At 42.2% G+C, this 144,179-nt stretch overlaps 3 protein-coding genes across 5 annotated transcripts; 1 reads left to right on the forward strand and 2 right to left on the reverse strand.

Moving 5' to 3' along the window:
* Nucleotides 1-1,406: 1,406 nt before the first annotated feature.
* On the reverse strand, nucleotides 1,407-119,609 carry LOC139576299 (C-Jun-amino-terminal kinase-interacting protein 1-like). Of its 3 annotated transcripts, none has more exons than XM_071402243.1 (13): nucleotides 119,062-119,609; nucleotides 88,184-88,245; nucleotides 65,839-65,950; nucleotides 56,761-57,015; nucleotides 33,215-33,296; nucleotides 30,700-31,848; nucleotides 22,735-22,810; nucleotides 20,426-20,598; nucleotides 16,964-17,067; nucleotides 11,794-11,910; nucleotides 10,838-10,944; nucleotides 10,491-10,589; nucleotides 1,407-6,042 (listed from the first exon to the last, which is right to left on the reverse strand). In XM_071402243.1, exons 1-13 carry the CDS (start codon nucleotides 119,182-119,184, stop codon nucleotides 5,970-5,972), a joined length of 2,532 nt encoding a protein of 843 aa, XP_071258344.1. In that variant the 5' UTR covers nucleotides 119,185-119,609; the 3' UTR covers nucleotides 1,407-5,969. The 3 variants fall into 3 exon arrangements, with proteins under 3 accessions (XP_071258344.1, XP_071258346.1, XP_071258347.1); XM_071402245.1 differs by having other exon boundaries at nucleotides 10,838-10,908; nucleotides 119,062-119,607; XM_071402246.1 differs by lacking the exon at nucleotides 88,184-88,245 and having other exon boundaries at nucleotides 119,062-119,608.
* On the forward strand, nucleotides 107,433-116,912 carry LOC139575126 (general transcription factor II-I repeat domain-containing protein 2-like). The gene is made up of 2 exons (XM_071400129.1): nucleotides 107,433-109,272; nucleotides 116,850-116,912. The coding sequence occupies exons 1-2, from the start codon at nucleotides 107,659-107,661 to the stop codon at nucleotides 116,910-116,912; spliced, it is 1,677 nt and encodes a 558-aa protein (XP_071256230.1). The 5' UTR covers nucleotides 107,433-107,658.
* A 15,497-nt stretch (nucleotides 119,610-135,106) lies between the features above and the next one.
* LOC139576300 (piggyBac transposable element-derived protein 4-like) lies at nucleotides 135,107-136,529 on the reverse strand. The gene is made up of 2 exons (XM_071402247.1): nucleotides 135,575-136,529; nucleotides 135,107-135,426 (listed from the first exon to the last, which is right to left on the reverse strand). Exons 1-2 carry the CDS (start codon nucleotides 136,527-136,529, stop codon nucleotides 135,107-135,109), a joined length of 1,275 nt encoding a protein of 424 aa, XP_071258348.1.
* Between the last annotated feature and the right edge of the window lie 7,650 nt (nucleotides 136,530-144,179).

Raw genomic sequence — 144,179 nt, forward strand, 5'->3', positions numbered from 1 at the left:
ACCGAGTCGAAATCAGCCATTACAGTCCCTCTTTATGCCATGAAGCTCGTTGATTGGCCAGTGAGTCACCAAGCCCTCGCTACACCTCCAACGTATTAATTAATCAAAACACCAGCCATTTTCCACCACCACCAGGTATTGCTCCCATTATTCCAGCTGTGCAAACGGAAAAATATTTCTGAAATGCCCTATGGCTATAGTGCCACAGAACAGTGCTAAGTTTTACCTCTTTGTATTTATTATGGATGCCAAGGCAGCAGCTACTCTTCCTGGGGTCCAGCAAAATTAAGGCAGTTAGTCATACAATTAAAAAAACATTACAATACATTCACAACATATTTCACAACACAACGGGTGCCCTCGGGCCCCTACTCCACTACCACATATCTACAACACAAAATCCATATGTATGTGTGTATAGTGCGTATGTTATCGTGTGTGTGTATGCATGTGTCTGTGCCTATGTTTATGATGCTTCACAGTCTCCACTGTTCCGTAAGGTGTATTTTATCTGTTTTTTAAATCAAATTTTACTGCTTCCATCAGTTACTTGATGTGGAATAGAGTTCCATGTAGTCATGGCTCTATGTAGTACTGTGTGCCTCCTATAGTCTGTTCTGGACTTGGGGACTGTGAAGAGACCTCTGGTGGCATGTCTTGTGGGGTATGCATGGGTGTCCGAGCTGGGTGTGCATGGGTGTCCGAGTAGTTCAAACAGACAGCTCAGTGCATTCAACATGTCAATACCTCTCAAGATTACAAGTAGTAATGAAGTCAATCTCTCCTCCACTATGAGCCAGCAGAGATTGACATGCATATTATTAATGTTTGCTCTATGTGTACATCCAAGGGCCAGCCGTGCTACCCTGTTCTGAGCCAATTCCAATTTTCCTAAATCCCTGTTTGTGGCACCTGACCACACGACTGAACAGTAGTCCAGGTGCGACAAAACTAGGGCCTGTAGCACCTTGTTGATTGTGCTGTTAAGAAGGTAACACTTTATTATGAACAGACTTCTCCCCATCTTAGCTACTGTTGTATCCATATGTTTTGACCATGACAGTTTACAGTCCTGGGTTACTCCAAGTAGTTTAGTCACCTCAAACATTACGTTTGATTTGTTAAAATATATCCCTGAATGGAAGAAAAAACTTAGTGCAGTTACCCATGCATTCCAACAATCGTTCTGACAATACTGAAACATTAACTTTCTGTTGACCATAACTGCACCATGTCCTAATAATTAGCCAAAACGACTAGTGTTTTCGTGTAGCAGTTTCTGGTGTTTTGGGGTAGCTGTTTTTGGTTGTCTCTGGTGTTTTGCGGTTTGTTTGTGGTAATTGGTAAGCTAAGGCTATAGAGTAGAGCACAGTTGAGGACTGTTATAATAATGACAAGACACCACAGATGCTGCATTGAACATTTTAAATAAATAATACAATTCACACTTAAAAAGAAATAAATCAAAATAATTTAAATTACTACAGTAAGAATTGGTACAGTGTAACATTTGTAATTACAATATATTTATGTATATATGGCATATCTGTACACTCTTTATAACCTTACTTGGTTTCCTCATAGTGGCCATAATGTTTGGGGACTGAAAATAGAAGTAGTCTCGGAGAATGTCGCAAAATCAGGCTTGATTCAATCAGATTCGCCTTAACTTGCAATAACCGACAGACTGCATTGCATATAATTGTTTTTATTTAGGCCATATTGCAGGTGTTGCAGCTGTCAAATTGTGAATGGCTGCTCTTGAGGTCATTGTCACACCAGTTCCACCTGTGTTAGAAGTTCCGAATGTGAAAGTGTAGGCTACATAAAATAATACAGATTTATATCAGCCTAATCAAGGTGTAGATTACAACACACAACACGAAAACAATGATATGCTATGCAATTGTCATTCATCATGGTTTAAGGCAGATCTGATCAGAATTTTGGCCTTTGTTTCTTGGCTCAGAAGAAAAATAGGAATGATGAAGATAAAATGTAAACCTGTGACTTGGAAATACATGTCACTATTCATAGGAAGATGCTTGACAGGTGGTAGAATGAATGTGGTTTCATATCCCATGCTTTCATAAGTTAGAGACACCCATTTGACAAGCATTCCTTCTCACAATGTTTTACATGTTCAGTTAAATACAGTTCTTATAAACAATGCATTGTGCTACAAGTTCGTGTTAGAATGTGATTCTGTGTCAGCCACATTAGAAATCACTTTGTCAGAAAGCCACACAATACAATTATTTGCCCTTTCCCCTACCCCTTCTGTGATGGCAAATCTGAAGACTGGAAAGGTGTAGGCAATAGGGGGATGGCTCCACCTAGCCTTCCAGTGAACTTAAGGTATAAACAAACACCTCTAGTTCCATCAGAATCTACAAGCATCTTAATGGGTAGGAGCAATTGGTTGATTTCAGACCAGGCCATTGTTTCCAGGCACAAACCTCTGGCCATGAGTTGGCCATTTTGAGGTGAGGTCCTATCTTATTATGTTGATCCTTGATCTAGTCTTTCTTTATTATTTTCTTACCATCTCAACATACTCATATCTCCTCCACAAAAATAGCCTTTTTTTCAATCTCTCCTATCAACACACATTGTGGTAAATCTAAAGGACATAGCAGTTACAACAATGATCCTTCATAGAGGCACTACTTGTAAAAGATGTCAGGCACTACCTTTAAAACTACATCGCCCATCATGCATTTCCGACACACTTCACCTTCCATGTCCTTTTTGTGAGGGTCAGAGGTAATTCCCTTTTATGTTACCAGGGTAACAGCTTGAGTAAGCATCCTTATCTTATACCCAGTTATCTAAATGGCAACCCCATTTGAACTCTCAACATGAACTCTCATTTCATGTTCAAACTGAGCATGAGAAGAACTATGAGGCAGTCCACAGTGACCCTTCCTGCAAATTAGAAGACTAAAACTACCTTAAAAGCAAGCCAAAGCGGTTGACTGGAAACTCTGTAGTCCATCTCCTTGTTTCTGGTAATAGAAGTACAATACTGTAATTCAATTAAGGAGTGTACCCTTAATGATTTAACAAGAATCAGTCTTCCCACAAATCAAAGAATAACTAGGGTCATGTTCAGCACAAACAAACGGAAGCATTTCCGAACAGAAAACAGTGTGAGCGCTTTTATTGGTAGGAACCTCTGTTTTAAAAGTTTGCTCTTGATTCCTTAATGTGAATATATTTGAGGGTACTGACAGTGTACCAGAGAGAACACCAAAGGCTTTGAAGCATGTTAAAGACACTATTCCTGGTCAACAGTGTGACCCTAATGCTTACTTGTTTTTGGTTTAGGGGGAACAACACATGGAAAATAAGTAACAGTGTGAGCCACTGATAATTTGGCAGAGCATTTGTCATCCCCTTAACTGTAAAGGATGGGGTAGGGTAATCTGATCCTAGATCGTTAGTTACCTTAGACCACAGGACTCTCCAGTGAGGCCTTATCACCCTCTCCAAACACACTGCACCATTAGCTCATGGAGAATCACTGTTTTCCTCACACAATGTATCACACCAACATTCGAGATTCCATAGAATTAGGAATTAGAAAACTCAAATAGTAGTAATTTAATCTTTATTCATTTATTGATTTATTTTCCCTGACGTCCATTTGCTGTTACCTTAGCGACTATTGGTCTTTCTTCGGTTCACCAAGTCCACAAAGCCCAGTGTTCTACCTAGGATTCAAGCTCCAAGTCCACAAAGCCCAGTGTTCTACCTAGGATTCAAGCTCCAAGTCCACAAAGCCCAGTGTTCTACCTGGGATTCAAGCTCTAAATCCACAAAGATTAGTCTTAGAATACTCCAGTTCAGGGGCCTCATTTATAAAACTGTGCGGAGGATTCACGTCAAAAGGTGGCGTACGGAGAAACACAGAAAGTGCTTATGCGCAAAAATTCAGATTTATAACACAATGCGCACGCACGTCCGTTTCCCTTTATAAATCACAATCAACTCGAAATTTGACGCACGTGAGTGAGTGTCTTGTCCCACCCTTTTAACGCCCATAGTTGCCTATAAATAGTCAGTGAAACGTTCCTAATTAATATTCATCCATACTGACTGCATGACGACAATGACGGCAAATCCCGACAGAAAGGCTAAAAAAAGAAATTTCATCCAGTGTGAAATGGAAATTCTTGTAGGGGAGGTTGAAGCAAGAAAAAATATATTGTTTGGTGGACACAGTGTGGGCATTACAAATGCCAAAAAGGCGTTAGAGTGGCAGCATGTGGCCGCTGTGAATGCTGCTGGCTCAGAAGGACAGACTTTCTCATGAATTAAAAAAGAAGTGGTCAGACATAAAAGTGGAGGCCAATCCCCTTGCTCCTTGATGAGGGACTTGCCAGTATTATAGGGGAATCCCTCCTGAATGGAGTAGTGACAGAGGTGGAGGGGGACACGGACATGCAAGACGCACCCGATGATCCAGGTATGTAATTAGTATTCCCTCGTTTGAAAACCAAATGCATTCAAGTTTTGTTTAAACAAACAATTGTGACATTTTCAATTGTTTTTAGTCGCTGTGTGTTCCTGTGGGGTCGGTGGAGCTACAGCTGAGCAGGAGCTGAGTGCGCCCAGCCCCAGCGTCTCCACTGTACCTCGTGCGTCACAACCCTCCAGTTGCCATGTCCTCACAGATGCAGTCCTGCAAACGCGAAGAGACACCATCGACGCTATTAACGAGGTTGCCAAGGAGTTGATGTGGGACAGGCACGGCTTGGTTTCTGCGGGTGCTTCTCAGTAAAGCTGGGCCCACTGCAGCACAGAGATCCAAGAGAACAGCTCTCGGTAATCGGAACCGGCTAATAAGCCACTCTTCCTCATTTGCCAGTAAATCTGGCTGGTCTCTAAAAATTCGCTCTCTCCGAATTCTTCCATTCATCTTCCAACAGTGCCAAAGCAGCCATTGTGAGTCATTAAGCATTGTAATTGCATGCCTTTTTATACCCACCCATTTGATTGTCAAAGCCACCCAATTGTGTAACACCTTCAGGTGTAGTAATTACCCTGATTGTAACTGACAATAACAGGGCCATTATCACATTGACAGTTCTGTGCAACGAACATGTGATAACAATATATTAAACTTTGCACTGGTATCTGCCCGACTGAGGCATTGAAAACGGCATCAGTTTAAACGTAATTTTTCCTACTGTTCACCTTATTATTTATGAGAATACATTTCATAACATCCAAGTATTGTTTAATAATTACAGATCCAATTAAATATGATTCCCGATTAAACTGTACAACATATTTGAGGGGTTATTTTGCAAAAACAGATATCTCCATTTGTATTTATTATATTAAATCATGTTTTTTGAGAGGTTTCTTTTGTGTGTACTCCAGGGAACTCTTCATATATAATACGTGAAAGGTAATATTTCAATTTATTTTGCACAATGGTATCAATTTCAAAGCATTCCTCGAGTTTCATCCTTCTGCCATCGGAGTCACAGTTTCTCATTTCTCCAGTTTATGTGCATACGTATGTGTCAAAGTGTCTGTGGAGAACCGCACATTCTCCCGTCAAGTTAGTTTTCTATAAATCCCAAAGTTTGCTTAGAAAGTGGTGTACGCCTTCTTTTGTGCCTACGCAACGTTTATAAATGAGGCCCATGGTCACTATGATCTGAGCATTGTGCTTGAGTGGCACATCAACTTCCTCATCAGTGACTCCATTTTGCATATTTTGGGACCCCCTCTTCAACATCTCCACTATGTTTGGATCAATTACTTGTTCAATCTTCATACTGTTTAAAATCTTTGGACAAACAGACACCAGTACCTCTCCTTCTTTCTCTCTCTCCTTCATCTTTTTGTCAGATTTATTAGTTCACATTTGTTAGAATTGTTTTCTCTGTCATGCAACATTATGTTATGATACACTGTAATGTACAGGGTTGTGGTGGAAGGCGGGGTGGGTGCTATTCCAGGTAAATATCCTCTGTCGGACAGGAGCAATCTACAAATTCCTTATAGTACAACTGGAAGGCTTTCCTGTAGAAGAGACAAGAGGGGAGAACAGATCCGGGGGGTAGTTAATAAAAAATCCAATAAAGGTTATTCAATCACTCAGTTCCTTACCTGACAGGTATGACAACTCTCTACAGAAACATACAGTTTATTAGGTTCACCCATCTAGTACCGGGTCGGAGCCCCTTTGCCTCCAGAACAGCCTTAATTCTTTGAGGCATGGAAACGTTGCTCAATTGGTATCAAAGGACCTAGCGTGTGCCACAAACATTCCACACACCATTGTACCACCGCTACCAGCCTGTACCGTTGACACCAGGCAGGATGGGGCCATGGACTCATGTTGCTTATGCCAAATCCTGACTCTGCCATCAGCATGATGCAACAGGAACCGGGATTCATTGAACTAGGTGATGTTTTTCCACTCCTCAATTGTCCAGTGTTGGTGATCGCGTGTGCTCTTGTTTTTAGCTGTTAGGAGTGGAACCCGATGTGGTATGGTTGTATGCTGAAATAACCCATCCGTGACAAGGACTGACGACTTGTGCGTACCGAGATGCCGTTCTGCACACCACTGTTGTACTGCACTGTTATTTGCCTGTGGCCCTCCTGTTAGCTTGCACCATTCTTGCCATTCTCCTTCAACATCTCTCATCAATGAGCAGTTTTCGCCCACAGCACTGTCGCTCACTGGATGTTTTATGTTTGTCACACCATTCTCAGTAAAGCATAGACACTGTTGTGCGTGAAAAGCCCAGGAGGCCCGCTGTTTCTGAGATACTGGAACCGGTGTGCCTGGCACCGACGATCATACCACGCTCAAAGTCGCTTAGGTCACTCGTTTTGCCCATTCTAACGTTCAATCGAACAGTAACTGAATGACTCAATGCCTGTCTGCCTGCTTTATAAAGCAAGCCATGTGACTCACTGTCTAGGAGCGAACCATTTTCGTGAACTGGGTGGTGTACCTAATAAACTGGCCTCTGAGTGTACTGGGCCAATTGCAACCAACAGGCAGAATTTAGCGTTGGATTTCTTAAAACGCGACTAACAGGAGATTACATGAATCTGCATGTTAAAACACTTACTTGCAACCAAAAACTCCATAATAAACGAGCAGATCAGTTGACATGATGTTGTTACTGTTTCAAAAGAGTTAGATGCTAGACAGCTGCGTTTAGGTTCTCTACTCTTGGCCCAATGAAATATCAGGTACATTGAAAATAGGAAGGCTAGTAATTAATAACAAACACTTATTGTTAGAATATAGACCCAATGAATTTTAAGAAACTTGAGTACAGTAAACTCGAGCAGCGTATAGTTCAGGAAAGTAGAGTATAGTTCAGTACAAAATAGTTCAGTATAGTTCAGTAGAGTACAGTACTGTACTGAAGTGAACTATACTGAACTCTACTTTCCTGTACTGTACTGAACTATACTTGAGCTTACTGTACAGTAGAGTACGGTAGTGTATAGTTCAGTACATTAGAGTACAGTGCAGTACATTAGAGTACAGTAGGTCGATGTGCAGGAGTACGAGTATGTAGGTAGAGGTAAAAGTGACTAGGTAATCAGGAAATATAATGAACAGAGTAGCAGCAGTGTATGTGAAGACTGTGAAAGTGTGTGCGTGTGTGTGAGTGTACAGAATGTGTGTGTTAGACTATAAGTGTAAGTATGTTAGTGTAGAGTCCAGTGAGTGTGCATAGAGTCAGTGCAAGAGAGGGTCAATGCAAATAGTCTGGGTAGCCATTTGATTAACTGTTCAGCAGTCTTATGGCTTGGGGGTGGAAGCTGTTCAGGAGCCCTTTGGGCCCAAACTTGGCTCCCCGGTACCGCTTGCCGTGTGGTAGCAGAGTGAACAGTCTATGGCTTGGGTGGCTGGGGTTTTTGACAATTTTATGGCAGGATAGGAGGGAGCTCGGCCCCAGTGACGTACACCAACACCATAGTGCACTCCAAGATCATCACTAAGCTCACTAACACCTTTGCCAAGCTGATCCTCAACACAGCGGCCCCACAGGGGTGCGTCCTGAGCAGCCTCCATCCACATCAACGAGCCGCAGTGGAGAGGTTCAAAAGCTTCAAGTTCCTCAGTGTGCACATCACTGAGGACCTGAAATGGTCCACCCACACCGACAGTATATATAAGGTATTTCAGTTTTTTATTTTTAATACATTTGCTAAAATTTCCCAAAACCTGTTTTCGCTTTGTCATTATGGGGTATTGTGTGTAGATGGTGGGGTACTGGGCAGAGGCCAGCTAGTGGTGACTATTTAACAGTCTGATGGCCTGGAGATAGAACGTGTTTTTCAGTATCTCGGTCCCAGGTTTGATGCACTTGTACTGTCTCCCCCTTTTAGATGGTAGCGTGTTGAACATGCCATGGCTGGGGTGGCTGAGGTCCTTGATGGTCTACTTGACCTACTGTAACACCGGCTACTGTAGATGTCATGTAGGGCAGGTATTGTGCCACCGGTGATGCGTTGGGCTGACTGCCCTTTGGAGAGCCCTGCGGCTGTGGATGGTGCAGTTAACGTATCAGACGGTGATATAGCCCGGCAGAATGCTCTTAATGGTGCATCTGTAGAAGTTTGTGAGGATCTTAGTGGCCAAGACAAATTTCTTCAGCCTCCTGTTGCACCTTCTTCACTACATAAGTATTTAAACCCTTTGCTATTAGACTTGTTTCTACACCTTGATTTGAGTCCACCTGTGGTAAATTCAATTGAATGGACATGATTTGGAAAGGCACACAGCTGTCTATACTGTATAAGGTATAGACAGTTGACTGTGCATGTCAGAGCAACAACCAAGCCATGAGGTCGAGGGAAATGTCCGTAGAACTCTGAGACAGGATTGTGTTTAGGCATATATCTGGGGAAGTGTACCAAAAAATGTATGCAGCATTGAGGGTTGCCAAGAACACAGTGGCCTCCATCAATCTTAAATGGAAGAAGTTTGGAACCACCAGGACTCTTCCTAGAGCTGGCCGCCCGGCCAAAATGAGCAATCGTGGGAGAAGGGCCTTGGTCAGGGAGGTGAACAAGAACCTGATGGTCACTTTGACAGAGCTCTAGAGTTCTTCTGTGGAGATGGGAGAAGAAGGACAACCATCTCTGCAGCACTCCACCAATCAGGCCTTTATGGTAGAGTGGCCAGATGGAAGCCACTCCTCGGTAAAAGGCACGTCAGCCCGCTTGGAGTTTGCCAAAAGGCACCTAAACGACTCTCAGACCATGAGAAACAAGATTCTCTGATCTGATGAAATCAAGATTGAACTCTTTGGCCTGACTGCCAAGCGTCACATCTGGAGGAAACCTGGCACCAACTCTACAGTTAAGCTTGTTGGTGGAAGCATCATGCTGTGGGGATGTTTTTTCAGCGGCAAGGACTGGACTAGTCAGGTTTGAGGGATAGAGGAACGGAGCAAAGTACAGGACCTCAGACTGGGGCGAAGGTTCACCTTCCAACAGCACAACAACCCTAAGCACACAGCCAAGACAACGCAGGAGTGGCTTCGGGACATGTATCTGAATGTCCTTGAGTGGCCCAGCCAGAGCCCAGACTTGAACCCGATCAAACATCTCTGGAGAGACCTGAAAATAGCTATGCAGTGACACTCCCCATCCAACCTGACACAGCTTGAGGGGATCTGCAGAGAAGAATGGGAGAAGCTCCCCAAATACAGGTGTGTCAAGCTTGTAGCGTCATACCCAAGAAGACTCAAGGCTGTAATCGCTGCCAAAGGCGCTTCAACAAAGTACTGAGTAAAGAGTCTGAATACTTATGTAAATTTGATACTTCATTTTTTTTATTTTATATATATTATAATGTTTTTGTTTTTTTACCTGTTTTTGCTTTGTCGTTATGAGGTATTGTGTGTAGATTGATACGGATACATTTTTTTCAATACATTTTAGAATAAGGCTGTAACGTAACAAAATGTGGAAAAAGTCTATGCACTGTACATATATAATTATATTCTGGACTCTGACATTGCTCACTATTATATTCTATATTTCTTAAATACTTTCTTCTTCTGTTTTGGTTTTGCTGGTATTGTTTTGTCTTTTTAGGTATTACTATTCTGTAATAGTAAGGAACATAAGCATTTCGCTACACCCGTGATAACATCTGCAAAATATGTGTAGGTGACCAATACAATTTGTTTTGAAGTCCTCAACTTCATACACTTTATACACTGACATCAGCTTTAGGGAGCAAAAATATCATGGCCAATTGTGGTTGCAAATGAGATCAGCTGTTCTGGTGAACTTAGCGCATATTGGTGGTTTAACGAGAGATCGCCTCGTGTTGAGACAGTGCTCAATGTTGGTTGTAATTGGCCCACTATGGCTAAGAACCTCTTGAATCCTCTGACAATATAAAAGCGAAGGACAAAGAGCAAAAGAGTGACATGATATATATATTTTCTAAGACAGAAACAAACAAAGTTCTCAACCCTCACCCAACAGACTCTGCCAGGGGTTTAGTAGAATCTTCAGACACAAACACATGACAGGCAAATCTCTGGTCAGCTGGGTGTTTTGTGATGAAGCCAAAGTACCTAAGGGGAAACCACACATAGGTAAAAAAAAATATTCAAAAAATACAGGGGTAAAAGGAGTGAACCCCAAGGGGGAACCAGGTTCCGGGAGTAAAATAATTTTGACATGTAAAAATGCAGATTTTACAATGTAAGGTTCCCAGAGTGATACTCTTTCTCCATTTCCTCCACTGCCTGCATAACGACTCATTTTTATTTGAATACGGTGAGCATGACTGACAAAATGTAATCCTGGTGCAGGTACTTACTTGCTGTTCTTAGGGTGATATCCACAGAAGGAAACATTCTTCAACTGGAAGAAGTGGCTGCACTGGTTACTCTGTGATGACAGTAAGACAAAAAGACACACACACATCTATATTATAAACTAGTGCCGGATTTGCGTCCTTAAATTTTGGACTGACTTTCTTCATTTTGGGCTCAAAATAAGCGCATCGTCTGGGACCATGGGGTAGGCTACTTGATATTCCACTGCATTTGTTTTGAGGGGGGGTCAGTAACATTGGGCAACTGTGATGTCACAATGAAATACACACTACATATGAATGCATCATAATTCTTTGGTACGAACCTCATTGACCAAATTCTATGGCTCTGAAAAACAAGTGTTGGGGGTAAAAAAGTATCCACACTCCATGTCAACAACTGCGTTTTGTCATGGAATTTGCTATCTGCTTACACCACATCATCTGTAGGAGCTGTAGCTAGTGAACTTTATGATTGGTCAATTAGATTAGATATTGAAAGAACCCACTGATGGTTACATAGCTTGACTTCAGTTTAGGTGGGCACCGCTATTGCCAGATTAAATTCTCACTCTCCTCTATACAATACAACTGGATTATTATGTGTGGACTGCAATACACTGTTGTGTCCACACTGGAGTGTTATCAACCTTCTTTACTGTGAATATTCCCCTAGTGTGATCTTGCTGGTCAGAGATTTGGATAAAAAGCCTCCATGTATCTAGTCTTGTAAGCCAGACACAATGTCTTGTAGTCGTACTTTGGTCCAAACTAAACTGCTGTCTTTCTAACATGCGCTGAAGGTGTGCCTGAAGAAGTGTGTGTGTGATGCAAATGCATGTGTAGAGTGTGTGTACGTGTGTGTGCATAAATCTGAGTGTCTGTCTGTGTACCTGTCCTGTTTGTGTGGTGTGTGTGTGTATGTGTACAACGTGTGTATTTTAGTGTGAAAGTCTTACTTTGTCAGAGGCATAGTAGTCATCCTGGACTAGGAGCTTCACGCCTTTCACGTTGATCTCAAGGATACAAGACGAAGGTGGGTTATACTGCACTGTCATCCTCCTATTGGTGGCAATCTGGTGGCAATCAAAACAGCATCAGCATCCCTTGAAAAAAGCAGCAGCTGAAATGTCAGGCCTGGTTTAGATATTGAATGTATATGTAAATAAAATATATATATATTATTCTATAATTGGAATTTAAAACGTGAACAGGGAAAGGAGACATAGGAAAGAGGTGCGTTATTAGTCTTAAAATTCTAGTGGCATCTCAGCTAGAAGTATACACTATATATACAAAAGTATGTGGATACCCCTTAAAATGAGTGGATTCAGCTATTTGAGCCACACCCGTTGCTGACCATAAACAAAACATTGGCAGTAGAATGGCCTTACTGAAGAGCTCAGTGACTTTCAACGTAGGACCATCATAGGATACCACCTTTCCAACAAGTCAGTTTGTTAAATTTCTGCCCTGCTAGAGCTGCCCCGGTCAACTGTAAGTGCTATTATTGTAAAGTGGGAACATCTAGGAGCAACAACGTCTCAGCCGCGAAGTGGTAGGCCACACAAGCTCACAGAACGGGACTGCTGAGTGTAAAAATCGTCTGTCCTCTGGAAGCAACGCCAGCACAAGAGCTTTATGAAATGGTTTTCCATGGTCGAGCAGCCTAAGCTTAGACAAGCCTAAGATCACCATGCGCAATGCCAAGCATCAGCTGGAGTGGAATGAAGCTCGCCGCCATTGGACTCTGGAGCAGTGGAAATGTGTTCTCTGGAGTGATGAATCACGCTTCACCATCTGGCAGTCCAACGGACGAATCTAGGGTTGGTGGATGCCAGGAGAACGCTACCTGCCCCAATGCATAGTGCCAACTGTAAAGTTTTGTGGAGGAGGAATAATGATCTCGGGCTATTTTTCATGGTTCAGGCTAGGCCCCATAGTTCCAGTGAAGGGAAATCTTAATGGTACAGCATACATTGACATTCTAGACGATTCTATGCTTCCAACTTTGTGGCAACATTTTGGAGAATGTCCTTCCCTTGCCTGTTTAAGCATGACAATGCCCCCGTGCCCAAAGCAAGGTCCATACAGAAATGGTTTGTCGAGATCGGTGTGGAAGAACTTGAATGGCCATCACAGAGACCTGACCTCAACCCCATCAAAAACCTTTGGGATGAATTAGAACGCCGACTGCAAGCCAGGCCTTATCGCCCAACATCACTGTCCAACCTCACTAATGCCTAGAAAAATAAAGGTTAAATAAACAAATAAAAATAAATAATGCTCTTGTGGCTGATTGGAAGCAAGTCCCCACAGCAATGTTCCAACATCTAGTGAAAGCATTCCTAGAAGAGTGGAGGCTATTATAGCAGCCAACGGGGGACCAACTTCATACTAATGCCCATGATTTTGTAATGAGATGTTCGACAAGCAGGTGTACACATACTTTTCAAATCAAATCAAATTTCATTTGTCACATGCACTGAATACAACAGGTGTTACCTTACAGTGAAATGCTTACTTACAAGCCCTTCACCAGCAATGCAGTTTGAAGAAAAATACCCCCCAAAATAAGAAATGAAACTAACAAATAGTTAAAGAGCAGCAGTAAAATAACAATATATACAGGGGGTACCGGTACAGAGTCAATGTGCGGAGGCACAGGTTAGTCGAGGTAATTGAGGTAATGTGGGTAGAGTTATTAAAGTGTCTTATGCATAGATAATAACAGAGTAGCAGCAGTGTAAAAGAGAGGGGGGCAATGTAAATAGTTTAGGTAGCCATTTGATTAGATGTTCAGGAGTCTTATGTCTTGGGGGTAGAAGCTGTTTAGAAACCTCTTGGACCTTGACTTGGTCTCCGGTACCACTTGCCGTGCGTTAACAGAGAGAACAGTCTATGACTAGGATGGCTGGAGTCTTTGACAATTTTTAGGGCCTTATTCTGACACTGCCTGGTATAGAGGTCCTGGATGGCAGGAAGCTTGGACCCAGTGATGTACTGGACTGTACGCACCACTCTCTGTAGTGCCTTGCGGTCATAGGGCAAGCAGTTGCCATACCAGGCAGTGATGCAACCAGTCAGGATGCTCTCGATGGTATAGCTGTAGAACCTTTTGAGGATCTGTGGACCCATGCCAAATCTTTTCAGTCTCCTGAGGGGGAATAGGTTTTGTCGTGCCCTCTTCACGACTGTCTTGGTGTGATTGGACCATGTTAGTTTGTTGGTGATGTGGATCCCAAGGAACTTGAAGCTCACAACCTGCTCCACTACAGCCCCGTCGATGAGAATGGGGGCGTGCTCGGTCCTCTTTTCCTGTAGTCCACAATCATCTCCTTAGTCTTTACCATGTTGAGGGAGAGGTTGTTGTTCTTGCACCACACGGCCAGGTCTCTGACCTCCTCCCTATATGCTGTCTTGTCGTTGTTGGTGATCAGGCCTACCCCTGTTCTGTCATCGGCGAACTTAATGATGGTGTTGGAGTTGTGATTAGCCGTGCAGTCATGAGTGAACAGGGAGTACAGGAGGGGACTGAGCACGCACCCTTGAGGGGCCTCCGTGTTGAGGATCAGCGTGGCGGATGTGTTGTTACCTACCCTTACCACCTGGGGGCAGCCAGCCAGGAAGTCCAGGATCCAGTTGCAGAGGGAGATGTTTAGTCCCAGGATCCTTAGCTTAGTGATGAGCTTTAAGGGCACGATGGTGTTGAACGCTGAGCTGTAATCAATGAATAGCATTCCCACATAGGTGTTCCTTTTATCCAGGTGTGAAAGGCCAGTGTGGAGTGCAATATAGATTGCATCATCTGTGGATCTGTTGGAGCGGTATGCAAATTGGAGTAGGTCTAGGGTTTCTGGGATAATGGTATTGATGTGAACCATGACCAGCCTTTCAAAGCACTTCATGGCTACAGATGTGACTGCTACGGGTCGGTAGTGTCATGACTTGCCCTCCTGGATGGAGATCTAAGGTGCTGGCTAATCAAAGGTTTCATTCAAGCGTAAACATATACATTGCAATTACTTTCGAATGAGCGGTCGTTCATGTGCAAAGTATTCACATTCCCATGAGTGTATCATTCAACTGTATGTACGATAGTTGAATTCCTTGGCCTCTCCTTCTCCCGCTCTTTCTTTCCTCACCCCTTTCTTTGTGTAACAAGCTGTCATATCAGGTTAGTCCACTAGGGACTTTTCATTGCATTATGTTAGTAATCAATGTATAATCTATACTGTGTGTGTTTATGTAATTCTGTGTGATTATTTAGTTAGTTAGTAAATAAATAATTAAGCCTAATTTGTGTATTGCTGAATCATCATTTAAACTAGGGTTCGTGCAGATTTGAAGTCAACGATGTTCAGAATGAGACTGATACGAGGTAATAATGATTAATGGAGGATGGTATGATAATATATAATGATATATTCTTGAGTTTATTCGGGAAACGGTAACGCATCAAACACATTTTTTCTGTAGTGCCCCAAGATTGCTAATGACCTAATTTTTACATGATTCATTTAATCACGTAATAATTAAACAGTTAATTAATTTGATAATAACCGTCATAACATTAATGATAGTCACGTCATGACAGTAGTCATTTAGGCAGGTTACCTTCGTGTTCTTGGGCACAGCGACTATGGTGGTCTGCTTGAAACATGTTGGTATTACAGACTCAGGCAGGGAGGGGTTGAAAATGTCAGTTAAGACACTTGCCAGTTGGTCAGTGCATGCTCGCAGTACACGTTCTGGTAATCCGTCTGGCTCTGTGGCCTTGTGAATGTTGACCTGTTTAAGGGTCTTACTCACATCGACTGCGGAGAGCGTGATCACACAGTCGTCTGGAACAGCTGATACTGTCATGCATGTTTCAGTGTAACTTGCCTCAAAGCGAGCATAGAAGTAATTTAGCTCGTCTGGTAGCTCGTGTCACTGGGCAGCTGTCGGCTGTGCTTCCCTTAGTAGTCTGTAATAGTTTGCAAGCCCTGCAACATCCGACGAGCGTCGGAGCCGGTGTAGTACGATTCGATCTTAGTCCTGTATTGATGCTTGGCCTGTTTGATGGTTGGTCGGAGGGCATAGCAGGATTTGTTATAAGCATCCGGGTTAGGGTCCCGCTCCTTGAAAGCGGCTGCCCTACCCTTTAGCTCAGTTCGGATGTCATCTGTAATACATCGCTTCTGGTTGGGGTATGTACGTACAGTCACTGTGGGGATGACGTCATCGATGCACTTATTGTTGAAGCCAGTGACTGATGTGGTGTATCCTCAATACCATCGGAAGAATCCCAGAACATATTCCAGTCTGTGTTAGCAAAACAGTCATGTCGCTTAGCATCTGCTTCATCTGACCGCTTTTTTATATGGACCGAGTCACTGGTGCTTCCTGCTTTAATTTTTGCTTGAAAGCAGGAATCGGGAGGATAGAATTATGGTCAGATTTGCCAAATGGAAGGCGAGGGAAAGCTTTGTACGCGTCTCTGTGTGTGGAGTAAATATGGTCTAGAGTTTTTTTCCCTCTGGTTGCACATTTAAGATGCTGGTAGAAATGAGGTAAAACGCATTTCAGTATCCCTGCATTAAAGTCCCCGGCCACTAGGAGCGCTGCAGGCGAGCAAAACCTTGAGACTTCCTTAGATATCGTGCACCAGCTGTTGTTTACAAATATACATAGACCACCCCCCGTGTCTTACCAGAGGCTGCTGTTCTATCCTGCCGATACAGTGTGTATGTAACTCGCCAGCTGTATGTTATTCATGCCGTCGTTCAGCCATGAGATGTGAATTGCACCTTAATTCCAATTCTATTCTTAAATTTGAATTTAGTTTTATTTGCCCACACCCTACAGGATATAGACTTTGAATTAAATTCTGAATTCCAACCCCAACCATGGTGTAATAACATACTATTTTCAATACTATTTTCTCCCCAATTATTTCCCATATTCCTACTCACTCCATTTCTCTCTTCATCCATCTGTCTCTTCCTCCCCCTCTCTCAGTTAAAGTTTATGGTCTTCTTTGGTAATGTGCCAGTTGACATCCCTCTCATACTCTTTCTACCCTCTCATACTCTTTCTACCCTCTCACTCTTTCTTTCACAAGAAAATGCACAGCACCTCCCATACCTTCTGCATAGCTGCACACAGAACATCGTTGCCTTTGTGGTAGGGCACTTGGACCGAGCCCAGGAATTTCATGTGGTATCTGTCTACCCATTCACTGCTCTTCACTGTGGGGCAGGGGGGGGGGAGAAAGAGAGAGAGAGAGAGAGAGAGAGAGAGAGAGAGAGAATATTAACTATGGATGCTACAGTACATTTAAAGGCGCAATATGTAGAAATAGCTCTGCCATTTCCTGGTTTCTAATGACAAAAGCAATATATAGAGAATAATTGTACCATCAATAACTGTCATGGACCGCATAAAGATTTATCCTCACCTGTTTTTGTATATTGCTGCTTAGTAACTAGCAACCATTTAACTATCCTTGAGGTAAGCAACATTCCATCCTTCACCATCCTGTAACTAATCATTTGACATCTGTAAGTATTCATATTCCTTGTTAGTGTGTTTATGTACTTATTATTTCACCATTTATTACTTTGTATGATGTTAAAAAGATTGCTTGCTAAAACGGGATCAGCTGATCCCATTGAAATGTATGGTGTTTAGCTTGGACGTTAGCTAGCCTCATTGCTATTAATGTTTCTCTCTTTAATAGTCATGCTAAACAGCATGGATGTGTGTGTATGCACAATTCAATTTTCATTATGACCATCTCGAAAATGATGACATTTAGAAAAGTCCCAGAGTCACAAGACTAGGTGCATTGAAACCGCCTCGGCCCATAGAGACGGACCATAAAGTTTCTGTCCGATAGCTCTGTCAGGAACACCCGGAAAAAGTGAATTATCAGCACTAATTAAGGTCGCTGCTCGGGCTCCGAATGACCTATCGAGCCAAAACTTGGGATTCGGGGTCGCCTCAGCTAGGCCTATACATAATGTTGGAACTGGACCCTCAGCTAGAACATCACTACGTGTTTTAAAGTTTTTATTATGGTTTAAACAGAAGGTGCTGTGAATTTTGGGCCTGCTCTAAAATATGTGATCGTTGGCTTCTAAATAATTTGAACAAAGTGGGTTTGGTGTCAGTTTGTATCAGTTTGGTGTCAGAATAATATCTTATTGACTGATGGACGCTGACTTGCTGGCTGACTTTTGTACATTTGCAATAAGTTGACAATAAGTCACCAAAATGACAGACTGAAATCAACACTAAAAGAGTTGGCAAATGGCATCACCGCAGTCTCTAGGCTGTGCCGAGTTCAACGAGATGCCCCACTTGACCGTAGCTCACTCGGTCTGACCGCAGAGACCGTGCAAAAAAGTAGGCCCAAAGTGAAGCCTGGTCCAAATTTCAGGTGCTTTTGGGTAACAGCGGCAGAACCGTTAGTATTAGAAACACAATTCAACCACAGGAACATTCCTAAGGTCCTCCGATCTGTGCAAGCCTAACCTTGACCGTGTGGCATTAACCCTTAACAGTGAAAACAGGGTGTTTTCATCTAACAGCTAACAATGACATCTCTCCCCATAGGAATACATTGTCTGCTGCCCTAATTTCAACCTGAAGCCTATGTGGGTTATGAATGCCAGATCAAACTGGCTTCGATGACAATCCATTAGGCCACTATGCGGACTGCCTGTGTTGATTCTAAGCATCCTGAAGCAACCGGAAGTGGTTAAATTCACCCTAAATGTTTTTTGATGTACCCAACCTGCAGTTTGTGAAAAACACTGCATTCAACCCTGTGTAAATCAGTCAGTTCTTAACGTAAATACTTGAAACTCGGGATTCTGTAAAAGCCTGCCCCAATGAGGATATGTGTTTACGTTCAGCTTCCTGTGCCAACCGGAAGTGCCTTAAATTGGTGTCAACACCAACGAGCGATGGAGAGGAACCACTATCACTGCCCGGCCATCCCAAGTTCAACGGGCCAGTCAATTGGGCATTTCTGCAGTATATTAGAGCATGTCAAATTCGTGATGGTAAATGCCCATTGAAAGACTTTGCAAATGGACAGTACATTTGCAATGTTTTTAATGAGGGCTTTACCATCACCAAATGGACATGATGAACTCAATACAAGCGATGGAGAGGAACCACTATCACTGCCTGGCCATCCCGAGTTCAACGGGCCAGTCAACTGGGCATTTCTGCAGTATATTAGAGCATGTCAAATTTATGATGGTAAATGCCCATTGAAAGACATAGCAAATGGACAGCAGTGCACCTGGTGATCGGAACGGGTAACTAGGAGCACATTTTTAAAATGTTTTTTAATGCCTTTAGGGGGTGCAAGGGTTCCACGGCTGGGTAGGGAGCACCTCCCACCCGTGCCCATCCAATATCCCTGGTCATTTTGGACGTTTTTCCCAAAATCTTTAAAAAAAACGACAGTCCCACTTCTCTCTTATCAAACATGATAAATATACCCTCTAGGTTGATTCAGGGCTTAACATATTGATATATATATATCATTTGGTCAGTATAAATGTCATTTGGACATGGTTCACGGACTTTTGGGTTCGGAAGCCGACTTCCTATGATCATATATGGCAAATGGACATAACATCCTGATTTGGCACTTTCAATACTTATGTATGGCATTTGGACATTTCTCATGCCATTTGGCAATGGTTCACTGACTTTTGACTTCCTATGGTCATATATTGCAAATGGACAAAACATAGGCCTTATGGACAAACTCAATAAAATAAGACAAAGGTTCATTGTTATATATGTATTATTGTTGTATTTTTAAATTTTTAAATTTTTGAAAACCTTTTTACATTTTCAAAATTTGACCCTTGGGTCTTTACTTCATGTTCATTTGCAATATGAAAATTTATGGTGGCGCGAACTTGCCATCTTTGGGATTTTTACTGTATGACACTTGGCATTTGCCATATGCCAGTTGCTATAAGCTTTGAATCAACTGCTGTCCATTTGAGGGTTATTTGCGATTGTGTATATGTTTCGCCCAATGGCAATATTTTGCCATTCATTTTTGTCCATTTCATGGGGTCTTCACTTCTGGTTAAATAAAGGTAAAAAAAAAAAGACTTTACTTACAATGTCATGTGCTTGAGTCATTTGGTTATGAGGATCAAACTATTTAATATTTGTGTTCCTTAAAGAGGCAATATGCCGTTGTTGCATCCATTTTAGACTTTAATTTAATGATAAACTGTAGACCCATTGATTCTTGAAGAATATAACTTCTACATTCTCATTAGCTTAGGTTTTAACTATCAGCTTGTTTTACTCCACTGTGTAAACAATATAATTGTAAATAGCTACATAACCTCAAAACATGGTAAAAACAATAATTTTGATTTCATGAATGTTCAGTCCTTGCATCCATAGCTCTTACATTTCTCCAATCCCATCCCTGTTTACCAAATCAGTGGCGGAGTGTTGGCTTTGTTATTGTTTGAACTACAGATTGCCCCTTTAAAGTGCTACAAATACTAATTTAGCATTTTAGCACTGTGTAAATAAGCAGGGATCAAAGCACTGCACCTTTGAAGCTCTCTGGCTCCTTGGCGACCTCTATGGCGTAGTAAGCAGGGAAGATGCCGCAGGTGCCTGTACGCATGTTATAGCCTTCGTACCAGTAATCCTCTGCTTGTACCTCCACCAGTACAGGGTCATCCACCTCCAACTCCAGCTCATCATCATGGCGAGGGACAAACCTGTTGTCGTCACAGAAACAGAGACAAGCAGCCAGATATAACAACAAGTCAGATTTTAGAACCTGTTCATGCTTACAGAGCCAATTTTTTAACTGTGTAATGTTCAAGTCCACACCTGTGTACTTTGGCTGGTAACAGATACAGAGCACTCAGCTTAGAAGATTCACAGATATACTACTGAACTGCTTATAGTGGTCAAACACCATAGTTAAGAAATATTCCTGTACTTACAATGTCATGTGCTTGAATCATTTGGTTATCAGGATCAAACTGTTTAATATTTGTCTTCCTTAAGGGGGTAATCTGCAGTTGCTACATCATTTTTTTCCCTTTTGAATTAATTATACAGTTGTATACCCATTGATTCTTGAAGAATATAACTTGCGTCATGAGCTTAGTTCAACTGTCATACCCCATCAGAACCCAAAATATAAGCGTGTTTTAATCTATTGTTTTGCAAACAGAGGGTTGCATGACAGTACATGAAGGATCACTTGTCTTTTACTGTTCAAATGTATGATGAAGTTACGAGTAATGGTAAAAGGCTCAACAGATTGAAAAATTTCTGTGGTAGTACTTCCATGAATTTCACTGTATTGTTGGTCTGTTGAACACAGACCAACAATACACCAAACGACATGTATTGAGCAGCCCGTCGGTTTTTCACATTCCGTGTCAGTCAAATCAGTCAAACACTCAATATTTATTTATTTATTTATTTTATTTTTTTCGCTTTCAGGGGGTCTGGGGGGGGGGTTGAATTTTTCGGAGATCGTGACCTGCCAAATAACATACACTTATTTAATTGTTTTTATGACTCCAGACCTTACCGGCTTGGGGATTCAAACCAGCAACCTTTTGGTTACTGGCCCAATGCTTAGTTTAAAGATAATTTACATTAGATCATCATTAGCTTAGCACAATTGCTGGAGGTCTACAGGTACAGTAGCCAGCTCCTCTCAAAAGCATGGAAAAATACCTTCAAGCTACTCCAAAGCTGGGCGTTTGGCAATTTCTATGTATTTTTACCAGTATATATAAACTATAATATTTCAATTCTAGTAGTTTTAAATGCAATTATACACATTTCATTAATCTGCCGTAGGTGCAAGAAAAGGCTATGTGCAACCTCTCTCCACACAGCCAGCTGCGACTACAGGACAGCGCTTCAGTTCTGAGCTAGATAGCTGTCCAATATAGTTTGTGAGTGTACTGTGAGAATTTATAAAATATAAATTACTATGTGCGACTATAAATTACCAACCAACCAGCTTTGGAATAGTTAGAAGGTATATTTCTCTGCTTTTGAGAGGAGCTGGTTACTGTACCTGGAGAATTCCAGCAATTGCGCTATGCTAACGTTAAGCTAATGTCAATTACCTTCAAACTGCATGCAGAGACATAAAAATTATGTTGAGTTCATCGGACTAGGTAAGTCGAATAAAGAGCTACTGTAAATCCCCAAATCTCACAGTATCCCTTTAGAAAGGAATAGTTTCACCTTATACCTTAAGTGGGTTAAGTGGGTTGAAATCTTCCTAGAAGTCGGAAAAACCTGGCAAGAGACATGTCAAAATGCAGAAATTTGGCACTTTATGAACAATGTATAGACTTGTCCATATGGTCTATATTAAAGAAAACTTAATTTTAATATACTGTAATAGTCTTTTAAAATGCAATATTTGTGCACAATTTCTACTTAACATATCAAAGGGACGCAAAATGTACTCTATTTGTGGAACGACACAACAATACATAGGTTTTTCTGCTCTACTGATTCCAAGAGACCCATTTGGCCTGTCAAATCTATATGTCATGAAGCATAACTTACAAGTCACATTACTAAATGCTACAAAGCAAGGCTAAAGTGTAAATGGTCAATTACTTTAGTGGTTAAGATTACCTAAGTCATCTGAGTAAGTATGACGGGTTAGAGGTCTTTGCTTAATCAGTGCTAGGATATAGTTATGGGTTCAATTCCCACATCAGCTATATACTGAAAGTATGTGTTTAATAAGTATCTTTGTATAAATACCTGCCAAATTTCATTAGCAATAGTGCAGGTGATGTCGACGACAATGATGATGGTGACCAAGACAATAATGATGTGATGATGATAATAAAGGTGTATCTCACCTGTAGACGGCTCTGTGACTCTGTTCCCTCTCTTCCCCATTTATGAGGCAGGAGAACAAGCCAAACGGCTCTGCACCTGGAGAAGTCGGGAGTAAAAGAGTTTTCGTTTTTATTCTGAAGTACTGTTTCCAAAGTATACCTAACAGAATACACACTGTACTTACAACAATCGCTTTTTTTATTTATCCTTTATTTAATAAAATGTATCCCGCAAGCATCTACTCTGGGTTCAGTACTTTTTAATGTCTACAGTGCCTTCAGAAAGTATTCATATACCCTTGACTTATTCCACATTTTGTTGTGTGTACAGCCTGGATGAAATTGATGTTCTCTTCCATCTACTCATAATACCCCATAATGACAAAGTGAAAAATATTTGAAGACGTTTTTGCAAATGTATTGAAAATGTAATGCATAAATATGTTGAATACATAACTATTCACACCCCTGAGTCAATACTTTGTCGAAGCACCTTTGGTGGCGAATGCAACAACGAATCTTTTTGGTTAAGTCTAAGAGCTTTGTACACATGGGTTGTGCAATATTTGCCCAATATTCTTTTAAAAATTCTTCAAGTTGATTGTTGGTCATTGGTCACAGCCATTTTCCAGTTTTGCTATAGAGTTTCAAGCCAATTTAATTCCAAACTGTAACTAGGCCACTCTGGTACATTCAATGGCGTCTTGGTAAGCAACTCCAGTGTAGATTTGGCTTTGTGTTTTAGGTTATTGTCCTGCTGAAAGGTGAATTAGTCTGCCAGTGTCTGTTGGAAAGCAGAATGAAACAGGTTTTTCTCTGCTTATAGCTGTTTTCCATTTATGTTTTCCTTAAGCAACGGCTTTTCCATAAAGCTCAGCTCTGTGGAGTGTATGGCTTAAAGTGGTCCTATGGACAGATACTCCAATGTCAGCTGTGGAGCTTTGCAGCTCCTTCAGTGTTATCTTTGTTGCCTCTCTGATTAATGCCCTCCTTGCCTAGTCTGTGAGTTATGATGGGCGGCCCTCTCTTGGCAGGTTTGTTGTGGTGCCATATTCTTTGCATTTTTTAATAATGGATTTAACGGTGCTCTGTGGGTTCTTCAAAGTTTCAGATATTTTTTTATAACCCAACCCTGATCTGTACTTCTCCACCTGTTTGGAGAGCTCCTTGGTCTTCATGGTGCCGCTTGCTTGGTGGTGCCCCTTGCTTAGTGGTGTTGCAGACTCTGGGGCCTTTCAGAACAGGTGTATACAGTTGAAGTCAGAAGTTTACATACACTTAGGTTGGCGTCATTAAAACTTGTTTTTCAACCACTCCACAAATTTCTTGTTAACAAATTATAGTTTTGGAAAGTCGATTAGCACAATTACTTTGTGCATGACACAAATAATTTTTCTAACAATTGTTTACAGACTATCTAACTTATAATGAATTCACTGTATCACAATTCCAGTGGGTGAGAAGTTTACATACACTAAGTTGACTGTGCCTTTAAACAACTTGGAAAATTCCAGAAATTATGTCATGGCTTTAGGAGCTTCTGATAGGCTAATTGACATCATTTGAATCAATTGGAGTTGTTCCTGTTGATGTATTTCTAGGCCTACCTTCAAACTCAGTGCCTCTTTGCCTGACATCGTGGGAAAATCAAAAGAAATCAGCCAAGACCTCAGAAAAAGATTTGTAGACTAGTCTGGGATCATCTTTGGTAGCAATTTCCAAACGCCTGAAGGTACCACGTTCATCTGTACAAACAATAGTACGCAAGTATAAAACATCATGGGACCACACAGCCATCATACCGCTCAGGAAGGAGACGCGTTCTGTCTCCTAGAGATGAACGGACTTTGGTGCGAAAGGTGCAAATTAATCCCAGAAAAACAGCAAAGTATCTTGTGATGATGCTGGAGGAAACAGGTACAAAAGTATCTATAGCCACACTAAAACGAGTCCTATATCGACATAACCTGAAAGGCCGTTCAGCAAGGAAGAAGCCACTGCTCCAAAACTGCCATAACAAAAGCCAGACTATGGGTTGCAACTGCACATCTGGACATATATTGTAATTTTTGGTGAAATGTCCTCTGGTCTGATGAAACTAAAATAGAACTGTTTGGTCATAATGACCAGCGTTATGTTTGGAGGAAAAAGGGGGAGGCTTGCAAGCCGAAGAACACCATCCCAACCGTGAAGCACGGGGGTGGCAGCATCATGTTGTGGGGGTGCTTTGCTGCAGGAGGAACTGGTGCACTTCACAAAATAGATGGCATCATGAGGCAGGAAAATTATGTGGATATATTGAAGCAATATCTCAAGACATCAGTCAGGAAGTTAAAGCTTGGTCAAAAATGGGTCTTCCAAATGGACAATGACCCCAAGCATACTTCCAAAGTTGTGGCAAAATGGCTTAAGAACAACAAAGTCAATGTATTGGAGTGGTCATCACAAAGCGCTTAACCTCAAGCCTATAGAAAATTTGTGGGTAGAACCGAAAAAGAGTGTGCGAACAAGTAGACCTACAAACCTGACTCAGTTACACCAGCTCTGTCAGGAGGAATGGCCAAAATTCACCCAACTTATTGTGGGAAGCTTGTGGAAGGCTACCAAAAACGTTTGACCCAAGTTAAACAATTTAAAGGCAATGCTACCAACTACTAATTGAGTGTATGTAAACTTCTGACCCACTGGGAATGTGATGAAATAAATAAAAGCTGAAATAAATAATTATCTCTACTGTTTTTCTGACATTTCACGTTCTTAGAATAAAGTGGTGATCCTAACTGACCTAAAACAGGGAATTTTTACTAGGATTAAATGTCAGGAATTGTGAAAAACTGAGATTAAATGTATTTGGCTAAGGTGTATGTAAACTTCCAACTTCAACTGTATATACTGAGATCATGTGACACTTAGATTGCACACAGTTGGACTTCATTTAACTAATTATGTGACTTCTGAAGGTAATTGGTTGCACCGGATCTTATTTAGGGACTTCATAGCAAAGGGGGTGAATACATATGCATGCACCACTTTTCTGTTATTTATTTGTAAGATTTTTTTTAAACATGTAATTTCTTTCATTTCACTTTTGTGTATGTCTATTACATGACTATTTTGTGTATTTCCATTACATGAAATCCAAATAAAAATACATTTAAATTACAGGTTTTAATGCAACAAAATAGGAAAAACGCCAAGGGGATGAATACTTTTATAAGGCACTGTATATAGACTTGAAATCACTGGCCACTTTTATAAATGGAACACTGGTCACTTTAATAATGTTTACACATCTTGCATTACTCATTTCATATGTATATACTGTATTCTATACTATTCTACTGTATCTTAGTCTATGCCGCTCTGACATTGCTAGTCCATATATTTATATATTCTTAATTCCATTCCTTTACTTAGATTTGTGTGTATTGGGTATATGTTGTGAAATTGTTAGATATTACTTGTTAGATATTACTGCACTGTCGGGGGTAGAAACAAGAACTTCACTACACCCGCAATAACATCTGCTAAACATGTGTATGTGACAATACATTTGATTTGATTTGATAGCACACTTCCTTTGATCAGGGGTGACAGGTTTTCTCTATGAAAAAGTAGGCTGGGCCTCTGACTTCGGATAGGTCGAAACATTGCATGCTGTTCATTTATAAAGCTCTTTCGCAAAAACTCCAGCATTACTCAAATTATTACTAACCTAAAGAAGTACGAGATACCATACCCGGTCACAGGTATGGCCAAGTATTGACATTTCTTCTGTCACCACAGATTTAGGTAAAACAGCTTTTGGTTCCTTTGCACCTCATTTATGGAACAATCTTCAGAATACTCTGCAATTGGATGCATTGGTGCCTTTCGGGCAAATCAGATTCACTAAGTAATGTTGTTGTTTTCTATGATTGTGTTTGCATTTCCTTTGTATATTTCCTATGCTCTTATGCTGCCTAGATTGCCTAAGTGTTTGTCATTCAGAGTTCTCTTTTAAAAGAGACCTTGGTCTCAATGGTACTCCACCCTGCCTACAAAAAAGGTTTAAATACAAAAATGCTGTAAATAGGATTTGGGTGCATCATATTTTCAAATATACTGAAATTCAATTCATGGTGATCTCATGGTGGTTCTGATCCAGAAAACATTTAATTGTCCACAATTTCACTACTTTAGAAGAACCAGGGCTGCAGGTCAGCTGACTTTAAGGGGAATTTTACAGTTGCATGACAATATTGTTGCCATTCATACCTGAATTTCAGGCTAATTTCTGCACAGAATGCAGCTGTTATTTGAAATGTAATGCGTCCCTGAATATAAAGACATGAGCTAGGCTTCCGTCCAATTGTCGACAGATTTCCATGAGAATATTCAAAAATATGCAAACTGACTTGTTGCGGATAAAATGATGTGCGTGATGATGTAGTGCACATTGGGCTTAATTTTCCATGTACTGAATAAAAATATGTTTTATATGTTTCCATGGCATTTTCAACTCTGTCACAAAATTTTAAACTTTGTCACAAAAACTGTTATGATAAATAGCAAACTTGCCCAATCTGGTCTTCGCGCTTGGTCTAAATAACAGTTTGCTGATAAAGAGGACAGGGTGGGTTATATGATGAGATATGGATAAGAGCAATATCATTTGCAGTTGATAATTGGCAGCCAAGCATTGATCATCATATCACCAGCATTCAAATAAAACCCTAAATATTTATTGGAAATATGCATGAAGGTCATCATCATCCATCACTTAACCATCATGATCTTCATCATAATTTATTTAATCTGCCTATGTACTTTTAAAGATTTTCCACATCGTAGTGGTAGTACAGCGTAGCATAGTCTGTCATTGCGTGACTCCAAGTTTACGTCAATATGATGGTTTATTATGTCAATATATGCGCATAAAGGAGTTACCACCGCAGTTGTTGCATAATACATTTAACAGACGCTAAAAGATCCCACAACTAAAAGATCCCACCATTATGCCACTTTTCTATACGGTATGACTTTACTCACATAGAAACAATGGATGGAAACGGGATTATTGAGGCAACCAAGCAAATAAGTTATACTGTGCATCTTTTGAGCAGAAGATAAAATATTTATCCATCTTCAAGAGAGCAGTTTCATTGAATACATTCATATTCTATGATTTGGTCTATCCTTTTTTGCAATGTTGTGTGTGTCACGCTGGAAATAAGAACATGTCTGACGTGTGGTGCGGTGGCGTGAATTACTGCATGTTGTTGTGAGTTGCTGGTACAATAAGGAATGACAGTGTCCTGAGTCAAATTCATCTCCAGCACCAGGGGTCTAATCAGATGGTCATATCATTTAGCTATTGGATTTTGAATTTTAGGACCCCTTTAGGTATAAAAATGTAAAAATATATTTGATAAAATATTGAATTTGGCCTTTACTACTATAGCCCATAGAAACGCTTTGAATAACACATTCATGAATGGGGAAAAAAGACATAAGGAATCATAAGGAACAAGGTTTTAAAGTGTCTGTCCTATATCTAGGAGATAAAAGAAACCTCAGGAAATATTTGTGTTTAAAAAAAAAAAACGTATTTAACCCATTATCTTTGTTGGCATAAAACTACCTCGATACTTCCATTAATTTGTATGGGTTACATTCAGACGAGCTCTGTGACACTTGTGGGGGTCGTAGAGCAAAACAGACACTAACGACCGTTCGGAAACTACAGACGTTTTCTTGAGGAGCTCGGCCACCTTCCACCGCAGATGCGGAAGGCTAACATAGGCAGATACGTAAAAAAATCGAATTGTATTTGTCACATACACATGGTTAGCAGATGTTAATGTGAGTGTAGCGAAATGATTGTGCTTCTAGTTCCGACCATGCAGTAATATCTAACAAGTAATCTAACAATTTCACAACAACTACCTTATACACACAAATGTAAAGGAATGAATAAGAATATGTACATAGAAATATATGGATGAGCGCTGGCCGAACGGCATAGGCAATATGAAGTAGATGGTATAGAGTACAGTATATACATATGAGATGAGTAATGTAGGGTATGTAAACATTATATAATGCGGCATTGTTGGGTGGACGTTGGATTGAGACCAGTGGAGGCTCCTCAGAGGAGGAAGGGGAGGACCATCCTCATCAGTGAATTTCAGACACATTTTAATACATTCAAAAAGTTATCCTTTTCAAATAAAACTATACTAAATATATTCACGTCACCAAATAATTTCTTAATACACACTGTTTTGCAAAGAAGGTCTACAGTAGCCTCAGCAGCACTCTGTAGGGTAGCACCACAGTATAGCTGGAGGACAGCTAGCTTCTGTCCTCCTCTGGATACATTGACTTCAACACACAACCAAGGAGGCTCATGGTTCTCACCCCCTTCCATAGGCTTATTCCATAATTATGACAACTTCCTGAGGAAGCCCAGGACATCTTCCAACCTATCAGAGCTCTTGCAGCATGCACTGACATGTTGTCCACCCAATCGAAGGAACAGAGAATGAATCTACTACTGATAGCATAAACTACAGCTAGCTAGCACTGCAGTGCATACAATGTGTTGAGTAGTTGACTCAAAGAGAGAGAAAGACAATAGTTGAACAGTTTTGAGAGAAAGAGAGCTAGCTATATTTCGTAATATATATTTTTTCACTTTCACTTACTTAGCTAGAGTCTAACGTAGCTAGCTAGTTTAGCCTACTCAAACACCCGGCTCAAACAGAGAGGGATGCTATTTTAGAAAGCTGGCTATAGCTATCCAACACTGGAACTCTTACAAGTCAAAGTAAGCTTCTGGTTTTATTAATTTATTGCCACTGGGACCTGCCGGTGTAACTGTTGATGATTGTACACTGTACTGCATGATTGTAGTGGGTTTACTAACACATTAGTTCTAGTAGCTATGTTGACTATGATGCGACAACGTTATAGGCTGTGTGAAGCAGTTAGCGGTCATGATATAAAGGTTTGGCTTGGAAAAGTTTTTTTTCCTGGTCACAGACATCTGATGTGTTGTGCACTGAAGTCCACACACTTAGGGAAAAGGTGAGAGGAGGAGAGAGAGTAGATAGATGCGAGGAATTATATACTGTATACAATGAGCTGTTTGTATGTGGCTGCTATGAAATTGAACTGTGTTTGAGCGCGATTAGGGGTGTAATTCATTGCGCAGATTCTGTTGAATAATGTTTCTTAAACAGAAGCAAACAGAACGGGGATAAACATACCAGAATTTGTCCAATAGAAACTGTCGTTTGCCACTGTTGGACTAATGATTACACCCTAGATCAGCTAGGTGCAGGCAAAAGTGTGCAAGGCGGTATTGAAGTGTCAGTGTCTGTCACCTTGATTACTAAAAATTATATCGACCTGTGCACCACCTACATGGTAAACGTTCATTCATAGGCTAGGTTGTAGCAACCTCATAATGGGTACGGGCAAAATTCAAGTACAGATGTAGTAGCCTAAACTTATCGATGTTACATTGAGCTGGGTCAATGGAATATGAATGGCAGTCATCCAATATGCTATATCCAATAGAAATAAGGCCATGTTCATGAAAAAATGTATCATCCTTCCTCATCTTAAACTGTACCGACAGCCACTGATTGAGACACAAAAAGTATCTCTAGCTTAAACTGATGGATTTTAATTAATGGGGATTTGTTTTATTTTGTTACTTAGATTGATGCACGGGTGAGTCAATAGACTTAAGGATTAAAATGTTGTAACTTTTAATGGCGTCATCGGACAGAACTGTTGAACTTTATATTTGTTTCTACAAAACTTGCGCCGTTTTCACATATGCACCGTTTTCACATATGTTGACACTTGTGTTATTGTGTTGGAGATAATGAATATGTGGTTGAAAAGTGATTGAGTTGCCCTTTAAGCCTAACATAAGAAACTGCAGTGTCTGAACACAAGATGGTGTCATTGTGATTCAGTGGTGGTACCTACTGGATGATCGTGACCGTCCGTTCATGAAGATGTTGAGGAACTTCTTAGAGAAGTGCAGGTTCGCCTCCGGGGTGGAGTCCTCTGACAGACAGGCGGTGGCTTCTCTCCTCACCCTTCCCACTCTCGCTCTCTCCTCCTCCTCCTCATCCTCCTCCTCCTCCTGCTCCTCCTCCTCATCCTCATCCTCCCCCTCCTCCTCCTCCTCCTCCTCTTTCTCTTCTTCCTCATACTTCTCCCCTATGGCCGATTCATACGGAGACGAGACGCAGTTGTCGTAGACGGTCGCAGAGTTGCTGTCGTCGCTGTAACATTGGTAACACTGCCGCAGACTTACCAGTTCGAGCTGCGCGTGCTCATCCACAACGAGTGTGTACTTCACAGAGTCGTAAGACAGACCACTCGCATCCGAGCTCATCAAAGTACTCGTGGGGGCACCACAGCCACCACGTCCCAAATACTGCCTGCCTCCCACAACCCTTACCCTCTCATCCTCACCCTCTACCCCAAATGTCTCATCCTGGGCATCTACATACTCCGCTCCTGCCCCTGCCCTCACCATCGCCCCTGCTCCTCCTTCCCTCAGGCCGAGGTTCAGGGCTAAGCCTGGGGGTTCCCTGGGGGGGGCGGTAGAGGGAGGGGTGAAGAGAACCTCCACATAGGAGGCGTAGGAGGGAGGGTGCACATACACCTCGTCCTCCTCACAGATGGAAGGGTTGGTCCGGTCAGGCAGAGGCTGGTAAGGAGGCGGGCCCTCGGTGTCAGAGCTGATTGACATGTGTCCGTGCTCTGGCTGCTGGGACAGGAATGGGTAGTCCTGCTCGGAACGGTGCACGGGAGTCAGATAGATCTCCTCGGTGGGTTCTAGGCGTACATCTGTGTGATAGCGGATCTTCTCTCTGTGTGTCCCCCCTTCGCCCTTCACTGGGGGGCCCAGAGGTGCGAGTGTGTAGTTTTGGGGAGGTGGGGGTGCTGGGGGCTTCTCCGGCAGTTTGGAGCGTGTCCCCGCTGTGGAGCTGTGGGTGTGTCCAGAGGTGTGTTTGTATCTGCAGGGAGTGTCAGTGGATGTGCCGCGGTCCTTGGTCTGCGTCCCACCTCCCTGCTTGTCCTCGTCGCTTAGACAGCTGTGCTCATGGGGAGAGATCAGCCCGCCTGGGGGAGGGAGACAGACAGAGACCCAAGCATACACAGACATACATACAAGACACAGGCATACAGACGTGCAGGCACACAGACAGACATACAAGCAGACATACATACAAGAAGACACAAAACAGACATATCCACACATGTACACATTAACATAGAAAATACACAAACACACACAAGGGCACATAGCATATATCCTAGTGGTTAGAGTGTTGGGCCAGAAACCGAAATGTTGCTAGATCGAATCCCTGAGCTGACATGGTAAAAATCTGTCGTTCTGCCCCTGAGCAAGGCAGTTAACCCACTGTTCCTAGGCCGTCATTGTAAATACGTTTTTTTTCTTCTTCTGCCTAGCTAAATAAAGGTTAAATTAAAAATAAAACACATGATAACTTATGCAGCAGTTCACGTGCAAATACAGATTAACATGCACAGACAAATACACACAAATATCAGAAATGTCTAGTTGGTTTGGTAACACTGGGATTTCACTCTAAATCCACGTTACTCATCATGTTCAGTGGGCAGCAAATAGAATGTGATTGACCTAGTACGTCATAATCCACTGTCAAAAACCATTAGAGCCTTGCAGGGATGCTGTCACTGCTATCAGAAGACACTAATACATGCTTTGAGAGCAATGTATAAAGATATTTTAATAAATTAAGTTATAATTACAACCATTACTAATGATTGGGGGTGTGAAGCAATGAAGAGAGTCAGGTATTGTCATTATAAGGAGACAAATGTAAAAAAAAGAGCATGTAGTTGGCCAATACAGAAAATTGTACCAGGAAGTGGCATTGGAATGGAGAACTATATTTTTCTAGAGATATCTGATCAAGAAAACAGCAATATAAAGCATCAAACCAAATTGGTACTAGAGCAGACACGGTTATATATTAGAGAGACAGATGTAACTTCAAAAGAACGGTTTATGTGTACCAGCCCTATGTGCTTCAAGAATAAAAAGTCAACCATTTTCTATTTGATTTTGTTATCCTTTCTGTCCATACACATTTAGTGACAGCTGAGGTAATAGAAGCTTCATAGTTGTGCAGCATTGGCCATCTTTTTAACATCTGAGTCGGCGGTGCTAGTCGGTAACTCAACACACTCTCTGCTAGTTTTACATATACTGTAGTTCAGAGAGGCCATTCTAATTCATCCAGACAGATCTTGGACAATGTTACAATGGATGAAAGGAAATATGTTTATAGTTCTAGGGGCAGTGGTTGATTCTGCAGTTACTGCTTTGTTTCCTAATTATATCTACTAAATCAGCAAAATCAGCAACCCCCCAAAAGATTAAACTGGTGGTACGAGCCAGCAGTCTCCTGTAAAGTGAAGTGGTGGTGGAATAGCTTACCTGTTTTGAGGGGGGAGGATGAGCGCGAGACCTTCTCCTGCCAGCTGTACTTCTTACCAAATGAGTTGTTGTTTAATGTGTCCTGAGAGGGAAAGAGAAAACGGTAAAAAAAGACAGAGATGAAGCGAGAGAGAATGACACGGCAAAAGAGAGGGAATGGAGAGATTGTGAGTGAGAGAGATTTGGATGCACAAAGTCAATGTACACAATCTCTTTCTCTACCCTGCCTCTCTCTCATTCACTGACTCACTCACTTTCACACAGACAAAGCTTTTATTCTGTTGAATGACCAGGGAGTCTTTTGTCTGTGCTCCGTGGTGTGCATTTAAAGGGACCCAATGTCCCTTTTCCAAGCTTGTGAAACACAAGCTGGGGGGCAAACAGCTCCCCAGTCTTACATCCAGAAACCCCACCCTCATCTCCCTTCTCTGGTTTGGGGTAGAATGGTCTGTCTGTCTGTCGGTCTGTCGGTCTGTCGGTCTGTCGGTCGGTCGGTCGGTCGGTCGGTCGGTCGGTCTGTCGGTCGGTCGGTCGGTCGGTCGGTCGGTCGGTCTGTCTGTCTGTCTGTCTGTCTGTCTGTCTGTCTGTCGGTCTGTCTGTCTGTCTGTCTGTCTGTCTGTCTGTCTGTCTGTCTGTCTGTCTGTCTGTCTGTCTGTCTGTCTGTCTGTCTGTCTGTCTGTCTGTCTGTCTGTCTGTCTGTCTGTCTGTCTGTCTGTCTGTCTGTCTGTCTGTCTGTCTGTCTGTCTGTCTGTCTGTCTGTCTGTCTGTCGGTCTGTCTGTCGGTCGGTCGGTCGGTCGGTCGGTCGGTCGGTCGGTCGGTCGGTCGGTCGGTCGGTCGGTCGGTCGGTCGGTCGGTCGGTCGGTCGGTCGGTCGGTCGGTCGGTCGGTCGGTCGGTCGGTCGGTCGGTCGGTCGGTCGGTCGGTCGGTCGGTCGGTCGGTCGGTCGGTCGGTCGGTCGGTCGGTCGGTCGGTCGGTCGGTCGGTCGGTCGGTCGGTCGGTCGGTCGGTCGGTCGGTCGGTCGGTCGGTCGGTCGGTCGGTCGGTCGGTCGGTCGGTCGGTCGGTCGGTCGGTCGGTCGGTCGGTCGGTCGGTCGGTCGGTCGGTCGGTCGGTCGGTCGGTCGGTCGGTCGGTCGGTCGGTCGGTCGGTCGGTCGGTCGGTCGGTCGGTCGGTCGGTCGGTCGGTCGGCCGGTCGGCTGGCTGGTCGGTCGGTCGGTCGGCCGGTTGGCCGGTCGGTCGGCCGGTCGGTTGGCTGGTTGGCCGGTCGGCTGGCTGGTTGGCTGGCTGGTCGGCTGGTCGGTCGGTCGGCCGGTCGGTCGGTCGGTCGGTCGGTCGGCTCGGTCGGCTCGGTCGGCCGGTCGGTCGGTCGGTCGGTCGGTCGGTCGGTCGGTCGGTCGGTCGGTCGGTCGGTCGGTCGGTCGGTCGGTCGGTCGGTCGGTCGGTCGGTCGGTCGGTCGGTCGGTCGGTCGGTCGGTCGGTCGGTCGGTCGGTCGGTCGGTCGGTCGGTCGGTCGGTCGGCTCGGTCGGTCGGTCGGTCGGTCGGTCGGTCGGTCGGTCGGTCGGTCGGTCGGTCGGTCGGTCGGTCGGTCGGTCGGTCGGTCGGTCGGTCGGTCGGTCGGTCGGTCGGTCGGTCGGTCGGTCGGTCGGTCGGTCGGTCGGTCGGTCGGTCGGTCGGTCGGTCGGTCGGTCGGTCGGTCGGTCGGTCGGTCGGTCGGTCGGTCGGTCGGTCGGTCGGTCGGTCGGTCGGTCGGTCGGTCGGTCGGTCGGTCGGTCGGTCGGTCGGTCGGTCGGTCGGTCGGTCGGTCGGTCGGTCGGTCGGTCGGTCGGTCGGTCGGTCGGTCGGTCTGTCTGTCTGTCTGTCTGTCTGTCTGTCTGTCTGTCTGTCTGTCTGTCTGTCTGTCTGTCTGTCTGTCTGTCTGTCTGTCTGTCTGTCTGTCTGTCTGTCTGTCTGTCTGTCTGTCTGTCTGTCTGTCTGTCTGTCTGTCTGTCTGTCTGTCTGTCTGTCTGTCTGTCTGTCTGTCTGTCTGTCTGTCTGTCTGTCTGTCTGTCTGTCTGTCTGTCTGTCTGTCTGTCTGTCTGTCTGTCTGTCTGTCTGTCTGTCTGTCTGTCTGTCTGTCTGTCTGTCTGTCGTGTTTTATTTGCATGGGAAACATATGTTTACATTGCCAAAGCAGAGTAAACATTACACTCACAAAAGTTCCAAAGGAATAGACACAAATTCGAATTTAAACTGAGTTTAAAATGTATTTGGCTAAGGTGTATGTAAACCTTCGACTTCAACTGTACAATGAATCAACAGAATCACTAGATTAAAGACCCACTTTGTAGAATTTAGCTATGCAATTTTATGGTTTCCAAAATGTCTAAAATTGTATTTATTTATTTGATTTATTTAACCTTTTATTTAACCAGGTAGGCTAGTTGAGAACAAGTTCTCATTTGCAACTGCGACATGGCCAAGATAAAGCAAAGCAGTTCGACACATACAACAACACAGAGTTACACATGGAATAAACAAACATACAATCAATAATACAGTAGGAAAATCTATATACAGCATGTGCAAATGAGGTAGGATAAGAGAGGTAAGGCAATAAATAGGCCATGGTGGCAATTACAATATAGAAATTAAACACTGGAATAGTAGGATGTGCAGAGGATGAATGTGTAATTTGAGATACTGGGGTGCAAAGATAAAGATAAATAAATATATAAATACAGTATGGGGATGAGGTAGATTGGATGGGCTATTACAGATGAGCTATGTACAGGTGCAGTGATCTGTGAGCTGCTCTGACAGCTGGTGCTTAAAGCTAGTGAGGGAGGTAAGAGTCTCCAGCTTCAGAGAGTTTTGCAGTTGGAAGGAGAGGCGGCCAAAGGAAGAATTGGCTTTGGGGGTGACCAGTGAGATATACCTGCTGGAGCGTGTGCTACGGGTGGGTGCTGCTATGGTGACCAGTGAGCTGAGATAAGGCGGGGCTTTACCTAGCATAGACTTGTAGATGACCTGGAGCCAGGGGTTTGGCGAAGAGAATTCAGTTTGTAACACAACAAGCAAGGTAATGGTTGTATTCTCAGCTGTCTTTACAAAACCCAAAGGTAACATGGAAGAAAAACTAACCCTACAGAAATATTGAACATAGAAAGGATCTTATCAGACGTGGTTTCAATAAGAACATATTTGTGTTTTGTTAAGTCTTCATTTATACATGATATATTTTTAATCTTATAGATACAGGCAGACAAACATAGTGCCTTCAGAAAGTTTTCACACCACTTGAATTTTTCCAACTCCAGATTTTGTGTAACGTTTTTAAGAAGCAGTGTCACCTAATCATGATGATGCACAATAAAAATCCTATATATTGAAATCTTTACTGTTGATATGCAAAACATTTTGAGACTGTATCAACCAACAGTGGACTAATGGAGAAAATACCATAAGATAGTCTTTGACTGGACTTTTCCTTAAGGGCCTATGTATTTTCAATATTTTGTTCACATACAATCTAATCACGAAGTTGGATATCTTTTCCTTATCTTTCTGGCTGGCTGCCCCCTTCCCTTCTAAGTTCAAGCTTGTGTACTTGTCATATACACATGACATACAGTAGATGGAGTACACAGTGGAATATAATTCTAACCTGCAGGTTCACCTCTCAACAATGCAACAACAATAAAACAAATAAGTAGTTAATTCTTGAAGCTAGGGGGCAGTATTTTGATGTTTGGATAAAAAACGTTCCTAAAGTAAACTGCCTATTTCTCAGGCCCAAAAGCTAGAATATGCATATAATTGGCAGACTAGGATAGAAAACACTCTAAAGTTTCCAAAACTGTCAAAATATTGTCTGTGAGTATAACAGAACTGATATTGCAGGCGAAAACCTGAGGAAAATCCAACCAGGAAGTGCTGTTTTTCTGAAACTATTATTTTCCATTGCAAGCCTATCCTCCATTTAATTGGATATCAACCAGATTCCTTTCCCTATGGCTTCCACAGGGTGTAAACAGACATAGTTTCAAGCTTTTATTCTGAAAAATGAGCGAGAACGATCACATCGCGTCAGTGGATAGCCAGATGTCCTTAGATTTGTTCATGCGCGCGCCACTGGAGCGAGACCTTTTCTTTCTCTCTTGTATTGAAAAGGCTACCGTCCGGTTGAAATATTATTGATTATTTATTGTAAAAACAACCTGAAGATTGATTATCAAAAACGTTTGACATGTTTCTACAAACTTTACGGATACTATTTGGAATTTTCGTCTGCCCGTCGTGTCCTGCACGAGCCTGTGGATTACTCAACAAAACGCGGTGGTTTTTGGATATAAAAATAATCTTTATCGAACAAAACAAACATTTATTGTGTAACTGGGAGTCTCGTGAGTGCAAACATACGAAGATCATCAAAGGTAAGCGATTAATTGAATTGCTTTTCCGACTTTCGTGACCAATCTACTTTGCTGCTAGCTGTTTGCAATGTTTTGTCTACTGAGAGCTGTCCTCACATAGTCACATGGTTTGCTTTCGCCGTAAAGCTTTTTTGAAATCTGACATGCCAGGTGGATTAACAACAAGCTAAACTGTGTTTTGGTATATTGCACTTGTGATTTCATGAAAATTAAATATTTTTAGTATTGAATTTGGCGCTCTGCAATTCACCAGATGTTGACGAAAATGATCCTGCTAAAGGGATCGGTGCGCCAAGAGGCTAAATGAATATGAAGCTCAATTAAATAATTTCACTAATCCTGCACAAACCTAATATATATATATATATATATATATATATATATATATATATATATATATATATATATATATATATATATATATATATATATATATATATATAACCTAATATATATTTTCCAAATAGTTACATAGCCTATATGGAAATAACAGACATAAGCCAAGCATGTTTACCTTTAGAATGAAATAGGTTATAAGATTGACTTCATTGTCAGTCCTACCACCTCAACATTGCCCATTTTAAGCAGGGTTAAATACAATAACTATATATATATGAATCGACAAAACCATCGATCACATGACACCACATGACTCAACTGCACTCAACATGTGCAGTTTGAGCTACTCCAGGAAGTGACGTTGCAAGCTAGCTCAGTGCTGCCCCCTCTTATTGAGTAACTCAAGTTGAAGGCCGACCGGGATACTGCAGGCTGCCATTAGCAACTAAATTATCTTTATAACTTCTTCGTTGAGCGATATAAAATTAATGACACAAAGATTGACCATGAAGATGGAGATTTTTGGTTCACTATAATGGGGATCCTGTTTTTTTGCAAACTATGCCTGCAGCACCGCAATAGGCCTTGAACTTCCATGGCTTCAATAAGAGGGGGCAGTCATTCTTCCCTGGTTAAATATCTAGTTGTAGTAAAGTTCAGCTTCAGTCCACAGGGGGCACTTTGTCATTGTCAGAAGACATGTGCTTCAGTCAGAAAAATGTTCTCTCATCTCTTTCTGCCTCAGCTAGCTAACAAGCCAGCAGCAACCAAAGTCAAAATTTGACAAAGAACCAGCTACAAAGAGGACCATATGCATGTCAGGTAAATTTACAGCCCAATGTTTACAGCCCAACAGCTAGCTAGCTAAATGTCCATGAATGTTTCATGTGTGTTTTGACCTGTCCACAAATTAATATAGTTGGTTCACAGTTGGTTTTGATATAATGACCTGTGCTTCATGATAACGTCTGGTGTGGATGGACAAAATCAGACTGACTGAGTGACAGGTGTTTTGCTGAGTGATGACATTGACATCTAACTGGCGGTCCCCTGCTTTGTGAAATCTCGACCAATATTAGCAGGCACCGCATCACTCCAGCGGCTTCTTGCAGTGCCTGCTATTGCCTAGTGCATTTTATTGTATTGTTTCGTATTTTTTTATGAATTACCATTAACAGCTGTCTGAATCAAACTTGCATGACACGTTAACAATGGGCGCTTTCTAGAGGATCAATAGCGTGTTGCATTATGGGGATAAAAAGCTCTGACTTGCACCTACATGTCGACAGCATGAACTTTACAAAAACCATGTGATCAAAGTTAATGCAGTTTTTGATGTTGTCTTCTAGATGCTGCCGTTGCTTCTCACCAACTGCACCATGCAGCCATCACCTGGATAGTGGGAGGTATTATTTTATTATAGTTGTGCTGGTTGGCGCAACTGTAGTGTGCATTGTTTGAAGCGCAATTTTAAATTAAAATCTCCCTACCATCATCAAGCCAATATGTCGATGAAAATTCGTAAATCAACTTGATTGGAGGTATAAAACACACTCCCTGCCTCTCACAATGATCCATTCGGCCATTAACGAGAACCACAATACCTGATTTTTTTCTTTAGGCTTGTCAGGCAATTTCACCCCGAAATTTAGCTCAAATTCTAGATGTCGGATTAAGGGAAAGGGGATACCTAGTCAGTTGCAAAACATTCAACCGAAATGTGTCTTCAGCATTTAACCCAAACCCTCTGAATCAGTCAGGTGTGGGGGCTGCCTTAATCGACGTCCATGTCATTGGCACCTGGGGAGGAGTTATTGTTGGGGGTTAACTGCCTTGCTCAAGGGCAGAACGGCAGATTTTTCCACCTTGCTGGCTCGGGAATTCGAACCAGCTACCTTTTGGTCACTGGATAAATGGTTTTAACCACTAGGCTTAAAGCGATTAAACCGAGGCTAAAGAGTCCATAGGTTGACCATTAGACTTAGATCCATTTGGACTGAACAAGTTTGTAGGTGCAACAGTTTTGATTTTGACAATTTATTGCTCTCACATTTCTGCCCAATAAAACCCAATGATGTGCTACCTTTTTGTAGCATTTCTTACAATTTTAACATCTTTTCAGCCAAATCTCAGTGTTCTATTCCGGTCAAACAACTTGGTTGCTGCGCAACAGTAGCAGCTAGCTAGTAGAAGGCTAGCAGCTGTAGTTAGCAATATGCTTAGTGGTCATTGGGGAGGCAGGTAGCCTAGTGGTTAGAGCGTTGGACTAGTAACCAAAAGGTTGCAAGATCAAATCCCTGAGCTGACAAGGTAAAAATCTGCCGTACTGCCCCTGAAGAAGGCAGTTAACCCACTGTTTCTAGGCTGTCATTGGAAATAAGAATTTGTTCTTAACTGACTTGCCTAGTTAAATAAAGGTATAAATAAATGAATTGTCCTGCTGGAAGGTGAACCTCTGTCCCAGTCTCAAATCTCTGGAAGACTGAAACAGGTTTCCCTCAAGAATTTCCCTGTATTTAGCGTCATCCATCATTCCTTTAATTCTGACCAGTTTCCCAGGCCCTGCCGATGGAAAAACATCCCCACATGCTGCCACCACCATGCTTTGTTCTGGTGCCATATTCTTAATTTTTTTATAATGGATTTAATGGTGCTCCGTGGGATGTTCAAAGTTTCAGATCTTTTTTTATAACCCAACCCTGATCTGTACTTCTCCACAACTTTGTCTCTGACCTGTTGGAGAGCTCCTTTGTCTATGTACTTTGCTTTGTTCATCTTTGCCTCGATCCTGACTAGTCTCCCAGTCCCTGCTGCTGAAAAACATCCCCACAGCATGATCCTGCCACCACCATGCTTCACAGTAGGGATTGTGCCAGGTTTCCTCCAGACTTGACGCTTGGCATTCAGGCCAAAGAGTTCAATCTTGGTTTCATCAGACCAGAGAATATTGTTTCTCATGGTCTGAGAGTATTTAGGTGCATTTCGGCAAACTCCAAGCGGGCTGTCATGTGCCTTTTACTGAGGAGTGGCTTCCGTCTAATTGGTGGAGTGCTGCAGAGATGGTTGTCCTTCTGAAAGTTTCTCCCATCTCCACAGAAGAACTGTGGACCATCAGGTTCTTGGTCACCTCCCTGACCAAGGCCCTTCTCCCCCGATTGCTCAGTTTGGCCGGGCGGCCAGCTCTAGGAAGAGTCCTGCTGGTTCCAAACTTCTAACTTCTACTTCTTAAACTTCCATTTAAGAATAATGGAGGAAATTGTGTTCTTAGGGACCTTCAATGCTGCATACATGTTTTGGTACCAATCCCCAGATCTGTGCCTTGACACAACCCTGTCCCGGAGCGCTACGGACAATTCCTTCGACCTTATAGCTTGGTTTTTGCTCTGACATACACTGTCAAATGTGGGACCTTATATAGACAGTTGTGTGCCTTTCCAAATCATGTCCACTCAATTGAATTTACCACAGGTGGACTCCAATCAAGTTGTAGAAACATCTCAAGGATGATCAATGGAAAGAGGATGCACCTGAGCTCAATTTCGAGTCTCATAGCAAAGGGTCTGAAAACGTATGTAAATAAGCTATCTTTGTTTTCGCTTTGTCATTATGGGTTATTGTATGTAGATTGCTGACAAATTGTTTTATTTAATCATTTTTAGAATAAGGCTGTTATGTAACAAAACGTGGAAAAAGTCAAGGGGTCTGAATACTTTCCGAAGGCACTGTATTCAATATGATTGATATAGTTCTAAAGCTTACTGTTTATTTTATTGCAATCATCTCGGCTTTCATTTGAAGCATATTTTTATGCGTTGCTTATTTGTGTCAATTGCAAAGACATTGGCAACTTTGTGTTTGTGGTCAACTTTGTTCTGAAGTTATTGAGAACACAGAGAGAAGGATAAACCATGTGATTCTATGTTTAGCGGAGATCTTCTGTCTATAAAGTGATGCGGGAAGGCAAAAAAACATCTAACGACGCACTTAGTAGTTCTATGAGTGGTCTAAGGCAGCTGTTAGATTTACAAGCATTTTCAAGTGCAACTTTAATAATGATGGTTTTGGGAAACAGCTCAGAGATTTAAAGATGCTCCTACAAAGGTTCTAATGATAAACCTAGCCTTTAGGTGCTCTTGGCAAACTGGGCCCAGCGCTCAAACTCTGCTCCCATCTGTTTTCATATTTACTGTACTGCCATTTATCAATGTGGGAATGAATGTGTGGTCTTTTGCTGGAGTTAGACAGCTGATACAGAATTACTAAGAACATTTGTAGCTCAAGAATTTAGAGCACCTATCCAATGTCAGATTTGTAAATATGTATTCTTAAAAGTGTTTTGTACTTGTCTAATGACTTTGTATTTTAGCAGGTGTTTCTCTGCAGTTTCTCATTTATCACAGTATTTGTATCAGCAGTTACCAAAATTGCTATTGATGAGTTATGCAGGCTTTTTTGTTCAGGCCCAGTGCTACCACACCTGATTCTACTACTCAGCTGTTCATCAAGACATTGAATAGTATAATCAGGTGTGGTAGAACTGGGCATGAACAAGAAAGCCTGCAGAACCCTGTAGCTCTTTAAGAGCAATTGTGGCCATCCCTGAATTGTATGTACACATTCTACTCTCTGATTGTACGTTTGATTGTACATTTTACAATTGTTTTGTGTACTTTACATTTTATAATGTGCTTTAAATTTGATTGTTTACAGGTAATGTAGTACTAGGGCTTTCATCAACAAACTTTAAACTACATTTTCATGTAAAAAGTGAATGGGTGCATGTTGATTATTTGTGTATTTTACAAGAGCTTTCTTGATTGTCTTGTTAAGAGATCAGGGAAATACTTTGGCTTAAATGGGTTTCTGTTTTTTTGCGTCCCTCTGGAAAATCGGTTGTTAATATTAAATAAATACTAATAACAGCATTATTTTTACATTTTTATTGTCTCATCGCTGCAACACCCCAACGAGCTCGGGAGAGTCATGCGTCCTCCGAAACATGACCCGCCTAACCGTGCTCATTAACACCCAGATTAACCTGGAAGCCAGCCGCACCAATGTAACAGAGGAAACACCATTCAACTGGCGACCGGGGTCAGCCTGCAGGCACCCGGCCCTCCAGAAGGAGTCGCTAGGGAGTGGTGAGCCATGTAAAGCCCCTCCGGCCAAACCCTCCCCTAACCCAGACGACGCTCTGCCAATTGTGTGCCATCCTATGGGACTCCCGGCCACGTCCGGTTGTGTCACAGCCCGGGAATGAACCCGGGTCTGTAGTAACGCCTCTAGAACTGCGATGCTGCGCCACTCGGGAGGGCCCACTACATAATTTCTGTTGCCATTTGTAATTATTGTGTACTTGTATTGCTGTTGTGTTGCATAATAATGTTGTATAATCACCTTCTGGTGTAAAAACCATAGAAATTAAAAATAACACAATTTTAAGTGAGAAGTAGATATTGTTCTGAATAATTTTTTTTTAAAGGAAATTCACAAGAGCACCACAAATGCATACTTCACCAATGCTCTTCCTATGTTTTCTAACAGACAGCTTTGACCAACTACAGTAACTATGTTGGTCTATTTCACTTCCAACAATGTGTAGGCAGTTTGCTTAGGATTCAAACCTTTTCAAACAGCCTAATTCATACTCATCTTTGTTTGTCTTTCAATAGTACTATTTGTGTGAAGGATGTGAAGACAGTTGAAAGATGTCGACTGTTGCATTGGGAATGTTCTGTCCAAACTGTTTTTTATATGATGCCCTTTTCTTTGAATATCATATGATGAAACCACATATAACAGGGATATGAGAGGAGTTTGTCCAAGCATGGGCCCTGTACATACTCAGGTTGTATAACTGATGTACAACACATTTGACACAATGGTTATGATACAACATGCTTGTATAATTATTATTTTGTGCAGAAAAATGTATCACAACCGTTCCATCAAATGCCTTTTAAATCAGCCTTCAAGGGATTGTGCAACAAGGGAGCGCTCAGGGGCAATTATTACTTATGACAGACAGACAGACAGACAGACAGACAGACAGACAGACAGACAGACAGACAGACAGACACTCTTACTTCTCTCCCATCAGAGTGGGAAAAGAAATCAAGCACACACAGTGGATGTTCCTTCTGACAGCCTCTGCTCGAGTGTCGGTGTATGTGTCGCTCCTTCTCTGACCAGCATAACTTTCTTACCCTAGTTCTTATTTCTGCTACTAATGAAAAAACACATACATACCTCACAAGCTCACATTATAGTGCGCTCATGTGTGCACACACATCCACCCCATACTCATGATACTTCTTCCAACTGAAACTATAAATTCACAGGGTCATGACATGAATGTAAGCTAGCTGTATTTACAGAGAACAAGAAACAAACATACACACACACTGTCACACACACATACCCAGCAGTGGAGGTTCCTCAGAGGAGAAAGGGGAGGACCATCCTCAGCGAATTTCATAAATTTAAATAGTGGAACATTGAAAAAGTTATCCTTTTTAGATAAAACTACACAAAATATATTAATGTCAATAAATGATTGATTAAAACACACTGTTTTCCAATGGAGGTCTACAGTAGCCTCAACAGCACTATGGGTAGCACCATGGTGTAGCCAGAGGACAGCTAGTTTCCGTCCTCTTCTGGGTGCATTGGCTTCAATACATAACCTAGGAAAGAAACTCATGGTTCTCACCACCTACCATAGACTTAAACAGTAATTCTGACAACTTCCGGAGAAAGTCCTACAACCTATCAGAGCTCTTGCAGCATGAACTGACATGTTGTCCACCCAATCAAATGATCAGAGAATGAATCTACGTTGAACAAAAATATAAATGCAACATGCAACAATTTCAAAGATTTTACTGAGTTCATATAAGGAAATCAGTAAATTGAAATAAATTCATGAGGTCCTAATCTATGGATGTCACATGAATGGGAATACAGATTAGCATCTGTTGGTCACAGATACCTGAAAAAAAGGGTAGGGGTGTGGATCAGAAAACCAGTCAGTATCTGGTGTGACCACAATTTGCATCATGCAGCGCAACACATCTCCTTCACTTAGAGCTGATCAGGCTGTTGATTGTGGCCTGTGGAATATTGTCCCACGCCTCTTCAATAGCTGTGCGATGTTGCTGGATATTGGTGGGAACTGGAACACACCGGTGTAACTACACTCTACATTGTAGCAGGTTTACTAAAGCATTAGTTCTACATAACTATGTTGACTATGATGCTAGCTAATATGGTGACAATGTTGTAGGCTGTATTTAGTGGGTAGCAGTTATGATATGAAGGTTTGGCTTGGAAAGGTATTTTCGCCTGGTCACAGATAGCTGATGTGTTGTGCACTGAAGTCCACAAGCAAAGGGAAAAGGTGAGAGGAGAAGAGTGCGTAGACGCAAGAAGGAATTATACAATGAGAAAAGTGATCATGCTGTTTGTATCTGGCTGCTATGAAAGTGAACTGTGTTTGAGTGTGATCTGGGGTGAATTTATTCCGCCAATTCAGTTGAAAAACTTTTCGACACTACAGGGGGTGCTGTTTCAACTTCGACATTTAGCGTTCTCAAATTAAACTGCCTCGTACTCAATTCTTGCTCGTATAATATGCATGTTATTATTACTATTGGATAGAAAACAATCTCTAGTTTCTAAAACCGTTTGAATTATGTCTGTGGGTGAACCAGAACTCTTTCTGCAGCGAAATCCATGACAGGAACTGCGAAGGTCTGAAAACGAGGCTCTGTTCTCAGATCAGTTTAAAGCTCTGTATGTGTCCTATGGGTCGACATGAACTGCACCCGCCTTCCCCTGGATGTCAGTAGCCAATGAGAAGTGGAATGGAGTGTCTACGTAGCTCTCAGAGCTTATAAAAGGCCATAACATGCAGTGTCCGCTCTTTTCGACGCTCGTCAAGACGCAGAAGAGGACATCAGGATGGCATGCTCAAACGCTCTCGTTTTAGGCCTTAAATATGTCCGTCTGTAATTTAATTCGATATAGGTGTTAGACACATCATAACGAAGTTATTTTAAACCGAGTTATATCAGTTTATGTGAGTATATTGCTATTTTCGGTATTTCCTTAGTATTGCGCTTTGACGTTTGGGCATGTCTGTGCGACATAGCTATTGTTAGCTGCTAATTCCAAAGGTGAAGAGGACGTTTTAGGACCGTGCAACGATTCTTTTGGACAAAGGACATCTTGCCCAAGATTCTGATGGAAGCTCGTCCAAAAGTAAGAGCTATTTATGATGTTATTCCGTATTTATGTGGAAAAATGTAAAAGTGTTTGGTCGCCATTTTTGCAGGCACTGGTCTGGCTGTAACGCACACTGTATGTCTAGTAACGTTAATTAAAAAAATCTAACACAGCGATTGCATTAAGAACTAATTTATCCTTCATTTGTTGTCCAACTTGTATTTTTTAGTCAAGTTTATGAATAGTTTTCGATTAGAATAGGTGCTTCTCCAAGATGGCGCCGGCCAGATTGCTCTAAGTTTTGGCCACTATTCTCATTGTATAACCACGATTTGTGCCGCTAAATATGCACATTTTCGAACAAACTCTATATGCATTGTGTAATATGATGTTATAGGACTGTCATCTGAAGAATTCTGAGAAGGTTAGTGAACAAAATGTATATCTTTTGGTGACTTATACTAATCGCTATGTTTTTGCTTGAATCAATGCTGTTGTGATGTTTGCTATTGTGGTAAGCTAATATAACGTTATATTGTGTTTTTCGCTGTAAAACACTTAGAAAATCTGAAATATTGTCTGGATTCACAAGATCTGTGTCTTTCAATTGCTGTACGCTGTGTATTTTTAAGAAATGTTTTATGATGAGTAATTAGGTAATACACGTTGCTCTCTGTAGTTATTCTAGTCGCTTTGGTGAGTTTTGTGATAGTGGCTGCAATGGTAAACTATGATTTATATCTGAAATATGCACATTTTTCTAACAAAACATACATTTACATTACATTTAAGTCATTTAGCAGACGCTCTTATCCAGAGCGACTTACAAATTGGTGCATTCACCTTATGATATCCAGTGGAACAACCACTTTACAATAGTGCATCTAACTCTTTTAAGGGGGGGGGGGTTAGAAGGATTACTTTATCCTATCCTAGGTATTCCTTAACCTTTTGTCAATAGGGGGAGCTGTTAGCATTATTTTTTTTTTTACATTTCCAAATTAAACTGCCTCGTACTCAATTCTTGATCGTACAATATGCATATTATTGTTATTATTGGATAGAAAACAGTCTATAGTTTCTATAGGAGTTGAAATTTTGTCTCTGAGTGGTACAGAACAATTTTTACAGCACTTTTCATGACAGGGTTCAGATTTCAGAAATTTTTACCTCTGATCTGGGGTCTGTTTATAAGGCCACAGTGAATGCTATGAAGAAACCGACACTACCTACGTCTTCCTCTGGGTGTCTGTACGTCATCACGTTTTCAATGAACTCGATGGGACGTTCACAGCCATTATAAATGACAAAAATGTACAGAGACCCCTCTTTCTCAACGTGCGCCTCAAGCGTGAAGGCCATCGGACCTGTCTCGTTCCAAATCGTTTTCTAACCAGCTATATTTCTCCGGTCATGTTTTCAGTCGTTATAGTTGTTAAAAACATCATAATGTAGTTAATTTGAAACGTTTTATAGCAATTTATATCCGTTTAGTGCGATTCTGAGGAATTTATTTGTCGTGCACTTTCTAGCTTTGGGAACGTTTCGCGGTCTCGGTCGTTGTTAGTGGACATTTCGAAGGACAGAGGACATCTATCGACCAAAAGACGTTTATAACATAGAAAGGATACATTGCCCAAGAATATGATGGAAGATCAGCTCAAAGTAAGCAATATTTAATATGATAAACCGTGTTTCTGTCGAAATATTTTAAACGCATTTTTCGCCATTTTGTTTTGTATAGCTTCACTTGGCCAACCCTGTATTGAAAAGTAAGGATAATTTTAAAAATGTAAATCAGCGGTTGCATTAAGAACTAATTTGTCTTTCGATTCCTGTCAACCCTGTATTTTTTAGTCAAGTATATGATTAGCTTTTAATTAAACTAGATCACTCTGATAGATGACGTCAGACATATTGAGGCTTGATTTCCTAGTATTTTCATTGTGTAACCACGGTTTTGTATGGCTAAATATGCACCTTTTCGAACAAACTGTATATGTATGTTGTAAAATGATGTTACAGGAGTGTCATCGGAAGAATTCTGAGAAGGTTAGTGAAAAAATTAATATCTTTTGGCGGTGATTACGTTATAGCGCTCTTTGGCTGGAATCGATGCTCTGGTAACGTTTTCACATGTAGTATGCTAACTTATCGATTTATTGTGTTTTCGCTGTAAAACGCTTAGAAAATCTGAAATATTGTCTGGAATCACAAGATCTGGGTCTTTCCATTGCTATGCTTTGTCTATTCTTATGAAATGTTTTATGATGAGTAAATTGGTCATACACGTTGCTCTATCTAGTAATTCTAGTGGATTTGTGATGGTCGGTGCAATTGTAAACTGTGATTTCTACCTGAAATATGCACTTTTTTCTAACAAAAACTATCCTATACCATGAATATGTTATCAGACTGTCATCTGATGGTTTTTTTTATAGGTTATTGGCTATCAATATCTTAGTTGAGCCGAATTGGTGATAGCACCTGAAGGAGTAAGAAACTGATGGAGTTAGAATAGTGGTGTATTTTGCTAACGTGTTTAGCTAATAGATTTACATATTTTGTCTTCCCTGTAAAACATTTTAAAAATCTGAAATGGTGGCTTTATTCACAAGATCTGTATCTTTCATCTGGTGTCTTGGACTTGTGATTTAATGATATTTAGATGCTACTATCTACTTCTGAAGCTATGCTATCTATGCTAATCAGTGTGTGGGGGGTGGGGGGTGCTCCCGGATCCGGGTTTCTGAGGCAGTAAAAGTTAAAGAGGTGGGGTTTCAGGTGTCTCCGGAAGGTGGTGATTGACTCCGCTGACCTGGCGTCGTGAGGGAGTTACATATGCATATATAAAACATATGCTATACAATAAATATGTTATCAGACTGTCATCTGATGAAGTTTTTTCTTGGTTAGTGGCTATTTATATCTTTATTTGGTCGAATTTGTGATAGCTACTGATGGAGTAAAAAACTGGTGGAGTAATTTTTTTTTGTCTTTTGCTAACGTGGTTAGCTAATAGATTTACATATTGTGTCTTCCGTGTAAAACATTTTAAAAATCAGAAATGATGGCTGGATTCACAAGATGTGTATCTTTCATCTGATGTCTTGGACTTGTGATTTAATGATATTTAGATGCTAGTATTTACTTGTGACGCTATGCTAGGCTATGCTAGTCAGCTTTTTTACTGTGGGGGGTGCTCCCGGATCCGGGTTTGGGAGGAATTAGAGGTTAAACGGAAGCAAATTGAACGAAATGGGGATAAACATATCTGGATTTTTCAAATAGAAGTTCTCGTTTGCAACTGTTGGACTAACGATTACTCCCTAGATCAGCTAGATGCAGGCAAGGTGGTGTTGAGTGTGTCACTGTCTGTCACCTTGATTGAAAAACTGTATCTCGATCTGTGCACCTATGTTGTAAACTTTCAGTCATAGGCTATGTCAGGGCTTCCCAACCGAGGGTAGGCGTACCCCTAGGGGTACATGGGCAGTCCCCAGGGCGTAAAAAAATAATATTTTGAAAAATATTATTCCCCAAAATATGTTCAAGTTATTTCAGTCTTTTATAGGTTTGAAAACATTTTACTGAGGTCACTGGTGTGAAATGTAGTTAGTTTATATTTATAGGCCTGGTTCTTTACTTTGGGTGCGTGTGCATTGCTCTGTCTACCTGGCCTCTGTTCGCTCAATGGTTGATCCTCTGCTCGCACCAAGTTCACGTGATCCTTTGCTCCGTGCACTAGAGTGCCTGCTGTTGTTATTCTAACAGAAACTATCATTGATAAGACAAATCATTGATAAGACAACAGTGGACGCACTGAAGATGGTACCATTTTCAAATAACATGATGTATTGTAGGATCGATGACATGGGCGTTGATATCGTAGATCAAGTGGTGGAAAATGTTAAAAAGTCTGGTCCATTTTCTCTGCTATTGGATGAAGCCACTGATGTCATTGGGGTAGCGCAGTTGATTGTGTTTGTGCGATTCAAAGGCATTTTGGAAATGAATGAGCATATTCTTGTCTGCAAGTTGATTTGCAGACAAGATTATGCTCATTCAGCCAATCTGTTGATTTCTGCGCTCTTACGGTTACATAGTATGATTCTAGCCGCAATAAGAAAACCCACTAAGGCAAGACCAAACTATTCTTTGCTAATACCTGGTGGTTAAATAGATATATCCCCTAATAAGCACAGGTGTGGGGCCTCTGGGATAGGCTGTCCCACCCATTCCTCAAGCTTTTTAAGAACCTTCTTCAAAAAAGGGAGCACCATGGGACATTCCAATATAGCATGCAGAAAGGTACCTACACCACCCTTGCATTTCCAGCATAAACTATTTTGCAATAAACCCACTTCATGTAATCTAACTGGGGTCCAGTAGTATCTATGAACAATCGTATAATGTGTAAATGTACCCCTTGTATCCCTGGTACACCACCCTACATCGGAAACAAAATTCCATACATCCTCCTCAATGTTACAATTAAGATCCCTCTGTCAAATCAACCTTAAATTCTCCCCGTTTCCATATTGAGCATATGAGACTCTTTTATGAAACACTGAAGCAGAGTGTGATATTCCTGGTAACATGAAATATTGTTCTAAAAACATTTCATCTCTCTGGAGGTTAATTCTCATAAGAGACCCCATGCTGCTCCTTAGTTGTAAGTATTTCCAGACATATCCCTTATCTGGCAAATAACATTTGCCCTTCAGGTACTGATAGGACATAAGCAATCCTTTCTCATATATATCCCCTAGTACATGCAGGCCTTGTCTAAGCCATAGCTCCCAGATAAATTAATGTTTTCCTATGCAAACCGATGGGTTGTGCCACATGGAAGAATATTTTTGTTTATACTGGGAAATTCCAAACATCTTATGAATCTTAACCCATACCTCTCGGGAATGTTGTAGAATTGTGATAAGGCCTCAATAGGCTTAAACGGGGCTGTGATAGACCATCCCAAATGGGAATCATAATTGCCCCAGTGTCTGGCCAATTTGGCTACTTCAAATGATATGTTTTATAGTTCTACATTGGGTAATGCTAGTCCTCCTTTATCCCTTGGAGCATATAACTTGTTCACATTTATTCTGTTTTTTTCCCCCATCACAATATAATTATTAACTTCTCTAGGTTAGGGGGCAGCATTTGGAATTTTGGATGAAAAGCATGCCCAAATTAAACTGCCAGCTACTCATCCCCAGAAGATAAAATATGCATATTATTAGTAGATTTGGATAGAAAACACTCTGAATTTTCTAAAACTGTTTGAATCATGTCTGTGAGTATAACAGAACTTATTTAGCAGGTGAATCCCCGAGGACAAACCATTCAGATGTTTTTTTTTTTGAGGTCACTCTCTTTTCAATGATTTTTCATTGGGAAACCAGATTTCTAAGGGACATGCTTGCAGTTCCTACCGCTTCCACTGGATGTCAACAGTCTTGAGAAATTGGTTGAGGTTATTCCTTTGTGTAATGAAGAAGTACGGCCATCTTGAATGAAAGTCACATTAAGTGTCCTGTTAGATAGAAGCGTGTGAGCAGAAAGCTGGCTACAGTTGGTTTTAATCCTGTATTGAACACGGATCATCCCGTCTTCAATTTGATCGATTATTAACGTTAAAAAATACCTGAAGTTGTATTACAAAAGTAGTTTGAAATTTTTTGGCAACGTTTACAGGTAACCTTTGAGATATTTTGTCGTCACGTTTGAGCAAGTTGGAACCTGTGTTTTTCTGGATCAAATGCGCCAAATAAATGGACATTTTGGATATATATCGACGGAATTAATCGAACAAAAGGACCATTTGTGATGTTTATGGGACATATTGGAGTGCCAACAACAGAAGCTCGTCAAAGGTAAGGCATGAATTATATTTTTATTTCTGCGTTTTGTGTCGCGCCTGCAGGGCTGAAATATGCTTATCTCTCTTTGTTTACAATGGTGCTATCCTCAGAATAGCATCGTATGCTTTCGCCGAAAAGCCTATTTGAATTCTGACATGTTGGCTGGATTCACAACCAGTGTAGCTTTAATTTGGTATCTTTCATGTGGGATTTAATGAATGTTTGATTTTTATAGTAATTTTCATAATAATTAATTTGAATTTGGCGCTCTGCATTTTCTCAGGCTTTTTGCCAAGTGAGATAGTAGGGTCCCGCCTAAACTCAGGTTTTTGGATATAAATATGAACTTTCCTGAACAAAACATACATGTATTGTGTAACATGAAGTCCTATGAGTGTCATCTGATGAAGATCATCAAAGGTTAGTGATTAATTTTATCTCTATTTCTGCTTTTTGTTACTCCTCTCTTTGGCTGGAAAAATGGCTGTCTTTTTCTGTGACTTGGCTCATACCTAACATAATCGTTTGGTGTGCTTTTGTTGTAAAAACTTTTTGAAATCGGACACTTTGGCTGGATTTACAACAAGTGTATCTTTAAAATTGTGTAAAATACTTGTATGTTTGAGGAATTTAAATTATGGGATTTCTGTTTTGAATTTGGCACCCTGCAGTTTCACTGGCTGTTGACAAGGTGGGACGCAACCGTCCCACATACCCTAGAGAAGTTAATCATTTGATTGTACTGCTTAAATAGTAAGGGATAAATGGTCACAGGGAGCATCATGGATACATAATTAAACTGTTGGGCCACAACCATTTGAATAGTATTTATTTTACCCCATAATGTAAGATTAAGCAGCCTCCATTTATCAAGAGTATTCTTTATTTTTTGTAGTAGTGGCATCATATTGATTTGCATGATATTCTGTGGTTCATTGCTCAATTTTATCCCCAGGTATTTCATCCCTGATGGCACTCATTTTATCTGTAATGAAGTAATTTCAACAGGACAGAATTTGGATACAGGCATAGCCTGTGAGGACTGCTGCTCTTGGATTGGAGTACAATACCTTAACCCACTTGATAAATCCAGGGCCAAAGCCAAACTTCTCAATGGTAAATGTCAAAAAGCCCTACTCTACCCTATTGAATGTCTTCTCCACATCTAGGGAAAGGGATGCCACCTGAGTATCCTCTTTTGGACTCAGCAACATGAGGTGAAGCAATTGTCTAAGATTGTCTGTGGAGGTTCTACTTTTTACAAATCCCACCTGATCTGTGTGAATAATATGAGGTAAAACCTTCTCCAGCCTCATGGCTAGTACTTTGGAGAGCACCTAACAATACTTGTATTCCCACACCAAATGGCAATAAGTAAAAAGAATAGAGAAGAAAAATAAACAAAACTGACATTTTAGGAAAGCCAAATTGTCATTTCACAGTGTCTTTGTGATAGTGTGTCACACAGACTCTGTCCCATATAGAACTCACCGGCCAATATAGCTATGCCATCCATGCCCTTATTTATTGAGTTTTTCTTGAGGAATTCCATCGCCTTGCGATAGTCATCGAAGCTCTGTCTTTCCCCCTTCCAAGTAAAGCGTAGAACAAATGGGTAGGCGAGTGTGAAACGTACATCCTCTTCCTCTTCATGCAGCCTCTTCCTTGTTGCGGTAAAAAGCCTCCTTTTATCCACCAGCTCCTTGGTCATATCAGGAAAGAATGACAGCTTGCAGCCCTTCCAGGTCACCACTCCCTTCTCCCGATACATTCCCTTCGCAGCGGCCAGTACTCTCTCTCTCTTCAGATCCATGAGAAAGCGGATGATGATCAGTCTATGTGGCTGATTCTCGTGTAGTATTGGTGCTAGGGTACGGTGAACTCGTTGAAGCTCGGATTCGTCCAGGTCCAGATCCACCCCCGGCTTGCCTTCCTCCAGACCTTCCTTGACCCCTAAAAGTCTTAAATTGAGGGGCCTGTCTCGGTTAGCTGCGTCTTGCACGCTTCTGTGGAGATCCTCATACAGTTTGGCGTTCTTCTCAACGTTCTTAAATCAGTCAATCGTTGTCGTCCTCCAGCGTTGATATCCGACCTTCTGACTCATCTAGCCTCTGTAATATGACCGATACACCTTCTTGCATATCCATCTAAGATTGTTTGACCTGAGAAACATCCCATTCAAGAATGGTGCTGACTCTACCCATTTCTTCCATGGCCTTCTGTAGGGATGATTACAAGGCTGACAACGAGCTGGGTTCTATGTTCTGCCCTTTCAAAGTCATGCTTGCTGAATTGCTAGCAACAGAGCTAGCCTTGTTAACCGCTGCGCCAGCAATTGCGCTACGTGTACGTGTTGAAGCTGAATTCAACGCAGACATTGTTGAAAACATTGACAAAACAAATTAAATTAACTTTCCCCAAAGATAATTATACTAAATGTACTATTCTATCGGACTTCGGAGGATTTTATCGGAAGGCTCCTTTAAGACAACCATCTTGCTTAGCAGCATCAAGTGACTCCAGACCACTTTACTTTTCCCACATTTTATACATTACAGCCTTATTCTTAAAATGGATTAAATAAAACATTTCTCATCAATCTAAACACAATACCCCATAATGAAAAAGCAAAAACAGCTTTTTATACATTTTTGTCACTTCTGGAGGAGACCTGGCACCAGTTCTACGGTGAAGCATGGTGGTGGCAGGATCATGCTGTGGGGATGTTTTTCAGCGGTAGGGACTGGGAGACTAGCCAGGATCGAGGGAAAGATGAACAGAGCAAAGTACAGTGAGATCATTGATGAAAACCTGCTCCAGAGCGATCAGGTCCTCAGACTGGGGTGAATGTTCATCTTCCAACAGGACAACAACCCTAAGCACACAGGCAAGACAATGCAGGAGTGGCTTAGGGATCGATTTCAATTCCGGGCTCTGGACCACCCAGAGGCCGGACTTGAACCCGATCAAACATCTCTGGAGAGACCTGAAAATATCTGTGCAGCGACGATCTTCATCCAACCTGACAAAGCTTAGAGGATCTGCAAAGAAGAATGTGAGAAACTCCCCAAATACAGGTGTGCAAGCTTGTAGCATCATACACAAGAAGACTCAACGCTGTAGTCGCTGCCATAGGTGCTTCAACAAAGTACTGAGTAAAGGGTCGGAATACTTATGTAAATGTGATATTTCATTATTTATTTATTTTTGCAAAAATGTTATCGATTTTAGAATAAGTCTGTCACATAACAACATGGAAAAAGTCAAGGGGTCTGAATGCTTTCTGAATGCACTGTACATACTTATGTGATGTGACATTTTCATCCATGACCCTAATCAAGACCAAGCACAGGAACAGACTGGACTTGGAGAAAAGCCTGATCACTGCTGTTGCCACCCTGCCCCAAAATACTGACAGAGCTTATGAGTGAGAGACATGATCAAGTTTCTCATTGATTGGTGAGTTCTCATGTGCCATACACAAGTCTAGAAATATGGGTTACATATACTGGGAGAATGTGTGTAACATTTGATCTTTGTTTTTGTATAATTTTCTGGACACTTCAAGATGTGAACAAATCCTATAAAAACGATTAAACTGATGTTTGAATTTGTATTTATTATGGATTCCCATTACTCTTCCTGGGGTCAAGCAAAATTAAGGCTGTATACATTTTTTAAAACATTACAATACATTCACACGAGATTTTACAACATATCACGTGTGTTCCCTCAGGCCCCTACTCTACTATCACATATCCACAACACAAAATCTGTGTTTATAGTGTGTATGTTATTGTGTGTTTGTATTTATGTGTCTGTGCCTATGTTTGTGTTGCTTCACAGTCCCCGCTGTTCCATAAGATGTATTTTTATCTGTTTTTTTTATCTAATTTTACTGCTTGCATGTTAAGAGTACATTATCCTTATGTGTTATTATAGTAATACATTATCCTTATTTGCAGTTAAATGACAGGCATAGACAAATAATATTGATTTTAAAATAATTATTTGTCCAATATAATATAGGAATCACTCCAGTACCCAAAAAAGGTTGGGAACCACTGGGCTAGATTGTAGCAACCTCAACATGGGCATAGGGAAACATGTTGTATCATGTAGTAGCCTAAACCTATCGATGTTACATTGAGCTGGGGGAATGGAATATGAATGACAGTCATCCAATATGCTGTAATAGAAATAAGGCCACGCTCATTAAAAAAATTTAATTCCTCCCTCATCTTAAATGGCACCGACCACCACTGATACAGTCACAAGCCTCAGTCACACACATACACAGTTGTCACACACAAAAGGAGATGTGTACCAAAAGAACACACTCCATCTCTCCTGACAATCCCAGCCATTGTTTCGACCAGCATAACACCCAGAGAAAAACAGACATGGTGTCTAGGGGGGTGATATCATCACAGCTTTTCCCCCACTGATTTTATACACACATATAGACTAGATACAGTACAGAATATCAGCTTTATCCTCACATTCTCGTACATTTTACTCTATCATTTCATTCATCCATCCCTCCATCCTTCCAGCTATCAATATTCATTCAGCTGTCACAGAGGTTAACGAGGAAGAAAGAAAAGGGAACAGCGAGTGGGGTCAGCCAGCAGAAGGAGGGAGGTGGGTGAAAGGATGGGAAGAGTAATAAAGGGATAACGGAGGGTTCATTTGGACTCACCTGAGTGCGTGGCACCATGGGGAAAAGATTAAGGGTCGTGGGTCTCTTTGGCCGGTATATATCCATGGTTACTAGAGGGGGGTCCTCGGTTACTGGCAGGGGTGCTGTGGAAGATGGCTGAGATGACTCCTTGTCATCGCGGTAACCATCGGCCCCGTCGATCAGATCCAAATGGAGCATCTCGGCCTGGAGCTGGCCGACAGCACCCAGCTCCTCCTTCCCCACCCCACTATTGGTCCCCTGCCTCACACAGCCCTGCAGGGATTGGAAGATACTCATGTCAGTCCAGAGAGAGAGAAAAGCAATGGGAGCTACAAGCAGAGACACACAAAGGGAGATAGAGAGTGAGAGAGACAGAGGAAATGGAACAAGATGAGAAGGTAGAGAGAGAGCAAGGGATGGAGGAAGGAGAAAATAGGGGGGAAGGGGGATTGAGTTGGCCAATTAGAGGCTGATCTGACATCAGCCTGCACACTGTCACTGCCAACACTGAGCCACTTATAACAGGGAGAGAAAGAGAGAGAGGGAAAGAGCCAAATGAAGAGATCAAGGCAGAGAGACTATTCATAGCAGCAGTTTGTTTACTGACTGTATCTACCATAAGATATATGTTCATTTAATATATGCTCATTTAATTCTTGTTGTTTGTAAACAATTAAGTTATAAAGCCTTATATTCTGGGTTATGATAAAGGCAGTCATTAGGGTAACCTCATGAGGCATTAATAGGTTATATTCTTCAATAATGAATGGGAAAATATTAAGAATTGAAATGACCACTGAACAGCTTCTCAAATCCCAGACTGTAGCTCTAATGATACCAGAAAGAGACACCCAGGGCAGGTGTAATATGTTATGATGTGGAAACTATTCTGCACCTACAATATATACTCCTATCTCAGAGCTATATAAACTATTTACACATATATGGTGCTTCTGAAAGCCACCTCCATCTTCCAAAAAATCTGTGATTACGACATTCAATGAACATAGTCCTTTATCGAACATGTCTGCTTTAAAATGTTTTTTTTTGTACATTTTACCCCTTTTTTGTGATATCCAATTTCTAGTTACAGTCTTGTCCCATCGCTGCAACTCCTGTACGGGCTCAGGAGAGGTGAAGGTCGAGAGCCATGCATCCTCCAAAACACGACCCCGCCAAGGCGCACTGCTCGCTTAACCTGGTAGCCAGCCGCACCAATGTGTCAAAGGAAACACTGTACAGCTGGCAACCACCACAAGGAGTCGGTAGAGCTGATGGGACAAGGACATCCTGGTCACGGCCGGCTATGACACAGCCTGGGATTGAACCAGGGTCAGTAGTAATGCCTATAGCGCTGCGATGCAGTGCCTTTGACCTCTGCGCCACTCGTGAGGCCTGTATAGGGTCATGTTGAATTACAGTAAATTACTATGTCTGTTCTACTCCATAAACATTCGTACTCTGCCTCAATCGGGGGAGCTGTCAGACCTTTCCCTCTCTCCATCCTCCTCTCTCTTCAGTGGTGATCAATATGCCCTCAGGCATATGCCCTTGTTTTATGGTATCAATTATATGTTGCCCCTTGTTAAAATCTTTGTTGCTAGGAGACCAGGAGTCTTAGCAGCGGGCAGTGGTGTGAAGTACTTAAGTAAAAATACTTTAAAGTACTACTTAAGTAGTTTTTTACTTTACTATTTATATTTTTGATTACTTTGACTTTTACTTCACTACATTCCTAAAGAAAATAATGTACTTTTTACTCCATTCATTTTCCCTGACACCCAAAAGTACTCATTACATTTTGAATGCTTAGCAGGACAGGAAAATTGTCAAATTCACGCACTTATCAAGAGAACATCCCTGGTCATCCCTACTGTCTCTGATCTGACAGACTCACTAAACACAAATGCTTCGTTTGTAAATGATATCTGAGTGTTGGAGTGTGGCTATCCCTGGCTATCCGTAAGCAAAAAAACAAGACAATTGTGCTGTCTGGTTTGCAAAAAATGGTATATGATTTATACTTTTAATTTTGATACTTAAGTATATTTAAAACCAAATACTTTTAGACTTTTACTCAAGTAGTATTTTACTGGTTAACTTTTGCTTGAGTAATTTTCTATTAAGGTTTCATTACTTTAACTCAAGTATAACAATTGAGTACTTTTTCCACCACTGGCGACAGGGCAGGCAGTAGTTGGTAGTTGGTGGTGTTCCTGCCCGACTAGATGCTAACGGTTGATGCAAAAACAGATTTCTATATCATATGGAGTTAGCTGACGTCCAGCCGTTGTGAGATCTGGCATGCGTCTGCAATGTAGTTGGGTAGGAACACCACCACAGCCTGAGGATCCTGATGCTTGGCATTGCATTGGCCAATCACCAGTTTTTTGACACAGACATACGAGACATGAACATAACATTTCTATGCACAAAAGTATGTGGACACCTGCTCGTCAAACATCTCATTCCAAAATCATGGGCATTAATATGGAGTTGGTCCCCCCTTTGCTGCTATAACAGCCTCCACTATTCTGGGAATGCTTTTCACTAGATGTTGGAACTTTGCTGCGGGGACTTGGTCGGGCACTGATGTTGGGCGATTAGGCCTGGCTTGCAGTCGGCGTTCCAATTCATCCCAAAGGTGTTTGATGGGGTTGAGGTCAGGGCTCTGTGCAGGCCAGTCAAGTTGTTCCACACTGATCTCGACAAACCATTTCTGTATGTACCTCACTTTGTGCACGGGGGCATTGTCATTCTGAAACAGGAAAGAGCCTTCCCCAAACTGTTTCCACAAAGTTGAAAGCACAGAATTATCTAAAATGTAATTTTATGCTGTAGCGTTAATATTTCCTTTCACTGGAAGTAAGGGGCCTAGCCCGAACCATGAAAAACAGCCCCAATGTTTGGTCTATGGAGATTGCATGGCTGTGTGCCCAATTTTATACACCTGTCAGCAATGGGTGTGGCTGAAATAGCCGAATCCACTAATTTGACGGGGGTGTCCACATACTTTTGGCCGTATAGCGTATCCTGTATGTGTATGACCACAAGCTACAAAAGGAAGGTTTATCTTCATAATGCTAGAAGGTTTTTGAAATAGAAGATACCAGTTCTATTATGAGCTGGGTGGTTCGAGTCCCGAATGCTGATTGGCTGACAGCCGTGGTATATCAGAATGTATACCATGGGTATGACAAAACATTTCTTTGTACTGCTGTAATTGCGTTGGTAACCAGTTTATAATAGCAATTAGGCATCTTGGGGGTTTGTGGTATGTGGCCAAGGGCTGTATCCAGGCACTCCGTGTTGCGTAGTACGTAAGAAGCGTGTTCCAACGCTGCATATATTTTCAGCAATGAATCTTGCAGTAGATGAGATAAAACTGTTGCCATGGAGATAGGTTTCCTTTTCCTCCTTGGCCGTGTTTTCGTTGGCTCATGCACACCCACACTCCACCGATACGACCCCTCCCTCTCTCCTCCATCACCCCCCTCCCATGGGAGAGAGGGAGGGGGCGTATCGGTGGAGTGTGGGTGTGCATGAGCCAACGAAAACACGGACAAATAGGAATCATCACCCCTCCTCCATCAACCCCCTCCCTCCTTCTCTTCATCTTCTCTGCTCCCTACATTCTCCCTCCTCCCTCCCTCATCTCCACTCCCTTCATTTTGCTGTTTTCCAAAACAAAGAGGTCTCTTTGAGGAATAACAAGTCAGCTGTTTGTCCTCTCAGCAGTTTGTGTGTGTGTGTGTGTGTGTGTGTGTGTGTGTGTGTGTGTGTGTGTGTGTGTGTGTGTGTGTGTGTTCAGGGATAATGCAGAGAAAGTAAACGTAATTACTCTATTTCATAGCCTGATTCAGCCCTGACATTTTGTATTTTTCTACATCCATACAAATGACCGCAAATCAAATCCAATTGCCCTGCACTCTAATGAGTAAAGGCTTACCTACACAACCACACGTACATGCATGCACAACAATAATTAAACATAATTAAGAAATGTATTGAACTTAGTAGAAAGTTAATTAAATGTTTTAAACTTAATTCACATAAGACATTAAAAGAACGCAACAGTGATTCTAATTTCCTGCAACTTTCTGCAGAAGCATGCATGCACGCAAGTCATCGCTCACTCTTCACAGACATAGCATCAGGTACAAGGATGAGTGTGTGTGCGCATGTTTCTTTGTGTTGGTTGGACGTGTTTCAATTAAAAATATATTTATCCTTTATTTCAGTGGTACTCATTTCTTTGGACACTTTCTCACTCCTACTTATCAAACCCCTCAAATAATACTTTTACGCACAAATATGTTAAGCACATAGAAGAATGATGAAATCCATAACAAATGCAAGCTCTCATTTGTTGTGTAGGCAACTTTTTGTGGTGCATACATATGTATTCACCCCCTTTGCTATGAAGCCCCTAAATAAGATCTGGTGCAATTACCTTCAGAAGTCACATAATTAGTTAAATAAAGTCTACCTGTGGGCAATCTAAGTGTCACATGATCTCAGTATGTATACACACCTGTTCTGAAAGGCCCCAGAGTCTGCAACACCCCTAAGCAAGGGGTACCATGAAGACCAAGGAGCTCTCCAAACAGGTCAGGGGCAAAATTGTAGAGAAGTACAGATCAGGGTTCAGTTATAAAATAATATCTGAAACTTTGAACATGCCTCTGAGCACCACTAAATTCCTTATTAAAAAATGTAAACAATATGGCACCACAACAAACCTGCTAAGAGAGAGCTGCCCACCAAAACTCACGGACCAGGCAAGGAGGGCATTAATTAGAGAGGCTACAAAGAGACCAAAGATAACCCTGAATGAGCTGCAAAGCTCAACAGCGGAGATTGGAGTATCTGTCCATAGGACCATTTTAAGCCGTACACTCCACAGAGCTGGGCTTTACGGAAAGAGTGGCCAGAAAAAAAGCCATTGCTTAAAGAAAAAAATAAGCAAACACATTTGGTGTTCGCCAAACATATGGAAGAAGGTACTCTGGTCAGATGAGACTAAAATTGAGCTTTTTGGCCATTAAGGAAAACAAGACGTCTGACATAAACCCAACACATCCCATCACTCCGAGAACACCATCCCCACAGTAAAGCATGATTGTGGCAACATCATGCTGTGGGGATATTTTTCATCAGCAGGGACTGGGCAACTGGTGAGAATTGAAGGAATGATGGATGGTGCTAAATACAGGGAAAATCTTGAGGGAAACCGGTTTCAGTCTTCCAGAGATTTGAGACTGGGACAGAGGTTCACCTTCCAGCAGGACAATGACCCTAAGCATACTGCTAAAGCAACACTCAAGTGGTTTAAGAGGAAACATTTAAATGTATTGGAATGGCCTAGTCAAAGCCCAGAGCTCAATCCAATTGAGAATCTGTGGTATGACTTAATAACCTCTCTTGGGTAGGGTGCAGTACTTTCACGTCCGGATGAAAAGCATGCCCAAGGTAAACTGCTTGTTACTCAGACCCAGAAGCTAGGATATGCATATATTTGGTGGATTTGGATAAACACTCTAAAGTTTCTAAAACTGTTCAAATTATGTCTGTGAGTACAACAGAACTGATATGGCAGGCGAAACCCAGAGGACAACCAACCCACCCCCCCTCTCCCCCCCCAGTTTTTTTTAGTCTACCACTGTTTTCAATGGCTGTCACTTTTATTATAAGGCAAAATCCTCCCAGATTGCAGTTCCTCCGGCTTCCACTAGATGTCAGCTGTCTTTAGAAAGAGTTTCATGCTGGGTTTTGGAAAAATGAGTCAGAAATTGTAGTTTTTCTAGGTGGCTCCAATTTTGGCTGTAGTGTTTCCAAGCGCGTGGAAGAGAGCACGTTCTTTGTTATTTTTCTCCGGTAAAGACAATAACGATTCTCCGTCTTAAATTTGATCATTTATTTACGTATTAGGGTACGTAAGGTATGATTATAAACGTTGTTTGACTTGTTTGGAAAAGTTTATTAGTAACGTTTGGGATTCATTTTGTATGCATTTTGATGGAGGGAAACTGGGTGGATTATTGACTGAAGCGTGCGAGCTAAACTGAGTTTTTATGGATATAAAGAAGGACATTATCGAACAAAAGGACCATTTTAGATGTATCTGGGACCTTTTGGAGTGCCAACAGAAGAAGATCATCAAAGGTAAGGCATTTATTATATCGCTATTTCTGACTGCCTGGTTGAAATATGTTTTTCATGCTTTTGTATGCGGGGCGCTGTCCTCAGATAATCGCATGGTGTGCTTTCGCCGTAAAGCCTTTTTGAAATCTGACACAGCGGCTGGATTAACAAGAAGTTAAGCTTTATTTTGATGTATTACACTTGTGATTTTATGAAAGTTAAATATTTATAATTCTGTAGTTTGAATTTCGCGCTCTGCAATTTCACCGGATGTTGGCCAGGTGGGGCGCTACCGTACCACCTGCCCATAAAAAGTAAAGATTGCTGTACACCAGCGGAACTCATCCAACTTGAAGGAGCTGGAGCAGTTTTGCCTTGAAGAATGGCCAAAAATCCCAGTGACTAGATGTTCCAAGCTTACAGAGACATACCTCAAGAGACTTGCAGCTGTAAATGCTGCAAAGGTGGCTCTACAAAGTATTGCCTTTGGGGGGGTTGAATAGCTATGCACGCTCAAGTTTTCTGTTTTTTAGTATTAAATATTTTGCATCTTCAAAGTGGTAGGCATGTTGTGTAAATGAAATGACACAAACCCCACAAAAATCTATTTCATCTGTTGTAAGGCAACAAAATAGAAAAATGCCAAGGGAGGTGAATACTTTCGCAAGCCACTGTACCCCATAATGCGAAGTGAAAACATGTTAAGATATTTTTGCAAATGTATTAAAAACAAAAAACAGAAATACCTTATATACATAAGTATTTAGACCCTTTGCTTTGAGACTCGAAATTGAGCTCAGGCGCATCCTGCTTCTATTGATCATCCTTGAGATGTTTCTTCAATTTGATTGGAGCCCACCTGTGGTAAATTCAATTGATTGGACCTGATTTGGAAAGGCACACACCTGTCTATATAAGGTCGCACAGTTGACAGTGCATTTCAGAGCAAAAATCAAGCCAAAAGTCGAAGGAATTGTCCGTAGAGCTCCAAGTCAGGACTGTGTTGTGGCACAGATTTGGAGAAGGGTACCAAAAAATGTCTGCAACATTGAAAGACACAAGAACACAGTGGCCTCCATTGTTCTTAAATGGAAGAAGTTTGGGACCACCAAGACTCTTCCTAGAGCTGGCCGCCCGGTCAAACTGAGCATTTGGGGGAGAAGGGCCTTGGTCAGGGAGGTGACCAGGAATCCGATGACCACTCTGACAGAGCTCCAGACTTCATCTGTGGAGATGGGTGAACCTTCCAGAAGGACAACCATCTCTGCAGCACTCCACTAATCAGGCCTTTATTGTATTGGCCAAACGGAAGCCACTCCTCCTAAAAGGCACATGAGAGCCAGCTTGGAGTTTGCCAAATGGTATCTAAAGGATTCTCAGAGCATGAGAAACAAGACTCTCTGGTCTGATGAAACCAAGATTGAACTCTTTGGCCTGAATGCCAAGCGTCACGTCTGGAGTAAACCTGACACCATCTGTACGGCGAAGAATGGTGGTGGCAGCATCATGCTGTGGGGATGTTTTTCAACTGCAGGGACTGGGAGACTAGTCATGATCGAGGGACAGATGAACGGAGCAAAGTACAGAGAGATCCTTGCTGAAAACCTGCTCCAGAGCGCTCAGGTCCTCAGACTGGGGTGAAAGTTCACCTTCCAATAGAACAACGACCCCAAACACACAGCCAAGACAACACAGGAGTGGCTTCGGTACAAGTCTCTGAGTGTCCTTGAGTGGCCCAGCCAGAACCCGGACTTGAGCCCAATCAAACGTCTTGATTGAGGAGAAATGGCACCTTTCAATCGTTCTCATACAAAACAATCTCTAAGCACAACCCTGTACAACCAAACCCCTTCCTCATCTCAAAGACCCATCTGTACATCTCCCCCAGCCTTTTGACTTTGACAGATCATTCTTCTCAAGAGTAGCCCTTGGTGGTTGATTTTTCTAGGTTTGTATTTGTTTTGTGTTTGGAGAATCTGCAGACAGAAGAATGAGGTGGTTGTCATTACTGTTGTAGTCTTGATTTTATATATTTCAGTTTCTCTTGCTAGTTTCTGTCCCACAGTTAGGTTGTTTGACAGTAAGGTTTGTCCCCTCCCTCATGCTCATGTACACAAAATGCAGCTGCTTTGGAGGATTTTTCAGCAGGGCACTGTGAGATTACAAAGTGAAAAGGAGTAGATTAAATTGCTTACATGGTCTGGAAGGTACTCTGTGGTCCTCAGGCTACATCTAACCACCTGTAACCGCATTACACAAACCCATACAAACACTACCAAATTCATGTTTATGCCATTATTACTGTAAATGTAGATATCTTAGCCGCCAAATTGTACATATTTTTGCCAACTTTCCTTCAACTTGTGCAGAGCGAGGGGTTGTTAGCACATGCTGGTGGAATCAGATTATGTACCACCAACAAGAAAACACACATCAGTACACAATGTAACCTCCCCACTAATAGTATTGATCTGTTCAACGCTGGTCCGACCAATCGGATTCCACGCTTCAAGATTGCTTCGATCGCGTAGACTGGGATATGTTCCGCATAGTGTCAGACAATAACATTGATGAATATGCTGATTCGGTGAGCGAGTGTTAGCACATGTATCTATCACATGTAATTATGATTAACTATGAAATTATGAAAAATATTAATAACCATTTGACAGCAGGAAAAGGCTACATGTTTCCTTATCCAGGACTGCTGACGCAGACCAATTAGGCTATTTCAAAAACTTCAAGTCAATCAATTGGGCAAAACAAATTCTGAGGTGCGCACAGATTATTTGGACAATATTGTTGTGTGGAGTTGTTTTTATTAGCGGGAAGGATTTAAACTGCAATTTTAAAGTGGTGTTTTAACTTAATCTCCAGACCATTATGCATGTGTGTGTGTGTGTGTGTTTGCGACTGTCATAAAGCAACTGCAGGTTTGAAGTGCTACCTTACCTTAATCTCTAGGCCCATGTAGTTGAGACTCATCCCACACTCATCTGTGATCTCAGTGATCTCAGACAGGTCGTCATCCTCAAACTCATTCAGGCTGATGTCATGGGTCAACCTGGGGAGAGAAGGAGAGTGGAAGGAGATTGGGAAGGGGGTGGGATAGAGTAAGAAGACACAGGGAGAGGAAATTTTAAACTCTCTGAACCCTCCAAAGCGCAATATATATCTGTACAATCTGTCTGATCAATCTAACTGAACTTTGACATCTTCATTGACAGAAACTGTCGCTAACCCCCATGATGGACGATGTTGTTTAAAAACAATTGCCATCTATGATGTCTATGACAAAAACTGAGAGTTAACATAAGATTAAAATAAATAAAATAAAGTGCACTAAAGGTACGAGTATAACTGAAGAAATGCAGAGAGTGTTGGAATATTTTTCAAATATTATTACTAAAACCGCCGTAAAGGTAATTTTGACCATTGACACTCTTAAAAAATATATTACTGTTGGTCAAGAAATTAGGTGGTTCTCACTCTGTGACTTTTCCTAAATGTGGGATATTGTTAGAAACTAAATAACACACACTTTTATCCAGATCATTTTGAGCACTATAATGCAACATTGTGAATGTTGCATGTATACAGTTAGCAACATGTTCATACTACATTTTGAATACAGTAAAAAAAATTTGAATATGACATACAATGCGAGAATGTTTGGCTTGGATGTGCTGGATAATAACAAGGAACATATCCAGTAAACTCGTGTTTTTGCCCATTCTTATAGCCAAACATACTGTAACTCAGGAAACTTCTGAAACATTTAGGCAAGTGGTCTGTGGAAAATATACACAGTCAGTTTGGGAGAATTTGTGTTGATTGTCTATATTTTGCCAAATGGCTATTGCATAAAGCACAGATTGAGCCCAGTTGGTACTAAAAATTGTTACTTTTGGTATTTCTGTCAAATGTGTCTCACAGATCAACTCTATCTGCCCAGCCGATGTCCCCCTTATAATGCTGCACAGAAGTTTAACACACTTGAATAATGCGACACGGCAGGTAGAAATGTTTAAATTGTTAATGACTGGTCGCAAAACTATGTTCATACAGGCTAGGACACTTTACAATGCAAGAAGATAACGGTAGCTTCCAGCTTTGTAGGCTAACTTTTCTTGCTAGCTTACAGCTGAAGCTATAATCAATTCACTAACCAGGTACTATGTTTCTAATAATATGCAAACCATAACGCAACACATGCTGATTCAAAGCTGATTGCCACTAAAACTTTATTCATTCACTTAATCAGTCTCTATCTCATGTCTCTCCCACAGATAATCTATTGCCTCAGCGAAGTGACTCTGGGCATACCCCCTCTTTTGCCTTGTGAATGACGTCATTACTAGAACCGCCATAGACCTACGTCCACTGACGTGCTTATTTATCAGAATTTCTAAATCACGAACAGAAAAGTATTTAGAGCCATTTTTAACACACATCACAACAGGAGAGACACAACACTACATAAAGAGAGACCTAAGACGACAACATAACAAGGCAGCAACACATGACAACACAGCATGGTAGCAACACAACAACAACACGGTAGCAACACAACATGGTAGCAGCACAAAAACATGGTACTAACATTATTGGGCAAAGTCAACAGCACAAAGGTCAAGAAGTTAGAGACAGCAATACATCATACAAAGCAGCCACAATTGTCAGTAAGAGTGTCCATGATTGAGTCTTTGAATGAAGAGATTGAGATAAAACTGTCCAGTTTGTGGTGTTTGTTGCAGCTCGTTCCAGTCACTAGCTGCAGCGAACTGAAAAGAGGAGCGACACAGGGATGTGTGTGCTTTGGGGACCTTTAATTAACAGAATGTGACTGGCAGAACGGGTGTTGTATGTGGAGAATGAGGGCTGCAGTAGATATCTCAGATAGGGGGGAGTGAGGCCTAAGAGGGTTTAATAAATAAGCATCAACCAGTGGGTCTTGCGACGGGTATACAGAGTTGACCAGTTTACAGAGAAGTATGGAGTGCAGTGATGTGTCCTATAAGGAGCATTGGTGGCAAATCTGATGGTAAAGAACATCTAGCCGCTCGAGAGCACCCTTACCTGCCGACCTATAAATTATGTCTCCGTAATCTAGCATGGTGTAACGCTCGTCGTTAGGAGAAAGAGAGGAGGACCAAACTGCAGCGTGGTGAGTATTCATATTCCTTTTTAATGAAAACCGAAATACTCGAACAAAATAACGATAAACGAGAATAAACCGAAACGAAACAGTCCTGTCTGGTGACATACACAAAGACACAGGAAACAACCACCCACAAAACCCAACACAAAACAGGCTACCTAAATATGGTTCCCAATCAGAGACAATGACTAACACCTGCCTCTGATTGAGAACCATATCAGGCCAAACACAGAAACGGGAAAACTAGACACACAACATAGAATGCCCACTCAGCTCACGTCCTGACCGCCACAAAAAAAAAAAAACACAAAAGAACTATGGTCAGAACGTGACACATGGTTAGGATGGTCATCTGAATCAGGGTTAGTTTGGCAGCTGGGGTGAAAGAGGAGCGATTACGATAGAGGAAACCAAGTCTAGATTTAACTTAGCCTGCAGCTTTGATATGTAACTCAGAGAAAGACAGTGCACCGTTTAGCCATACTCCCAAGAACTTGTATGAGGTGACTACCTCAAGCTCTAAACCCTTCTTCTTACCAAACCACATGACCTTTGTTTTGGAGGTGTTCAGAACAAGGTTAAGGGTAGAGAAAGCTTGTTGGACACTAAGAAAGCTTTGTTGTAGAGCATTTAACACAAAATCCGGGGAGGGGCCAGCTGAGTATAAGACTGTATCATCTGCATATAAATGGATGAGAGAGCTTTCTACTGCCTGAGCTATGTTGTTGATGTAAACTGAGAAGAGCGTGGGGCCTAGTATCGAGCCTTGGGGTAATCCCTTGGTGACAGGCAGTGGCTGAGACAGCAGATTTTCTGACTTTATACACTGCACTCTTTGAGAAAGGTAGTTAGCAAACCAGGCCAAAGACCCAATGTATAATTACCTAGCAGCCAACCTGCATGCACCAATCCCATGTAATGAATTTGCTTGCTGAAAGCGAGACCTGTCTAGAACTCTTCCATACTCATATTATTTGACTTCTTTTGCTGGCTCTAGCGCTTAAACTGTTTCGGCTATCAACATAAACCAAATTTCAAATGTGCAGACTGCCCTAACTTAGATCCATTATTTTTGATACTCTTTATACTTTTTATATGACAACCATATTTGCAGAAAACCCCATTAATTTCAAAGGCCAAAGACTAGAATGGTAAAACATCATACAATTCATCATACAATTCTACGCTACTACGCTTTAACCGTTTAAGCTATCAATTCCAAACTAAGGCTGAAATGTGCAGACGCACTCAACTTATTGTGCTTGCATTCAGATTTGTTATACTATTAATTATGAACTAAACTAAGCAAAAAAAGAAACAGCCCTTTTTCAGGACCCTGTCTTTCAAAGATAATTCATAAAAATCAAAATATATTCACAAGTCTTCAGAGTTTAAACACTGTTTCCCATGCTTGTTCAATGAACCATAAACAATTAATGAACATGCACCTGTGGAATGGTCATTAAGACACTAACAGCTTACAGATGGTAAGCAATTAAGGTCACAGTTATGACAACTTAGGACACTAAAGACGCCTTTATACTGACTCTGATAAACACCAAAAGAAAGATGCCCAGGGTCCCTGCTCATCTGCGTGAATGTGCCGTAGGCATGCTGCAATGAGGCATAAGGACTGCAGATGTGGCCAGGGCAATAAATTGCAATGTCCGTACTGTGAGACGCCTAAGACAGAGCTACAGGGAGACAGGACGGACAGCTGATCGTCCTCGCAGTGGCAGAGCACGTATAACAACACCTGCACAGGATCGGTACATCTGAACATCACACCTGCGGGACAGGTACAGGATGACAACAAAAACTGCCTGAGTTACACCAGGAACGCACAATCCCTCCATCCGTGCTTAGACTGTACTGAGGGCTTGTAAGCCTGTTATAAGGCAGGTCCTCACCAGACATCACCGGCAACAACGTTACCTATGGGCACAAACCCACCATCGCTGGACCAGACAGGACTGGCAAAAAGTGCTCTTCACTGACGAGTCACGGTTTTGTCTCACCAGGGGTGATGGTCCGATTCACGTTTATCGTCGAAGGAATGTGTTTTACACCGAGGCCTGTACTCTGGAGAGCGATCGATTTGGTGGTGGAGGTTCCGTCATGATCTGGGGCGGTGTGTCACAGCATCATCGGACTGAGCTTATTGTCATTGCAGGCAATCTCCACGCTGTGCGTTACAGGGAAGACATCCTCCTCCCTCATGTGGTACCCTTCCTGCAGGCTCATCCTGACATGACCCTACAGCATGATAATGCCACCAGCCATACTGCTCGTTCTGTGCGTGATTTCCTGCGAGACAGGAAAGTCCTTGTTCTGCCATGACAGCGAAGAGCCCGGATCTCAATCCCATTGAGCATCTCTGTAACCTGTTGGATCGGAGGGTGAGGGCTAGGGCCATTCCCCCTAGAAATGTCAGGGAACTTGCAGGTGCCTTGGTGGAAGAGTGGAGTAACATCTCACAGCAAGAACTGGCAAGTTTGGTGCAGTCCATGAGGAGGAGATGCACTGCAGTACTTAATGCAGTTGGTGGCCACACCAGATACTGACTGTTACTTTTGATTTTGACCTCCCCTTTGTTCAGGGACACATTATTTCATTTCTGTTAGTCACTTGTCTGTGGATTTTTTTCAGTTTATGTCTCAGTTGTTGAATCTTGTTATGTTCATACACATATTTAGTAATATTTATGTTCATACAATCTTGTTATGTTCATACAAATATTTAGTAATATTTATGTTCATACAAATATTTAAATTTGCTGAAAATAAACGCAGCTGACAGTGAGATAACGTTTATTTTTTTGCTGAGTTTATAAGAATTCTAAATATGCATAAAATAACATGGGTTTGAATGAGAATCATAGGAATACAGTGGTATCTATTCAAAATGGTCGTGGTCCATGGCAGTTGAAGCTCCTTGGGTGGCACGTAGCCTAGCGGTTAGCACGTTGCGCCAGTAGCTGCAAGGTTGCTAGTTCAAATCTCTGAGCTGAAAAAGGGAAAAATCTGTTGGTGTGTCCTTGAGCAAGAATTTCTCTAAACTTGTTTTTGCTTTGTCATTATGGGGTATTGTGTGTAGATTGATGAGGGGGAAAAAAACGATTTGATCGATTTTTGGAATAGGCTGTAACGTAACAACATTTGGAAAAAGTCAAGAGGTCTGAATACTTTCCGAATGCACTGTAGAACCATGACCTCGCTTGGCTTGTTCTACCACTGGAAAGCTGCTTTTAGACCTTATTGCAACTCCCCACTAGTCAAGCTCCTATTTATTTCAGGCCCATGTTTTAACTGGCTGCTGAGTCTACCAATGTTTCCCAAACTCGGTCCTGGGGACCACACGGGGTGGACTTTTTGGGGTTATACCCTAGCACGACTACACAGCTGATTCAGATAATCAACTCATAATCAAGCTTTGATTGTTTAAATTAGCTGTGTATTGAAGTTATTTAAAAACTGCACCCCTTGGGGTCCCCAGAATTGAGTTTTGGAAACGCTGATCTAAAAAATATGGTGGTTCAGCATATACCTTTCAGGGATGTTTTGCTCATTTTGTGAAGGGTGGGCACAGTCAGAAAGGAGGATTCCCCACTTTCAAGATCAACCAGTACAAACACTCTTTTAACTCCAATCTCCAACTCAGGAAAGGCCTGAAAGAAACAGGAGTTTGATTAGTGGGGATTTGCAGTAGGGTCCAAAAGCAGCTGATAATTGTATCCATTTATAGACTACTTAAGCCATCTGAGCTGTTTTTATCTGAACTGTCCTCATTAATGGGCTCCCGAGTGGCGCAGCGGTCTAAGGCACTGCATCTCAGTGCTAGAGGCGGCACTGCAGACACCCTGGTTTGATTCCAGGCTGTATTACAAACGGCATTGATTTGATGTTCCATAGGGTGGCGGACAATTGGCCCAGCGTCGTCTGGGTTTGGCCGGTATAGGCCGTACTTGTAAATAAGAATTTGTTCTTATTCTTATAGAAATATTAAATTAATGATGTCTGTGCCATGTCTCCCAATGTACTGTTAGTAGATGATTTTAATATCCACGTTGACGCTATTGCAAAATGTACTTTTGCTGCTGTCTTTATGTTATCACTATGGTCTTGATATCATTCAAAATGTTACAGGTCACATTTTGATTTAGTCTGCTCCGCTGGTATATATTGCTCCTTGCAATATAACTGATGTGGAGCTCCCCATCTCTGATCACAAAGCCCCCCTTTCCAAGCAAAATGTCCAACTCACCATTTCCTTTAGACATTTTTTAAAACATAAAACCCATTGATCTCATGAGCCTTTTTAATACATACCATGGTCCTGATTTCCAGTCCCCTTCTGACCTCATCACTCAATACAATGACTGCCTTTGCTCTGCCTTGGATATCAAATCAAATAACATTTTATTTGTCACACACGCTGAATACAACAGTGAAATGCTTACTAACAAGCCCTTAACCAACAATGTAGTCTTAAGAAAAATAAGTGTTAAGAAAGTTTTTACTAAATAAACTGAAGTAATAAATAAATACAAAATAAAAATAACAGTAGCGAGGCTATATACAGGGGGTACCGGTACAGAGTCAACGTGCGTGGGCACAGGTTAGTCAATGTAATTGAAGTAATATGTACATGTAGGTAGAGGTAAAGTTACTATGCATAGATAATAAACAGAGAGTAGCAGCAGCTTAAAAATGGGGAGGAGGGGGTTCAATGCAAATAGTCCGGGTAGCCAACGATGTTAAGATGAAACAGTCAGAGGTCAACAAGCGCAACATGGCTTCAGTGTGTAAATCAGCTAGAAAGATGTGTCGGCATCGAGTAATTGTCTCTGGCCCCCTCCCAGTTAGGGGGAGGGATTAGCTCTACAGCAGAGTCTCACATCTCAATCGCTGGTTGAAAATTGTTTTCTGCCCCTCCCAAAATCATTTTTAGAAATGTGGCCCTCTTTATGGGACTCACCCACAAACAGGACCAAGCCTGGCCTGCTGAGGAGTGACGGACTCCATCCTAGCTGGAGGGGTGCTCTCATCTTATCTATGAACATAGACAGGGCTCTAACTCATCTAGCTCCACAATGAGATAGGTTGCAGGCCAGGCAGCAGCCTGCCAGCATAGAGGAGTCTGCCACTAGCACAGTCAGTGTAGTCAGCTCAGCTTTCCCCATTGAAACCATGTCTGTGCCTCAATCTAGGTTGGGCAAAACTAAACATGGCCTTTTTAGCCTTAGCAAGCTCACTGGAATAAAGACCTCCTCCATTCCTGTCATTATTGAAAGAGATTGTGATATCTCACATCTCAAAATAGGGCTACTTAATGTTAGATCCCAGACTTCCAAGGCAGATATAGTCAATGAAGTAATCACTGATCATAATCTTGATGTGATTGGCCTGACTGAAACATGGCTTAAGCCTGATGAATTTACTGTGTTAAATGAGGCCTCTCCTCCTGGTTACACTAGTGACCATATCCCCCACGCATCCCGCAAAGGCGGAGGTGTTGCTAACATTTACGATGGCAAATTTAAATTTACAAAAAACAAAATGACTGCATTTTAGTCTTTTGAGCCTCTAATCATGGAATCTATGCAGCCTACTCAATCACTTTTTATTCAGGTAATCTCCTCGTAGCTACTGTTTTACAGGCCTCCTGGGCTGTATACAGCTTTCCTCACTGAGTTCCCTGAATTCCTACCTTGTAGTAACGGCAGATAATATTCACATTTTTGGTGACTTTAATATTCACATGGAAAAGTCCACAGACCCACTCCAAAATGCTTTCGGAGCCATCATCAACTCAGTGGGTTGTCTGTGGACCTAACCACTGCTACAGTCATACTCTGGACCTAATAAATATTGTAGATCTTAACGTTTTCCCTCATAATCCTGGACTATCGGACCACCAATTTATTACATTTGTAATCGCAACAAATAATCTGCTTAGACCCCAACCAAGGATCATCAAAAGCCGTAGTATAAAATCCAGACCAACCCAAAGATTCCTAGATGCCCTTCCAGCCACCCTCCACCTACCCAAGGACGTCGGAGTACAAAAATCGGTTAACCACCTAACTGAGGAACTAAATTTAACCTTGCGTAATACCCAAGATGCAGTCGCACCCCTAAAAACTAAAAACATTGTCATAAGAAACTAGCTCCCTGGTATCCAGAAAATACCTGAGCTCTGAAGCAAGCTTCCAGAAAATTGGAACGGAAATGGCGCTCCACCAAACTGGAAGTATTCCGACTAGCTTGGAAAGACAGTACCGTACAATATCGAAGAGCACTCACTCTGCTCGATCATCCTATTTTTCCAACTTAATTGAGGATAATAAGAACAATCCAAAATGTATTTTTGACACTGTCGTAAAGCTAATTAAAAATCATTCCCCAAGAGAGGATGGCTTCAGCAGTGATAAATTCATGAACTTCCTTGACGAAAAGATCATTAGAAAGCAAATTATGGACTCCTCTTTAAATCTGCATATTTCTCCAAAGCTCAGTTTTCCTGAGTCTGCACAACACTGTCAGGACCAAGGATCAAGGATCAAGTTTTTTAATGCTATATCTCTTGACACATTCATGAAAATAGTAATGGCCTCTAAACTTCAAGCTGCATACTGGACCCAATTCTAACTAAACTACAATTCTAACTAAACTAAGCTGCTTCCTGTGCTTGGCCCTCCTATGTTCAACATAATAAATGGCTCCCTATCCACCGGATGTGTACCAAACTCACGAAAAGTGGCAGTAATAAAGCCTCTTTTGAAAATACCAAATCTTGACCCAAATAATATAAAAACATATTCGGTCTATTTCGAATCTTCCATTCCTCTCAAACAGTTTTGAAAAAGCTAACTGCCTTCCTGAAGACAAAGAATGTATATGAAACGCTTCAATCTGGTTTTAGATCCCATCATAGCACTGAGATTGCACTAGTAGAGGTAGTAAATGAGCTTTTAATGGCGTCAGACCAAGGCTCTGCATCTGTCCTCGTGCTTCTAGACCTTAGTGCTGCTTTTGACACCATCGATCATGACATTCTTTTGGAGAGATTGGAAACCCAAATTGGTCTACACGGATAAGTTCTGGCCTGGTTTAGATCTTATCTGTAGGAAAGATATCACTTTGTCTCTGTGGATGGTTTGTCCTCTGACAAATCAACTGTAGTTTCAGTGTTCCTCAAGGTTCCGTTTTAGGACAACTATAGTTTTCACTATATATTCTACCTCTTGGTGATATCATTCGGAAACATAATGTTAACTTTTACTGCTATGCAGACAATGCACACCTGTACATTTTCGATGGAACATGGTGAAGCCCCAAAATTGCCCTCCCTGGAAGCCTGTGTTTCAGACATAAGGAAGTGGATGGCAGCAAATGTTTAACTTTTAAACTCGGACAAAACAGAGATCCTAGTCCTGTGTCCCAAGAAACAAAGAGATCTTCTGTTGAATCTGACAATTAATCTTGATGGTTGTACAGTCGTCTCAAATAAAACAGTGAAGGACCTGGTGTTACTCTGGGCCCTGATCTCTCTTTTGACAAACATATCAAAACTATTTCAAGGACAGCTTTTTTCCATCTTCAAAACATTGCAAAAATCTGAAAATTTCTGTCCAAATATTATGCAGAAAAGTTAATCCATGCTTTTGTCATTTCTAGATTAGACTACTGCAATGTTCTACTTTCCGGATACCCGGATAAAGCACTAAATAAACTTCAGTTAGTGCTAAACACAGCTGCTAGAATCTTGACTAGAATCAAAACATTTGATCATTTTACTCCAGTGCTAGCCTCTCTACACTGGCTTCCTGTAAATGCTAGGGCTGATTTCAAGGATTTACTGATAACCTACAAAGCATTACATGGGCTTGCTTCTACATATCTTTCCGATTTGGTCCTGCCGTACATACCTACACGTACGCTACGGTCACACGACACAGGCCTCCTTATTGTCCCTAGAATTTCTAAATAAACAGCTGGAGGCAGGGAATTCTCCCATAGAGCTCCATTTTTATGGAATGGTCTGCCTATCCATGTGACATACGCAGACTCCGTCTAGACCATTAAGTCTTTATTGAGGACTCATCTCTTCAGTAGGTCCTATGATTGTCTCGGCCGGTTCCCCTCTCTCCACCAGGATTCTCTGCCTCTAACCCTATTACGGGGGTTGAGTAGCTGGCTTTCTGGTGCTCTCTTCCATCCCGTCCCTAGGAGGGATGCTTCACTTAAGTGGGTTGAGTCACAGACATGATCTTCATGTCCGGGTTTGGCACCCCTCTCGGGTGGGCTAGTAAGGCTGTGTTTTTAAGATATCCCACTAGTGTTGTGGGGGCTGTGTTTTAGCATAGTGGGTGGTGTTATATCCCACCTGGTTGGCCCTGTCCGGGGGTATCGTAGGATAGGGCCAAAGTGTCTCCCGACCCCTCCTGTCTCAGCCTCCAGTATTTATGCTGCAATAGTTTGTGTCGGGAGGCTAGGGTCAGTCTGTTATGTCTGGAGTATTACTCCTGTCTTATCCGGTGTCTTGTGTGAATTTAAGTATGCTCCCTCTAATTCTCTCTCTCTCCCTCTAACTCCCCTACATAAGGGACGCCGATGGCATTACCCGTATGATTGATGAGGATCTCCATATTGCAAATGTACGGTCCCTTACTAGACGTCCGCAAATGTTTTTAAAATAGTCCAACGGCCTCAGGTCGTGCCCCAGGGCCAGATCTTCCGGAAAGTCCGTTTGGTTTCCGTTTTATTACATTTTAGGTAATTTTTCTGCTGTTCCAGAAAATTCCACCAGATGGCGACCGACTGCTTATTGCAAATGGACAAAACATCACAAAAGTGACATGGCCATTTCTCCTAAACGGAAAAGACTTTGAAGACGAAAGGTCACATCTTTCCAAAACTTTATATGTGTGATTAGGCAACCCTCATGAACTGTAAATCAGGCATTTCTCCCGTCAGATGTCCTGGAAAAATTCACACACACACATAGCCAGGATGGAGTAACACAGTGTTGGGCTTACAGGCCTACAGAGCCTGCAATAGTTACCTGCGTTTGAACTATCAAAGAACCGTCAGACCTAGAGCTCTGAAACTTAAATGATAAACCATCAACAAATTGACATGCTGAAATCAACACCAACGAGCGATGGAGAGGAACCACTATCACTGCCCGGCCATCCCGAGTTCAACGGGCCAGTCAATTGCGCATTTCTGCGGTATATTAGAGAATGTGAAATTCATGATGGTAAATGCCCATTGTAAGACATTGCACATTTTTTTTGATGGCTTTTAATGCCTTTAGGGGGGTGCAAGGGATCCATGGCCGGGTAGGGAGCACCCCCCACTCGTGCCCAACTAATAGGGGGTGCCCCTGGTCATTTTGGACGTGTTTCAAAACATCCAACTTCTCTCATTGCATCAAATTCTTACTTCCTAATACTTACTATGATCAAACATGACAAATAGACCTTCTAGGTTGATTCAGGGATTAACATAGTGACATTAACATATCATTTGGTCAGTATAAATGCCATTTGGACATTTGTTATGCCATTTAGACATGGTTCACTGACTTTAGGGTTCGGAAGCCGACTTCCTATGATTATATATGACAAATGGACTCAACATAGCCCTTATGGACAAACTCAATAAAATAAGACAAATGTAGGATCATACGGTTATTATATATGTATAATTGACACAAAAATATATAATATTTGAAAAAAGGTCCAGAAAGCACTTTTGTTTTTAGAGGGTGATGAATTTTTGAAATATTTTTTAGATTTTTCCTTGGGTCTTGACTTAGTGACCATTTGCCATATGAAAATCTACAGTGGAGCGAACTCGCCATCTTTGGGAATTTTGGGGTTTGACAAATGGCATTTGCCATGTTCCACTTGCAATATGGTTTGGATGAACTGCTGTCCATTTGATTGGTATTTGAAATTGTGTATCGCCCAATGGCCATTCATTTTTGTCCATTTCATGGGGGTCTTCCCTTACCTCCCGGAGGACCTGAGCCCTGGGACCATGCCTCAGGACTACCTGACCTGATGACTCCTTGCTGTCCCAAGTCGACCTGGTCGTGCTGCTGCTCCAGTTTCAACTGTTCTGCTTGCAGCTATGGAACCCTGACCTGTTCACCGGACGTGCTACCTTGTCACGGTCCTGCTGTTTCGACTCTCTCTACCGCACCTGCTGTCTCGAACCCATGCCAAATATTTTCAGTCTCCTGAGGGGGAATAGGCATTGTTGTGCGCTCTTCACGACTCTCTTCATGTGTTTGAACCATAATAGTTTGTTGGCTATGTGGACACCAAGGAACTTGAACCTCTCAACCTGCTCGCCTTCTGGCCCGTCGATGAGAATGGTGGCGTGCTCGATCCTCATTTTCCTGTAGTCCACGATCATCTCCTTTGTCTTGATCACGTTGAGGGAGAGGTTGGTATCCTGGCACCACACGGCCAGGTCTCCTCGGTGTCGGTGATCAGGACTACTACTGTTGTATCGTTGGCAAAATGAATTATGTTGTTGGAGTCGTACTTGGCCATGCAGTCATGTGGGAACAGGTAGTACAGGAGGAGACTTAGCACGCACCCCTGAGGGGCCTCCGTGTTGAGCATCATTGTGGCAGATGTGTTGTTACCTACCCTTACCACCTGAGTGCGGCACGTCAGGAAGTCCAGGATCCAGTTGCAAAGGGGGGTGTTTAGTCCCAGGGTTTTTAGCTGAGCTGCAGTCAATGAATAGCATTCTCACGTAGGTGTTTCTTTTGTCCAGGTGGGAAAGGGAAGTGTGTAGTGCAATAGATATTGCGTCATCTGTGGATCTGTAGGGGTGGAATTGAAATTGGAGTGGGTCTAGGATTTCTGGGATAATGGTGTTGATGTGAGCCATGACCAGCCTTTCAAAGCACTTCATGGCTACAGGCGCGAGTGCTATGGGTCTTTAGTCATTTAGGCAGGTTACCTTGGTGTTCTTGGGTACAGTGACTATGGTGGTCTGCTTGAAACATGTTGGTATTACAGACTCAGTCAGGGACAGGTTGAAAATGTCAGTGAAGACACTTGCCAGTTGGTCAGTGCATGCTCGGATTACACGTCCTTGTAATCGGTCTGGCCATGCAGCCTTGTGAATGTAGACCTGTTTAAAGGTCTTACTCACATCCGCTACAAAGAGCGTGATCACACAGTCGTCCGGAACATCTCGTGCTCTCTTGCATGCTTCAGTGCTGCTTGCCTCGAAGCAAGCACAGAAGTAATTCAGCTCGTCTGGTAGGCTCGTATCACTGGGCAGCTCCAGGCTGTGCTTCCCTTTGTAGTCCGTAATAGTTGCAAGCCTTGCCACATCCGACAAGCATCGGAGCCGGTGTAGGCTTAGTCCTGTATTGAATCTTATTCCTGTATTGACACTCTGCCTGTTTGATGGTTAATTGGAGGGTATAGCGCAATTTCTTATAAGCGTCCGGGTTAGAGTTCCGCTCCTTGAAACGCGGCAGCTCTACACTTTAGCTCAGTGCGGATTTTGCCTGTAATCTGTTCTGGTTAGGGTTTGTGCGTACGGTCACTGTGGGGACGACATCATCGATGCACTTATTGATGAAGCCAGTGACTGATGTGGTGTACTGCTCAATGCCATCAGAACAATCCCAGAACTTATTCCAGTCTGTGCTAGCAAAACACTCATGTAGCTTAGCATCTGCGTCATTGAGCGAGTCACTGGTACTTCCTGCTTTAGTTTTGGCTCGTAAGCAGGAATCAGGAAGATAGAGTTATGGTCAAATTTGCCAAATGGAAGGCAGGGAGAGCCTTGTACGTGTCTCTTTGTGTGGAGTAAAGGTGGTCTAGAGTGTTTTCCCTCAGGTTGCACATGTACCATGCTGGTAGAAATTAGGTAAAATGGATTTAAGTTTCCTTGCATTAAAGTCCCTGGCCATTAGGAGCATTGACTCTTGATGAGCATTTTCTTGTTTGCTTATGGACTTACACAGCTCGTTGAGTGCGGTCTTAGTGCCCGCATCAGTTTGTGGTGGTAAATAGACAGCTACAAAAAATATAGATGAAAACTTTCTTGGTAAATAGTGTGGTCTGCAGCTTATCATGAGATACTCTACCTCAGGCGAGTAAAACCTTGAGACTTCCTTAATATTAGATTTTGTGCACCAGTTGTTATTTACAAATAGACACAGACCGCCACCCCTTGTCTTACCCGAGGCAGGTGTTCTATCTTGCTGATGCACAGAAAACCCAGCCAGCTGTATGTTATCCATGTTGTCGTTCAGCCACGACTCGGTGAAACATAATATATTACAGTTTGTAATGTCCCGTTGGTAGGATAGTCTTGATCAGAGCTCATCCAGTTTATTATCTAATGATTGCACGTTGGTTAATAGGACTGATGGTAGAAGCGGATTTCCAGGATTTCCCAAGTCACCCCGACCCATGTCCCCGATATCTCTGTCTCTTCTTCATGCGAATGACAGAGATTTGGGCCTTGTCCAGTGTCTGAAGTAAATCCTTTGCGTACTACTCGTTAAGGAAAAAAATATTTGTCCTGTTCGAGGTGAGTAATCGCTGTCCTGATATCCAGAAGCTCTTTTCGGTCATAAGAGGAGGTGGCAGAAACATTATGTACAAAATAAGTTACAAATAACGCGAAAAAACATACGCAATAGCACAATTGGTTTGGAGCCCGTAAATTGCCATCCATCTCCTCCGGTGCCATTCGCTCCCCTCAAAACCCACTCAGTCTCCTTCACTCACACTGCTCCCTGGTACACCCCGGAGCTATGCCTGTTAAAAGCCAGTGCACGGCGTCCCGAGCATTTGTACAAGTAGACTGGTTGAGTAGTTCACTCTCAAGCATACACAGATCACCTGTTAAAATATAAGAACGCCATCTCAGCTGCAAGAACATCCTATTACTCCGACATCATCAACACTGGTAAAAACAACCCAAAAGTCCACTTCTCCATAGTGAACTTCCTACTTCAGCCTCCTGACAACTTCCCTGCAGAACCTTCCCTGCGATAAATTCCTGAACAACTTCCATCCATCTTAAACCTTCCCTTCCTCTCCAAAATACTGGATTGGGTTGTGGCCACTCAGCTACATAACCTTCACGAACCATTCCAGTCTGTTTTCCGCTCCAAACACAACACTGAAACAGCCCTGTTCAAAATCAGTAACAGCTCCCTCCATGCAGCTGACTCAGGGCTGCTATTCATCCTCATCTTCCTCGACCTGAATGCAGAGTTTCATACCATCTCCTACCCACTCCTCATGAAACGTCTAGTTGGTGTTATGGGTGTTGCACTCTCCTGGTTTTCCCCCTACCTCACTGACCGTCAACAGTTTGTGCAACTGAAAAATCACAGATCAGGGTGCGTGACCTACCCCTGGGAAAGATGCAACATCAAAGTTCACTTCCACTGCAATGCAGATGACACCCAGATGACATCTCCCAACAAACCCACCACTCCCCTCCCTCCTACCTCCCTCATCAGCTGCCTTCAAGACATCCAGAGCTGGATGAGAATGAACCTCCTAAAACTTAACAGCAACAAGACAGAGGTCATGCTCATCGGCTCCAAATCCAACCTCTCCAAACAGTACAACCTCAGCATCACCATAGATGGTTTCCCAGTACCTCTGTCAACACAAGTTTAAAGCCTCTGTGTCACCCTGGAAAGTTCCCTCTCATTTGAGCCCCACATAAAAACCATCACCAGGATATAATTTTCACTAAATACTCTTTCAAACACACACGGTCACGTTGTACTGTGCCATTATGACTATTAGCAGGTAGCTGGACAATAGACTTGCCTAGAAGGAGTGTACGGGGAGAATTCTATCATCAAATGTATTTCTAAGTTAGGTTGGCTGTATCACAACCGGCCGTGATTGGTTGCAATTTCAGTTTAATCCACCAGAAAAGACAAAACAAATAATACCACAAAAAGTCTTATTATATATTATCAAGTTGATGGCACAGTCATATAGCTGGCACCTACATAAAGCTGAGTGACTCATTCATTCATGGCTTTGGATCAAAATAAATAAGTACCAACATTCTTTCTGATAGTCTTAAATAAATACATGTTTTGGTTATCCTGACCGGGACACCATGTACAGTATTATAATTGCCCATTATGGGCTATTAGCAGGACAATATACCTTTACCAACACCTCTCTGTATTTTGATACTTTGTGGATGGGGGCTCCGGAGTGGATGGGAGCTCCCGCAGTGCAAACAGATGCAGGTTCGATACCCGTGCCGGCTGCCACCGGGAGACTCATGAGGCGGCTTTTGGTTTGAATTTAGAATCCTCCAATCCTCTATATGCAATTATTGGTGGAGAGTCATGTTATATTTTTCGATATACTGTAGGCCTACCGTAGTCCTACTAGTGTTGAGCAATGTGATGTTAAAAGTGATGTAGGTCTTATTTATTTAAAGAGCATATTGAAGTTAAAAGCAATAGGATTTGAAGCAATGGCCTACAACTCTTTTAGCACCGCAGCAAGGGTGAAAAAAGTAGGCCCAAAATTAAGCCTGACCTACATTTGAGGTGGTTTTGGGTGACAGCGGCAGAACCGTTGCGGCTAGAAACACAATTCAATCCCAGGAACGTTCCTAAGGTCCTCCTGGTCTGTGCAAGCCTACCATTGACCATGTTGAATTAACCCTTAACAGTAAAAACAGGGAGTATTTATTCTAACAGTAGACATTGACATCTCTCCCCATAGGAATACATTGCCTGCTGCCATAACTTCAACCTGATGCCTATGTGGATTATGATTGCCATATCAATCATCTTCAATGACAATCCATCAGGCCGCTATAAGGATTACCTGTGTTGATTTTAAGCTTCCTGGAGTAACCAGAAGTGGTTATTAACATCACCAAATGGACAGGCTGAAATCAACACCAACGAGCGATGGAGAGGCACCACTATCACTGCTCGGCCATCCCGAGTTCAATGAGCAAGTCAATTGGGAATTTCAGCAATATATTAGAGCATGTCCAATTCGTGATGGTAAATGCCCATTGAAATGTATTGCTAATGGACAGTGTCCGATATAAATAATACATTGCCAGTCTTAACATGTTAAACTGCAGTTGGACATTGTCCATTGCAAATATATTCCTATTGGACAGTGTCCATTACACATTTGCTATATTGTCAGTGTGAACATGCTCTTCTGCAAGTTGACAGTGTCCATTGCCAATACATATCCATAAGGACTTCCCATTATGAAATTGACATGTTGAATCAACACCAACGAGAAATTCTGACTTTCTATGACTTCCTATGATCAAACAAGACAAAAATACCTTATTGATTGATTCAGGGCTTAACATAGTGATATATATATAATTTAGTCAGAATATAGGCCATCTCGACATTATTTTTTAAATTTTTATTTCACCTTTATTTAACCGGGTAGGCCAATTGAGAACAAGTTCTCATTTACAACTGTGACCTGGGCAAGATAAAGCAAAGCAGTGAGACAAAATCCACAACACAGAGTTACACATAAACAAACGCACAGTCAATAACACAATTGAAAAATCCATGTACAGTGTGTGCAAATGTAGAAAAGTAGGGAGGTAAGGCAATAAATAGGCCATAGAGGCGAAAAAATACAAGTTAGCATTAACACTGGAGTGATAGATGTGCAGATGATGATGTGCAAGTAGAGATACTGGGGTGCAAAAGAGCAAGAGGATAAGTTACCATATGAGGATGAGGTAGTTGGGTGTGCTTTTTATAGATTTGCTGTGTACAGGTACAGCGATTGGCAAGCTGAGAGCTGATGCTTAAAGTTAGAGAGGGAGATATAAGACTCCAGCTTCAGTGATTTTTGCAATTCATTCCAGTCACTGGCAGCAGAGAACTGGAAGGAAAGGCGGCCAAAGTAATTGTTGGCTTTGGGGATGACCAGTGAAATATACCTGCTGGAGCGGGTGATACCGGTGGGTGTTGCTATGGTGACCAGTGAGCTGAGATAAGGCGGGGCTTTACCTAGCATATACTTATAGATGACCTGGAGCCAGTGGGTTTGGCGACGAATATGTAGTGAGGGCCAGCCAACGAGAGCATACAGGTCACAGTGGTGGATAGTATATGGGGCTTTGGTGACAAAATGGAAGGCACTGTGATAGACTACATCCAATTTGCTGAGTAGAGTGTTGGAGGCTACTTTGTAAATTACAAGGATCGGTAGGATAGTCAATTTTACGAGTGTATGTTTGGCAGCCAGAGTGAAGGAGGCTTTGTGCGAAATAGAAAGCCGATAATATATTTAATTTTGGATTGGAAATGCTTAATGTGAGTCTGGAAGGAGAGTTTACAGTCTAACCATACACCTAGGTATTTGTAGTTGTCCACATATTCTAAGTCAGAACCGCCCAGAGCAGTGATGCTAGTCGGGCGGGAGGGTGCGGGCAGCGATCAGGTTGAAGAGCAAAAGAGCAAGAGCAAAAGTTCACTTAGTTTAACTAGCATTTAAAAGAAGTTGGAGGCCACGGAAGGAGTGTTGTATGGCATTAACTTCTCTGCGCTACGGATCCCTTTTACGGGATCCCTTTCCTAAACAACCGCTAGAATTGCAGGGCGCCAAATGCAAATATATTATTACAAATATTTAGAATCATGCAATCAAAAGTGAAATATACCAAAACACAGCTTAGCTTGTTGTCAATCCACCTATCGTGTCAGATTTTGAAAATATATTTTACAGCGAAAGAAATCCAAGCTTTTGTGAGTGTAGCTTTCAATGCTACAACAGCTATCCCAAAATTAGCATGGTCACGAAAGTCAGAAAAGCAATAAAATGAATTGCTTACCTTTGATAATCTTCGGATGTTTCCACTCACGAGACTCCCAGTTACACAACAAATGTTATTTTTGTTCGATAAATATTACTTTTATCACCAAAAAACGCCATTTGGATTGCGCATTATGTTCAGAAAATCAAAGCGGTGTTCCGTTCGACAAATTCCAAAAAGTATCCGTAATGGTCGTAGGAACATGTCAAATGTTTTTTATAATCAATCCTCAGGTTGTTTTTAACAAACATAATCGATAATATTTCACCCGGACCATAACCTATTCATTAAGAGACAAAAGGAAAATGGGGTGCCCCTCTCTCGCGCGCAGGAAATATTCAGAGGACACCTGACTACTTTTGAAAAAACGTTTATTTTTCTAAATAAAAGCCTGAAACTATGTCTAAAGCCTGGTCACAGCCTGAGGAAGCCATTGGAAAAGGAATCTGGTTGATACCCCTTTAAATGGAGGTTAGAGGGGCCAGGGAACACAGATTTATTTTATTTTATATCACTTCCTTGTTACATTTTCTCAGGTTTTCGCTTGCAGAATAAGTATTGTTATACTCACAGACAATATTTTGACAGTTTTGGAAACTTTGGAGTGTTTTCTATCCTAATCTGTAAATTATATGCATATTCTACGATCTGGGCCAGAGAAAATGTCTGTTTACGTTGGGCACGTTATTTAAAAAATATATATATATATCTGACCCCTAGCGCTAAGAAGTTAAAGCTCGTTTGGAGGTTTGTTAGCACAGTGTCCAAAGAAGGGCCAGATGTATACAGAATGGTGTCTGCTTAGAGGTGGATCAGAGAATCACCAGCAGCAAGTGTGACATCATTGATATATACAGCGAAAAGAGTCGGCTCAAGAATTGAACCATATGGCACCCCCATAGAGACTGCCAGAGGTCTGGCCAACAGGCCCTCCGATTTGACACACTGATCTCTATCTGAGAAGTAGTTGGTGAACCAGGCGAGGCAGTCATTTGAGAAGCCAAGGCTATTGAGTCTGCCGATAAGAATGCGGTGATTGACAGAGTAGAAAGCCTTGACCAGGTCGATGAAGACGCCTGCGCAGTACTGTCTTTTATCGATGGCGGTTATGATATCGTTTAGGACCTTGAGCGTGGCTGAGGTGCACCCATAACCAGCTCGGAAACCAGATTGCATAGTGGAGAAGGGACGGTGGGATTTAAAATGGTCAGTGATCTGTTTGTTAACTTGGCTTTCGAAGACTTTAGAAAGGCAGGGCAGGATGGATATAGGTCTATAACAGTTTGGGTCTAGATTGTATCCCCCTTTGAAGAGGGGGAAGACCACGGCAGCTTTCCAATCTTTGGGGATCTCAGACAATACGAAAGAAAGGTTGCCAGGTGGAAAACACGGCCAGCCGTAGAGAAATTTTATTGAAATGATCGATTATCATAGCTTTATCAGTGATGACAGTGTTTACTATCCTCAGTGTAGTGGGCAGCTGGGAGGTGCTTTTATTCTCCATGGACTTTACAGTGTCCCAACACTTTTTGTAGGGCAGGATATATGCCATTTGCACATGGTTCACTGACTTTTGGGTTTGGAAGCCAACTTCCTATGATCATATATGGCAAATGGACATAAAATTCTGATTTAGTACTTTCAATACTTATATAAGCCATTTGGACATTTCATATGCCATTTGGACAAGGTTCTGTTACTTTTGTGCTAGGAACCTGACTTCCTATGATCATATATGGCAAATGGACATAACATCATGATTTAGTACTTTCAATACTTTGTGGCATACAGCAGGTCAACCACCAGGGGGAGACTCATCAAGGCCTGGTGACAGACAGAGTATACATCACGAGGTGATGGCTCCCTGTGCTGGACGTGCCAGGTCTCGACGGGCTCTTCGGCCAAGACGAATTGGAGCTGATTGGGGTTGGTGAGTAATCAAGGGCTGATTGCTCACCAGCTGTACGAGTTCCATAAAGCTGCCAGAAGGGCAGCACACAGGGGAGAGACAAGGGGAAGAAAGGACTCCTGTATAGTTGGGGACGGTTCCAGACATAACAGGAGGGAGTTCAGTTCTTGATCCCCACAGGATACGGCAAGACCCGGAGCCCAGAAGACGGTATCCCAGAGAGGGTCTCATGGGGGAGACCTTTTCTTTTTAACTATTAGTTTAATAATCACCTTTGAAACTGAGCTAATCCTACTCTGTCCGTGTCTGATCTGTGTAAACGTTTTGACACAACCCCCTGGTCTGCTACAACTTATATATGCCATTTGGACATTTCCAATGCCATTTGGACATAGTTCTGTGACTTTTGGGATCAGAACCCGACTTCCTTTGATCATATATGGCAAATGGACAAAACATAGGCTTTATGACAAACTCGCATAAAATAAGAGAAATCTATGTCCATGCAGTTCCTACATATGTATAATTGACCAAAAAATTCTAAATAAATGTAAAACGGTCCAAAACACACGTTTTACGAGGTTTTAACATTTTGATTTATTTTTTAGATTTCACACTTGAGACCTGACTTTCAGACCATTTTACATATGAAGTCCTACGGTGGAGTGCGCTCGCCCCCTTTGATTTTTGGTTTATAACACCGAGCATCTGACATGTTCCATTTGCTATATGTTTTTGACCAACTTCCGCCCAATTGAGTGGTATTTGCGAATGTGTATATGGTTGGCCCAATGCCAATAAGATGCCATTCATTTTTTGTCAATTTCATAGGGGTTGCACCTTACCTTCCTTCCCGGTAGGGTTACAGTTACAGTTTTGGGCCTACCTGGCAGGTGTAAAGTGTCCAGGCTTTGAGTGTCCTGCCCCTCAAGTAGGTCCAGTTTATCCTGCCTCCATGGTAGGTTTAGAGTTCCCATCCTTCCAGGTAGGGTTACAGTTCCCTTCCTTCCCGGGTAGGGTCAGAGTTCCCCTCCTTTCAAGTAGGGTCATGTTTAGAGTTCCCTGCCTTCCCAGTAAGCCAAGTATGTCATGACCCTCAAGTATGTCTAATATATCCTGCCCTGCATGGACCGCAGACCCCCTCCTTATTGGGTACGCAGCATCCTAGCCTGCCAGGCTTAGAGCCCCCTGCGATGCTAGGCCAAAAGTTAGCTGCCCCATCTGCAGGTCTGCAGTCTCCTGCCCTGCTTAGATCTCAGCACCCTGCACAACACATTTCTTGGCTGGCTAGCTAGCAAGCAAGCCTAAATGGAGCAAAAAACAGCTAGCTGAATTTCAACAAAAAAATTAACAGATAATGATACAAATTCTTACCTCCACACCAATCGGGAAAGAGGGATTTGTCCTGCCAAAGCATCAATTGCCCTGTTTAGTCCCTGAAAGAAAACAAGTTGAAAAAGAAGATTTCAAATCAAAATCAAATCAAATATTATTTGCCACATGCGCCGGATACAGTGAAATGCATATTTACAAGCCCTTAACCAACAATGCAGTTCAAGAAATGGAGTTAAGAAAATATTTACAAAAAAAACTTAAGTGACATTAAAAAATAAATAAAAGTAACACAACAAAACTACATAACAATAACAAGGCTATACACAGGGGTTACCGGTACCGAGTCAATGTGTGGGGGTACAGGATAGTCGAGGTAATTTGTAAAGTGACTATGCGTAGATTATAAACAGCGAGTAGCAACAGTGTAAAAACAAAGTGTCATTGTGAATAATCTGTGTGGCCATTTGATTAATTGTTCAGCAGTCATATGGCTTGGGGGTTGAAGCTGTTAAGGAGCCTTTTGGTCCTAGACTCCGGTACCGCTTGCCGTGCGGTAGCAGAGGGAACAGTCTCTGACACCGCCTAGTATATACAGTTGAAGTAGGAAGTTAACATACACCTTAGCCAAATACATTTGAAGTCGTAAGTTTACATACACTTAGGTTGGAGTCATTAAAACTTGTTTTTAACCCACTCCACAAATGTCTTGTTAACAAACTAGTTTTGGCAGGTCGGTTAGGACATCTACTTTGTGCATGTTTACAGACAGATTATTTCACTTATAATTCACTGTATCACAATTCCAGTGGGTCAGAAGTTTACATACACTAAGTTGACTGTGACTTTAAATAGCTTGGAAAATTGCAGAAAATTATGTCATGGCTTTAGGATCTTCTGATAGGCTAATTGACATCATTTGAGTCAATTGGAGGTGTACCTGAGGATGTATTTCAAGGCCTACCTTCAAACTCAGTGCCTCTTTGCTTGACATCATGGGAAAGTCAAAAGAAATCAGCCAAGACCTCAGAAAAAATTTGTAGACCTCCACAAGTCTGGTTCATCCATGTGAGCAATTTCCAAATGCCTGAAGTTACCACGTTCATCTGTACAAACAATAGTACGCAAGTATAAACACCATGGGTCCACGCAGCCATCATACCTCTCAGGAAGGAGACGCGTTCTGTCTCCTAGAGATGAACGTACTTTGGTGCGAAAAGTGCAAATCAATCCCAGAACAACAGCAATGGACCTTGTGAAGATTCTGGAGGAAACAGGTACAAAGTATCTATATCCACACTAAAACGAATCCTATATCGACATAACCTGAAAGGACGCTCAGCAAGGAAGAAGCCACTGTTCCAAAACCGCCATAAAAAATCCAGACTACAGTTTGCAACTGCACATGGGGACAAAGATTGTACTTTTTGGAGAAATGTCCCAAGGTCTGATGAAACAAAAATAGAACTGTTTGGCCATAATGACCATCATTATGTTTGGAGGAAAAGGGGGAGGCTTGCAATCCGAAGAACACCATCCCAACCGTGAAGCGCGGGGGTGGCAGCATCATGTTGTGGGGGTGCTTTGCTGCAGGAGGGACTGATGCACTTCACAAAATAGATGGCATCATGAGGCAGGAAAATTATGTGGATATATTGAAGCAACATCTCAAGACTTCAGTCAGGAAGTTAAAGCTTGGTCACAAATGGGTCTTCCAAATGAACAATGACCCCAAGCATACTTCCAAAGTTGTGGGCAAAATGGCTTAAGGACAACAAAGTCAAGGTATTGGAGTGGCCATCACAAAGCCCTGACCTCAATCCTATAGAAGATTTGTGGGAAGAACTGAAAAAGTGTGTGCGAGCAAGGAGGCCTACAAACCTGATCTAGTTACACCAGCTCTGTCAGGAAGAATGGGCAAAAATTCACCGAACTTATTGTGGGAAGTTTGTGGAATGCTTACCGAACATTTGACCCAAGTCAAACAATTTAAAGGCAATGCTACGAAATACGAATTGAGTGTATGTAAACTTCTGAACCACTGGGAGTGTGATGAAAGAAATAAAAGCTGAAATAAATTATTCTCTGTGCTATCATTCTCTATTATTCTGACCTTTCACATTCTTAAAATAAAGTGGTGATCCTAACTGACCTAAGAAAGGGAATTTTTACTTCGATTAAATGTCAGGAATTGTCAAAACTGAGTTTAAATGTAGTTGGCTATGGTGTATGTAAATATACGACATCAACTGTATATGTAAACTCGGCAGTACAGAACAGCAGCCTCTGGTAAGACAACGGGTGGAGGTCTATGTATATTTGTAATCAACAGCTGGTGCACAATATCGAAGGAAGTCTCAAGGTTTTGCTCGCTTGCGGTAGAGTATCTCATGATAAGCTGTAGACCACACTATCTACCTAGAGAGTTTTCATCTGTATTTTTTGTAGCTGTTTTGCTAGTACAGACTGTAATAAGTTCCAGGATTCTTCCAATAGCATTGAGGAGTACACCACATCAGTCACTGGCTTCATTGATAAGTGCATCGATGACGTCGTCCCCACAGTGACTGTACGTACATACCCCAACCAGAAGCCATGGATTACAGGCAACATCCGCACTGAGCTAAAGGGTAGAGCTGCCGCTTTCAAGGCGCAGGACTCAAACCCGGAAGCTTATAAGAAATCCTGCTATGCCCTCCTACGAACCATCAAACAGACAAAGCGTCAATACAGGACTAAGATTGACTACACCGGCTCTGACGCTCGTCGGATGTGGCAATGCCTGCAAAGGGAAGCAACCGAGAGCTGCCCAGTGACACGAGCGTAACAGACGAGCTAAATAACTTCTATGCTCGCTTCGAGGAAAGTAACACTGAAACATGCATGAGAGCATCAGCTGTTCCGGACGACTGTGTGATCACGCTCTCCGCAGCCGATGTGAGCAAGACATGGTCAACATTCACAAGGCCGAAGGCCCAGACGGATTACCAAGACGGGTACTCCGAGCATGCGCTGACCAACTGGCAAGTGTCTTCACTGACATTTTCAACCTCTGCCTGTCTGAGTCTGTAATAACATGTTTCAAGCAGACCACCATAGTCCCTGTGCCCAACAACACTAAGGTAACCTGCCTAAACGTCTACCAACCCGTAGCACTCACGTCTTTAGCCATGAAGTGCTTTGAAAGGCTGTTCATGGCTCACATCAACACCATTATCCCAGAAACACTAGACCCTCCAATCCAATTTGCATACCGCCCTAACAGATCCACAAATGATGCAATCTCTATTGCACTCCACACTGCCCTTTCCCACCTGGACAAAAGGACCACCTATGTGACAATGCTATTCATTGACTGCAGCTCAGCGTTCAACCCCATAGTGCCCTCAAAGCTCATCACTAAGCTAAGGACCCTGGGACTAAACATCTCCCTCTGCAACTGGATCCTGGACTTCCTGACGGGCCACCCCCAGGTGTTAAGGGTAGGTAACAACACATCCGGCACGCTGATCCTCAACACGGAGGCCCCTCAGGGTTGTGTGCTCAGTCCTCTCCTGTACTCCCTGTTCACTCATGACTGCATTGCTAGGCACGACTCCAACATCATCATTAAGTTTGCCAATGACACAACAGTGGTAGGCCTGATCACCGACGAGACTGCCTATAGGGCGGAGGTCAGAGACCTGGTAGTGTGGTGCCAGGACAGCAGCCTCTCCCTCAAACAGATCAAGACAAAGGAGATGATTGTGGACGACAGGAAAAGGACGACCGAGCATGCCCCCATTCTCATCGACGGGGCTGTAGTGGAGCAGGTTGAGAGCTTCAAGTTCCTTGGTGTCCACATCACCAACAAACATGGTCCAAGCACGCCCAGACAGTCGTGAAGAGGGTACGACAAAACCTATTCCCCCTCGGGAGACAGAAAAGATTTGTCATGGGTCTTCAGATCCTCAAAAGGTTCTACACCTGCACCATCGAGAGCATCCTGACTGGTTGCGTCACTGCCAGGTATGGTAACTGCTCGGCCTCCGACCACAAGGTACTACAGAGGGTAGTGCGTGCAGCCCAGTACATCGCTGGGGCCAAGCTTCCTGCCATCCAGGACCTCTATACCAGGCGGTGCCAGGAAGGCCCTATAAATTGTCAGACTCCAGCCACCCTAGTTATAGACTGTTCTCTCTGCTACCGCGTGGCAAGCGGTACTGGATCGCCAGGTCTAGGTCCATGAGGCTTCTAAACAGCTTCTACCCCCAAGCCATTAGATTCCTGAACATCTAATCAAATGCCTACCCAGACTATTTGCATTGCACCCCCCTCACATATTACCTAAATTACCTCGACTAACCGGTGCCCCCACACTTTGACTCTGTACAGTTACCTCCTGTATATAGCCTCGCTACTGTTATTTTACTGCTGCTCTTTAATTACTTTGTTACTTTAATCTCTTATTCTTATTTTTTTTAAGGTATTTTTTAAAACTGCATTGTTGGTTAAGGATTTTAAGTAAGCATTTCACTGTAAGATCTACACATGTTGTATTCGGCGCATGTGACAAATAAAATGTGATTTGATTTGATTTTGTTCTGACCTGTTGCACCCTCTACAACCACTGTGATTATTATTATTTGACGCTGCTGGTCATCTATGAACGTTTGAATATCTTGGCCAAGTTCTGTTATAATCTCCACCTGGCACAGCCAGAAGAGGACTGGCCACCCCTCAGAGCCTGGTTCCTCTCCAGGTTTCTTCCTAGGTTCCGGCCTTTCTAGGGAGTTTTTCCTATCCACCGTGCTTCTACACCTGCATTGCTTGCTGTTTGGGGTATTAGGCTGGGTTTCTGTACAGTACTTTGTGACATCAGCTGATGTAAGAAGGGCTTTATAAATACATTTGATTTGATTAGTTGTTGTTGCAGTCTATATTCAGAACCACAATCCTGTAAAGCTTAGAGAGGCTCTCATGTGAAATACTGTTGGCTACAGGTTCATCTGCCCAAGTGCTAACAATCAGTATCTGGATAATATGTGTGAAATGCTTGATAATGTATGTGTTGCCACTCAAGAAAAAACTTAAAACGGTAACCAGAGCCTGCATCCTGGTTCAGGTTAGCAGTCAACATACCAGGGTATTTAAAAACAGCGCAGGAATGAAATCATCCACATGTACTGATCACATCTTTACTAATGCTGCATAAATCTGTTTAAAAGCAGTATCCAAAACCAATTGGATGTAGTGATCACAATGCAGTAGCCATATCTAGAAAAAGTTCCAAAGGCTAGTTCTAATATAGTGTATGAGAGGTCATACAAGAAGTTTTGCAATGATTCCTATGTTGATGATGTAAAGAATATTTGTTGGTATGTGGTGTGTAATGAGGAGCAACCAGACACTGCACTTGACACATTTATAAAATTACTTATTCAAGTTACTTATAAGCATGCACCCATTAGAAAAAGACTGTACAAACTGTTGAATCCTCATGGATTGATGAGGAATTGAAAAATTGTTTGGTTGAGAGGGATGAGGCAAAAGAAATGACAAAAAAGTCTGGCTGCACAACCGATTGGCAAACATACTGCAAATTGAGAAATCATGTGACTAAACTGAATAAAACAAAACTATACTATGAAACGAAGATAAATTATATAAAGAATGATAGTAAAAAAGCTTTGGAGCACCTTAAATAGAATGTTGGACAAAAAGGCAAACTCAGCTCCATCATTCATTGAGTCAGATGGCTAATACATCACAGAAACCCAGTGATATTGCCAACAACTTTAATAATTTTTTCATTGGCAAGATTAGCAAACTTTAGGCATGACATTCCACCAACAAGCGCCTACCCTACTGTCCCTCTTGGGTGAGGATCATAGGCTCCAGATCATCCCCCCTCTCCCCTCTCTCTCTCTCTCTCTTCCACCAGAGTTTTATGACTTAAAACCTTTTCTCAATAGGGGGGGCGCTTTGTAAAAAATCGTTCCCAAATTAAACTGCCTCGTACTCAATTCTTGCTCGTACAATATGCATATTATTATTACTATTTGATAGAAAACACTCTAAAACCGTTTGAATTATATCTGTGAGTAAAACAGAACTCATTTTGCAGCAAACTTCCTGTCAGGAACTGAAAAATCTGAAATCGGGGGCTCTGTTCCAGGGTCAGCCTATTAATTTGCATGAAATCTATGGGTCTACATGCATTGCATACGCCTTCCACTAGATGTCAATAGACTGTGAGAGTTGGAATGGGGTGTATAGCTTTATCTGAGGCCGAACAAGACCTCTTGGAACGATGGGTCTAGTCTTTTCACCGTTCAGCTTGGCGCGAGAGGGACCTCAGGATTACGTTCTGAAAAGCTTTCGTTATAGACGTTAGATATATCCGGCTTTGATTTTATTTGATATATGTGTTAAAAACATCATCAACTAGTTATTTTAAATCAATAATCAATAAATAATCAGTTTATTGCGATTTTCGGTATTTTCTTTGTTATGCGTTATGGTGAGTTGGCCACTTCTGTGCCGCATGGCCAGCTTTGTTAGCTAATTCGACAGATGAAGACGACATTCTACAACCGAACAACGATTATTCTGGACAAAGGACAACTTGTACAAGATTCTGATGGAAGCTCATCAAATAGTAGGAACCATTTATGATGTTATTTCGTATTTCTGTCGAAAATGTTTAGACGTATATTTCGCCCTGATTTTGGGCGCTGTCTCGCTATAACGTAAGCTGTACGTCGCATTGTTCAACCACGAATTGTACCGCTAAATATGCACATTTTCGAACAAACCATATACAGTGGGGAGAACAAGTATTTGATACACTGCCAATTTTGCAGGTTTTCCTACTTACAAAGCATGTAGAGGTCTGTAATTTTTATCATAGGTACACTTCAACTGTGAGAGACGGAATCTAAAACAAAAATCCAGAAAATCACATTGTATGATTTTTAAGTAATTAATTTGCATTTTATTGCATGACATAAGTATTTGATCACCTACCAACCAGTAAGAATTCCGGCTCTCACAGACCTGTTAGTTTTTCTTTAAGAAGCCCTCCTGTTCTCCACTCATTACCTGTATTAACTGCACCTGTTTGAACTCGTTACCTGTATAAAAGACACCTGTCCACACACTCAATCAAACAGACTCCAACCTCTCCACAATGGCCAAGACCAGAGAGCTGTGTAAGGACATCAGGGATAAAATTGTAGACCTGCACAAGGCTGGGATGGGCTACAGGACAATAGGCAAGCAGCTTGGTGAGAAGGCAACAACTGTTGGCGCAATTATTAGAAAATAGAAGAAAATAGAAGAAGTTCAAGATGATGGTCAATCACCCTCGGTCTGGGGCTCCATGCAAGATCTCACCTCGTGGGGCATCAATGATCATGAGGAAGGTGAGGGATCAGCCCAGAACTACACGGCAGGACCTGGTCAATGACCTGAAGAGAGCTGGGACCACAGTCTCAAAGAAAACCATTAGTAACACACTACGCCGTCATGGATTAAAATCCTGCAGCGCACACAAGGTCCCCCTGCTCAAGCAGGCGCATGTCCAGGCCCGTCTGAAGTTTGCCAATGACCATCTGGATGATCCAGAGGAGGAATGGGAGAAGGTCATGTGGTCTGATGATTCAAAAATAGAGCTTTTTGGTCTAAACTCCACTCGCCGTGTTTGGAGGAAGAAGAAGGATGAGTACAACCCCAAGAACACCATCCCAACCGTGAAGCATGGAGGTGGAAACATCATTCTTTGGGGATGCTTTTCTGCAAAGGGGACAGGACGACTGCACCGTATTGAGGGGAGGATGGATGGGGCAATGTATTGCGAGATCTTAGCCAACAACCTCCTTCCCTCAGTAAGAGCATTGATGATGGGTCGTGGCTGGGTCTTCCAGCATGACAACGACCCGAAACACACAGCCAGGGCAACTAAGGAGTGGCTCCGTAAGAAGTATCTCAAGGTCCTGGAGTGGCCTAGCCAGTCTCCAGACCTGAACCCAATAGAAAATCTTTGGAGGAAGCTGAAAGTCCGTATTGCCCAGCGACAGCCCCGAAACCTGAAGGATCTGGAGAAGGTCTGTATGGAGGAGTGGGCCAAAATCCCTGCTGCAGTGTGTGCAAACCTGGTCAAAAACTACAGGAAACATATGATCTCTGTAATTGCAAACAAAGAATTCTGTACCAAATATTAAGTTCTGCTTTTCTGATGTATCAAATACTTATGTCATGCAATAAAATGCTAATTAATTACTTAAAAATCATACAATGTGATTTTCGGGATTTTTGTTTTAGATTCCGTCTCTCACAGTTGAAGTGTACCTATGATAAAAATTACAGACCTCTACATGCTTTGTAAGTAGGAAAATCTGCAAAATCGGCAGTGTATCAAATACTTGTTCTCCCCACTGTATGTATTGTGTAATATGATGTTATAGGACTGTCATCTGATGAAGTTTGAGAAGGTTAGTGAAAAAATTTATATATTTTGCTGGTTTATTCGCTATCGCTAACGTTGCCTTGAATGAATGCGGTTGTGTGGTTGGCTATTGTAGTAAGCTAATATAATGCTAAATTGTGTTTTCGCTGTAAAACACTTAAAAAATCTGAAATATTGGCTGGATTCACAAGATGTTTGTCTTTCATTTGCTGTACACCATGTATTTTTCATAAATGTTTTATGATGCGTATTTAGGTATTTCACGTTGGTCTCTGTAGTTATTCTAGCTGCTTTGGTGAGATTTGTGATGGTGGCTGCAATGTAAAACTATGATTTATACCTGAAATATGCACATTTTTCGAACAAAACATATGCTATACAATAAATATGTTATCAGACTGTCATCTGATGAAGTTGTTTCTTGGTTAGTGACTATTTATAACTTTATTTGGTCGAATTTGTGATAGCTACCTATGCGGTAATTGTTTTTTGAAAATATGCGGTTGAGTCTTTTGCTATCGTGGTTAGCTAATAGAAATACATATTGTGTTTTCTATGTAAAACATTTTAAAAATCGGAAATGATGGCTGGATTCACAAGATGTGTATCTTTCATCTGGTGTCTTGGACTTGTGATTTCATGATATTTAGATGCTAGTATTTACTTGTGGCGCTATGCTAGGCTATGCTAGTCAGCTTTTTTACTGATGAGGGTGCTCCCGGATCCGGGATGAGTACCAAGTAGAACAACCGGGTCGTAAATACTTTGCAGGAACTCTCTCTCCCACTCTGCAGAAATGGAAGTTAAAAATCCCTTTGTTACCACAAAGAGATACTTTGCAATACTGTAAGAAAAAAAGGTTGGAAATTTCTAATGTAAATAATGTGGTAAATGGTTCGTGGGGCTCGAAACAATAATCATGTAAAATAAGTCGTTGTTTGTGATATCATTAAGGATGGTATAACCAAATAATGGAAACTCTACAAATGTATATGTCCCAGTTGTCAGATTTACACTACCGTTCAAAAGTTTGTGGTCACTTAAAAATGTCCTTGTTTTTGAAAGAAAAGCAATTTTTCATCCATTAGAATAACATAAAATTGATCAGAAATACAGCGTAGACATTGTTAATGTTGTAAATGACTATTGTAGCTGGAAACGTCTGATTTGTTATATAATATCTACATAGGCGTACAGAGGCCGATTATCAGCAACCATCACTCCTGTGTTCCAAAGGCACGTTATGTTAGCTAATCCAAGTTTATCATTTTAAAAGGCTAATTGATCATGAGAAAACCAATTATGTTAGCACAGCTGAAAACTGTTGTTCTGATTAAAGAAGCAATAAAACTGTCTTTCTTTAGACTAGTTGTGTATCTGGAGCATCAGCATTTGTGGGTTCGATTACAGGCTCAAAATGACCAGAAACAAAGACCTTTCTTCTGAAACTCGTCAGTCTATAATTATTCTGAGAAATGAAGGCGTGCGAGAAATTGCGAGAAATTGCCAAGAAACTGAAGATCTCGTACAACGCTGTGTACTACTCCCTTCACAGAACAGCTCAAACTGGCCTAACCAGAATAGAAAGAGTGGGAGGCCCCGGTGCACAACTGAGCAAGAGGACAAGTACATTAGAGTGTCTAGTTTGAGAAACAGACGCCTAGCAAGTCCTGAACTGGCAGCTTCATCAAATAGTACCCACAAAACACCAGTCTCAAGTCAACAGTGAAGAGGCGATTCTGGGATGCTGGCCTTCTAGGCAGAGTTCCTCTGTCCAGTGTCTGTTCTCTTTTGCCCATCTTAATGTCTTTTTTACTGGGATATGTCTGAGATATGGCTTTCTCTTTGCAACTCTGCCTTCTTTCTTTGCAACACTGTATTTCTGATCAATTAGATTTTTTTTTCAGTAGACAAAAAATATGCTTTTCTTTCAAAAACAAGGACATTTCTAGGTGACCCCGAACTCTTGAACAGTAGTGTATATCTAAATGTTGTGGAACTTATATTATTAAATATGAAACTGTTTGTGAGAAGATGAAATGTGATTTTAGCCTTCTAAATTAGATAATACCGTAACATCAAAATACTTTTGCCAAGTCAGTAACCGCGCCCACGTGAGCACAGACATTGTGACAACGGGATGGAACCGCCCTCCAAGGCGAGTGCTTAAAAGGACTTGCTGAAGAATGAACATATTAGATCAGAAAACGTGAGGATCATCCACACGTTGAAATGGTTAGACTCTACTAGACCAGACAGTGTGAAGCGGTGGCTACACGGCTGGGAAATGGTTTTAAACTAAAGACCAGCGTGACCGACAGTGTGAGCTGAAAGGTACGAAATGGTTAGAAACTCTGAAACTCTCTCCCGAAGAAAAAGACTACATAGGAACATTCAGTCTGCAGCTGTTTATGCACTGTTAGCCTAGGAAACTTGCCCGAAGACGAGAGACAAAGAACACTTTCCTTTCACCACTATAGGTACCTCTAGGGTATCTATTCTAAACAAACAGAGTGAAGGATAAGGCTCGCTGAACACCGTGTTGTAGGTTCCTTGTTCCTTGTCAATCATTTGCTTATTGGTGAAATCCGCAATCAGACAATATCTTTAAGTAAATCAATCAAAAACCTTTATTAATGCAATTGCAGACAGAAGTTGACCATGGGAACATAGCACACATGTTTCCGAGTAAGTTCTGCAAAATAGGAAAGGGCCCAAGTTGCTTTAAAATGCTTGCAGTAAACCCCTAGTGATGTAACTGCCTATGTCAACACCTTCTACTCATGAGACCAATCCCATGGATATACAGTTATACAAACTTGCAGAAGAGACAATAGTTCCAGTGTTTTCTAAGGGCTCAGCAGTAATTTTCCACTCCCCAAGTTGCTTGATAGTGGTATATCTGACTAGTCTCTTATCTCTTTCACTCCCCTGCTGGGTTCTGTGTCTATTAATGTCTTTTAGCCTTGAGGCGCTTTCTCACAGACACCCTGATTTGACTGCAATAACTCACACATCTCTCAGACCGTTTCTTATAAGAAGCAGAGATTAGAAAAGAACTGTGGAACAATATTAAACCTTATAATGCATATATATACTGTATATATTGCTAATCTGTAGTCCGGGACCCTATAAATGTAGTGGGGGAGGGGTCTTTTAGCCCTTCCCCTTCTATTAATACAACATAATCATAATCAATTATTATAATACATCAATCATTGGGTGCAGCCCCTATCATGACCCCAAGGTGACCCCCCATCATTCTCCCCTTTGACTAATTAGTCTCACACCTTCAATCATAATATTCTCCTCTGAAATCAAACAGATTTGGCAAATCCCCTGGATCCATTTGATCCCAGGGAAGGCCTGCTAAAGGGAGAAACAACTCCTGAGGTTCCTGGAATGCTTTTGGGGTGGGGTGAGTCTGTCTATACTCCCATTCCTCCTGATTCATGGGAAGAACCACACAAGTTGGATAGACAATGAGATTAAGAGAAACCAGAAATGCACCAGTCTCACCTTCAGCACGATTTGTATCATCTTCCACCAACAACATCACTCCAGCATGTTCAAGAGCAGTTACAGTCATTTTCTTACAAATATAAACAGTAGCCAAAATCACAAAACCTCCTACAAATATAGGAGTAAACACTGAAAACAAAGTCAACATAACTTTCCCCATTACATTTCCAAATTTAGCATGAACTTCTTTGGGGTAGGGGGCAGTATTTTCATGTCCGGGTGAAAAGCATTCCCAGAGTAAACGGCCTGCTACAAAGCCATAACAGCTAGAATATGCATATTATTAGTAGATTTGGATAGAAAACACTCTGAAGTTTCTAAAACTGTTTGGATGATGTCTGTGAGTATAACAGAACTCATCAGGCAGGCAAAAACCTGAGAAAAAATCCAAACAGGAAGTGAGAAATCTGAGGTTGGTCGATTTTCAACTCAGCTCCTATTGAAGATTCAATGGGATATTGGTAATGTTGCACTTCCTAAGGCTTCCACTAGATGTCAACAGTCGTTAGAACCTTGTCTGATGCCTCTACTGTTTAGTGGGGCCAAAGGAGAGAGGAATGAGTCAGGTCTGCCATGACCTGAACATGCTCTGACAATGCGCGTTCACGTGAGAGCGAGCTCTGTTCCATCGCAATTCTGAAGACACAGGAATACTCCGGGTGAAACATTATTGAAGAATTATGTTAAAAACATTCTAAAGATTGATTCAATAATTCGTTTGTCATGTTTTTACGGACTGTAATATAACTTTTTTTACTTTTCGTCCGTACTTTCCGCTGGACCTGCCCGCGCATAGTGAGTTTGGAAAGTGTACTGAACGCTAGAACAACAAGGAGGAATTTGGACATAAATGATGGACATTATCGAACAAAACGAAAATGTATTGTGGAACTGGGATTCCTGGGAGTGCATTCTGATGAAGTTCATCAAAGGTAAGTGCATGTTTATATTGTTACTTCTGACTTCTGTTGACTGCATAATATGGCAGCTATATTTGTGTCTTGATTGGGCTCTGAGCGCCGACTCAGATTATTGCATGGTTTGCTTTTTCCGTAAAGCTTTTTTAAAATCTGACACAGCGGTTGCATTAAGGAGAAGTGCATCTAAAATTCCATGCATAACTGTTCTTTTAGCAATGTTTATTATGAGTATTCCTGTCAAATTGATGTGGCTCTCTGCAAAATCAAAGGATGTTTTGTGACTTCTGAACGTAAGGCGCCAATGTAAACTCTGATTTTTGGATATAAATATGAACTTTACCGAACAAAACATACATGTATTGTGTAACAGGAAGTCCTATGAGTGTCATCTGATGAAGATCATCAAAGGTTAGTGATTCATTTTATCTATATTTCTGCTTTTTGTGAATCCTCTCTTTGGCTGGAAAAATGGCTGTGTTATTCTGTGAATAGGCACTCACCTAACATAATCGTTTGGTTTGCTTTCGTCGTAAAGCTTGGCTGTGGCTGGATTTACAACAAGTGTATCTTTAAAATGGTGTAAAATACATGTATGTTTGAGGAATTTTAATTATGGGATTTCTGTTGTTTTTAATTTAGCGTACTGCACTTTCACTGGCTGTTGAAGAGGTGGGACGCTAACGTCTCACGTACCCTAGAGAGGTAAACCAGTCACCAATTTTGTCAAAAACAGATTTTTCAGATTTTGAGAGAGTTTAACTAAGATCAGCAATCTTATCAATTATCGCATTCATATTCTCAGAGGAATCAGGGAGCAACATAACACAATTATCAGGATCAACAATACCTAGTACGTTACAGTGTCCTCCTCTAAATTCAATTTATGGCGGCTGACAACTGCTTTCAGATTTTGGAAATCTAATGAGAGTTGGCTAAATCTTCGGATCGTTAAATTCATATGGGAATGTAATGAGTAGGTTAAATTGTTTACCCACTTTCCTAGGACAGCCACACCCCAGGAGGGTATGACTGACATACCAACAATCTCACACAGGTGTAGGACATAACCATAGGCTTCCTGATTGTCTGGGATGAGTCGTTTGGAGCACTTCAGTTCCCCAGAGTTGGTTTTACCTCTCATTGAAAAGATCGGTGACCGGAATCCCCCCCATCCAGGAGGTAAAGTGAGGTACCCCTTTTGGTACCCCTCACTGCATACCCACATTCATCCAAAATGTGCTCACATGCCTTCCTCTACCCTGGAAAGGTTTAAACCTGTCACCTGTTGCTGTAAGTCTAACACACTAAAATCCCCTTTAGCATAGTTTCTCCTATCACTATACTCTTCTCTCAGTTGACCCATATATACACGACAAGCTCTCGTATCTCCCATATCTTCCTTCCCATCATTACAAAGACACAGGGCAGGGATTGACTTTGGGCTTAGGGAGGTCAGTATGGGATTGATGCTCAAGCTTCCATTTCCTAACATTTCTATCCACAGGTGGGTGCTGGGATAATTACACCGTACAGAGTGGGTAGTTCTTACCGTGAAGACTGACTCACCTCACCTGAGGTGAGTTCTAGGCCATAGAGGGATCTGCCTGCTTCTTTCTAACACATTAAGTACGTTTGCACCCTTCTTGTGACCACCCCAACATACATGTGTCCCATGATACCTGGCTAACCTCTCAGTTCTACTCCCAAAAAACAGTCCTTTGGTCTCCCTTTGCCTCGTAGGTTGTTTCTCATTACCTCTCTGCATAAAGTATAAAACCCCACATTCAAACTCCGTCCTTCTCATAGGCTCAAACTGACTCCCGAACAACTCAATGGTTGATGTAGGCTTTCTAATTACAAAATTCTTGGTTCCTGGCCTCTTAGTCTGATTTGCAATTTTTTTTTCACCGTTTGTATCCATTTGTTGTTTTCCTCAGATCCCCCAGGGGGTCCTGTGGCTGCGCCAACAAGGAGACCCATGGAAAGGATGATGGGGAAAACAAACCACCAGACCTGGTGTAGTCTATGTTTCCTAGTTATAGAACCTGAGTGTGAGTGTGAACTGATGTCTCCTTCTTCTGCTCGTTGGCTAGAGCCTTCTTTTTCATCTTTCTTTCCGGCCCTTTGGTCTGGGCCCTCTGCTTATGGACCTTCTTCCTTGTTCTCGAGGCCCTGCCCTCCCTCCCTCCAGTCGCTCATCCATGGCTTCCACTCTGGGAGGTGCTTGCAGTGGGAGAGATGATGCCAGCCGGACCTCTCCGCTACCCGGATTGCAGTTGGTGTTGCCATGGTCACCTGGAAGGGTCCCATCCATCTTGGCTGGTTCCATTTTCTTTTATGGACTTGTAGTTTCACTCAGTCTCCTACGCAGATGGTCAGAGCATCTGGATCCTCACCTGGGATTGGTTCTGTTGCTTTCCTAGTGCGAGTGGAGAAAACTGACAATAGAGGTTAGTTCTTTCATGTACTCTATGTAATCCCGTTACGCCGTGGGTGATAGATGGACACAAACTTCTGGTCAACACCCATCATTTTGGCCACTTGGGCAACCACATCTCCTATGAGATGTGTCCCATTGTCTGCAGACAAAACCACAGGCACCACGAACCTGAGTATAATTTCCCTGACTAGCAATTTTGCAACTGTTCGCGCAACGCAGTTGGTGGTGGGAAATGCTTCCACCCACCTGGTGAACCTGTCAATTATCCCCAGGCAGTATTTCTTTCTTTCTGTTCGCTCTACCATGTCTATGAAATTCATAGCAAGGTGGACAAAAGGTCCTTTTGGTGTGGGGAACTTCCCTGGTTGCAGTGGAGTTCCCTTGTCTATGTTATATAATAAACATGTTGCGCAACGGTAATTGAACTGTTCTACGTGCTGATGTACATGCTGATTCAAATTTGGGCAAAACCATTGGGCAGAAATCTTCTCCTCCACCATATAAATCTTCTCCTCCACCATATCCCCCCTTGACGAATGGCTCACTCCATGAGCCAATCGGCAAACAGTAGAAACCATGGTTGATGGTAAACAGGGCATGCCAGACAAAAGATGTAGCCATAAGCCAGACCTAGGACAGAGAGCACACCCTCACACTTGGTGATTGAGAATATCAGCCTGCTGCTGTTTCTCAGGATCAGTAGCTTCAGATGACACAAACAACTAAAAATAGAATGCATGTGTGTGACAACGGGAAGCAGCCAATTTGGCCACCTCATTAGCTATGCTGTTACCAATATTAGCATAATCACTCCTACCTGTGTGTGCCTCAACCTTAACAATAGCTAATTTGTTTTCGCATAGTTTCAATCAACTGTTCAACATAAGGTCTGTTTTTAATAGGTGTGGCTGTGGTATTAGTAAACCTTCTTGCTCTCCAAACCCCACACCAGGACAGACAAACCCCAATAGCATATGCTGAGTCTGAGTAGACATTAAGGGCCTTCCCTTCCCCCAATTCACAAGCTGTTTTCAGAGCTAATAAATCTGCCCCTTGAGCTGATAAATGTTCTGTTAGGGGCTGTATAACCTCAATATCACCTTCCACATCTACTACAGCAAATCCTACATGTTTCTTCCCTGTGCTTTGATCTATATAAGCAGAACCATCAACGAACAGCACCATGTCAGAGTCAAGCAAAGGTTCATCAAACAAGTCTTTGTCCGTAACACATTCCTGGGCTGTCCCGACGCCCCTGTTATTGTTACTGATGATTTGCTCAGGGAAACCCGAACAACTTGTCCAGGTTTGCCTAAACAGGAACAGTGAGCTCCAGTGTCTATTAGAAATGGTAGGTTATGTCCATTAACATTAAGAGTAAAAATGGGCTCTTCTCTTTCATAATTGAATTCATACTGGGAACACTGGAGCATGGGAGTCGGGCACCTTCATTGTTGAATCAGAGGGAAATAAGAACTGTTGGTGTTCTGATTTCCCATTGGCCATGGCTGTCCTCTGTCATTAACTTGTCCTCCTTGTCCATAGGGCATAGGTGGCGCCTGGGGAGCATTTTCAGCTCCGGGCGAGTGGTACTGTGGCTGAGGAGCTTATTGTTGCCATGGTGGGTAGTACACTCCAGGATGTGCATTACCTTCTTCAGTGCAGTGTCTAGTCCTCCTTTCACACTCTTCTATCTCCCTCTGGTATTGTCTTTACCATATCCGTGGCTTGTCTGACCTCCTCTTTTAGCTTCTTACTTTCGTCCACATGATCTGTGTCCATTGTCTCCTTAATCGCATTAGCAATTAGCACCTGCAGATCTTCTATCAACTTCCTCTTCTCTTTTCGTAATGTATACAACTTATTATTTTCCAATCTTCCTTCTTCTCTCTCTTTCTTTCTTCCCTTTCACTCTGGTCTCTGAATAGGTCACCCATGGATGGTAACACTTTGTACTTTTCTTTTACTTCTTTAGTAGTTAGTTTGTTTTCTACAGGCGGCCATATGTCTAGGGTCTTCCAGTCTGTTCCTTTTTGTGGAGTGAGTTGGAGTGTCGAGGGAAACTCCCTCCAGGAACTGTGCCTCCTTTTTTCATCCAATTCTATTGTTCTCATGCCGCTTGTTGCTGCTGTTGTGTCATCCACCTCCTTCATCAGAGTCCCCTTGAGGATAATTGTGGTTGCTTCTCCATTTTCTTCTGTCAGTGGTATGAGAGGGTAGATCTGTGTATAGTCACACCGGGGACCTCTGGGTTGATTCTCATACGGCGGCAGGGCTGTGGCGAGTACTCCTGTTCTGCCTCAGTCCTGACTCATTTCTTTCCTCCCGCACTCTATTGTTCTCTCCAGCTTTAGTTTGGTCACAGTAGGTCACCTTGTTCATGAAGAGCTGTCCGTCCAGCATCATCATTCCTATCACAGTTTCTGATACAAGGGTACTTTTCTTCATCCCGTTCTCCTTGTCCATTTTTCTTGTCTGAATTATCTCCTTGACTAAATCCAACCTAGTCTTGTTGAATGAACCATCCATTGGATATTCATTTTCTCCTGCCATCTCTGTCCAGACATGCCATTTCTTAATGAATAGGTTATGGTCCGGGTGAAATATTATCGATTATGTTTGTTAAAAACAACCTGAGGATTGATTATAAAAAACATTTGACATGTTTCTACGACCATTACGGATACTTTTTGGAATTTGTCGAACGGAACACGGCTTTGGTTTTCTCAACATAATGCGCAAACCAAATAGCGTTTTTTTTGTGATAAAAGTAATATTTATCGAACAAAAATAACATGTGTTGTGTAACTGGGAGTCTCGTGAGTGGAAACATCCAAAGATTATCTAAGGTAAGCGATTAATTTTATTGCTTTTCTGACTTTCGTGACCAAGCTAACCAAGCTAATATAAGGCTAGCTGTTGTAGCATTGAAAGCTACACTCACAAAAGCTTGGATTTCTTTCGCTGTAAAGTATATTTTCAAAATCTGACACGATAGGTGGATTAACAACAAGCTAAGCTGTGTTTTGGTATATTTCACTTGTTATTGCATGACTATAAATATTTTTTGTAATATTTTTTAATCTGATACGTTTGGAAATGTTCATCTTCCTTTCAGGACCGGAACGAGGCTGTAGTTTTCTCAACATAACGCGCAACCCAAATGGCGTTTTTTTGTTATAAAGGTAATATTTATCGAACAAAAAGAACAATTATTGTGTAACTGGGATTCTCGTGAGTGCAAACATCCGAAGATTATCTAAGGTAAGCGATTAATTTTATTGTTTTTCTGACTTTCGTGACCATGCTAATTTGGGGCTAGCTGTTGTAGCATTGAAAGCTACACTCACAAAAGCTTGAATTTCTTTCGCTGTAAAATATATTTTCAAAATCTGACACTATACGTGGATTAACAACAAGCTAAGCTGTGTTTTGGTATATTTCACTTGTGATTGCATGATTATAAATATTCTTAGTAATATTTTTGCATTTGGCGCCCTGCAATTCTAGCGGTTGTTTAGGAAAGTGATCCCGTAAAAGGGATCCGTAGCGCAGAGAACTTAAAAAGTGAATGTAAATTCCACAGCGGAAAATTTATTTAGCATATATTCAACAGGCATGACAGGCTTCATTGCTCCTATCTCCTCATTCTGGTTCGACTGTGCCATGGTGCTCCCGCTTTTAATTTAAATAGTCTGGGTGTAATGTGTTTCCCAATTTCTATAGGGTTATCCTAAAGTGGGTGTAATATGTAGACATATACCTATATACATTCTTCTCTATCTCCTTTCAGTGTGTGTTAAACAACAGTGGGAGATACTGTAATCCTAATTCTACTCTCACTTATTCCAGGCTATAGTAAATGGTTCTACTAAACTCAAATATATTTCACACACGGGCCTCACAGAGACAACCACATGATAGACTTCAGTTACTAATATTATATCTTAAGGGTGTAGAGCACATGTGTCAAACTCAAGGCCCGCGGGCCAGATGTGGCCCGCCAGGTCATTTTATGTGGCCCGCGAGAGCTTAAAAGTTTTGAGTGTCTAAAAATAAATACCAAAAAATAAATTAAGAGCGTGCTTTGACCAAAAACTACATTCCCACAATGCCTTTCGACTACGCTAGCCACGGCAGTGTCCATGCCAACGAGTGGAATTGAGATATAAATAATGATCCCAAAATGTCCAGAAAGAGAAAAGTTGATGCAGACGGAAGACTGTTTCAAGAAAGATGGGAAGGCGAATACTTGTTTGCGCTTCAAGGAGAAAGACCGGTATGTCTTTTGTGTTACGAGGCGGTGTCGGTTGTCAAAGAGTACAATCTGCGTCGACATTTTGACACCAAACACGGAGCTAAGTACGCTAAAGCTAGCCTTCAAGAAAAGCAACAAATTGCCCAAGAATTAAAAGGCAAACTGCGGTCGCAGCAGAGTTTGTTCATGAAATCCACAGCCAAAAACGAGGCCGCGGTGAAAGCTAGCTTCATTGTGGCTGAAGAAATCGCCCACGCTTCCAAGTCTTTTTCAGAGGGAGCGTTTTTGAAGCAGTGCATGCTGAAGGTCTGTGAGCAGGTGTGTCCCGACCAGTTACAGACTTTTAAAAATGTCAGTTTATCAAGAAACACCATCGTCGACCGAGTGAAGGAACTAGCAGAAAATCTTACAACACAGCTGGCCGAGGAGACACGCAGCTACACAGCTTTTTCATTAGCTGTTGATGAAAGCACAGATAACACGGACACAGCGCAGTTATCAATTTTTATTAGAGGCGTAAAGTCGGACCTCTCTATCACTGAGGAGCTGTTGGATGTGGCTGCAATGCATGGGACCACGACGGGACAGAACATTTTTGATGCGGTAGAGAAGTCCGTAAGTAAAAATGCATTGCAGTGGGAAAACTTGGTAGGATTAACTACAGACGGTGCACCGGCAATGTGTGGAGGAAAAGTGGGCTTGGTTGGACTAATGAAGGGGAAAATGCAAAAAATGAACTGTCACACGCCTTTGATAACGTATCATTGCATTATCCATCAAGAAGCTTTGTGTGGGAAGGTGCTGGGGATGGAGGACATTGTGACCACAGTCATGAAAACAGTGAACTTCATTCGGGCGCGTGGCCTGAATCACCGTCAGTTCCAGCAGTTTTTGCTGGAGATGGGCTCGGAACACGGGGATGTGCTGTACCATACAGAACTGCGGTGGCTGAGTAGGAGCAAAGTCCTCAAGCGATTTTTCGAGCTCAGGAAAGACATTGCTCTTTTTATGCAGAGTAAAGGAAAACTCATGTCTGAACTATCAGATCCAAAGTGGATGTGTGACTTTGCTGTGTTGTGTGACATAACCGACCATCTCGCCCAGCTGAATCAGAAGCTGCAGGGACGCAAACAAGTCATCACGCAGATGTCCGACACGATCACGGCTTTCCAGCGTAAATTGGACTTATGGATGTGGCAAGTGAAACAGGACAATCTTGTTCACTTTCCTGTTTGTCAGAGCATGTCAGCCTCATTTCCCGAGACTTTTTCATGTGCTCAGTTGGCTACCAAACTGAGCTGGTTAAAGACTGAGTTTGATCGGCGCTTCTCTGACTTCAGAGCACAACAGTCTGGCTTTGACATCTTTGCCAATCCTTTCACCACCGATGTCTGCACTGCACCCCAACACCTTCAGATGGAGCTAATTGAGCTTCAAAGCGACAGTGGCCTGAGAGCAAAGTTTCAGGATGCTACAATCCAGGACTTTTACCGTCTGCTGCCTCCTGGTTTGATGCCACAGCTTCGACTTCATGCTGCCTGTGTTCTGTCCATGTTTGGGAGCACCTATCAAATCAAATCAAATCAAATCAAATCAAATTTTATTAGTCACATACACATGGTTAGCAGATGTTAATGCGAGTGTAGCGAAATGCTTGTGCTTCTAGTTCCGACAATGCAGTAATAACCAACAGTAATCTAACCTAACAATTCCACACTACTACCTTACACACACACACAAGTGTAAGGGATAAAGAATATGTACATAAAGATATATGGATGAGTGGTGGTACAGAACGGCATGGCAGATGCAGTAGATGGTATAGAGTACGGTATATACATATGAGATGAGTACTGTAGGGTATGTAAACATAAAGTGGCATAGTTTAAAGTGGCTAGTGGTACATGTATTGCATAAAGATGGCAAGATGCAGTAGATGATATAGAGTACAGTATATATACATATGAGATGGGTAATGTAGGGTATGTAAACATTGTATTAAGTGGCATTGCTTAAAGTGGCTAGTGGTACATTTTTACATAATTTCCATCAATTCCCATTTTTAAAGTGGCTGGAGTTGAGTCAGTATGTTGGCAGCGGCCGCTAAATGTTAGTGGTGGCTGTTTAACAGTCTGATGGCCTTGAGATAGAAGCTGTTTTTCAGTCTCTCGGTCCCTGCTTTGATGCACCTGTACTGACCTCGCCTTCTGGATGATAGCGGGGTGAACAGGCAGTGGCTTGGGTGGTTGTTGTCCTTGATGATCTTTATGGCCTTCCTGTGACATCGGGTGGTGTAGGTGTCCTGGAGGGCAGGTAGTTTGCCCCTGGTGATGCGTTCTGCAGACCTCACTACCCTCTGGAGAGCCTTACGGTTGTGGGCGGAGCAGTTGCCGTACCAGGCGGTGATACAGCCCGACAGGATGCTCTCGATTGTGCATCTGTAGTAGTTTGTGAGTGCTTTTGGTGACAAGCCGAATTTCTTCAGCCTCCTGAGGTTGAAGAGGCGCTGCTGCGCCTTCTTCACAACGCTGTCTGTGTGGGTGGACCAGTTCAGTTTGTCCGTGATGTGTACACCGAGGAACTTAAAACTTTCCACCTTCTCCACTACTGACCCGTCGATGTGGATAGGGGGGTGCTCCCTCTGCTGTTTCCTGAAGTCCACAATCATCTCCTTTGTTTTGTTGACGTTGAGTATGAGGTTATTTTCCTGACACCACACTCCGAGGGCCCTCACCTCCTCCCTGTAGGCCGTCTCGTCGTTGTTGGTGATCAAGCCTACCACTGTAGTGTCATCCGCAAACTTGATGATTGAGTTGGAGGCGTGCATGGCCACGCAGTCGTGGGTGAACAGGGAGTACAGGAGAGGGCTCAGAACGCACCCTTGTGGGGCCCCAGTGTTGAGGATCAGCGGGGTGGAGATGTTGTTACCTACCCTCACCACCTGGGGGCGGCCCGTCAGGAAGTCCAGGACCCAGTTGCACAGGGCGGGGTCGAGACCCAGGGTCTCGAGCTTGATGACGAGTTTGGAGGGTACTATGGTGTTAAATGCTGAGCTGTAATCGATGAACAGCATTCTCACATGGGTATTCCTCTTGTCCAGATGGGTTAGGGCAGTGTGCAGTGTGGTTGCGATTGCGTCGTCTGTGGACCTATTGGGTCGGTAAGCAAATTGGAGTGGGTCTAGGGTGTCCGGTAGGGTGGAGGTGATATGGTCCTTGACTAGTCTCTCAAAGCACTTCATGATGACGGAAGTGAGTGCTACGGGGCGGTAGTCGTTTAGCTCAGTTACCTTAGCTTTCTTGGGAACAGGAACAATGGTGGCCCTCTTGAAGCATGTGGGAACAGCAGACTGGGATAAGGATTGATTGAATATGTCCGTAAACACACCAGCCAGCTGGTCTGCGCATGCTCTGAGGACGCGGCTGGGAATGCCGTCTGGGCCTGCAGCCTTGCGAGGGTTAACACGTTTAAATGTTTTACTCACCTCGGCTGCAGTGAAGGAGAGCCCGCAGGTTTTGGTAGGGGGCCGTGTCAGTGGCACTGTATTGTCCTCAAAGCGGGCAAAAAAGTTGTTTAGCCTGTCTGGGAGCAAGACATCCTGGTCCTCGACGGGGCTGGTTTTCTTTTTGTAATCCGTGATTGACTGTAGACCCTGCCACATACCTCTTGTGTCTGAGCTGTTGAATTTCGACTCGATTTTGTCTCTGTACTGAGACTTGGCCTGTTTGATTGCCTTGCGGAGAGAATAGCTACACTGTTTGTATTCGGTCATGCTTCCGGTCACCTTGCCCTGGTTAAAAGCAGTGGTTCGCGCTTTCAGTTTCACGCGAATGCTGCCGTCAATCCACGGTTTCTGGTTTGGGAATGTTTTTATCGTTGCTGTGGGTACGACATCGTCAATGCACTTCCTAATGAACTCGCTCACCGAATCAGCATATTCGTCAATATTGTTGTTGGACGCGATGCGGAACATATTCCAATCTGCGTGATCGAAGCAGTCTTGAAGCGTGGATTCAGATTGGTTGGACCAGCGTTGAACAGACCTGAGCGCGGGAGCTTGTTGTTTGAGTTTTTGTTTGTAGGCTGGAATCAACAAAATGGAGTCGTGGTCAGCTTTTCCGAAAGCGTGCGAACAGTTTTTTTCCATAATGAATCTGAACAAAAACAAGCACAGATCACGCCTCACGGATGACAACCTCCATGCTGTTCTACGCATTGCCTCAGCACAGGACCTAAAACCAGACATTGACACACTGGTAACGGGAAAACGGTGTCAGACATCTGGTCAGAAAACACACAGGCAAGCATTTTTTTTTAAACTTAATTAAAATATAATAAAATGTAATTCAACCAAGAAGAAGAACAGTTAAACTGTGTGCAATTTAATGATTGTGCTTGCATTTTGTTTTGTGTTTATCATTTTCAGAACATGATCAATCGATAGTAGAGAGAGAATCCACTTGGTGTGTTCAAGGACAGGCAGCATCTCCTCATCAAAGACTAACCGAAAAACTTGACCAATATAGTTGTGAACTGAGTCAACCTTTATTTTGGTATTTTTAGTTGATTACATATTATTTATGTGTAGCTGCTGTAGTAATTATTTAATGTTTGCAGGTTTATGTGTGTATGCAGACAAATTGTTGTCATCAAACCATCAGTTGGGTGCACGGCTGTGTGCAGCCTTTTTTTGTAAACTGCTACATGTGTCATACATGTTCTTTGCAGCTAAGTTTTATGTTATTTTTCTTTATTCACTTGGACAGTTTGATCCTTCATTAATGGAGTTATGTGGGTTTTCATAAGCTGACAAAATTTTAAAGGATTTATGTTAGAGCTACAAGCAAACATATATTTTCTATGCAACTGTAATTGTCACTTGAATAAGTTATAATAAATAATGAGTTATTTAACATTAAGGAGGAGTTACATTTATTTTACATTACATTCGATTACATTTATAAGTTACATCTGGCCCTTTGAGGACAGCCATTATGCTGATGTGGCCCTCGGTGAAAATGAGTTTGACACCCCTGGTGTAGAGTAACAGTAATATGTTACACACCAGTGACCCCTGGTGATAGCATCACAAAGTAATTTTCTATGAGAATCTTTACAGAACTTCCTTGTAATAATTTTACTGGTATACTAAGGGTTGTACATTTCCTATAATGTCCTATGGTAGGAAAGAGTTACTAACAAATATGTTCAACCTTTTATTCAAATAACTTCTGTCCTACTACTAACTTTTTATTCCACCATTGGGCCATTACCCAATAAACCCTGCCATAATCCACAGACAAACAAACAAATGAAACATACGCACTGTTCATAAACAACTCAACTCAGTCACTGGGTAAATTTCACACAGAATTAAACTATTCATAAACAACTCAACTCATTCACTGGGTAAATGTCACACAGAATTACTTCTACAAAAATAAAAAATAAACCGCCCTCCCATAGGTCAAGGTGGCCTGGGTAATTGTCGCTGAATTATCTCTACAAAATAAAAAATAACTAGTATTCAGTAATGGTCGCTGCATTACTACCCAAAATAAAAATAGATTATTATTGCTGAATCACCTCTGCAAAACTAAATAGTACTCAGTAATGGTCGCTGCATTACCACCTGAAATAAAATATAAGAGATGATTATTACTGAACCACCTCTCCAAAACCAAAATAACTAGTATTCAGTAATGGTCTCTGCATTACCACTCAAAATAAAATAGATGATTATTACTGAATCACCTCTCAAAAAATAAAATAACTAGTATTCAGTACTGGTAGCTGCATTACCACCTGAAATTAAAATGAAAATCATCAATCATTCATTTCATTCATCATATATTGAAATCATGCATTTCACCTATAGCCGTTATGTCATTTCTCCAATTTAGAATTTGACTATGTCATATTCAAAGTGTAGGTATATATTTTAGAGTGAGTGAGGTGCCACTTACTTGTTAGAGGGAAACCACACCAGTGAATGTCAATGAATTACAGACTTAGATTAAACAGGTGTCTGCTTAGCTTGTTTAATTTGGAGCTCTGGCACCATGATGTAGAATCTCCTCCAACCAGGGTGGACACTCACTCCTGACAAGCTCGCCAAATGTTTGTGTAGGTTCCGTGTTCCTTGTCAATCATTGCTTATGGTGAAATCAGCAATCAGACCATATATTTTAAGTAAATCAATCAAAAACCTTTATTAACTTCTTATGGCTGGGGGGCAGTATTGAGTAGCTTGGATGAATAAGGTGCCCAGAGTAAACAGCCTGCTGCTCAGGCCCAAAAGCTAAGATATGCATATTATGAGTAGATTTGGATAGAAACCACTCTGAAGTTTCTAAAATTGTTTGAATGATGTCTGTGAGTATAACAGAACTCATATGGCAGGCAAAAACCTGAGAGAAAATCCAACCAGGAAGTGAGAAATCTGAGGTTTGTAGTTTTTCAAGTCTTTGGCTATCCAATATACAGTGTAAAATTTGGTCCGGTTGCACTTCCTAAAGCTTCCACTAGATGTCAACAGTCTTTAGAACCTTGTTTCAGGCTTCTACTGTGAAGGGGGAGCGAATAAGAGCTGTTTGACTAAGAGGTCTGGCAGAATGCCGTGAGAGTGAGCTGCGTTCCTTTTCATTTCTAAAGACAAAGGAATTGTCCGGTTGGAATATTATTGAAGATTTATGATAAAAACATCCTAAAGATTGATTCTATACATCGTTTGACATGCTTCTACGAATTGTAATGGAACTTTTTGACTTTTCGTCCGGACTAAGTGACTGCGCCTCGTGAATTTGGATAAGTGAACTAAACGCGTGAACAAAAAGGAAGTATTTGGGCATAAATTATGGACTTTATCGAACAAAACAAACATTTATTGTGGAACTGGGATTCCTGGGAGTGCATTCCGATGAAGATCATCAAAGGTAAGTGAATATTTATAATGCTATTTCTGACTTCTGTTGACTCCACAACATGGCGGGTATCTGTATGGCTTGTTTTGGTGCCTGAGCGCTGTACTCAGATTATTGCATGGTGTGCTTTTTCCGTAAAGCTTTTTTGAAATCTGACACAGCGGTTGCATTAAGGAGAAGTATATCTTTAATGAAATTGCAGACAGAAGTTGACAACGGGAACATAGCACGCATGTTTCCGAGTAAGTTCTGCCAAATAGGAAAGGGTCCAAGTTGATTTAATATGCTTGCAATCAACCCCAAGTGATGTAACTGCCTACGTCAACACCTTCTAGTCATGAGACCAATCCCATGCATATACAGTTATACAAACTTGCAGCAGAGACAATAGTTCCAGTGTTTTCTAAGGGCTCAGCAGTAATTTTCCACTCCCCAAGTTGCTTGATAGTGGTATGTCTGACTAGTCTCTTATCTCCTTCACTCCCCTGCTGGGTTCTGTGTGTATTAACTTCTTGACGCACGGATCCCGTTACCGGGATCATTTATCAACAACAACCGCTAAACTGCAGAGCGCCAAATAAAAAATAAAAAAATATTTATAATCATGAAATCACAAGTGAAATACATCAAAACACAGCTTAGCTTGTTGTTAATCCACCTATCGTGTCAGATTTTGAAAATATGCTTTACAGCGAAAGCAATCCAAGCGTTTGTGAGTTTATCAATCACTAGACAAAACACTAAGAACAGCTAGCCTTAAATTAGCTTGGTCACGAAAGTCAGAAAAGCAATAAAATTAATCGCTTACCTTTGATAATCTCCGGATGTTTGTACTCACAAGACTCCCAGTTACACAATAAATGTTATTTTTGTTCGATAAAGATTAGTTTTATAACCAAAAACCGCCATTTGGTTTGCGCGTTATGTTCAGAAAACCACAGGCTCGTTCCGGTCCTGAAGGGCAGACGAGGGCAGACAAAAATTCCAAAAAGTATCAGTAATGTTCGTAGAAACATGTCAAAGGTTTTTTATAATCAATCCTCAGGTTGTTTTTAACATACATAATCGATAATATTTCAACCGGACGGTAACCTATTCAATACTACAGAGAAAGAAAATGTCAAGCTACATCTGTCGCGCGCAGGAACTAATCAAAGGGCACCTGACGCGTTTTGAAAAATCTCGCTAATTTTTCAAAATAAAAGCTTGAAACTATGTCTAAAGCCTGGTCACAGCCTGAGGAAGCCATTGGAAAATTAATCTGGTTGATAACCCTTTAAACGGAGGAGGGGCAGGCAACGGAACAGGGATTTTTCCAAATAAAAGGCACTTCCGGGTTGGATTTCCTCAGGTTTTCGCCTGCAAAGTCAGTTCTGTATTACTCACAGACAAGTTTTGACAGTTTTGGAAACTTTAGAGTGTTTTCTATCCTAATCTGTCAATTATATGCATATTCTAGCATCTGCACCTGAGAAATAGTCCGTTTACCTTGGGAACGTTATTTTTCCAAACATAAAAATTCTTTACTAATGACATGCCACTGGCTTTGAGTAACCCTGTGGCAGGGTTTGAAAAATGTTACAGACTACAAAGGGAAATCCAGCCGCGAGCTGCCCAGTGACGTGAGCCTACCAGACGAGCAAAATGCCTTTTATGCTCGCTTCGAGGCAAGCAACAATGAAACATGCATGAGAGCACCAGCTGTTCCGGATGAACGTGTAATAACACTCTCCGTAGATGATGTGAGCAAGACCTTTAAACAGGTCACAGAGCCAGACGGATTACCAGGATGTGTACTCAAAGCATGCATGGACCAACTGGCAAGTGTCTTTACTGACATTTTCAACCTCTCCCTGACCGATTCTGTAATACCTACATGTTTCAAACAGGCCACCATAGTCCCTGTGCCCAAGAAAGCAGAGGTAACCTGCCTAAATGACTACCGACCCGTAACAGTCATGTCGGTAGCCATGAATTGCTTTGAAAGGCTGGTCATGGCTCACATCAACACCATCATGCCAGAAACCCTAGACCCACTCCAATTCGCATACCGCCCTAACAGATCCACAGATGACGCAATCTCAATCACAGTCCACACTGCCGTTGTGAAGAGGGCTTGACAACACCTTTTCCCCCTTAGGAGACTTGTCATGGGTCCCCAAATGATTTGTCATGTGTCCCCAGATCTTCTAAAAGTTCTACAACTGCACCATCGAGAGCATCCAGTCCGGTTGCATCACCGCCTGGTATGGCAACTGATCGGCATCTGACCATAAGGCGCTGCAGAGGGTAGTGCGTACAGCCCAGTACATCACTGGGGCCAAGCTTCCTGACATCCAGGACCTATATACTAGGTGTGTCAGAGGAAGGCTCCAAAAATTGTCAGACTCCAGTCACCCAAGTCATACACTGTTCTCTCTGCTATCACACGGCAAGCAGTACCGGAGCATCAAGTCTAGGACCAAATGGCTCTTTAACAGCTTCTACCCCCAAGCCATAAGACTGCTGAACAATTAATAAAATGGCCACCCCGGATTATACACATTGACTCCCCTCCCCCCTCTTTGTTTTTACAATGCTGCTACTCGCTGTTTATAGTCACTTTACAAATTACCTCGACTAACCTGTACCCCCGCACATTGTACTCGGTACTGCATATAGCCTCGTTATTGTTATGTAATTTTCTTGTTACTTTTGTATTATTGTTTTTATACCTTTTTTCTCTTTAGTTTATTTAGTTAATATTTTCTCAACTGTATTCAAATCAAATCAAATTTTATTTGTCACAGACACATGTTTAGCAGATGTTATTGCGGGTGTAGCGAAATGCTTATTTCTTGAACTGCATTGTTGGTTAAGGGCTTGTAGTAAGCATTTCACGGTAAGGTGTATACTCCATTAACCCTGACCTTCATGCCACCTACAAAACTGTGTGTGTGTGTAACAGTATAACTGTAGTCCGTCCCCTCGACTCGGGCGCGAACCAGGGACCCTCTGCACACATCAACAACAGTCACCCACAAAGCATCATTACCCATCGCTCCACAAAAGCCACGGCCCTTGCAGAGCAAGGGGAACCACTACTTCAAGGTCTCAAAGCGAGTGACGTCACCTATTGAAACGCTATTAGCGCGCACCACCGCTAACTAGCTAGCCATTTCACATCGGTTACACTCACCCCCCTTTCGACCTCCTCCTTTTCCGCAGCCACCAGTGATCCGGGTCAACAGCATCAATGTAACAGTTTTAACTTTAGTCCGTCCCCTCGCCCCAACCCGGGCGCGAACCAGGGACCCTCTGCACACATCAACAACAGTCACCCACGAAGCATCGTTACCCATCACTCCACAAAGGCCGCGGCCCTTGCAGAGCAAGGGGAACCACTACTTCAAGGTCTCAAAGCGAGTGACGTCACCGTTTGAAACGCTATTAGCGCGCACCACCGCTAACTAGCTAGCCATTTCACATCGGTTACATGTGTGTTTTAGTCATATTCTATTGAACACAGAAGGCGTAACCAAGCACCATGCATATTGTTTAAATATTAAATGTTGCGTAAATATTGTGCTAGAAGCAGGAGCAGCATATTATTCTGATTTGAACACATCCTGACCAATGAGGATAATTCCAATCAGGGCCAGCCACACCCAAACAGAACCAACCTTGAAATGGAAAATGTAAGCGAACACGAAATCGAGCAAAAGCCCAAAGCCTGTAAGATTTATAATAAACCATAACACAGTCAGAGGATCTGTGAATCTGCTTAGGGTGATTTATTGAATTACCCAATTACTGACATCATATACGGCTGTGAATCTTCCTTCATTTGCTGATTAAATTATCCCACAAATGGCTTCTCCATTTTAAGCATTAGACACATGATTGATTCATTAATACAGCCACATCAGCCTGCCTCTCTCTCCTGCTAATTTACATCTTAATCCCAAATCAGGCATGGCATTCATTCATCAACCTTTGCTGCTCACATTTGGTGTGCATCGTAAGGACAGTCCCATCTAATGGGTCACCTTTACATCCAACACCGTACAACAACAAACACAGAGTCAGCAAGTCTGTGCTTTCAACATACCAGCATCCTGGTGATATCATCATATTCTCTATTCTTATTCTCCCAAGAGTTATATTACATGTGTTTTATATGATAAAAGCTACTACATCTACCTATAGTGCAACCTCCACTCTCGCTGTCTTCTCTCTCTGCCTCTCCCCTATGCATCTGCTCTACTTCAAGGGCATCCCTGTCATATGCTGCAACACTGAGCGAAGCATAGGGAGCGACAGATTTTCAGCAGTTACATACACACACAAGGTCACCCAGCCCTCCACTAGGTTTCTGCCAGTGTGGTAAGCACCTAGGATAGGAAAGAGAGATGTTGTGTTGCCCTACCATTTCTCCCACTGGTCTTCCATCCACCCTTCCTCTCTTTCCCCTCCGGAGTCCATGCTGCAAGTGAGGGCATTCACAGAGGAGAGGAGGAGGTGTGCTCAGCTGGGTCGATAGGTTAGGCATATGATTCAAAGCCCTGCTCTGGTTATCCCTCCTTCCTCCTGTCGCCCTAAATGTTCCTGAGCCCAGAATGTGAATATAGGAGTATCGTCGTTAGCAGCGGCAGGAGCAGCCAGCGCAAAGTTCTATTAGGTAACCGACTCCTCTCTGCTCTTCTCCCACTGAGAGCCGTTTTCGAGTCATCAGTGTTTACACTGTCCCGGATGTACATCAGATTTACTATGCGAGAGGTGCACTGCAGGGAACTGCTGCCCTGTGTCACAAGCAGGAGTAGAAAGAGAAATCATTGTAGGAGAGCTGGGCTTGGCTTGGCTGGGCTGAGAACAGAACTCTCCAAAATACATCCCTCTTCAATTATTCATTGTGCAGATCGATCATGCTTGGGTTATTCTCATCTTCTCTCCCTTTCCTCTTTTCCTCCTCTCTCCCTTTTGCTCTAAACAAGATGGATGAAAGGAGACAGGAGGATCTGCTTCATCTCCTGATGGGGGAGGAGGGGGGTGTACACTCCATTAACCCTGACTTTCATGCCACCTTCATGCCTTCTACAAAACTCTGTGTGTATGTGTTAGTCATATTTTATTGAACAAAGAAGGCATATCTAGCACCATGTATATTGTTGTAGAAGCAGGAGCAGCATATTATTTTGACAATATAATTTCACATAATCTATGATTATTAATCAGAGAATACTTTGGTTTGGTTATTTAAAGGAAGAAAAATCACCTGTTGTAGTCGGCGCATGTGACAAATAAAATTTGATTTGATTATCTTTTAGTTGTTGGACAAGACTAAGAGCTTGGAGGTACATCACTTCAGCAGACAATGCTCTCAGTAGACCTTACAGGGACTTCGTTAGCTCTTGTTCATATTTTGACAGAGAAACCAAGGACAAAGGCAAAATCATTTAATTATTTACCTCTCAAAGCAAGAGGCCATGATTACGGTAAGGTGACCATGAATACATTTGTGAATATAATGTCTATCTAAACTTCTACTTCATTCTAATAACCACCTGTAATTGCTTTATACAATATATTATGTTTGGAAAATGAACTGTTAGTACTAGTGAACCAGTCACTGAGACTCAGGCAGAAGTTCTTGAGAAGGCATAGGGAACACAGATTGGGCCAGAGAGTGAGACAGAGCCTGAACCAGCAGAGAGACAGTGGTGAGCAACGAGTCTGCATTTAGGGACTTCGGGATAAAATCCTGACTGATCAGCATAGATAATAAATCCTAAATATTATTTGTGAATGTGTAAGTAGCTTATAAAGCCTTTAATAGGTATTATTAGCAATGCATAAGGCCATTAACCTTTATTTAACTAGGCAAGTCAGTTAAGAACAAATTCTTATTTACAATGACAGCCTAGGAACAGTGGGTTAACTGCCTTGTTCAGGGGCAGAACAACAGATTTTTTACCTTGGCAGCTCGAGGAGTCGATCTAGCAACCTTTCGGTTACTGGCCCAACGCTCTAACCACTAGGCTACCTGCTAGGCTACCCGCCCTACATACAGTATTACCTCAATTACCTTGACTAACCCGTACCCCTGCACATTGACGACGGGGTACTCCTTGTATATAGCCTCATTATTGTTATTTTATTGTGTTACTATTTTTCCTTTAGTTTATTTAGAACATATTTCTAACTTACTTTTTAAAAACTATTTTTAAACTTTTTGGGTTAAGGGCTTGTAAGTAAACATTTCACGGTAAGGTATTCGCCGCATATTATTATTATATTCGACATAGTGGGTTATGTCACATTTGACATTGGTGATTATGTCACACAGTTATGCCACATTTGTGAACCCTTTAAAAAGCATAACATACAGTTATAGATGCTTTGTAGCACATTTATGTAGTGCTCGTGAAGGCTTTATGAAGCATTTATAAGCTGAATGTTAATTAAAGCAGACCATTTTATTTTTGCAAACTTACATTTAAATGTTTTATTTATAAAATAAAGGCAAATGGCATGGACAAAATTATTGGCAGCCTGAAGCTAGTACTGGGTTTCACAGGCTTTGGCCAAGATAACTGCAGACAAAATCTTTTTGTAGCCATCATTGAGCTTGCTGCACCTTTCTGCTGGCAATTTGGCCCACTTTTCAGCAGCAAACGTGACTAACTTTTCAATGTTTTAGGGATGCCCTCCACCAACTGCTGTTTTCAGATCTAGCCAGTCTCAGAAAATTAAGGTTTCGATTTGTTCCTAACATGGTACAAACGCTTGCCACTGTCATGGTTCCCAGTAAGGTTTGTACATTTGTACATTTATACCAGTGGAGGCTCCTCAGAGGAGGATGGGGAGGACCATCCTCCTCAGTGAAATATTTAAAACAGTTATACTTTTTAGATAAAACTATATTAAATATAATCACGTTGCCTAATAGCTGATTAAGACACTGTTTTGCAAAGAAGGTCTACATTAGCCTCAACAGCACTCTGTAGGGTAGCACCATGGTATAGCCGGAGGACAGCTAGCTTCCGTCCTCCTCTGGGTACATTGACTTCAATACAAAACCTTGGAGGCGTATGGTTCTCACCCCCTTCCATAGACTTACACAGTAATTATGATAACTTCCGGAGGACTCCATCCAGGCAATCAGAGCTCTTGCAGCATGAACTGACATGTTGTCCACCCAATCAATGGATCAGAGAATTAATCTAGTACTGAAAGCATAAGCTACAGGTAGCTAGCACTGCAATGTATAGCTAGCACTGCAATGTGGTGAGTAATTGACTCAGAGAGAAAGACAAATTCATTTCTTCCAAAATTAAGGAGAAGCAAGCAAATGCAGCTATCTAGTTTAGCCTACTGGAACACCCCCACACTCAAACAGAGGGAAGCTATGTTAGCTAGCTGGCTATGACCTTCCAACACAACACTGGAACTCTTCCAAGTCAAGGTAAGCTTTTGGTATTACAATTTTTTTGCCACTGGGGCCTGCCGGTGTCACTGCTTACTGACTGTACACTAACGTTACTGCATGATTGTAGCGGGTTTACTAATGTGTTAGTTCTATTAGCTATGCTGACTATGACCTTACTTTAAATAATATGGTGACAACGATGTAGGCTGTGTGTAGCGGTTTGTCTTGGAAAGGTTTTTTTAGTTTGGTCACATACAGCTGATGTCCACAAGCGAAGAGAAGGGAATGAATACAACGTGGCTGTTATGAGAGTGACCTCTGTTTACGCATGATCAAGGGTGTATTCTTTCTGCCGTTTCTGTTAAAAAACGTTTCTTAAACGGAAGCAAACGGAACAAAACGGGGATAAACATACCTGAATTTGTCCAATAGAAACTTTTGTAACTGTTGGACTAATGATTACACCCTATATCAGCAAGATGCAGGCAAGAGTGTGCAAGGCAGTATTGAAAATCACTGTCTGTGACCTCAAATTTGTCGCTCGACCTGTGTGCACATACATTATAAACTTTCATTCATAGACAAAACAAAATATATCAATAAACGAACAACTAAACGTGACTACGTGGTGCACATGCACAAACACAAAACAATATCCCACAAACACAGGTGGGAAAATTAGCTAATTAAATATGATCCCCAATTAGAGACAACAATTACCAGCTGCCTCTAATTTGGAATAATACAAAACACCAACATAGAAAATATAAACTAGAACACAACATAGAAAGTATTAACTAGAATACCTCATAGTCACGCCCTGACCTACTACACCATAGAGAAACAAGTGCTCTCTATGGTCAGGGCGTCACAGTACCCCCCCCCCCCTCAAAGGTGCGGACCCTGGCCGCAAAACCTGAAACCAAATGGGGGGGGTAGCCCCCCCAAGACCCCGGATCCGACCATGACGCCGGGCTGAACGCCGTGCCTGGACTGGGCACCGGCGCAGAGGAGGGCTCCGGCCCTGGAGCTGGGCTGGCCACCATGCCTGGACTGGGCATCGGTGCAGGAGAAGGCTCCGGCCATGGAGCTGGGCTGGCCGCTGTGCCTGGACTGGGCACCGGCGCAGAGGAAGGCTCCCGCCTTGGAGATGGGCTGGTCGCCGTGCCCGGACTGGATACCGGCGCTGAGGAAGGCTCTGGGCTTGGAGCTGAACTGGACACCGTACTCGGACTGGGCACAGGCGCAGAGCAAGGCTCCTGCCCTGGAGCTCGACTGGACACCGTGCCTGGACTGGGCACCGTCGCAGAGGAAGGCTCCTGCCATGGAGCAGGACTGGATGCCGTGCCTGGACTGGGCACCGGTGCAGAGGAAGGCTCCCGCCTTGGAGATGGGCTGGTCGCCGTGCCCGGACTGGATACCGGCGCTGATGAAGGCTCCGGCCTTGGAGCTGGACTGGACACCGTACTCGGACTGGGCACCGGCGCAGAGCAAGGCTCCTGCCCTGGAGCTCGACTGGACACCGTGCCTGGACTGGGCACCGTCGCAGAGGAAGGCTCCTGCCATGGAGCGGGACTGGACGCCGTGCCTGGACTAGGCACCGGCGCAGAGGAAGGCTCCTGCCATGGAGCATGCCTGGACTAGGCACCGGCGCAGAGGAAGGTTCCGGCCTTGGAGCTGGCCTGGACACCGTGCCTGGACTGGCCATCAGCGCGGAGGAAGGCTCCTGCCCTGGAGCTGGACTGGATGCCTTTCCTGGAAGCTCCGGACCGTTGACCCTTGCTGGAGGTTCTGGACTGTGGATCGTCGCAGGAGGTTCCGGACCATGGACCGTCGCAGGAGGTTCCGGACTGTGGACCATCGCAGGAGGTTCCGAACCGTGGACTGTTGCAGGAGGTTCCGGACCGTGGACCGTCGCAGGAGGTTCTGGTTCGGGGACCGTCGCAGGAGGTTCCGGACTGGGAACGTCGCAGGAGGTTCCGGGATTGGGAACCGTCGCAGGAGGTTCCGGGATTGGGAACCGTCGCAGGAGGTTCCGGACTGGGAACCATCGCCAGAAGCTCTGGACTGGGAACCGTCGAAATTATAAAATAGAATTTATAGAAATTATAAACTAGAATAATCCATAGTCATGCCCTGACCTACTACACCATAGAGAAACAAAGGCTCTCTATGGTCAGGGCGTGACAAGCTCATAAATTGAACTGGGTGAATGGAATATGAACGAGAGTCATCCAATATGCTGTAATAGAAATAAGGCCATGCTCATGAAAAATAAATTGTCCTCCCTCATCTTAAACAGCACTGACCACCACTGATTTATACTGAACAAAACCATAAATGCAACTCAAAACAATTTAAATGATTTTAATGAGTGTCACGCCCTGACCTGAGATATCTGTTTTCTTTATATTTTGGTTAGGTCAGGGTGTGACTAGGGTGGGTACGTTAGTTTTTGTATTGTCTAGGGCTTTTTGTATGCCTAGGGTTTTTGTAGGTCTAGGTGATTTGTATGTCTATGGTGGCCTGATATGGTTCCCAATCAGAGGCAGCTGTTTATCGTTGTCTCTGATTGGGGATCATATTTAGGTAGTCATTTTCCCTTTGGTGTTCGTGGGTTCTTGTCTATGTGTAGTTGCCTGTCAGCACTCATTTGTATAGCTTCACGTTTCATTTTGTTAGTTTGTTCTGTGTTCATTCAGTTAATTAAAAGAATGTACGCATACTACGCTGCGCCTTTGTCCGATCCTTATGACAAACGTGACAATGAGTTACAGTTCATATAAGGAAATCAGTCAATTGCAATAAATGTATTAGGCCCTAATCTATGGATTTAAAAGGACTGGGAATACAGATATGCATCTGCTGGTCACAGATACAGTGCCTTCGTAAAGTATTCAGACTCTTTGATTTGTTCCAAATTCTGTTACGGTACAGCCTTATTCGAAAATTGATTAAATAATACATTTTCCTCAGTAATCTACACACAATACCCCATAATAACAAAGCAAAAACAGGTTTACATTTTTTTTAGCAAATGTTTAAAAAAACTAACAGAAATAGCTTATTTACATTCCTATTAAGACACTTTGCAATGAGACTCGAACATGTTTCCATTGATCATCCTTGAGATGTTTCTACAACTTGATTGGAGTCCACCTGTGGTAAATTCAATTGATTGGACATGATTTGGAAAGGCATACAACTGTCTATAAAAGGTCACACAGTTGACAGTGCATGTCAGAGCAGAATCCAAGCCATGACGTTGAAGGAATTTTCCGTAGAGCTGTGGAAAAAGTCAAGGGGTCTGAATACTTTCCCGAAGGCACTGTACCTTAAAAAAAAGGCAGGAGCGTGGATCAGAAAATCAATTAAATGTATTTATAAAGCTCTTCTTACATCAGCTGATGTCAAAAAGTGCTGTACAGAAACCCAGCCTAAAACCCCAAACAGCAAGCAATGCTGGTGTAGAAGCACGGTGGCTAGGAAAAACTCCCTAGAAAGGCCAGAACCTAGGAAGAAACCTAGATCCTAACCTAGCCAGGGTATGAGGGGTGGCCAGTCCTCTTCTGGCTGTGCCGGGTGGAGATTATAACAGAACTTGGCCAAGATGTTCAAATGTTCATAGATGACCAGCAGGGTCAAATAATAATAATCACAGTGGTTGTCGAGGGTGCAACAGGTCAGCACCTCGGGAGTAAATGTCAGTTGGCTTTTCATAGCCGATCATTCAGAGTTCCTGGAACCAGTCCGTATCTGGTCTGACCACCATTTGCCTCATGCAGTGCGGCACATCTCCTTTGCATAAAGTTGATCAGGCTGTTGATTGTGGCCTCCTCTTCAATGGCTGAGTGAAGTTGCTGGATATTGGCGGAAACTCGAACACACTGTCGTACGCGCTGATCCAGAGCTTCCCAAACATGCTCAATGGGTGGCGTCTGCTGAGTATGCAGGCCATGGAAGAACTGGGACATTGTCAGCTTCCGGGAATAGTGTACAGATCCTTGCGACATGGGGCCATGCATTATCATGCTGAAACATGAGGTGATGGCGGCAGATAAATGGCATGGCAATGGGCTTCAGGATTTCGTCACAGTATCTCTGTGCATTCAAATCAATTCAAATGTATTCATATAGCCCTTCTTACATCAGCTGATATATCAAAGTGCTGTACAGAAACCCAGCCTAAAACCCCAAACAGCAATGCAGGTGTAGAAGCACTCAAATTGCCATTGTTAAAATGCAAGTGTTCGTTATCCGTAGCTTATGCCTGGCCATACCATAATTCCACCACGACTATGGGGCACTCTGTTTGCGGCGTTGACATCAGAAAGCTGCTCGCCCACACAACACCATACACGTGGTCTGCGGTTGTGAGAACTGTTGGATGTACTGCCAAATTATCTAAAACAACATTTGAGGCAGCTTATGGTAGAGAAATTAACAGTCAATTCTCTGGCAACAGCTCTGGTGTCAGCATGCCAATTGCATAGTCCCTCAAAACCTGAGTAATCTGTGGCATTGTGTTTTTAGAGTGGGCTTTTGTTCCCAGCACAAGGTGCAACTGTGTAATGATCATGCTGTTTAATCAGCTACTTGATTATGCCACACCTGTCAGGAGGATGGATTATTGTGGCAAAGGAGAAATACTCACTAACAGGGATGGAAAACATTTTTGAGAGAAATAAGATTCTGTGCCATGAAATTTTCTTGGACCTTTTATTTCAGTTTATGAAACATGGGACCAACACTTGACATGTTGCTTTTATATCTTGTCCATTGTAGTTATAGGTACATAATTTTACCCTTGCAGTTTGTACCTTAAAAGAGCCAATAGTATACCTTAGAGGACATGATAGTACAGGTACAAAAGCGTACCTTTTGTTTGGATGAGATACTAATTTGCCTTTTAGGGTACCACCACAGTGACAAAGCCATGTGTTCCTTTTAACACTAGAACCTCTAAAGCAGTCATTTTGATGGAACATGAATTAAAAAAATGTAATTACTCTGCCATTCTTTAAGTCATGCCCCCCTCCATTCTTGACTTTTCCTAAATAAGTCTACACTGATTGTAAAAACCTTTAGGAACACCTACTCCTATCCACGAGGAGGACTGACCAGGTGAAAGCTATGATCCCTTATCGATGTCACTTGTTAAATCCACTCAGATCTCCCAAATGGAGGGCGAGGGAGAGCTTTGTATGCGTCTTTGTGTGTGGAGTAAAGGTGGTCTAGAGTTTTCCCCCCACTTTGGTTGCACATTTAACATGGTGGTAGAAATGAGGTAAAACAGATTTAAGTTTCCCTGCATAAACTTCTTATGGCTGCAATCCCGTTAACGGGATTGATATGACAAAAACAAAAAAGTGCAGGGCGCCAAATTCAAAAAACAGAAATCTCATAATTACAATTCCTCAGACATTCATGTGTCTTATATCATTTTAAAGGTAATCTTGTTGGTAATCCCACTAAAGTGTCCGATTTCAAATAGGCTTTTCAGCGAAAGCACTACAAACGATTATGTTAGGTCACCACAAAACCACAATAAGCACAGCCTTTTTTTTCCAGCGTAAGATAGCTTTCACAAAAACCAGAAATAGAGATAAAATTAATCACTAACCTTTGATTATTTTTCATCAGATGACACTCATAGGACTTCATGTTACACAATACATGCATGTTTTGTTTGATTAAGTTCATATTTATATAAAAAAATCGGAGTTTACATTGACGCGTTAGATTCACTAGTTGCAAAAACATCAAGTGACTTTGCATAGCCACATCGTTTCAACAGAAATACTCATCATAAATATAGATGATAATACAAGTTATACACATGGAATTATAGATATCCCTCTACTTAATGCAACCGCTGTGTCAGATTTTAAAAAAACTTTACGGAAAAATAAACCATGCAATAATCTGAGACAGAGCTCAGAACAATAGCCAAATTAGCCGCCATGTTGGACTCAACAGAAACCAGAAAATACATGATAAATGTTTCCTTACCTTTGATGAATTCATCAGAATGCAGTCCTAGGAATCCCAGGTCCACAATAAATGCTTGATTTGTTCGTTAATGTCCGTTATTTATGTCAAATTAGCTACTTTGGTTCGCGCCTTCGGTAAACAATTCCAAAGTCAGAAAGCGCCTCCACTATAACGTGACGAAATGTCCAAAAGTTCCGTAACAGTCAGTAGAAACATGTCAAACGATGTACTGAATCAATCTTTAGAATGTTGTTAACATACATCTTGAATAACGTTCCAACCGGAAAATTAAATTGATTTCAGAAGAGCGGTGGAACGGAGGTCCTCCTCATGTGAAGGCGCATGGTGAATGCGTGATCAGCCCGTGGAAGTGATTACTCATTCCTGTCTCCTTCGGCCCCCCTTCACATTAGAGTCATCAGACGAAGTTCTAATGACTGTTGACATCTAGTGGAAGCCGTAGGAAGTGAAAACCCATCCATCTCTCTCTGTATTTTCAATGAGAGCTTGGTTGAAAATCTGGCACCCCCAAATTCCAAACAGGAAGTGGAACTTCTCATGTTTTTGCCTGCCATATGAGTTCTGTTATACTCACAGACATAATTCAAACAGTTTTAGAAACGTCAGAGTGTTTTCTATCCAATATGAATAATAATATGCATATATTAGCAACTGGGAATGAGGAGCAGGCCGTTTAATATGGGCACCTCTGTGCACCTTTCATCCAAGCTACTCAATACTGCCCCTTCAGCCATAAGAAGTTAAAGTCCCCGGCCACTAGGACCGCCGCCTATGGATGAGCGTTTTCCTGTTTGCTTATGGCCGTATTCAGCTCATTGAGTGCAGTCTTAGTGCCAGCATCGGGTTTGTGTTGGTAAATAGACAGCGTCGAAGAACATAGATGAAAACTCTTGTAGATAGTGTGGTCTACAGCTTATCATGAGATACTCTACCTCAGGCGAAAGAAACCGAGACTTCGTGCACCAGCTTGTTTACAAGTATACATAGACCGTAACCCCTTGTCTTACCAGATGCTCCTGTTCTATCATGCCGAAATAGCGTAAAACCCGCCAGCTGTATGTTATTCATGTCGTCGTTCAGCCACAACTCGGTGAAACATAAGATATTAGTTTTTAATGTCCCGTTGGTAGGACATACGTGCTCGTAGTTCGTCTATTTTATTATCCATTGATTATATTTTGTCTAATAGGACCGATGGTAAAGGCAGATTACCCACTCGCCGTCGGATCCTTACAAGGCACTCAGACCTACGTCCCCGATATCTCGGTCTCTTTCACATGCGAATGACGGGGATGACGGCCCTGTCGGGTGTCTGGAGTAAATCCTTCGCGTCCAAATCGTTAAAGAATAAATAATCTGACAGTACGGGGTGAGTAATCTCTGTCCTGATATCTAGAAGCTCTTTTCGGTCATAAGAGATAGTGGCAGAAACATTATGTACAAAATAAGTTACAAATAAGGAGAAAAAAAACACTAAATAGCACAATTGGTTAGGGGACCGTAAAACAGCAGCCATCTCCTCCGGCGCCATTAGCCCTATTTGGTAAAAGACCAAGTCCATATTATGGCAAGAAGAGCTCAAATAACCAAATAGAAATGACAGTCCATCATTACTTTAAAACATGAAGGTCAGTCAATCGGGAACATTTGAAGAACTTTGAAAGTTTCTTCAAGAGCAGTCGCAAAAACCATCAAGCGCTATGATGAAACTGGCACTCATGAGGACCGCCACAGGAATGAGAGACCCAGAGTTCCCTCTGCTGCAGAGGATAAGTTAGTTGGAGTTACCAGCCTCAGAAATTGCAGCCCAAATAAATGCTTCACTGAGTTCAAGTAACAGACACATCTCAACATCAACTGTTCAGAGGAGACTGCATGAATCAGGCCTGCATGGTCAAATTGCTGCAAAGAAACCACTACTAAAGGACACCAATAAGAAGAAGAGACATGATTGGGTCAAGAAACACAAGCAATGGACATTAGACAGGTGGAAATCTGAGTCCAAATTTGAGAGTTTTGGTTCCAACCGCCATGTGTTTGTGAGACGCAGAGTAGGTGAACGGATGATTTCAGCATGTGTGGTTCCCACCGTGAAGCATGGAGGAGGTGTGATGGTGTGGGGGTGCTTTGCTGGTAACACTGCATGTGATTTATTTAGAATTCAAGGCACACTTAACCAGCATGGCTACCACAGCATTCTGCAATGATACGCCATCCCATCTGGTTTGTGCTTAGTGAGACTATCATTTGTTTTTCAACAGGACAATGAACACATCTCCAGACTGTGTAAGGGCTATTAAACCAGGAAGGAGAGTGATGGAGTGCTACATCAGATGAACTGGCCTTCACAATCACCCAACCTTAACCCAATTAAGATTGTTTGGGATGAGTTGGACTGCAGAGTGAAGGAAAAGCAGCCGACAAGTGCTCAGCATACAGTGGGGCAAAAAAGTATTTAGTCAGCCACCAATTGTGCAGGTTCTCCCACTTAAAAAGATGAGAGAGGCCTATAATTTTCATCATAGGTACACTTCAACTATGACGGACAAAATGAGAAAAAAAATCCAGAAAATCACATTGTAGGATTTTTAATTAATTTATTTGCAAATTATGGTGGAAAATAAGTATTTGGTCACCTACAAACAAGCAAGATTTCTGGCTCTCACACACCTGTAACTTCCTCTTTAAGAGGCTCCTCTGTCCTCCACTCGTTACCTGTATTAATGGCACCTGTTTGAACTTGTTATCAGTATAAAAGACACCTGTCCACAACCTCAAACAGTCACACTCCAAACTCCACTATGGCCAAGACCAAAGAGCTGTCAAAGGACACCAGAAACAAAATTGTAGACCTGCACCAGGCTGGGAAGACTGAATCTGTAATAGGTAAGCAGCTTGGTTTGAAGAAATCAACTGTGGGAGCAATTATTAGGAAATGGAAGACATACAAGACCACTGATAATCTCCCTCGATCTGGGGCTCCACGCAAGATCTCACGCCGTGGGGTCAAAATGATCACAAGAACGGTGAGCAAAAATCCCAGAACCACACGGGGGGACCTAGTGAATGACCTGCAGAGAGCTGGGACCAAAGTAACAAAGCCTACCATCAGTAACACACTACACCGCCAGGGACTAAAATCCTGCAGTGCCAGACGTGTCCCCCTGCTTAAGCCAGTACATGTCCAGGCCCGTCTGAAGTTTGCTAGAGAGCATTTGGATGATCCAGAAGAAGATTGGGAGAATGTCATATGGTCAGATGAAACCAAAATATAACTTTTTGGTAAAAACTCAACTCGTCGTGTTTGGAGGACAAAGAATGCTGAGTTACATCCAACGAACACCATACCTACTGTGAAGCATTGGGGTGGAAACATCATGCTTTGGGGCTGTTTTTCTGCAAAGGGACCAGGACGACTGATCCCTGTAAAGGACAGAATGAATGGGGCCATGTATCGTGAGATTTTGAGTGAAAACCTCCTTCCATCAGCAAGGGCATTGAAGATGAAACGTGGCTGGGTCTTTCAGCATGACAATGATCCCAAAATACACCGCCCGGGCAACGAAGGAGTGGCTTCGTAAGAAGCATTTCAAGGTCCTGGAGTGGCGTAGCCAGTCTCCAGATCTCAACCCCATAGAAAATCTTTGGAGGGAGTTGAAAGTCTGTGTTGCCCAGCAACATCCCCAAAACATCACTGCTCTAGAGGAGATCTGCATGGAGGAATGGGCCAAAATACCAGCAACAGTGTGTGAAAACCTTGTGAAGACTTACAGAAAATGTTTGACCTCTGTCATTGCCAACAAAGGGTATATAACAAAGTATTGAGATAAACTTTAGTTATTGACCAAATACTTATTTTCCACCATAATTTGCAAATAAATTCATAAAAAATCCTACAATGTGAGTTTCTGGATTTTTTTCATTTTGTCTGTCATAGTTGAAGTGTACCTATGATGAAAATTACAGACCTCTCTCATCTTTTTAAGTGGGAGAACTTGCACAATCGGTGGCTGACTAAATACTTTTTTGCCCCACTGTATGTGGCAACTCCTTCAAGACTGTTGGAAAAGCATTCCAGGTGAAGCTGCTTGAGAGAATGCCAAGAGTGTGCAAAGCTGTCAAGGCAAAGAGTGGACATTTGAAGAATCTCAAATATAAAACATATTTTGATTTGTTTAAAACTTCTTAGGGCTAGGCCCCTTTTTTCTCCACTTCCTGTCTGATTGACATGCCCAAAGTAAATTGCCTGTAGCTCAGGCCCTGAAGCCAGGATATGCATATAAATCGGTACCATTGGAAGGAAAACACGTTGACGTTTGTAGAAATGTTAAAATAATGTAGGAGAATATAACAAAATAGATATGGTAGGAGAAAATTCAAAGGAAAAAAAAGAAGTTTTTTGAGAGAGAGACCATCCTCTTAGAAATTCAAGAGAAAGGTCATATTGAAAATTAGCACCCTGGATGCCATTCCTATGGATTCCACATGGTGTCAGCAGTCTATGTTCAAGGTTTCAGGCTTGTATCTTCAAAAACGAATAAGAAATATCAGTTTTAGCTGAAGGACACAGTCTTGGAAATGCGTGTTTGCGCGCGCTATGAAGACATTACGCACCTGCTAAAATCGGTTTCCTATTGAACATACTTCTTTCCGTCAGAAATATTATAGTTTGATTACATTTTAGGGTATCTGAGGAGGAAATAGAAACGTATTATGACTTGTTGAAACATAGTTTAGGGGTAGATTTTCGGGTTCCTATCTTGGCAAGTTGAACAAGTAGATTACTCAAATCGATGCCACCAACTAAACAGACATTTTGGGATATAAAGAAAGATTTTATCTAACAAAACAAATCTACATGTTATAGCTGGGACCCTTTAGATGACAAATCAGAGGAAGATTTTCAAAAGGTAAGTGAATATTTAATCTTTATATGCGAATGTATGAAACTTGTGCCGGTGGAAAAATATTTTGGTGTGGGGTGCCGTCTTCAAACAATCGCATGGCGTGTTTTCACTGTAAATCAGACAGTGCAGTTAGATTAACAAGAATTTAAGCTTTCAGCCAATATAAGACACATATGTACATAAATGTGTAAAATCCATATTATTTATGATTATTTACTTGAATTGCGCGCCCTCCAGTTTCACAGGAAGTTGTCCTGCTAGCGGGACCCCTAGCCCTAAGAAGTTTTAACCCTTTCATGCGTGAGTTCCAAATATCTCTAACGGTCGCCCCAGCGTGAGTTTTTTTATGCACGTGATTTTAGAATGTTCTCTCCATTCCAGAATGTGATTGATACGTAACAGTACATTTTATCCGCCCTGCCCTCAAACCAAAGCACGCAGCCTGTTTATATTTATAGGCTGTTTCAACTTCAATTTCAAGTTTTTATTTTCTAAAAACAGTTTGAATTTAGGTGTGTTCCGCCTCCTCATTCATTCACATAAAAATATAAATTTTTACTCTTGCGGACAATTACATTTTTGGGACATTTCTGACACGGACAAAATTCCCACAAGCACTTCCCAATTGTTTGTGCAGTTCACGTCTGCAGACATTGGCTCATCTCCCGTCAGAACATGATCTGCACACGTGTTCACATTTTCTATCTGTTGCCCTCATTGCAGTCATTGTTTTCGTTAATAATAATAACTTTGGAAACGTGTGCGTTTCTATCAAAGTAAGTGCATTATTACGTTGTAATAGTTTCTGTATGTCGTTTCTATTGTAGCGTACTGTATGTATGGAGCATAATATATTTGTGTATTTTCTTTATAACCGCGGACACGTGAGGTAACGTTACTCATTTTATAACCTTTATGGTGTTATAGTCAATCGTGCTTATCATTCTATTAGCTCTGTAAAACAATGCTAATTGCGTCAGAGAAGTACTATCTTGTGTTGTATTTTGAAGCTACATGGCCTTATGACTCCCAAGTGACGCAGCGGTCAAATGCACAGCACATCAGTGCTACAGGCGTCACTACAGACTCCCTGGTTCAAATCCAGGCTGCGTTTCTATCAAAGTAAGTGCCTTATTACGTTATAATAGTTTCTGCTGTAGCTCACTGTATGTATGGATCATAATATATTCCTTATAACCGCGGACACGTGAGGTAACGTTACACATTTTATAACCTTTATGGTGTTATAGTCAATCGTGCTTATGTAGCTACATTATTCTATTAGCTCTGTAAAACAGTGCTAGTTGCGTCAGAGAACTATTAGCTTGTGTTGTATTTTGAAGCTACCCTGACCTTATGACTCCCGAGTGGCGCAGCGGTCTATGGCACTGCATCTCAGTGCTAGAGGCGTCACTACAGACACCCTGGTTCAAATCCAGGCTGTATCACAACTGGCTGTGATTGGGAGTCCCATAGGACAGCGCACGATTGGCCCAGCGTTGTCCGAGTTTGGCCGGTGTAGGCCATCATTGTAAATAATAATTTGTTTTTCAATTACTTGCCTAGTTAAATAAATAAAAAATATGACCATGGTTTGTTTATTTGGTCTTTTCAGCATAGCTCTGTTCTGCCCTGCCTTGCCCCCCTGTGGAGCTCAAAAGTTAGTTTCTTAATGCAATAAACTATTTTTTATAGCAGTGTTTATTATGTTACTTCTTTGTAGTATTGTTTTATTGCTATATCCTTATATTGTATTCTAATGAATAATTCCTCTTTCTTCTGTACTTTCAGAAACCACAAAGATTATTTGCCAATATCATAACTGGAGCTGGACATCTATGGAGCAGAAGAATGAGGACAGCTTTTGTATGCTAACGTACACTCCTTAACAGTCTTACTGGATGAAAAGACAGCAAGAAAACACATATGCCAATATGTAATAGTCGTCTATTTTATTGCAGTATTGGTAGTTGGTTCAACAACTTGTTATACTAGAGGACAAAAAACTGAAAATGCATAACCCATATTTAATATTCATGCAGTGACTGAACAACAACTGCCCCCCCCCACACCTCTGAAGGCATAGTATCATGGCAGTCAGTCACTTATTGCTGCAGATGTGCTCAATAATGCTTGAGCATGTGATACTCCTCAAAGCATGGTGAAATACATAGAGGTGTATCACAAGCTAAACACATGTATTTTGTCATCTTCCTCTGCTTACTTCTCCTGGTGCCAGACAGGCAGACTTTGCAGTGCCTCCTTGTGCGACTACCTTGAGCAGCAGTTTGAGGGACTTTGCAGGGAAAATGCCGTGCAGTAAGGCGTAGGGGATTGTTTACAGCAGGACGACCCCCAGTGGATGGGCGCCGAGGGGTGTGGTGCTCCTCCAGCAGCTCTCTCATTAGGTTCTCTCTGTATTTTTGGTAGGTAATTACTTTACCTAAGAGGGAGTGGGGAGGATGAAGACAGTTAGAGGATGATGAGGCAGTGGGTAGGTGGGTGAGATATTGTCACTATAATTGCATAATGGATTTGTATGTGAACTGTACATCCAATTACAAAAATAGCTTGTTCAGTAATCATCTCACCTGTTAGTTGGCGGTGAACTATGCTGCCATTGAGGGCAGCAGTGTCGATCAGATGGAAAAATATCTTCTTATACCACTTGGTTGTTTTCCGAGTGCATTCCACAAAGCTGTTTATCATGTCTGCCTTATCCACTGCCCCCATTTTGAGGTTATAGTCGAGCACACAATCTGGTTTGATCTTTCTCTCTCCAGTCAGGTGATCCACCTTCCCTGTGGCCGACATGGTTGCTGTATGGACAGTGGAGAGGACATGGACATCTCTTTTGTCATGCCACTTTACTGCCAGCTGTTGACCATTCTCCTGGAACTCCACCTCCCCTCTCTGCATCTTCCTGCATCCGAATCCTGGCATCCCCTTCCTGTTCGACCTGACTGTGCCACAGGCCCCTGTGCTGTTGGAGAGCAGATGCTGGAAGAGTGTGGGACTGCTGTACCAATTGTCCACGTACAAAGTGTGTCCCTTGCCGAGATGAGGAGCCAGCATGGTCATCACTACGGACCCGGACACCCCAAGCCCCTCATAATGTTTGATGTCAGTGGTGGACCCTGTGTAAACTATAATATCCTGGACAAATCCTGTCTTCACGTCGCACATGACAAAGAACTTGACTCCAAACCTGTGCCTTTTGGAGGGAATATATTGACGGAACGCCAGCCTACCTTTCCATAACATCAGGGACTCATCAATGCATAGGTCCTTGTATGGCACAAAGACCCGACCAAATGCTGATGTCAGGCTGGTTAGAACATTTCTTATTTTGTATAACGGGTCACTTAAGATGGCAGTAGCATTGTTGACGAAATGCAGGCATCGCAGCAGAACTAGGAAGCGGTCTTGGGAAAAGAGGGTGGCAAAGAAGGGAGTTGCAAACATAGGATCTGTGCTCCAGTATTCTCTTAGGGAGTTCTTCTTTACTATCCCCATGAGGAGGACTGTCACCAGGAAGGTATACATTTCACTAATTGTGGTTGTCACCCATTTAGCGAGTTTCCCCTTCACTCCTGGCTCTCTCTTCTCCTGTAGCTCCAAGGCATAGCGATTGGTCTCCTCTACTATGTCTCCCACCAGCTCCTCTGTCAGAAACAACTTGAAGCACTCTGCCTCAGTTGGAAATGGCAAGGGGCGTTGCACTCCAGACTGGGACTCGTCAAAGCAAACAGCAGGGCCAGGAGGGGTGAAATTACTGGTGGCCATCCAGCTACCACAAAACTCCTGTACTTCATCCACTGTCGGTCTGCCTCCGTCACCACCAGCATCTTCAAAGAGAACTGGTACTTCGTCAGTGGACAAGGGAAATTCAGATTCAGGGTTCTCAATGGCTACAAGGTTGGAGGGCAGCTCCTCACTGTCACTGTCAGAATCTGATTCCTGACTTTCATACGCAGACTCATTGTCAGAATTTTAAAAAATCTCCAGAATTTCCACATTTGTGAGTTGTCTCCTTTTGAAAGACATTGCTAATGCTACAGCTTAGCTCACTAGCTACATACATAAACAACAACACTGAATGGCTCAGGGGAATGGCTCAGAGTGAGAGGGTACGTGTTTGACTACCGGCACGCGCCACTTGTATCAAAAAATCACTATCAGAAAATGTTTCGTGTGGCAATTATTTGTGTATTTACGGTTTTATTCACATGTTTTCAATTCTAGGTGACAAATCATGCATTCCGATTCTTGCACAGATTGTAATGGGCACATATTATGTGTGTAAAATAAATATTTTGAAGGTTGTACTGATTATGATGAGCTAAGCTAATTCCAGCTGTGTAGCCATGTTTGTTGACATACAATGCATTCTGGGTTTCATGTAATCGTCTGTTTGACCAAAGATGTTATAACAAAATGAGGTGAGTAAGAGTTCACAAATTCTTTGAGGACTTCCGGAAATGAATGGTGGGATGTGAACGACGGTAGATGACACACCCCTTCAACATGCATACTATTAACAGACCAAACTCATCTTGTCTTCTCTTATTATCTTCGGTTTCTGTGAGGAAAAATGCATGGCTGCGCACTGAAACTAATCATCAGATTACTTTCGATTTCTATAAAGTGTTTTACCTAACTATTTCGATCAATGGTGAGCTCACCCGTGATGTGATTAATTATACATAGTAATTGCTATTAGCTAATTCATATTGTAGTTTATGTCAGCCTAGAGTTAGAAAATATGACTGCTTGTGTTGGGTCAATCTTTCCTCAGTTAGCGCTAGGACTATTGTAGCCTACATTTTCCCGGTTAGGATGATTGTGTTATGCTATATATACTTCTGTGAATATCTGAACATTGAATCCAAAAAATAAACTGCTCACATTCTGGACATAACTTTGTAAGGACTGTGTTTGTGTAAATAGTTTCTGAAAAAAGTGTGGCCAGCTCAAACGCTGATTGTTGCGTCATTCGAAACTGGCCGTTCTAAACGAGCGTTCTAAATGAGTGTTCTAATCACACGGGTGTGATCGTACGCTTCAGGGACCACTGTAGAACAATCACACCCGTGTGATGGTACGTGTGAAAGGGTTAAATAACACTTTTTTGGTTACTACATGATTCCATATGTGTTATTTCATAGTTCTGATGTCCCCCAATACTCTACAATGTAGAAAATAGTAAAAATAAAGAAAAACGCTTGAATGAGTAGGTGTTCTAAAACTTTTGACCGGTAGTGTATACTTAAGATTGATTAATGTACTGTTTGCGATGAATGTGAAGGATTCATACATACCTGTCCACCCAGTGGTACTTGGCCTTCTCAACACCAGCAGCACTGTAGCGGTTGGCCAGGCCCTTGTACATAGCCTCCAGAGACTTCTCACTCTCTGACTGCACCATCACCCAGGAGAGGATCATCCAGTTCTCATTCATCACCGCATAGGATGACATGGTGCCAGATGACAGTGTCACCTTCCTGGCCACTTTGTGGGGGTGGTCAGACCTGAAGACCTGTCTGAAGGTGCCTTGCAGGAGCTGGATAAGGGCTAGCTCCTGCCGCTGGTACTCTTGTACGAGGCAGTCAATCGGGTAGTGTGAAGACACAGACACTCCACACCAGCCATTTACATCTTCATAGCCACCAAACACAGCAGGTGAGTTCTCCCGTCTCAGGAGCCCTGTGATGGTCCTCTGTCCATACATACCTGCCTCAGCATTCCTGGTGTTCTGCACGCTGAGAAGGTAGGCCAGATGGGCTCTCTAGTATTTTAGGTGCAGTGTCTCCATTACCTGGTTGGTCATGTCATTTGTTGACTTGCCATTGTGCCATAAGCGTCTTACAGATGGCCTTCTTGTAGGTGAGGAACGCTGGCAAGATGTTGACAAAGCGCCTCGGTAGCTTGTCCAGCTACTGGGGATTGTACATATCAATTGTCAACAAAGACAGGAGGCTAGCAGGTAGTACTGGCCACTGATGCCAACAATCACCTGAGGCCTTCCCACAAAAGAAGAGACAAAGTGAGGTTTGGGGCAATTGTGTATACACGGAAGGATGTAGTTGTTCCTTAGTCTCTCCATGATGTCATGCGCTGGCTTCCAGATGAAGAATGGGTGGAGCTGGAAGTACTTTGGTGACGGAGGCTCAGAGGAGGTCTCTATGAGTTCGGGCTGAGGTGGACAACGCCACAAGGAGACCATGTTCATGAGGTGCTGCACTGGTCGGGACCCTGGCCACAGTCCCATGGCCTCCAGCTCTGTCTTCATACAAATTCTCTGATTGAGAGAACAGTTCCAGTGGCTGATATCTTGGTCGTAGCTGGGGGGAGGATGGAGAGGGACTGCAGGCTGTGCTGTGCGGGTGGCAGAGGGAGAGGGACTGCAGGGCATACTGGAGAAATGGTAGTGTGTGGCAGAGCATGAAACATATCATTAAACCAAAAATATACTCTGTTGACGAATCACTTGTTAAAATATAATCCCACAATAAATGTTGACCTACCTTGAGCAAGCACTCTTTCCTACTCTGCTCTGGTAGGGGCAGGGAGTCTTTCACTCAGTGATGTAGTATCTAGGGTAATGCAAACACAGAAAATTAAACAATGAACGGAGGACGCAGAGCTTATAGAGGTATACATCCACAGTAAATTAAGTGGCAATAGTTTATGTAATTCAATTTGGATTACCATTAGAGAGAGTGGAAGGTGTATTTGCAGCACCCACGGCTGATGCGATGGAGACAGCTGTTGATTTGCTGTGTGCTCTGTTGTGTGCTTTAAAAAACATAGTTATTAAACCATGTGTAATAACATAACAGATCTACATTGACATATGTATCTTTGTCTTGACCATGCTACTGTACTCATTCTTATGTGCTTTATGTGAAATGTACTGTTTTACTGTAGATGCAGTACAATTCAAACCATGAGAGTAATACATACTTTCAGATAAAATGGCAGTGTATTGCTGCTTTGCTGTAGGCAGTTGGACCAAGGAGAGCATCTGGGGTGGAATGGGCACAGAGAGCATCACAGGTGTTGAGAGAGCTAGTGAAAAGGCATGAAATGTAACACAATTTATAATGAGTTTCACAGTAGATTATTGTGTGAAATATGTGATTTAGGTAAATATGAATGTCATCACCATGTGATGGAGATACTGTTTTACTGACCTCAGCTGGTCTGACAGCGTGGCTGGAGTCATAAAAACTTGTTTTGCAACCACTCTACAAATTTCTTGCCAAAACTATAGTTTGTTTAACAAGTCGGCCTGCTCCTCAGTCCCAGTTGCTAATATATGCATATTATTATTCATATTGGATAGAAACCACTCTGAAGTTTCTAAAACGGTTTGAATTATGTCTGTGAGTATAACAGAACTCATATGGCAGGCAAAAACCTGAGAAGTTCCACTTCCTGTTTGAATTGTTTCTGAGGTGGCAGATTTTCAACCAAGCTCTCAATGAAATTACAGCGAGATATGGATGAGTTTTCACTTCCTACGGCTTCCACTAGATGTCAACAGTCAACAGAACTTTGTCTGATTACTCTAATGTGAAGGGGGGCCGAAGGAGACAGGAATGAGTAATCACTGCCACGAGCTGATCACGCATTCACCATGCGCCTTCACATGAGGAGGATGTCCGTTCCACCGCTCTTCTGAAGTCAATCTAATTCTCCGGTTGGAACGTTATTCAAGATGTATGTTAAGAACATTCTAAAGATTGATTCAGTACATCGTTTGACATGTTTCTACTGACTGTTACGGAACTTTTGGACATTTCTTCACGTTATAGTGGAGGCGCGTTGTGACTTTGGAATTGTTTACCAAAGGCGCTAACCAAAGTAGCTAATTGGACATAAATAACGAACATTATCGAACAAATCAAGCATTTATTGTGGACCTGGGATTCCTAGGACTGCATTCTGAAGAAGTTCATCAAAGGTAAGGAAACATTTATCATGTATTTTCTGGTTTCTGTTGACCCCAACATGGCGGCTAATTTGGCTATTGTTCTGAGCTCCGTCTCAGATTACTGCATGATTAGCTTTTTCCGTAAGTAAAAAAAAAAATCTGACACAGCGGTTGCATTAAGGAGAGGTATATCTATAATTCCATGTGTATTATCATCTACATTTATGATGAGTATTTCTGTTGAAACGATGTGGCTATGCAAAATCACTTGATGTTTTTGGAACTAGTGAATGTAATGCGCCAATGTAAACTCCGATTTTTTGTTATAAAAATGAACTTTATCAAACAAAACATGCATGTATTGTGTAACATGAAGTCCTATGAGTGTCATCTGATGAAGATAATCAAAGGTTAGTGATTAATTTTATCTCTATTTCTACTTTTTCTGACTGCTATCTTTCGCTGGAAAAATGTCTGTGCTTATTGTGGTTTAATGGTGACCTAACATAATCGTTTGTAGTGCTTTCGCTGAAAAGCATATTTGAAATCGGACACTTTGGTGGGATTAACAACAAGAATACCTTTAAAATTATATAAGACACATGTATGTTTGAGGAATTTTAATTATGAGATTTCTGCTGTTTGAATTTGGCGCCCTGCACTTTCTCTGGCTGCTGTCATATTGATCCCGGTAGCGGGATGCAGCCATAAGAAGTTATTTCACTGTATCACAATTCCAGTGGGTCAGAAGTTTACATACACTAAGTTGACTGTGCCTTTAAACAGCTTGGAAAATTCCAGAAAATGATGTCATGGCTTTAGAAGCTTCAGATAGGCTAATTGACATAATTTGAGTCAATTGGAGATATACCTGTGGATGTATTTCAAGGCCTACCTTCAAACTTAGTGCCTCTTTGCTTGATATCATTAGAAATTAGCCAAGACCTCAGACATTTTTTTTTTTAGACCTCCACAAGTCTGGTTCATCCTTGGGAGGAATTTCCAAACACCCAAAGGTACCACGTTCATCTGTACAAACGATAATACACAAGTATAAACACCATGGGACCACGCAGCCGTCATACCGCTCAGGAAGGAGACATTGTGTCTCCTAGAGATGAACGTAATTGGTGCGAAAAGTGCAAATCAATCCCAGAACAACAGCAAAGGACCTTGTGAAGATGCTGGAGGAAACAGGTACAAAAGTATCTACATCCACAGCAAAACGAGTCCTATATCGACATAACCTGAAAGGCCGCTCAGCAAGGAAGAAGCCACTGCTCCAAAACCACCATAAAAAAGCCAGACTACAGTTTGCAACTGCATATGGGGACAAAGATTGTACTTTTTGGAGAAATGTCCTCTGGTCTGATGAAACAAAAATAGAACTGTTTGGCCATAATGACCATCGTTATGTTTGGAGGAAAAAGGAGGAGGCTTGCAAGCCGAAGAAAACACCATCCCAACCATGAGGATCATCCATCACGGACTACAAAAAGAAAACCAGCCCCGTCGCAGCCACCGATGTATTGCTCTCAGACAAACTGAACAACTTTTTTGATCGCTTTGAGGACAATACAGCGCCACTGACATGGTCCGGTACCAAAGCCTGCGGGCTCTCCATCACCGCATTAACATCTGCTAACCATGTGTATGTGAGCAATAACATTTGATTTGAAGCACAGTTGTTGTGGGGGTGCTTTGCTGCAGGAGGGACTGGTGCACTTCACAAAATAGACGGCATCATGAGGCAGGAAAATTATGTGGATATATTGAAGCAACATCTCAAGACATCAGTCAGGAAGTTAAAGCTTGGTCACAAATGGGTCTTCCAAATGAACAATGACCCCAAGCATACTTCCAAAGTTGTGGCAAAATGGCTTAAAGACAACAAAGTCAAGGTATTGCAGTGGCCATCACAAAGCCCTGACCTCAATCCTATAGATCTGTGGGCAGAACTGAAAAACCGTGTGCGAGCAAGGAGGCCTACAAACCTGACTCAGTTACACCAGCTCTGTCAGGAGAAATGGGCCAAAACTCACCCAACTTATTGTGGGAAGCTTGTGGAAGGCTACCCGAAACATTTGACCCAAGTCAAAAAATTGAAAGGCAATGCTACCAAATACTAATTGAGTGTTTGTAAACTTCTGACCCACAGGGAATGTGATGAAAGAAATAAAAGCTGAAATAAATCATTCTGAAATCATCATTATTTTTAAGTGTTTCCCTCCAAGTATATTTGCCATTTTTTCCAAACCCAACAGATCGTGACGTCACTTCCTGTTGAATCTGCAGCCGTGTTGCTGTGCGTTCTGTTGCTGTGCGTTTTGCTGCCAACTTTACTTTACTTTGCTAGCTGACAACTTTACGTTTTTTGTTTTGTTTTTGTTTTTAATTACCGTTTATATTTTTAGTTTTTCCATCGCAACTTTTTTCCCTCATTCAACTTTTTCACTCCGGACGCTTTATCTGGACATGGTTCGTCAACACCTTCAACAGCCGAAGCTAAGTAGTAACATTAACATGATGTCTTCTAATTGCAGTCGCTGTACTCATAATATACAGGAGAACGATCGCCTTACGGCGAGAATAGCTGTGCTACAAGCCCAGCTTCAGACGCAATCGTTAGGCAAGGGTAATTTCAGTGTAGGAAAGGAAGAAACAGCGTCTGTGCCACCAGTAAGTACAGATAGTAACGTTAGTATAAATCCCCCCGCACAGTCCCCGCAGCCGGACAACTTTCTCATGGCTTCTGGAGGGAAATGCTGTTGGAATGCTCAACCGGTGTCGCTCATTCAGCCGACAGAAACTTTCAACCGGTTCTCCCCATTATGTAGCGAGTCGGAGTCTGAGTCTGAGTCTTCTCTTGTCTCTACTCCTCCCGTTACGGGGTCTTAGACGCCGAAGGCTCCCACCATTAGCTCTGACAAATTGAAAACCCTAGTCATTGGCGACTCCATTACCCGCAGTATTAGACTTAAAGCGAATCACCCAGCGATCATACACTGTTTACCAGGGGGCAGGGCTACCGACGTTAAGGCTAATCTAAAGATGGTGCTGGCTAAAGCTAAATCTGGCGAGTGTAGAGAGTATAGAGATATTGTTATCCACGTCGGCACCAACGATGTTAGGATGAAACAGTCAGAGGTCACCAAGTGCAACATAGCTTCAGCCTGTAAATCAGCTAGAAAGATGTGTCGGCATCGAGTAATTGTCTCTGGCCCCCTCCCAGTTAGGGGGAGTGACGAGCTCTACAG

This window comes from Salvelinus alpinus, chromosome 5, assembly GCF_045679555.1.
Source record: "Salvelinus alpinus chromosome 5, SLU_Salpinus.1, whole genome shotgun sequence".
In the NCBI taxonomy this organism is placed as follows: domain Eukaryota; kingdom Metazoa; phylum Chordata; class Actinopteri; order Salmoniformes; family Salmonidae; genus Salvelinus; species Salvelinus alpinus.

What these genes read in the sequence shown, in the direction of transcription:
- LOC139575126 (XM_071400129.1), top strand. Translation starts at nt 107,659, where the DNA reads ATGTCCAGAAAGAGAAAAGTTGATGCAGACGGAAGACTGTTTCAAGAA. An exon ending in TTCGACTTCATGCTGCCTGT is followed by an intron (nt 109,273 to 116,849) that starts GTTCTGTCCATG and finishes ATCTTCTAAAAG; the next exon opens with TTCTACAACTGCACCATCGA.
- LOC139576299 (XM_071402243.1), bottom strand. Translation starts at nt 119,184, where the DNA reads ATGCCTAACCTATCGACCCAGCTGAGCACACCTCCTCCTCTCCTCTGT. An exon ending in ACATGGGCCTAGAGATTAAG is followed by an intron (nt 57,016 to 65,838) that starts GTAAGGTAGCAC and finishes CAATCCCTGCAG; the next exon opens with GGCTGTGTGAGGCAGGGGAC. An exon ending in GGAGCCAGAGAGCTTCAAAG is followed by an intron (nt 17,068 to 20,425) that starts GTGCAGTGCTTT and finishes CCTGCCCCACAG; the next exon opens with TGAAGAGCAGTGAATGGGTA.
- LOC139576300 (XM_071402247.1), bottom strand. Translation starts at nt 136,529, where the DNA reads ATGTATACCTTCCTGGTGACAGTCCTCCTCATGGGGATAGTAAAGAAG. An exon ending in AGTTCACCGCCAACTAACAG is followed by an intron (nt 135,427 to 135,574) that starts GTGAGATGATTA and finishes ACTCCCTCTTAG; the next exon opens with GTAAAGTAATTACCTACCAA.